Consider the following 144,179-nt stretch of genomic DNA (forward strand, 5'->3'; position numbering starts at 1 on the left):
TCTGACAAAATGTTACACTAGGTATACAACAATCAAAAGTGTAAAAATTTTCAAGTACATTTCAAAATGAGCCATAGTCCCTCTCTCCCTAAATTTAAATGAGACATATTCCCTCTGTTTAGCACCCAATGTGACTAAAGTGAGGATTTCTGATTTAGGAAAAAAGAAAATAACAATCAAACATGTCAAACCAAACAAAATACCTTTATGAATTAAATATTACATTGATTATGACAAGTTATAGATCTTGCCCATTGAGCAGAGAATATTATATGAAGATGTGGGATACTTTGAGTATATTTGCTGTTGTCTCCTTCAGCACACCCTCCACTCCAAAATACAATGCTTATAAAGGTATGGGGCAAAAGCCAATAAAATCTCCATTTAAAAAAAGGACAAATTTGAAGGTAGAAAGCCTTTATTCCTCTCAACAAATGTTAATAGTTCTTGATTACATTTGAAAGCCTAGAATTCTTGTTGACTTTCAGCAAGACTTAGGAGCTCTTACTTTTGCCCCATAAGACATTTACCTTATTTACCAAAATGTACCACATCTAAGAAGTTTCACCAGCTTGCTGCCTGACAAATGAATTTTGGGTGTCAAATTACCTGTCTTTCTTTTATATTTTCTGTGTCTGTTTCAACAAAATTTGTAGGCTGTATACTGCAAAGTTTTACTTTAATAGCTTTGGAGCGCCTGTGAGTTTGAAGAGGCTGAGAATCAAGCTATGCTTTGCTTTTTGTTTAGCTGTTCATTCCTCATGGAATTTGTCTTCTATTACATTTTATGATGAGCAGTAAAAAGAAATCAGTGTCAATACTTTGCCTGAAAATCTCCTTAGCTACAAACTAAATTTACCTCTTACCTTTTCTTCCTTCCACCTACTCATAAGTAACCATTTTTAAGCTTTTTGACACTACCTAGCAAGAATTTCTCTTTTTCTAGCTTCCAGAGTTATTTTCTTCAGCATCCTCTAAGTCCACATTTCTAATAATAGTTTCTTAAAGACAAATTTGACTACTTATATTGTACGATAAAATTTCTTTTTGCAGCAATATTGCTCAGTTCCTAAAGCACTTCCAGATATATACATATTTGTTACCCCAGAACCTCACTTTCAGGTAATAGAAATTCGCAGTCACATAATGAAGCAGCAAGCTAGTTTGCTGTGGTCCCCTTTAGATAGGCACTAATGCCAGTCATGTGGTCTGCACCTTCTTGCCCTAATCATCTTTCAAAGCCCTAATCATTTCTCAAAGCCCTACGTACTAACACCACTAACACAGGGGTTAGGATTTAAGTACATGAATTTTGAGAACATGGCTACAAATATTCAGACCATAGATAAAACCACTCTAGCAGTGTCTGCTAATATTGAAAATTAGTAGGCTCTACTTCTGTTTTTCTAGAACTATCTTTATTCCAGAGAATTACTTCAGAAGTCTCATCAGACATATACAAAAATACCCACAGAAAAATGTTTTTCTGAAACACATAAAAAAAAAAAAAAGGAAGACCTTTAGGGATGGCATTAGAATGAAGATTTACTTCAAAGAAGTGCAACTTAAATTCCTAAGAAAGTATTACCACAGTGGCTATTGTCAAAAGACAAATGCTAGCAAGTATTGGTGAGGATTTGTAGAAAAGGTAATCCTTGATCACAGTTGGTGGGCATGCAAATTGACACCATCATTATGCAAAAAACTAGTATAAAGCTGCCTGAAAAAATTAAAACTAGAACTACCATACAATTCACCAATCTTACTACTAGGTATTACCCAAAAGAAATTAAATCAATGTGGGGAAAAAGTGTATCAGGAAAGAGATGTTCCAGAAAGGCTTATAAACTGTGAAGAAAGGTGGGACAAGTGTGTTCATTGTGGAGGAGATATTGGGAGGAGAATGAATAGCAATGTGTCTTTTACTGTAATAATCTTTACAAATATAAACATTCTCCATGATTTTAGTCACACACCCCAAAATTTCTCTTTTATCTTTTGAGTGTCAGGAAGTGTTTCTTAGATGCCAGTAGCTCAAAAATTTATAGGTAAGGAAGAGAATTTACCCTAGTATGGAGTTTAGCTTCTAGGTATAAGTAAATGATATGCTTCTTAACCTGGATCATGAATGTACTGCAATAATTTGTATTCTTTCAACCAAGTACTTCTTGTGAATATAAAAGCTGATATAAATGAAAGATAAAACATTGAAATAACTGTATCAGCATTAAATAAGGTATAAGTAAATGATTCAAACATGGGTATAAACTTTATAATATGATTATTTTTTAATTAATAGATTTTATTAACTGGTCAGAAAATAATTTGGTGATGATAATCCAGATTTAGTAACAACAGAAGCAAAAAGTAATAATATCTAATATTTCACATTTTAGATTGATAAAATGGAGACTATTACAAAATAAAAAATAAAATGATAAACATTTTTATCAAATTGTCTTATTTTCTGATGTTAGTCATAGAAACATTGCTCTTGATTCTTTTGGTAATTGGATACACTGATATTTTTAATTCACAGTGCTAATATTATGCTAATGTATAGCTATTGCTTAATCCATAATGTTGAACATAGTGTGTATTCTGCTTAGCAATTGGTCAATTCATTATTACTAAATAATACATAATATATCCTCACCTAACTTATATCAAGGCAATTATTATAGACACCAAGTGTATATGCAATGAGTTGAAAAAATCGTAGCTATAGTGTTATACACAGACCTTCAACTGCAGAGATTCATGATCTAAAACTATATTATTTCAAAGATAATGTGAAGAATATAAGAAAATTGGTAAAGTATACAATTTGCAAAGCAAATATGATTGCCCACTTCATAGCTGTCATATTATAGCTTCCTCACACTAAGGTGATATTCCTCAATTCAAAGAAGATATAACAAACTATTTAGTGCACTATCCCCAAGAAGAAAATGCAAGTAAAATAATTCAGATAGGAATGATACAAGAGAAAAGGAAATCTGATGATACCAAAATAGTGATTAAAATGAATGAATTCTTTAAAGAACTCTTTGGAATCACTGAAGTGCTGAAGTATTCATCTTTTATGACTTTAATACTCTACTAAAGGACAAATCAAGACTAGAGCAAGTTACCAATTCAATTATTAAAAGCAAAGACTTTCATTTTGTTTGTGACAATGTAGAACATATCCAGAATAATAAATAACTATTTTTCACATGTAATCTAAGTATATTTGAAGAGAAATATAAAATTTATCACTTCAAAAAATTCTAGAGGACTATCACATTGCTGAAAAGTGTTATTAGTTATATTATCTTAGTAGGCAATTGCATGCACTAAAAATTTACCATTTTAGAATTGTCCTCCATTAATTAAAAAGGAAAATTCCTATTGAATATTTAAGCAAGTTGTTTGAACATTCAATACCAACTGTTTTTCCAAGTGTATAACTGATACAAAGATGGTAACAATTGTTTTAAATCTTCCATTCTGTGATTGCATTGCAAATGCAGAGAGAGGTAAAAATAATTTCTCAGTACTTGTTACTACTAATCAATGTAGATAAAATCAATCGTAAATAGCTTTTAATATGAGCACATTTTCAAACTCCCCTTATCTCTAAACAAATAAAATTATTCACAAACCTCACACACATATTTATAAATAACAAAACCAATAACAGTGACAATAATTTTTCTACATAGAAAACCTTGCCAAATCTTCTGGGGCCTTTCTCATGTAGAAAATGATAGTATATTCATACATTTTAATTATTTTAATCAGAAATATCATTCTGATTTTAGTAATGATTTAGTTATGTATGATTCACTTAGAACATTTATAGGCCAAATCATTGATAAATTACAGGCTGGAATCATACATTCCTCTCTCTGCAATGATTATGAAAAAATAACATGATTTCTATGTTTTAACTATGTTTTCTAAAAGCATATATTTGTTTATTCCATCTCTTACATAATAGCAATTTTTAAATTGTCTTAGGATATGTTTTGATGTTGTTGTTCCAAGAATTGAACTCAAGATCTTGTGTCTGCTAGGCAGGCATTGTGCTGCTGAGCTACATCTGTGGCAGAAATTTTTTTTTATTTACATTAATGTAGTTTAACACAGAAACTTGGAGAATAAAGTCCTGAAAAATTTCAATATTTCCCAGTACAAATGCCTAATTAAATAATGAAATAGCTAAAAGAAGATATTTCTGACTTGCATATGTTGAGTGTCTCTCATATACATTTCCTATTTTTTTAATGATTCAATATTACTTATAGTTTCACAGTAAGCATGTATTTTATAATTGAAAATTACTTGACACCTGAAAATTGCTGTTTGCTTAAGAGTCACTAGTGACAGACTTCAATAGCATGAAATTTTATGTATCATTTTGTACATAGGAAGAGGGCAAATTTAAGGTTATGTAATCACTGATTACTTTTATTTTACAAGTGTTTATGTGGAACTATGTAATTGATATAGATGAGTTTAAAACAATTAAGATATGAATATATATTAAAGATTTTATTATTTCTTCATTTAAGTAACATACATTTGAACTTGGAATCTCATGGGTTATTAAGTGTCAGAGTTAATTTGCAGATTCGAAAGCATTTTGTGGATAAAATATTTTTTGTTTGTAATTATAATTGGTATAAAATTTTGAAAACTACTTGTGTTAATTCTTCTTTATATATATATGTAGAACTCACCAGTGAGATCAGATGCTGACCTTTTTCTTTCTGCTTCTGATTACTGAGTCATTCACCCTACCTACTATTGGTTTGTTTAGGTGTTCTATTTCCTCAGGGTTTAGTCTTCATGAACAGCACATGTCTAACAATGTTTCTTTCCCTCTCAGCAATCCCATTTATTGCCATATACTTGTTAATTGTAATCCCTTCTGAGCCTTTATATTTCTGTCACCTTTTGTCATGTTGCCTCATTTATTTATGATTTCTTTTATTTGAGACTTCTCCTTTTTTATTTTCTTAATTTAGCTCCATGTTTCTTAATGCTGTTTTATAAAGACCAATTCCTGGTGTTATTTTCTAAAGAAGTTTTCTGGCCTCTTTTATTTCTAGTATATAATTTTCATTTCATTCTTTCCCCTAATGAGATTTTGTTGTTTCTCACTTCTTTACATGTAAACTTGAGACCATGCTTTTGAATTCTGTATACGCATTTATCACTATCGAGGTCCCTATGACAATTACGTTTATATATGCTGTGTGTATATGTTGTTCTTTTCTTTTTTGGTCTCAAACTGAGTTCCATTGTTTTTTTTTTATTTTAATTTGCCCCATTGATTACTGAAAAATACCCTTTTAAACTTATGCCTATTTTGTGAATTTCCTTTCTAGTTTCATTCCATTGTTTTATTGTCACTGGAAAACATATTTGATATGACTAATCTCTTTTTGTTTTTGTTGCAGTAACACATGTTCAATGACCAGCTGACATTTCTTTTCTGGAATATTTTCCACATGTTTGAGAAAAATATGTATTCCTTTGCTGTTTATTGGAATTCTTTACTTGTCAGATCCGTTTGTTTTGTTTTAATTTAAAAACTCAACTTCTTTGTTGATTTTTCCAATAATGCTTTTTATATGACTGAAGTCTCCTAGATTTTAATGGGATTGTTGTCTATTTTTCTTATCCATTTCTGACAATGTTTGTTCTATATATTTCTTACATGGTCTGCATAAACATTTGTAATTTTTATGTGTTTCAGATGAATTAACACTTCTATCACTTTATAATTATCTTTTTAACTCTTGAGACAGTTTGGGTTTAAAATCTATTTTGAAAATATAGTGACTGAATTTTACAAATATATTTTGATAATATATGTATGTACATAAAAATTTTTATTACTTAGCACGTGTTTACAGTGCATAATGATAGCATGCCTTGTAGGGAGCTAGTACATGTACATAGCACAGCTTCTGCTTTTTGTCATCATTTTCCCTCTTTGCTTCCCTTCCCTCCAGTTTTTTGTTTTCTTTCTCTTTACAAAAATCTCTCTTTATTTCTTGTTACCTATCTATAATTTTTCTCTTTATTTGTATTTTGGGTTTCTGATATAAGAGAAATCTTAGCTCCTTTGGTCATGAAATGTAAAGTAAGTATCCTGTATACATGTATAGTTGCATCTTTTTTTATGCATTCCTATAGACTATTTAGGGGGCAGTAATAAATTTATGCATAAAATAACTATTAGTATGGAATGTTTAGCCCCTGTCATTTTGCTAATTGTTTTGTTAGCTCTACAGAATTTTCCTAAATTTATTCTTCTTATGCTGCTGCTTATAACTGCTTGATCATTTTTTGTGATATTTGTGGAGGTAATTTTTGATTTTTTTTTTTTTTTTGTCTTCCATAGATATTTTCTTTGAGTTACTATGAGGCTTAGAAAAAACATTTTATTCCTATAAGCATATTTCAACTAGATAACAACTTGTTTTGCTATTGACCAGAAAAAAGGGTAAGTAAATTGTATAAGATGTTGGAAAGATTGCATACTTGGATCTACCTGGTGATTGTATTGATATATACTCTCTGTGTCCATAAAAGTCATTAAGCTCTAATCTTAATACTTGGACACTTTGCACATGTCATTTAAACTTAACATATTTCAACAAACGAGATGCTAGTCAGTTCAACATCCTTGGCACATTTTCACAAAGTATTTCTTTTGTGAGATAGAGACTATTTCTTTTGTTTAACAATAGCTGTTGCTAATTCTATTTCATTGCTTATTTTTCTGAATGTCTTCTTAACAATAGCCGAATTATTTCCAAGTTTTTAATACTTCCTTTAAGCTTTGTTTTCTCAAAAAATGTTTTCACACCTGTTTATACTTTTTTAAATGAAAATATATTTACTTAGGCAGGATCTGTCTCCACACATGCTCAGATATTTGGTAAGCATGGAGCGACCTAGGCCCACTGATGATTTGGTTCACATTCAAACATTTAAATATTTTAACTTCACACATTTTGTGAGCACTCTATATTTGCTTCTAATTAATGCAACTTTTTGTAAATATTTATACAAGAAAATCTTATCAAATATAATGTGCTCACTCCTAATTAACTTGGATAGATTTTTTTTTTTTTTTTTTGAGACAGGGTCTTGCTATGTCATCCATGCTGACCTTGAATTCATTGTGTGGTCCAGAATGGCCTGGAACTTAGAGATGCTCCTGCATTAGCCTCCTGAGTGCTGGGATTACAGGCATGCACCACGATGCCCAGCAAACTTGGATAGTCTAATTTGGGTGCTACAGCGTTCTAGATCTTCTCAATTATATTATGTTGAAGAATGAACGCAAATATTTCCAATTTAAATGTAGAAATAACCAAAAAGTTATATACAGAAATTAAAAGCTTCCAAGCGCAAGTATAGATTTCAAAATTAAGCTCTGAAAAAATAAATCTTTTGCACACTACAGTTTTTTCAGTAACATTTTTGATAATTTCATTGTAGTTCCAAATTTTAATATTTTTTCTAGCTTTGCTACTAAAATTTTTTAAAAACACTGAAATATAATTCTTTAACATTACTTTTATAAAACATTTCTTTAAATATGTGTTACATGTTAGAACAAAGTGTAACAAAGTATTTTAATAAATCTTTTAATAGACTCTTCAGTATACTTCCAGGAATTGCTATCTAACCTTCAAATCTAATCTAATCTTCAAAGTCTAGACATGCTTAAAGGTAAAGATTTTTATTTCTGTCCATATTGGACTACAGATCAACAGGCACACTTCACTAAGACTGTTAAATAACTGAAAAAAGTCTAAGGAAACCTTTTCAACTGAATAATAGGCCACGAGTGAATGCGATCTAATGAATATAATAAATAAAATGAATGAATGGTAAAGAATGACAGACTAAATAATCTCAATAAGGACAGGAATATGGGCACTGGAATTCGTAGGTCAGAGCATTGGACTGGAGACTAAAATAAAAAAAAAAACCATGATCTATTTAGAAGTTTCTTAGAATTGATGAAAGCAAAATTACTAGCACTGTACCTTGAAACATCACAATGTTTGGCAAGTAACTCTTTAGCAACTGCAGACATTCCCACAGTTTACACAGAACTTTTACACATTTGAGTTTGATTTGGTTGAGCTATTGGATAGCCAGGATACTATACAGTAAGAATACAAGGATTATCATGAATTTTAGTAGAAATAAACTAGAATAGGAGTAAAGGGAAATCTAATCCCAGCACAATATATGTGAAAAATTCATGTTATAAGATTCAAGCCAAGTGAGAACATATAAAAGTGATCATATTCTTTAAAAAATGATAGTGAAAATAGAAACACAATATGTCATTTTAAGTCTTCACAATAAAAGTATTTGTAATATAACAATATACTTGTTAAAATCGTGTCCTAATGAAGATAACTCCAGGAATTCAAGATTGCTTCACCATTTAAATACAAAATTAATTAGTATTACTAATTATTTGCATAAAGAAGGAAAGATGAAAAATAATCATATAAACATCTTTTTATTTGTAATGCTAAGGACTGAACCCAGAACCTCACCTATACCAATTATGTGTTTTAATACCAAAATATACAGATTCTTAGCATCATTTCATTCATTATATTGTTTTCGTTATTTTACTTTACCCTTTAGAATTATTTATAATCTAAAATTTTTTTAAAAAATTATTTTATTTTTGTTAGTGCATATTTTCATTAGTAATAATTACATTTATCATGGGGGGTTTATACATTTCATAATATATCTTAATTCTTTTTATTTCACCTTTTCCTCTCCTTCCACTTTCCTTCTATCTCTAGATGCATTTTTGTTTCCAAAACAAATGCTTCCTGTTTCTTATTGTCTCTCTTTTATTTTGCTCTTTACATTATTACATTATTTGTGCAGTGGATTTCTCTTAAAAGAGAAGCCATGCAATATTTAAGCTTCTGTGTATGAATTATTTCATTTAATATTTTGGTTTCAAAGTTTATTCATTTACCTTCATATAACTTAAATGCACAGTAGTACTCCATTGTGTATAAATCATCACGCTTTATTTATGCATTCATCTATTGATGGGTATATGGGTCTTTTGTGATTTACCTGTAATGAATTGTGCTGCTATAAACTTGCACATGTGTATATTGATGTACTATTCTGCCTTTAACACTTTTTGGAAGATACCTAGAAGGAGAATACCTGGATCAAGTGGAAATTCTAACTTTAGCTTCTTGAGGAATCTCCATACTGAATTCTATACAGGTTGTACTAGTTTACATTGCCACCAACAATGGCAATGTTGCCCTTTTCCCTGAAGCCTCCCAGCATTTATTATTATTTGATTTCTTAAGGATAATCATTGTTCTGAAGTAAGATGTTGACTTAATTTATTGATTAATTTAAATCTCATTGTTGATTTAATTTGCATTTCTCTGTGGCCAGGGATGCAGAGCAGTTCTTCATTTCTTTCTTTCACCTTTCTTTCAGTTGCCTCCTTTTTGATTGGGTCTTTCATTTTAGGGGTCTGATATTCTGAGATTTTAACATGCTCTTGATTTTACTGTTCTGTCTAAGGAATTACAAAACTTTTCCCATTCTGTTGGCTACTTCTTCACTCTATTGGCCTTTTCCTTTATTGGTAGAAAATTTTTAATTGGATAGTATCACATTTGTTGACTTTTGATATTATTTCTTGCATAATTGGGAGTCATTTTCAGAAATTTCTCACCTCTACCTATCACTTCAAGAATTTTATCTATTTTATAGTTCACCAGATTCTTTCTAATATTTGTTTTTGATCCTGTTAAATTTTGTTTTGGTGCATAGTGATTGTTCCACAATTTATTGTATAATCTTTTCTACTTACTAATTTAGAACTTTATATCTGTTGTATATCTTTATACACACACACAAACATTGCTCTTTTTAAGAATCACCCAGTGTGAAGGAAGTGGTAGCAGTTTTGGTAGCAGTAGATAGTGACATGTAATGCAAAATAAACATTAAGGCAGTACACGTAGAAAAAATCAAGCAATTATAATTAACAGCCAGAAATGTATCATTTTTCATTTTTTATCTTTGTTTTGTTTTTCTCAGCAGGGCTATAAACACATAGAAAAATTAAGATTAACAGCATTTATGTTGACTTACACTAGTTTGAGAGTAGCAAAAGAAATAGGTTAACAAAAGCTGACTCGAAACCACTCCTTGGAGCCAGGCACAAGGTAATTCTTTTTTAATTAAGGTGTAACATTCCCTTTGAGACAAAGTTCTTATCCGTAGCCCTACACACAGTCATCTCATCTCTAAGCCTTGTCAGGATACTAAATCACACATTATTATTTATTCAGTTTTATGAGGTGTCTGTTCAGTGTTCTTTTTTAAATTATACTGTCTTTCAATTACTCTAGCACTACCAGAGCAATCTCTCATGGATTATGGGCAATAACATTTTATGAAAATGTGTAACATTTTTAATAAAATAATTTCATCTTTGTTTTTTTCTAGTTTAAATAAGCTCATCTTTAGTCCATCATGCCACTTTTTACTTTTTGTAGGTCATTACTGAAAATTCTAGTTGCCCTACCTATCATTTTACCTCTTTCACTTCTTGTAGCCATTTCAACTTCTGTTAAAATATGCCCTTAATTTGATCAATACTTTTCAAGGGTCACATGAATTAATCATGTAAATGCAATAGTCAGCTTATTTTAAATTATAGAACACAAACATTCTTCTAGAAAGTACATTTTTAGTCAATACCATCCTATTTTAATCAGTTTTTTGATTACCTTGTAGTAGGCAGAGCAGTGGCAGCAAGTTTGCTGTGAACATTTCCACATCCTGCACACTTAGGCTTTGTGAGCCACGTCATGCCTCCCACCTTCACACAACTTTTGCCATCTTTAAAAGAAAGCAGCCATGAGTAATCTCAGTGTCAATTCCAGTGAAACAATGGGAAATTATGACTCTAAATTAAAAAGAAAGTACATAGTTTAAAGTATGATATTTGTACATTGAAAGGCAGAGGTACAGCAAGTAAATCCATCAGAAAAGTTGGTAAACATATGAAAAGGTGATTTGTCTATAGGAAAAAAACAGACTAATAATTACATAAATTTACCAATCAGCAAAAATTGCAAATTAAATAATATTAGAAGACAAGTTTGGTTGTACATGATGTAATTCCAGCATGAAGAGCCCTAAAACAGAAGGATCAAGAGTTTGAATTCTGGGAGAGAGAGCTACTTAGACCCTGTATTAAAATAAAAGAAATAAAAAATGCTGGGTGTATAGGTCCACAGTAAGCACCTCTGTGTTTGATTATACCATCACAAAAAAGTAATTTTGGAGTAACTGATCAATACGTTTAGAGATGTACTCTGTCCACATCCAACTGGAAAATGTTGTGAAAAAGGAATATATTGTTCATCTATGTAATACAAAAATTGGGGCAGCATATTTAAACAGCATGGTTCAAGTAATGAAATTCCATAATAATGTATGAAAACTGTTATTCACATATAGGAATATGCACATAAAAGCAAAACAAAAATCTATTTGCCTAAATCTTTAAGCAACTACTGGTGGCTGAAAATTTATCATCTTACATGTTTGAGTGTTAGAATTCCAAATCAAGAAATCTGAGCCCACAGGCTTTCTTGCCACTTTTAGGCCTCTCTCGATGGTTGTCATTTTTGGCACCTTTGACATGCACCTACAGCACCTTAATTTCTGCCTGGGTTGTCACTTGGTACTACCATCTCTGTGTCTTCACATCTTTTTTCTTCTTATAAGAAAAATATATGCGTATACAAGGTAGTTAAGATTGTTATACAGCTAGTTTCTCTTAGTTCGTTAAAAAGAAAGTTTTGTATTAATATTTTATAGACAAGCTACCATGCCTATACTTTCTACCCTGAATAACTACTATGAGGACAACAATAAATAAAGTACAACTATATTATAACTGTCCTAATAACATGTTTTGAAACTCAGTTTCATTGCTATGTTTATCTTTTTTGAAAAGGAAAGAACAGCTGGGATAGGGGAAAGGAGAAAAAAAGGACTGGGAATAGCTAAGATAATTGCACTAGTAATTTCTATTGGCTTATTGGAAGGAACAGTTAATACTTCATTGTTTACTCAATCATGTATATCTGTATCTAGTAATCTCAGCAACTACTTTGAAGACAATGTGTAATATAAAACCAATGTTAATTTCCTATCATCTTTTTTTGTTTTGTTTTTCTTAATTCTCTTTAAAATAAAAGAACAATTATATATTGGAGGAATAACTCTCCCTCTTCCACTATGACCTTATTTTAACTAATTACAACTGGAATAACCCTTTTTCCAAATAAGGTCACTTTCCAAAGTACTGGGCTTTATGACTGTAACACATTTTGAGGGGAAATGCAATGAAAACTATAATATCATCATGCGTACTTTTTCAATAGCCAAAATATAGATTGACTGCATAACTAGTAAAATGTGACAATAGTCATCATAAACCAAAATGAAAGAATTTTACTAATATACAATCAATTTAGAAGAAAATAACAATTTTTATCCATCATTCAATATCTTTATACTAAAATTGATCACAAGTGTAAGATTTTTATTTATGGATTATATATAATTATTTATGTATATCATACTGTATGACCTATATAATAGGTAGATATTCTTGTAAATCTATGTAAGGAGGTATACATTTTTAAAAGCTAGAATAACATGTAGCAATTTCTGTTAAATCTTTTATAGATTGAGGAAAAGGAGATCAAGTGAAGGTGAATTTTGATTATCAACTCTACTGATCTAGCTACGTGTTTGGATTAAAATAAACAACGGGTAGGCTATATTACTTGAAAATTTGTGCCATATGCAACTCCAAATGTAATATGTTATCAAAATGGGACTGAAATTTACTAGAAATAGACAAAGTTAGAGAAAGAAGAATAGAAAAGAAAGGAAGGAAGGTAGAAGGAAGGAGGGAGACAGGGAGGTAATGAGAGAGAAAGAGAGAAAGGAAGGAAGGGCAAAAGGAAAGAAAAATGAAACAAGGAAGGAGGGAGAGAGAAAGGAAGGGATGGGGAGAAGACAGGGGAAAGACATAAAGGACAGGAAACTCATAGATATATGGACCATGGAAACTTCAGCAGCAGCCAAAGGTAGATGCCATTTATGCTTGTCTAACTTATAAAAGAAACTAAGATGAAGGACTTGATTTCTTTCAATATTTTATAAGATTGCAAATAGTAAAAATATTGTAAGTTTTGAGGTAATATTTATAGCTAAGTAATTATTGGTAGCTGATAAGCTGGGAGCTAATCTTACTAGGAAACTGACTTAAGGAAAGAAAAATTTACATATATTCGGATGAGATTCACATCAACATCTACTTCCGTAAGTATACAACAAACTGAAAACAATAAATGATGGCTAAAATTTATATCACTGCAAATGTTGTTCTAACAATAAAGATGTAAAAAATATTTTATAGCATAATTATAATATATTATATATTATAATTATATATTATATATAATAATATGCTATAATTGTTAAATGAAAAATGGATTGGTGAAAACTTTATATCCCATATTATAAGCAATGTGAATAAAATCTATCTGTAGTACAAAAAAATTTTAAAAATAGCATGAAACTTTACTAAAACTCAACAGATATTAATTATAATTTTATGGTTTTTGTTTTTTACAACTACCCTCATGTTGGTGAAATGTTTTCAATAATGAGATGTTTATTCCTTAGAATACAAATTAAACATTATATTTTTAAAAGTAAATATGAAAAGTTTTATCACAGAATGCCTTCACAGATTTTAACTAGCAAAATAGTAATTATGTTTTTCTTTTCATCATAATTTTAAAAATACAACAAAGCCTTTTACATTGTTTGATACCACGTGCCTTTCATTTCTTGATTCTAAAATCTTCAAATTTGTTAAAATAGGTGCAATTTTGAAGAAAGGGAAGATGTACACAAAACTACCAAATTATTTTATGAGCATTTAGATTTTCACATAAATTGATTAATGAATAATCAAATTCTCTTGATATCTTCTGGCAGATATTCTTCTGATGACACATTAGCCCAATTAATTTTGTGATGAAATTTTTCTACTAAGCCATAAAGTTACACTTCCTAAACTGTTTTGTTCCAAAATTTAAATCTTTATCAGATATTTGATATCATTAAATCTCATGCTTACCTCTGAATATTTGTGCCTTTGTCAGTTTATTTTGAAAAAGAACTTTCCCTTACAGTTTTCTGGTTTCAACTAATTTTTTTATTATATATATATTTAAATGATGATTGTGTATTATAGAATAGGTTCTTTATGCAGAAATAAATCTTTCTGGAACCTTTAAGTGTGTGTACGTGTGTGTGTATGTGTGTGTTTTTGTGTGTGTGTGTTTGTGTGTGTGTGTGTGTGTGTGTATGTACCAGTGAATGAACACAGGGTTCCCTAGGTTTTAGATAAGTTTTCTACAACTGAACTACACTGTTAGCACAGTTGAAATATTGTATTTCCCTTGTTTATTACTGTTTTTGGTGATAATCAGTACATTCATTCCCTCCTCTTCCCTTTTCCCTCCCTTCCCAGTGCGGCCTCCTTCCTGCAGGCTTCTTTCCCAAGATTACGGAAAGTATCTCTGTGTTCCCCAGCCTTTGTCTTTTGTTTTCTTTTATTCTTTAAATTACATGTACTCTGGATTTCTCACGTAAGAGAAACCATCTGATGTTTAACCTTTTGTGTCTGACTTATTTCACTTAGCATTCTGGTCTCAAGCAGCATATGTTTTCGCATATATGGCTCGAATTTATCATTTTTATTGCTGAGTACTTCTCTATATTTTCTAAAGTTTTCTCTTAGTGCAGTTTGCTTTCTACTTCCTCTTTGAAGAACTACAATATACACTGCAACAAATTGGACAAATTTTCTTTATCCTGATATTATTTTGTATTGATATATCAAATACATATGTGGACAGCATATTTTGTATGGTCATTTGTATTGACATATCAATTACACACATCAACAGCATGCTTTTGAATGTTTCTTAATTATAAGTGAGACAACTTATGTAGAAAAATTTTCTTTTTGATTAAATATTACTTTAATTAAATATTTCTGATTAAATATCCTTTCTATTGATTTACTAGCATATTAGAAATGAGATACATTTCAAAGCATTCTTCTCATGTACCTTTGATTTAATACACACCCACTGAAAGTTAAAAAAATGCCTTTAGCAAGATTTATTTTTGTAGGACTACAGGGCTTTTTAAATGAGGCAGATACTTTAGAACACGAAGCTCATCCCTTATCAGGCAGAGCATTTTCTTTCATTAGATTTAGATGTTTGTCTAAACCAGACTTAAATGACAAAGATAGCAGCTTCAATTATTTCCTGAGATAAATTATTTCATGTACTACTAGCTCTCATGAACAGCAGGCACATTGAAAACAGTGATTCCATTGTTTAAAGGGAAAGAATTTCCCTTGGGAAAATAAGGACATTGAAAATAGTGATTCTCATGTTTATCTGTGAAAGAATTTCACTTGGCAAAATGAGAACAAATTCTTGAGTCAAATAAATTAAAGCATGTGTAGGAAAAAAATTTTTAGCCGTCTTAGAGGTATAGTAAAAGTTTCCTAAAAACAACCAAAATGTTCTCAAAATATTTTCCTATCATGATTCCCATAAATTCAACAGGAATATTATCAATTGTTATAGAATTACATTTATTTTTATTTTCTTCTTAATAATTCTTTTTCATTTTTTCTATATATGCCTTTTCATCTCTCAATCTCTTGAAAAGTTACGGGACCAATGTTACTTATAAATCGATTTGATGAAAGGTTTTTTTTTGAGAGCTAAATGTTTTGGTTGTTTTCTAAAGGAATCCAAGCAATAATGGCTGTCAATAATTTGTTTTGTTTTTCTGTCCTCGCCTCATAGTTGTCTTGCTATCTCTTTAGCTTAGGTGGAAATGGACTTTCCTCAGCGTGCTACTTGGTATTTCAGTCGGCCAATTGTTTGAGCTTGGAAGTGTGAAGTAACAACCACGCAGGGAGAAGCTGTTTTTAGGGCATTAGGAGACACATTGTCAAGAGCATCAGCAGTAGCAGACTGTGAGCAGCTGTTCTCCTACATTATATAATAAGATACTCATATTTTAACTCTTGGCTGTCATAAGCAATTAACAGAGAATGTAGAAAATAACTTCCAACATTCAGAAATAACATAAGAAACTTTCACATGAGATGAAACCAGCATACGTGTCGTCAAATCATTCTATCAAAATATTCAAACTTTTATTCTACTCCGAATAGTTTTGCTAGACAAGTTTCTTTGTTGACTTACTTTACTGGTACAATATCGAGTTATGAAATATACCACACTATCCCTCACTAGGAATTATATATTTGTATTACTGAAATATTTGATAATTGGAGAGGTCTTTGCTGCCTCCATTGCTAAATAACTTATATAAAACTGTAGGTGTATTACCTGATATTGAATCCTGAAAAGCACTTTTGATTGATTTGTGAGAAAAATGAATGGTGGTAGAAAATTACTGCACAAGTCAGGAGTTGACTTTTCTGGCCAGCTGTGAAACCCATAAACATTGATGAAAGTGATGTAGCATCATCTTAGTTTGTGCATTCAAATACAAATATGTCTGTTTTGCCAAACAAGCAACAAGTCCTTCTCAGAAAAAAATAGTTCAGCTGTTGCTCAGATGCAGACAGAGAGAGAGGCTGCCTACAATTCACTTTGCTGCAAGTCAGAAGTATCAAAAATTTCAGAATATTTTTTCTAAAATACATAAAATAAATGCTTTTTAACAAGCTTCAATATTGAATTTTATTACTCTATTTTATTTTGATTTTGTGGTTTCCACTAACTATTAAATATTGTTAAGAAAGGTACATGACCTTAAGATTTAAATATACTTGTTGGTTGTAATTTAGTTTTACATTCAAAGACAACAAAAAGCCAATTTAACTGAAACACTAGGTTTTATACCTAACATGCAATACCACAAACATGATACAATATTTTAAAACATGCATATTCTTTTATGCCAGTCTTTGTAGAGATTATAAGAAAATCTGTATAACCTCTACCAAGTTAAAATTATGGTAAAGTTTTAAAGATAAAAAAATGATTTGCTAAATATTTGTGCAATTTCATCATAGTTAAGGCGCACTAAACTAGCATGCAATACAAATTACCAAAATTTAAATTTGAAAAGGAAGGATTGAAAAAATAGAAAAACTAAATTTTGACATTGGAAGGTGTGAACAAATTTTTTAAAAAAGAGAAATGGGTCTTAGATTTGTGGATTTTTATTTGAGATAAATTAGAAAAATAGTTTTCAAAAGATTGATTAAAGCCATGCTATGGAGACTGTTTTGAGCAAGGAAGGGACCAATCTACTTAAGATATGATTTCATTTAAAATATTTTAAGATAATTAATCTATGGGTTTTGTGGGCAATCACTGGAAGGACACTTTTGACACAATATTTCTAATGTCCATGCATTTTTAGATCACACAAGAAAAAGGTCATTAAAAATTAACGAGATTATTATTAGCTGTTTATGTGTATAGCACTTTAACTTTCAATATTTAAGTCTGGATTGTATTGAAAATTTATTCATTATTGTTAATAGCCAAAATACAAAAGAAAGAATAAAGTAACATTTCACTTAAAATACCTAAAAATTGAATTTTTTGAGCAACTATTTTGAAAATTAAATTTAAGAGGAAATACACAAATAACTACTTATGAGGATCTACTTTCTACATAGTAATAAACTGATAAAACATTGCACATAGATCATGATTACATTCTTCAAATTCATGTTTTCCCATGCATCTTGGCTTTATTTTTCCTAGGTATACTATTTTTGCTATGTATCTGTATCTTGTGTTTATTTTTCCTGTGTATGTTTTGGATGGGTCATGTATAATTTCTTAAAAGATTATGTTCCTTATAACTAAAATTAGTTTTTTAGAGGTTTTCTAATAAAAGGAGACATAATTCTTTTCCCTTTAAAAACAAAAACAAAAAAACATTTTTTTCTCTTGGTAGGACTACCTGAGATACCTCCTGCTCTGTTACAGTAGAGAAATACTTATGTGCACAAGTAATCTATAAATTCTTGGTTCTATTTACTTTTATAATAATTAGAGATGTTCTATGTTAAAGACATTTTTATTCTTTAAAATCCTTTCTGAATTTCAGAATTGGTGCTGAAGTTTGATAAGTTTAAAGTGTTTTACAGAGCAATATTTGCCTCATCTTGCTGATAAGTGTAATAAGTGCCAGAACACCTTGGAGAAACTATTTTAAGTGACATGATTCCTTATTTCAGAGGCTGCAGTCATGGGCTCTAAGTGTTAGAAAAATTTAGCCATGAACCACTGTATTATGCTGCTATGTAAACATCTTTCTTGATGTACAATGTGCATAAAAAACCCCCCAAACAAACAATATCCCCAAACAAACAAACAAACTCCAATTTCATCTATTTGACTATGGATATTAGGTTAGGTATAATACTACAATATACCATTTAATAAACTTCATTCAAGGACATTAATACTCACTCATACAAGTTTATAAAACAGTTTAAGATACCAGAAGTTTTAATGATTCATTATTCTCTTCTGGAACTAGCTGTGTCTCTGTCTGTGTCTCTGTCCCTGTCTCATGTCTCTCTTATGTTCGTTTTGTTTATCTCAGTGTCTCTCTCACTCTTCATTTAATATACAGGTAGAAGAATGGATATATACTATATATATATATATACATACATATGTGTGTACATAATCATATTCCAGAGGCCAAATGATTGTCAATTATTACAGTTCTGTGCCAACTCTAACACATAGTATATATTCAGGACTTTTATTTCTTCAGGTTATCCATTTGAGCTACTGATATTGATACACTGAAATGACGTATGCTAGCAGTCCTGTTTGTAATATGAAAACGTAACAACTGATTGGTCTATATTGGTTTTTTTTTTAACCTCAAGTTCCCGCCAACATACAGAATACTATCCATAGTTTAGTTCCACGGTAATTTGGTATTATTGGAATAGGTGATGTTGCATAGTTTCAAATTTAAGAATCTGAGATTTGGAATAAATAATTTTACTATGAAGAGGTTTATTATAATACTAATTATTATACCTAATATTTGTTTCAACTTACATGAACTCTTAAATGTTATAATCAACTATAAAGTCACGAGATTAAACTTAATCCAAAAACAATATAACAAACTCTCACCAACTATTTAAGGCTTAGCTCATATTGTATGTATAAATGACATACCTAAAATAAGTTATTTGTGTATTCAAGCAACTGAACTATTTATGGGAATATATATATGTATATATATATATATAAAGTAGAAAAATCACGTAGTGAGTTTCATGTAAAACTTCTTTGTGCCTGCTACTCTCTGAGACATAAGAAATCTGTTCTTCAGGTAGTACAGCCTTTTTTTTAGGCCTCAGTTTATACAGGACCTAATTTTAAATGCTTCAAGGTTATGTTTCCACGAGTCATGTGGGATGCTAATTTACAAATGTGAAATCTGAATTAGTCGCTGACGTCTAGAGACGTGGGAGTTCTTTATGTCAAGAATAGCACCCATAGCAGAGAAAAAGGAATGACAATTGCCTGTCTTCTTCCTTCAGAAGAAATAAAAAGCCTGCTCATTTCTGCAGTAGTATCCTAGGGAAAAATTACCCCAAACATGAAGACAAGTGTATTCTCACTTTGCTTAACATCTTCATTATGTGGCACATGTATGAATGAAGAAACTGCCCTTACTTTTTAAAGTACCTTTCTGTCAATAATTTATATGAAACAGATGAATATATTCATTCAAAATGCATATTCTTGTATCTTACCATGGTAATTTAGTCCATTAGAATGAATTATTTTTGAAGAGAATTTTAATCTCTAATTTACTGATGATTTCAATTAAAATATTCAATCCTTTCTGCAATATGTAACACAAACTTTTCTATGTCAAATCATTAAATATTTCAAGGAGGGGCTGGGGATTTAGCTCAGTGGCAAAGCGCCTGCCTGGCAAGCGCAAGGTCGTGAGTTCGGTTCCTGGTACCAGAGAAAAAAAAGGAAAATGGAAGGGAATCAAAAACAGAATGAACTGCATAACAACAACCTTTATTAAAAAAAAAAAAAAAAAAAAAAAAAAATATTTCAAGGAAATCAGAAAGCAAAAATAGTAATACTTGAGATATACTTTTTTTTATAACTGTTTTTGCTTAAAAAAAAGCAAAAAGTTGATTGAATAGGATATTTCTATATGTAAAACTAAAAGACACCTTGATCAAGTTTGTTGATATACCAAGGAAATAAGTGGTCTGGACAATTTAAACAGCTGTTGACATTCATCTTTTACAATACAGCTGAAAATAGAAGGCAAATGCAGAGTTAATAAAACAAGACATCTCCTTTTCAGTGAAACCAGCAACCTTTCATTCACATAAGAGGCCAGTAATACGCCCAGTATTGGGGTGTGCAAGATGTGCACATTTCCCAGAAGAATGTTTCATTAAGTACAGGTTCTAAAGAAGAGAAATCTGGGGAAATATTTGTTATGATTTTGAAGAAACTGGTGATTTCTGTAATTGTACTAATGAACAGTAGTGACAAATCAAATATTCTTGAGAGTGAGCAAACTATGATGAAAGCTCAAACTTCAGGAAGTATTCAGACTTTGATGTATCCATTCTGATTGTGATGGAGTTAAACAAACAAACAAAAACTTGCAAAATAAGAAGTAGAGCTATTATGGCTTAATCATCAAAGATTCGGGATATAAATGGAATCCAATGAAATCATGACTGATTTTATTGTTGCTATCCCTCCCATCTTGGAGACATTTTCTTGTACATATTGTGCAATATGGTAATCTCACAAAACATGGCAACCAAAAACTCATAGCCTTATCGGCAGAAATAAAATTGGAGAATATTCAGAAATAAGATTGGAAAATACTGTAAGGCTACTGAGCTAAGCAGAATTCAAAAGACCAAATTCAGAAGCAAAAGCAGCCCCATAATTTACAACACACTGTGATGCAAGTGATTTACAGAATTTGAGGCAGAGAAACAGCACAGAAACAATTGCTAAGATACTAATAAAGTAAACTAAACCTTTGGCAGTCTTACAGTCAGAAAGGTCAAGCCATGGGTTGAAAAGCATGTCAAACAGTAAGAGGTAATAAATACAAAAAAAACCTTTCTGATATTTCTGTGTTAAAGAAATTAATACAGAAGAATAATATTTCCCAAACTTTATAACTTTTCAAGCAACAAAGGCAGACTACGGTATAAATCAAATTTATACCATACACTGCTATGTCTCTCTATCAAACCAGTGCTGTAGCATTAAAAACATTAGCAACAGTACCAGGGAGATTGTTAGAGAGCTGAAACTGCTATTAATCTGCACAGGCTGATTACTATAGAAAGGTCTTTGAAAAGATAAGAGGAAACAAAAAAGTTTTACAGGCCTTTGTTCTTGCTTGCAAGACATCATAGAGAATTGGTTTCCAGAATGATGGCTTGGAGTACATACAATCTAAAAGTTTTTCCATTTTAGGAGAATTTCTCAAGAATTTGTGAATGTTGGTCTTTCCCTTTGTATATGAGGGCAACCCCGCTCTCAAATAAGAAAAGGAAGGAGAGAAGGAAAAGGGTAACAGCTGATAAAAAGCAGAGGATTTTTAAAACTTTTGTTTTGTTATATTAGACACTATTCTTTAATGCTACAATATAAAAAGACAGCAAGCTTACGGAATACACTATTGAAATTAAATGTGATAATTTCTACAACCAGCTTAGCATAGCAGAAGGAAAATAATAGGACTTGGTAAATAGCAGTATTGTGCTATTTTCTCAAATACATGGGATAATTAAATATTATAATAATAAAAATTGGAGAAATAAACTATATCAATGTTGATAAAAATACTCTATCAATAACATGCATTGTTATTCTAAAGCAACATGAAGTTTGTATTTTTTAACTTGGTGAGTGAAAAATAATAAAATTTTATATACTTATAAAATCTTAGGTTTGTTATATTTAATTGATTCAAAAACTAAAATGATATTTAAATAAGAATAAATATATATTACAGTTTATATAACATTTCTGCAATACAATACTACAAAATTGGACACAAATACAGAATATTATTTCTTTTTCTCTAACTCCAGGTGCCGTATAAGCATGCTGACACAGCAAAAAATAGCATTGATTTTTCAGCATTGCATAAGGCTATGTTAATTTTTAAAGTCCACAGAGGGAAATTGGCACCTTTCAGAATTTGATGTATTAAAATATGTAAGAGTCTATGTAGAAAGCACCATTATGTATTTTTATTAGCAAATACATTCATTTTTTTGAGGAATTAATTTTCTTACTTTTTTAATTTACTTCCCTGATTTATAATATTTACTTATTTGTCTAAGAATTCAACCCATCCTTTACACTGAGCCACATTCCCAACCAGAATTGTCTTTTTATTTCCTTTTAATTTTGAGAAAGAGTCTTGCTCAATTGCCAAACTGCCCAGGCTGGACCTTCACTGACTTCAGACTTCAGAGTGCCAGGAATACAGGTGTGTGCCACAATGACAGTATTCTTTGAGACATGTAACTACACAATATTTGCATATTTTATAACTCAAACTTATTTCAAATTGAAAAATATATCTTATTTAGCCAAGTCACTTTTTATGTACAAAATACTGCCAATCAGGTTTTTGTATCTTTTTAATCAAAAATATAAACTTTAGCCGGATCAGATTTGTATACCACTTGACACTCAGGAATACTGGTAATTCTCAATGCTATTTAAAGTAACAAAATGCAGCTATTCAACTGATTTAGAAGTCTTTAGTACAGTATTTCAAAAATACTTCAGAAAGTTCCCTGAAGATTTAACTTGCCTAAAGTTTCTTGTATTTTTTCATTTGTTTATTGAATATTTTCACTTGGTGCTCTGTCAAAGGGCTAAATTGTCTATTTGCTGAATATTATAACTAAGATAGATATTTCTCCATCTGTAAACATAGTTTCTGCCAATTCTGTATTATAAAATTTTATTTTGTCCAGCCTATTCTTCTAGCATGGATGAATTTCTCCCTCTAAATGTTTAAAGTAATAATAATTCAAAATTAAGAGCAGAAATCACACCACAAATTACTGTTTGATTTTTCTTTGTCCCTGTCACCCCAAAATTTTGTGTGCTTTTTCTCCACGTTGTCCTATTGTTCCATTTTCTTTGGATATGCATATCACAGTAATCAGTGGCAATAGAAAATAATTTCCCGCATGAATTTTACAAAATTATATTGATTCAATGATTTTTTAAATATTAAGAATACATATTATGAAATATTTTGAGCCCAGTTACATGAAACATGTTTTAATAGGCTTTCTCATTATTGCAATTTCTTAGCCAGGGTGAAAGACATCTGAGTGCAACATCTGTCTTTAAGAAAGAAATGCTGCCCGGTAATGGTATTGTAATTAGTACTTAGACTCCATTTTTAGTGCCTTGAAGCTGTCGGTAAAATTCCAAAACTACCTCATCTAAATTCACTGGAATTATGAATGCTTGCTTTTCTCAAGCAGCTACAGTTTATAAAACAAATTCCTTGAGAAGTCTTTAACAGTTTGATAAAGGCTTTGCAAACTTAGATGATGGGGTCAAGTGTCTTTTTTTAGTTTTCTTTCACTGTTCCAAACTCCATTCCAACATTTGCTTCTAAAGAACTTTAAGAGTTGATGCCAGTAGTGTCCTGAGAAAATAAATTTTAAGGGAATCCAGTAGGAAATAAAATCTCATCAATGTCAAGAAGTAGAAAAAGGAGCACATGACCATAGTTAAATATATTTACTGATTTCAGATCGGTACAGAGGAGTGTAATACTGCTGCATGCCAATTATTTGAGATATAGAAAGTTGGAAGTTATAAGAAAAGCAGGATCAAAAATGATTTCTAATTGTCACTAATGCTCTAAAGCAAAATAATTTACACTTAAATTAGCATTACACTTTCTTCTACAGATAGAAATTCCTGGGCTGGGGATTTAGCTCAGCGGCAAAAGCGCCTGCCTGGCAAGCGCAAGGTCATGAGTTCGGTTCCCGGTACCGGAGAAAAACCAAAAAAAAAAAAAAAAGAAAAGAAAAAAAAAAAAGAAATTCCTCTCTCCCACAAATTGATGGTGGAAACTAGGAACCCACATAGGACTAAACTGAAGATTGAATCTAGGATTTAAGAATATGTGGCCAAATGTAATATACGATCAAAAATCTAAGTAATCATGTTTGACAAAATCAGATACTAATTTGGAAAACCTAGTTTCCAGCGCATGAAATAATGACATCCTCATAATTCCCTGAAAACTTTATCCGTGGAGAGTCTTTTGATTTTTTTTAATCTGCTCAGATGGCCTGTTCTTCTTTGTTTACAACTAGTCTTTCTCTCTGCCCTGCACTGGAAGACAATGTAGATTTCTCTCACCTGAACCAAAAAAAAAGATGTCTCTATTCAGTATTTAGTGCTAGTGTTTCTATTGACCTCTGTACCTGAAAGTAGAATTAAATTATAAGTCAATTGGGGAAATGTCAGACTATAAAAAGATCAATGGGGTTCTTTTCTAAAAAAGAGTTTATGTTTATTTTTGGTCAGAATAACTTTGTGTTTAAAATTTTTATGAATAGCTTGTAGCTGTCTTCACAGTTCTTGCTTTCTGACCATTTCCAATCATTTAAATTATTTTCTGGTTATCATTAAAATGGACAAGTTTGTTTTTGGGAATAAAACCCAATGTTAGCTGCATGTCAATGTAGGGAAAGAGCATATATTTCTGTGTCAGTGAATTAGCAATGTGATGTGAAATATATCTAGTGTTCCAATTTTAATTCAGTTGTATTATCAAACTTCTAATTTTACATTTTTGTCAGAAGTGCTTATTTAAAATACAAACATGGGACCAGGGATATAGCTCAGAGGCACAGCACGTGCCTGGCAAGAATGAGGTCCTAAGTTCAATTCTCAGTACCAAAAAGCTAAATAAAAATTTAAAAAAATACAAATATGTACTAAATAATTTTATTTAAGGTACAAAGTCTACCTTAATTCAAATAATAAATGAGACTAGAGTAGCATAATTGTCTACAAATTATTTACCTTCTTTTTGTTAAAATCTTAGGTTTCATTTCTGATCTCTTAGAAAAATGTTTTAAAATTCTTCAAATTTTTTCTTATAATTAATATTGAAATTAAAAAATGACCAATTTTTAATACTTGACAATCATTGACACACTCGAATATTCTCGAGTAAAACTGTTCATCTAGCCTTTAATACTGGTATTTAATCCAAAATTAATGACCTCAAATATACTTATTAGAATATTTATTATTATCAGGGGCTGTCATGGTTGGAAAGAAAGCAAATATAAACCAGAAAAAAGATTATAAAGAGATTTATTTGTTGTTTGAAAATTGCATTACATCTTTTATTTTTTAATATAATATTTCAAAGATTAAATAGCTAATATGTTATGAAATTGACAAAATGTGTATTTCTGTATACTACATATGCTAAGTAGGTGCCAAGAGGGTGCTAACAAGGAGTTCAGACAAAACGAGGATTCAAGTACAGTATTTTAAAAAGATGATAATGAAGGTCTTGTCAGTGAAGTTTCATTAAATTAGTGTTGAAACTTTTTTTTCTTTAATGTTATGAAAAATGTGGCATTCTTAAAAAGGAAAGACATGTAATACTTATGTCAGGGAGAATGATTTCTCACCCCACATGTCACATCCCAATCCCTGAAATTTGGTACATATGTTGCTTTATGGATCAAAAAGGACTTTGCAGATGTCATTGAATTAAACCCCTTAGGATAGGAGTATCCTGAAGTATCTGTGTCAGCCAAGTACAATAACAGGAGTACTTAAAATGCTCAGAGAAGATATGGTAACAGAAGCAGGATCAAAAATAAATTTGGAGCTATTTCCCTGATGCTTTAAAGACAGAGCTAAGAGGCCATAAGCAATACAGGAATGCTATAGCAATTGGGAAAGGCGAAGGCACCAGACCTTCTCCTACGGTCAGGGAGGCAGGATGGCAGTTGGGCAGTCAGTGATGTCAGTCAAGGGAAGCCCATTTTGGCTCCCAGTACTGTTCAGTACTAAACTTGCCTTGTTTTTGTCCCTTTAATTTATCATAACATTTAAAATGGCACCATGAAATATATTGCAGTGCTACGCTACTTGGCAGAATGTGTGCTAAATCCCAGGTCCTATCTCTGATCAGAAAACTTAGACCTGAATCAAACTTGTGTCTTCCTTTACATGGGATAAAAGAGTGCCAAGGATCATACCAAAAAGGAAATGTATTCCAATTGTTTTCCAGCTTAAGATTTCCAATTTTCTCCTAAGAATTTAAGGGAAATTTTATGGAAATCAGAACAAAACGATTTGTAGATTTTTCCATTTCCAACACTCAGTTAAATACTCTTCTTGAAAAAATTTGCTATTCAAGGGTGATCACAAAAAAACTTGAGATTCTTAGAAAAAAAGAGATGTAGAAAACCAAAATGATAGACCTAGCTTATCTTTATTTTCAAACTGGTGTAGTAGTCAACATTTACTTTACCTGATACTTGCACATTCTTCTCAGTATTTGTCCAGTAATTAAAAGCCTACTTGGTAAGGACCATTTTGGTCCTGTGAAGAGCGGCTGAGTTGGAGATTGACTACACATTTGGGCTAGAGCAAAGGCAGCCCTGAGGACAGAATACCACTGGTGAGCCATGCCAACAAGTTGTTGGGACTAGAGCAAGGCCAGGCCAGCAGGTGTCTGGCCTTAGTGCTCCTCCCTTTCACTACGGCACAGATAGCTTTGAGAATGATTCATTTTCAGTGTTCCCAGCAAAACAGTGAGACCTTGCAGGTTAGGCTCCATAGAGTACTTCCCACCCTTTTACTGGGTATAAATAAAGATGCAGACCACACTGGGTTGTCATTGCCTCTCCATCAGAGAAGTCAGATCCCACCTGTGCATCTTTCCCTTTAGCATGCATCTAGATTTTCTTAATCTCCAATGTCTCCCTCTCAGCACTCTGCTGGCTCCACCCCTTCCCAGACTTGTGACTGTAGTTGAACTTTCTCAAGCTAGCAGCAGATATGTACAACAATCTGAATTATGGAGCATGCATAAGGCATCTATGCCTTAGGAATTGTGAGGAAAAATGTTTTGTAATTTTAGAAAGCACACACTGAACCATATTTACACATTGGTTGAAAATGTACTAATGTCTCTGTTAGAATCTTAATACACTCATGAACAAACTAAGGTGAACATAAAAGCTCACTGTTAATTTGGTTGAATAGAAAGGTCAAAAGCTTAGCTTTGATGAGCAAAAAGAAAAGGAATGCATACATCTTCTACACATTCAGGGGTGTGATGTGATATTTTGACACATGTATATAGTATGCAGTGGTGAAATCAGGATAACTAGCATAACCACAACTCATAAAATTATTATTTCTTTGTGTTGGGGCATTCAAAATCTCTTTAAATAGTTTGAAATATACCCTTAACCGTAGTCTAAATGAGACAACTAATAGCCTTATTTTTTTAGTTTATATTTTAAATTGTTCTATTCAGAAGCAAGAATAAGTGACAAGTCTATGTCGATTGCTAGATGTCCTTGAAAATAATAAGTAAGTATCAGAATGTCCTAGGAATTCTGCATTTTTATTTTGTTGACCATTTCTAGGTGGTGATAAAGAATGTTATTTTCTAAATGACACCCTGTTACCAAACGATGCATTCCAAAGAGGTTGCTTTCCTAGTCTCTTTTAAGAAATATCCAACATCACATGTAAGTGATTTAACAGAGCCAGGCTTCTACTTGCAATATCCGCTCTCCTTACATGTGCTGAAGTTATTAATTCAAAATGGTTTCCATGCATTGTATTAATGAATCAACTACAATAGTGCTTTGTATCTTTCTATGTAATTTGTACTTATTTTTGCTTCTGTAACTTTTCTTTGTACAGTACAATAACGAAAAGTTTATATTAAGTATCTTACTGGTGCAAAAGATGAAGTATGTGCAGAGTTGTGAAAGATATTCAGTGACCTTCTATTTCCCAGACCGCCATTTCATTAATCTTCACCATCCAGTATAAATAGGATTCATCCATTATACGAAGGTTTCCATAGCCAAATGTATAAAATGTCAAGCAGTTTTTAACCTGCGATACATGAATAAGGACATTCAGTTCCCAGTGTATGCTATTAGAATTCTTTATAGCTCCTACTTTCTCTTAGGAAATCTTCTAAAAGTCCACCCAACAAGATGCTAGGCTTCTGAGAAGTCTTTGTTTAGTTTTATCTACAAGTAAATAATAATAATTTCATTTTTAAATGTGATGATAAACCAGATATGTTTTTAGCTTTAGTTTTTCCAACTTTTTCTTCCTAGGTTCAGCACTCAACGTCTGTCATATACCTGGGCTAGTACTTCACATAAATAATTTATGGCCTTCCATGGTTGGAGTCCAACATATATTACATGCGAATGTTGTTATTGAAACCCAGCTTGGTTCAAGCACTCTGAAGACCACTGTTAAACAGCAGCTGCCCTTTCAGTTTTTTGTCACTATCCTGCCAGGGTCTAACTTTCCCTTTATTCTACTGAATTTTCCTGATAGGAAATATTTTCCTAGATAAGCTACAGTTTGACCTTTTGCAGCCTCCAGGTCTTGTTTCTTCTAAGTGCTTAGAATTCCTTGTGGTTCAAAAACTTTAAACTTCAGATTAAATGATCACCCACATGATCACAGTGTGGTGGCATGGCATGCCAGCGTATCCCAGCAGTACATCTTATTCCTTATTACTTTCCTGGAGTCACAGCCAGCTAAGTTTTCCTTGTCCTGTTGTGTCATAAAATGTAATATATCATTTTTAATCTCTCTTTGCTTCCAAATATTTTTAAATAGATTTCATTGTTGATTTTCTGTTTGAAAATTTGATTTTCTAATTTGTATTTGAAGAGAGAAAATGAGATTAATCAAAGTAAACTTGAATACAGAAAATAAATACTACATACTTGATAAGTTTGAAAAAGGAATCTTATCTACAAGTTATTAAGAAAAAATGCTATACTTATCATATGCTCTAGGAAGTTAATTTAAAATACTCTTATTTCAAGATATATTCTAAAACTGTGTAGACATTTGTATATACATTGATGGACACATGTAAGTTTATATATATCAATATGAAAAACTCAATTAGACTCTATATTTTGAGATTACTAATAATCAAAGAAATGCATAAGTAGAAATTAAAATTTTAAACTAATATTGTTCCAGTATTGGGTCATTTCAGTATTTGAATAACTTGCACATATTCCATAAAATCTGAAATTATTCCCCAAAGTGAATTTTCTCTAGAATATACTAATTTTATGATAATCATATTAAGAATAGCACAAGTGGAATTATGGTGATTACGATGTAGATTGCTAAATGTAATAGTTAAAAATGTACATATCATTGGAAAAAAGAAGAAAGAACTGTTCAACTTCAAACAAAACTTGACAAATCACAGTTCTCCATCTGACTTTACAATGTCCCGGATTTCCTTGTCCAGTATGTCTCATGTGTCCTCTGGAATCCACATTAATTGTCAAATCATTGAAAAGTATTCTGTTTTTATTTAATCTTAGAATATACAGCAGGCATAGTGTGGTTTTCTGAAGAAAGAGAAAGAATAGCATGTATAAAGATACATGAAGAGGATATTTATCCTGGGAATGGGCTCATGTCTTTCTACAGTCCTGGAAGACCCATAGTACATTATCTTAAAGCTGGAAAACCAGGAAAGTCCATGGTATAAATCAGTCTTTCAAAATTCCCAAGAATTTAAAGATCTGCCCATGTAAGTCTGAGGAGTTTGAAGTCTGAAGAAATACGAGGTCTGATAAGTCCAGAGATGATGAATATCTCAACTCAAAGAGAAATTGAGAACTGTCCTTCCTTCACCATTTTCTTTAAACCAGGCCTGCAAAAGACTGGTTAATACCTGTTCACATTGGTAAGAGCAGCCCATTCCTCAGTCTACTGGTTCACATACTAATCTTTTCTAGAAACACTCTCATATCCACTCAGAATTAATGATAATCAGCGCTCTGGGCATCCTGTAATCCAACAAAGTGCACACATGAAATTAACCATAACAGCTAGAACTTCAGGAAAAGTGAGTTCCCTATAGTTCCACTCAGGCTTCTATTGTCCCTTTTAAACTATTCTATCATTCAGCTTCCCTAGTGTTGCTCTGTTTCATTGCTTTGTGTTCCTTCACCAGCCAAGGCTGAAATGGTTGTTCAAATCCCCGAGGCTCAGGAAGGCAAAGGGGGAGAGAAAGAGTTGGGAAATGATTGATCAACAGGTACTAGAAGTAAATTAAATAGAAGACATTCTGGTGTACTATTGCATATTAGGGTGACCGATAACCATAATGCACTATATAATCCAAAAAAGAAATAAGAGATGATCTTGGACATTTTCACATAAGAAATGATAAAGGTTTGAAGAAATATAAAGTTTACCATGGTTTAAACATTACACAATGCTTATATGTATTTAAATTCCACATAGTAACCAATACATATGCACATTTTCTTTTTTTACATATGTGTTTATAAGTCTATGTATATTTAAAATAAGTGTATACTAAAAAGAGCAATTTTTTCTCTCTTTACAAAATACTTAAGTAATATAAAGGTCCCTCAAATAAATATTTTGAATGGCTCTTATGTCTCTTAAGCCCATTTAATTTCTCTGTCTGTGGGTCACATTTATGAGCCATCCTTTCTTGGCCGTCGGTCACAGCATTCTCATGCAGATAGTTCTACACTGGAACCTCCCTGTCCCACTTTAAGATTCAGCATACTAGAGTTCTCTAAATCTTAGTTCACTTTTCATCCTGTTAGCACAAAGATACAACCATTATTTTTATAGATATGAGACAATGGTGCCCAGAAACTAAAATGTCTCCATTATATTCCAAACTTGTATATTTGCTCCAATTTAATATTTCTTTACAGATATTTTAAGACAAATTTAAATGGAAAAATCACAAAACAAATTAACAGGCCTTCTTTTTTTCTTCTCCTATATCACATTTTCTCCTCTCCAAAGCTTAACCATCCATTTTCTCCCAACATTCTCTATTTACTGAATTTGCATAAATATATAATTCAGAAATACAGAAATCTTTTCATTTTCTTTTATATGATACCCATACGTAACTTAGCATCAAGTTCTGTTTTTGTTTTTGTTTTGTTTTGTTTTCTTCCAGTACCCGGAAGAAAACTCACGACGTTTCCCTTGCCAGGCAGGCGCTGTGCCTCTAGCTAAATCCCCACCCCAAGCATCAAGTTCTGAATGTACTATCTTTCTTCAACGAGACCTCTTCCAATAATTATTATCATTCACTTCGTTGCAGTCGCATCAGCCATTTTTACTTTTTCACACCAGAGTGCCTGCAATGTGGCTGCCTCTGAACAGAGCAGTGCTTCCCACTTCTTTTCAATAAACATTAAGTAGGTAATACATTTTGCTGTATTTTAGGATTCAATATTTTGAAACGGAAATATGACAAACCACCCAAGTATGATACCTCACCAATTACATAGTCTTACAGAAGCACGGAAGGCTCAGTTATTGTATTATTATGATTCTATCTTTGCTTTCATTTGTATGGATTTTTACATATGCCCTTTCCTCCACTCCACTGCTGTTACCAGAGTGCAGCGTTCAAATGTATTTTTTAACTGTGTAATTCATTGAGGAACCCAGTATCAAACAGGTGTTCAAAAAACGTAATCTAAACACATTTACTATACAAAATCTTTGTATTTCTTTATACTGGAAAATACTATTTTCTATCTTGTAAATCTGGGTTAGTAATTAAAAAAAGAAAAAACTGCATAGAAATATTGACAATGGGTCAAAATTTGACTTTGAATGACACAAAATTTTCAGAGTTTATGAGAAAAAATAATATAACTTTTAGTTAAGAATTTCTCATAATCTCCTATCACAGAATTCTCAGTTTTGTAACAGGAAAACACCAAATGAAAATCCCTTACTAAAGTACAGCAGTACTCTGATTGATAGTAAAAGTAGTGGAAAACATATTGGAGTACAATTTTTGAAAGTATTATTATTACTTAGAATTACATGTATATTTAACTGATAATTATATTTTGTAATTTCATGTAAAACCTATTTTTCTTATCTTCATATTATTTCCACATAAGATAGCAAAGACACTCCGCTATGATTAATAAGAGGTCTAATTGAAATTGTAAAGAAGTAAGGCTATGGGTTTCCTACTCTATGAAAACAGCCAGAGCAAATTATTTTAATTGCATAGTTGCATAAAATCAGCCTGTCATCTGTTCTATTTCTCAATATCACTCAGAGTTGTATCACTTATGAATATTTAAAATGAAATACTTTAATCTGTACTATTGTAGATAAAAATAAAGGAATTTCACTTGCAAATATTCTTCAAAATTATTTTAGAGAATCATCTTTTTGAAGGCAAATTCATGAAGGCTCTTATACATATACATAGTTAAGGATCAATGTATGGCAATAATTAGAATCTGAACTGTAAAGTACAGCCTCTAAAGTATTCTTCCATGATATTATACAATAAAGCTTGTAGATCTGAATTGCCTAATTGACTATAATATTAATATTGTAAATGATCATTTTCAATTATACCAAAGAATGTGCTGTGTATGTTAGAATTCTCAGCTCCAGGAAAGAAATAGAGAAGTTATAAATACATCTCTAATTAGCATAAAAATATTTGAGATGTACATTGAGGCTTTGCTTTTTCAGTAAAGTAATAATAAAATTATGTAAACTAAATTTTGTTATGCCCAGTAGTATGTATTTTTCTGACCTTTTTATGAGAAATATATTTTATGTTGTTATATTTTCTTGTAAGAAACAACCTAAGGAATAAATAAAATATGTGTTGTATTTGAGAAACATAGTTACACGAATATAATAGGAGCGACACTGAAACTTGGAATCTGTTGTTCAGGGTATGGAGTCTCAGTTAAATTGAATGCTTAACCATGAAACATTGTTTGTTCCAGAAATTACTTATCTGGAGTGCAAAAAAAAAAAAAAAAAAGTGAAATAAATCTTTCACTTTTTCTCATTCTTAGAGAAGTTTCTTCACCCATTAAAAATGTCATTTTTTTTTAGTTAGTTCATAATTAATAGCAATTAAATTTAGTCATTCAAGTTGACTGGGAATAAACCTACCTATTAAGCAGTAGAATAAAATACTTTATTTCTAAGTTGTTTCACATGAGCAATTTTCTCAAGGCAGGTTAGTAAGTCCTGAAGCAATTTACATACTATTCCAACAAGTCTGAGAATAAAAAATACTATTGCTAAATTTTATTTTTCTATTTTTACTTTGTCAATATTTCCACCAGTGTAGGAAACAGAGGTAAGTATAACTTCTGGTGATTGATTTCAAAGCTATGATACTAAAATGTAGAAATAGTCACTGAATTTTTCAACTCTATATATTAAGGAAAAGGACCTTGGCAAAGCACAACTAAAACAGTAATGGCAACAACAACAACCACAACAAAACAGTTTTGTGGAGGAAAGTGATAAAGTTTGGTGAAGCCCTTGATGAAGCTGAATGGAGTCTGTGTCCATAATTTTTGTAACTATTGTTTGATAGTATGTGAGTAAATATATGAAAGGTTTTTCCTGAAAAAATGTGACAGTGATCTGCAGCAAACTACATATCATTTTTCCTTGAATTGAAAGAACAATTAATTAATGTTTTAATGAAAAAAATTTAGATATAACACCTAGCGCAAACAGTAGAGTACACAGAAAAATTTTCTTTAGAATAAAGTAAATTTTCTCTTTAGGGAAGCATCTCCTTTTTTGTTTACTGAAGACCAAATTACACTTTTCAGGTAGAATTATAATTTTGGAAATACATCTATACTCATGAGTTTAAAAGCTAGATAATAAAATAGGTCATTATTAACTTAAATGATATGAATAATTATTTTAATATGCAATAATATAATATGATAAATTTCTGAATATATGCATAAGGGAAAAAATTGTTTCCAAATGACCCCTACATAATACAGTGTTGCATATTAATATATGGATGACATATCCATTCAAAGTATGCTGACTATTTAAGGCTTTTGTTTAGATGCTCCCCCCAAAGACTCATGCACTTCTAGGTGGGACGTTTTGGAAGTGGCTGAATCTAGGGCATATGATAATGAGATTAGGATGTGTGATAGTTAAATGGGTTTAGCACAGTTCTGGGTGAGCATAATGAAATTTCCACCTTGGTTGTGGCAGACTCCAACCAATGGGCTTACAACCTGGATCAAATATGGGGGGAAGAGAAGGAACGCAGGCTTGCTGCTCTTACTGCTGCTATTACTGCTGCTGCTGCTTCTGCTGACCACACCGTGAACTGTTTCTCCTCCGTAATGCCTTTGTGCCATGCCACCCTGCCTGGAGCCATCTGCAACCTCTACGAACTTTGCACTGAGATAAACCTTTGCTCCTTTAACTTGTAGGTGTTGAGTATTTGGTTTCACCAACCAAAAATAACTAAGATACTAAAATTTGTTGAAATTTAGTATAGTATCAAAGAGGAACATTCATAAATATTTGAAAAGATAACTCATTCACCAAAAAAATTAATATAAGAGTAGCTTCACTAAATGTTCTTTCTGAAACAATTTATATCCACAGAATAATTGCAAAAGTAGATAAAATTTCTGTCTTTTAGCCCACAATTCAAGAGATTTGCAAATCAAAAAGACAAACAAAAACATAAAATGAGTATATCCTTTGCAATATTTTTTAGAATTTTTAAATTTCATAATATCTGTCATTTGTTAATTATTATTGTTAATTGATATCTTGGATGTTTAACCATGGAACAGTGTTTGTTCTAGAAATTACCGATATTAATATTTTAATATTATTTAGATTTTAATCATTTTAACATTTCTGTTTTCATTTCTAATTTGACAAATATATAAGTATGAAAGATATAAATGAAAATATTTGCAGTCTTCCATAACTTTTAATAGTCTGTAAGTATCACAGAACCCAAAATTTGAGGAACATTGCTTAATAAAAAAATTTCAAAATTTGATATAAACATGAAAATTATAAGCATTTATTGATATAAATGTGGGAACAAGTTGGTATACATTCCCAAGAAAGAAGCCAAATATACATATATATATATATGTATATGAGATGCATATTTTAATTTCACTTGCAGTTAATAAAAAAATAGTATAATTCACAAAATGCTTCATGTATTTCCGCCAGGTAAAACTATACTATTGTGTTATTTTATTAATGCATAGAAGTAATGCAGAATGAGTTTCATTTTCATGTATTGGTACATGTACATAACATACTTTGATTATTTTCACCCCAATTTTCACCTTTTCCTTTACCATCTCTTTCCCTTGATTTCCTATTCTATAATAACCTACATTCTGGTTTTCTGTCATTTCCCCCTTGTCCCCAGATTCCTCATATAAGAGAAGACATGTGCTATTTGACTTTTTGGATCTGGCTCACTTTGCTTAACATGATGGTCTCTGGTTCCATCTATCTTTCCACAAATGCCATGATTCCATTTCTCCTTAGGTTGAATAACGTTGCAGTGTATGTGGACAGCACATATTCTCTATTGGTTCATCCTTTTGTGGACATTGAGGCTTTTCCACAGCTTTGATAGTGTGAATTGTGCCCGCAAAAACTTTGCTATGCAGGTATCACTGTAATATATGTTTTTAATTCTGTAAGGAATACATCAAGGTTTGGTATAGCTAAATCAAGTGGTACCTGTATGTTTAATTTTATGCACAGATTTCATACTGGTTTCTATAGGGATTGTAGTAGTATTTCTCCCAGGACTGTAGAAGGGTTCCTTTTTCCTTTCATTCTTGCCAGCGCTGAATGCTTTGTGTATCCTTATAATTGTAATTCTGATAGGGATCTGATGAAATCTCAGTATGGTTTGGTCTGCATTTTTTTAATGGCTATAGATATTTGGTATTTTTTTAAAATATATTTATTGGCTAATTACACTTCTTATTTTTAGGGAGCATATATACAATGTTTGACTATTTATTTCATTATGTGGCTTTCTTTTCTGTTTTTTTTTTGTGAGATTTAAGCTCTTTATTTATTCTAGACATTATTCTCTGTTGAAAGAGTAGTTACAGGTCATATGGAAGGAAAAAACACACATAATAACTAGAGAAATCTTGTGCAAAAAGATCAATTCTGGAATCATCACTATTACAACTGTACAAAAACAAAAACCTGGCATGAAAAATAGGCATGTAGGCTAAATGAATACAAAGGAAGACCCAGAAATGAATCCATGCAATAACATTCATCCAATTCTTTATAAACGATGCCTGAACTGGTTTTGAGAAAAGAGACCGTCTTTGAAAAACAGTGCTGGGAAAACTCCATATCCTTAATCAAAAGATAGAAACTAGATCAGAACTTATCAGGCAATATGAAAATCAATTGAAAATGGATCAGAAACATAAGTATGACTGGAAACTTCTAAACAGAAGAAGACATAGGAGAAATACTTAAAGTTACCAGAACAAAGACTTCCTGAATTGGACTCCAGGAGTACAGGAAATCATAGCAAGAATCAAATGGGACTATGCTGAATAAAGTACTTCTGCACAGTGATGTAAACAATGGACTGAAAAAAGAGATAGTTTACAGTGTGAAAGAAAGATCTGTAATAATTCTTATTATCCACTCTTTTCTTAGTAACAAGTTAAGACATGCATATTGGTGAACAGATAAATTGTATACTTTGTCTTACTTTTCCTGTGAGTTAATTTGAGCTGATATTTTACCTTCATGCTACTATAAGGAAACTAGAGCCCCTTTAACAAATTTCTTGACACCATACATGTAATATTACTGGCAAAGTATGGTTTGAGCCATATAAGTATATTCTATATTTCTTGTATTTCTGGAAGTTGAGAGTTCTCTTCAGCTATTCAAAGACAAAGATTTGCTTTAGTCCTCACAAGAGATTTGCTTTGATTTGGCAGCTTGCAGCCTCAATTTGCAACATGGAGGATTTAACTTGAAGATGTGGCAAACAACCGTATACAACCTTGTGTCAAATTTGACTAGATCAGTCATGATTTATTCTAAAGTACATTCATATGGTTGTAGTTTCCTAGCAAAAATAATATTTTTATATATATTAGATGTAAATATATTATATATATTATATGGAGATATATGAAGATATATGATTCCCTTCATTTGATTAGTTGAAATCCCTCCATTTTTTGAATTCCCTTCATAACTCCCTTCATTTAATTAATTGATGATTAATTGAAGGGAATTAAATATGGATATATATGAATATATTATATATTATATATAAAATATAAAAATATATTCAAAAATATATTTGAACCAAAAAATACTCATGGTAAAAAAAAATATTTCCTTATAGTAGCATGAAGTGAAAAACCTTAGTTGCCTTATAGTAGCACAAAGGTAAAATATCAGCTCAAATTAACTCACAGGAAAAATAAGACAAAGTATACAATTTATCTGTTCACCAATATGCACATCTTAACTTGTTACTAAGAAGAAGAGAGTGGAGAATAAGAATTATTACAGATCTTTCTTTCACACTGTAGGCTATCTCTTTTTTCAGTCCATTGTTTACATCGCTGTGCAGAAGCTCTTTATTCAGCATAGTCCCATTTGATTCTTGTTATGATTTCCTGTACTCCTGGACTAGATCAGTCATGATTTATTCTGAAGTACATTCATATGGTTATTTAACCAACCTAGGATATTATCAAAGAATAATGTAGGGGCTGGGGATTTAGCTCAGCAGCAAAGCGCCTGCCTGGCAAGCGCAAGGTCGTGAGTTCGGTTCCCGGTACCGGAGAAAAACCAAAAAAAAAACAACAACAACAACAACAAAAAAAAAACAAAGAATAATGTATTCAAAAGGCATAAAGTAGTCAACTACTATATTATCTGGTTTTGAATACATTTATGCATATTTATGCACACATTTTTAAATGTGTACTTTGAGTCTAATTATATTGGTTACAAATAATTTTGAACTCCAGGTTCAGTAGCCTACTATCTGCCAAAATATGCATAATTCTTTGGTATTATTAGTTCTTGAAAGGTGTTTAATGTTCTCTGTATACAATCAGCTCTTTTAACCTCTCTCTCTCTTTCTCTCTCTTTCTGTCTCTCTTCCTCTCTCCCTTCATTCCAAACAACATTTAAATAAAATGGGGTAACATGAGAGACAACTAACTCTAAGAAATGAAAAACCCTAAGGAGAAATTCATATTTTCCCCATTTTGTTACTTTACAATGTTATCAAGACCCAGTGTTGTTCCAATATCTCTTGTACAAAATACATCACATAGGGGCTGGGGATTTAGCTCAGTGGCACAGCGCCTCCCTGGCAAGCGCAAGGTCATGAGTTCAATTCCCAGTACTGGAGAAAAACAAACAACAACAACAACAACCCCCCCCCCAAAAAAAATACATCACATAGAACTTGTTATTTTATTTCTGTTCATGGATATGTCCCCAGATTCCACACTTGTAAAAAATTAGATTACAGGAACTCACTAAACAGTACAGAAGAAATGAATTAATATTCTAATTCTCCATAAAATCTTTCTTAGTACTTTTATATAGTTTAGTTGAATTATATTGTATAGATATGTGGAAGATGGCAAGCATCTCAAGTATGTTTTGTTACTTATAAAATATATCTTATATTTAAAAAATAATATCCTAATTGATTTTGTAAGGTAGAATTTAGTAATAATTTTGCTGATATTTGATCATATGTGTAGTGCTGTTTTCAGAGCTATTTTAGATTTATAATGTGTAAGGATCAAAAATGTGTAAGGATTCAAAAATGATTGAATACCAAGTAAATAAGATTACTGATCAGCTGATTTTTCCAAATATTTTCAAATTTTCCAGATGATTTCCAATTCTTGGCATGGTAATGATTTGACAATTCAAAAATTCCATCTGAGGGAATCACGTCTTTAATCCAAAATACTTCTTGGATATATAACACTGCTCAGTACACATAGCATGAAAAACAACCTTCACTTTTACTGCAAATTCCTTCTTATTTTAATTAATCAATTTTCAATACAAGATAAATGTTATAACAATTTTTGTCTCCATTATGTCTAAATCCTTCATAATAGAAATGGAAGATCCTTGTGCTCAGGAAGTAGAATTTCCCTCAAAATTTATACAGTATATCTGGAAAAATGTCATTGTATAATCTCTAGTAAAGACAAATGCAAATGATAATGCATTTAAGAAGGCAAAGCATGAATTGCTTAATGTTTTATTTTCCTATAGAATGCTTCAAACTGTTTAAAATTACAAAAGGCACAGATATCACAGTACATCTGCTTCCCCAGCTCTTGTTAAAACTGGTACTGAGATGTAAAATATCAATATGTCAAATATTGTTATAATTTCTAAATGCACTGTAACATATTATAAAGACACAATTTGTGATTATTTTCTGATCTAGCAAATCATTCTTAAAATAGCTCTTTTATACTGTGTTATGATTTTCTGAATACTTTAAAAAATAACTTTCTCTCTTTAGGACTGCTATCTATAATAGACAGTTGGTCTGAGTTGATCAGGGTGTTCTTGTGAATGTGCAGCAACAGAAGATGTAATATAACTGTATCCAAATGGGAACATGTTGGCTATAAGAAGAAGTAGGATTTGTGATAAAAGATGAGTGATTTCACTAAGAAGAACTGGGGAAAATATTCTGTTAGTATTATTTGAAAAAATAAGGATAGTATTGATTTGATCTTTTTAGGATCTGAGAATTTAGGGGAGTCTTCTAATATTTCATATATTAACTATTATTTTCAAAGAATATAATATGTTCTCAAGGGTGGACCATATCTTCTTTATCTTCTATCCATTCTCAGTTTATTAATATCTACTGTTCCTATAGAGAACAATAACAACAAATATTATAAATCTTTGAGGTAAATCATGGAAACAGATTATGAGCCCATTAACTGACCAAGAGATAAAGAAAATGCTATATGTACACACAGTGGTGTATTGACTTATTTGTAATAAACAGATATGCCTTGAATGTATAATGGTAGGTAAAATAAACCAGGTCCAAAAGATGAAATATTGCATGGTTTATCTTACGTGAGAATCTCAGAATATAATGATTCATATCGTAAATTTTTAAAAATGATAGCAAACATGGAGACAGACTGTAAGGATATGGGAAGGGCTTCAGTGGATGAGGAGAGATGATGAATGGGAAGCTGAAACAGAAGTAAAAAGGCATTATGCAGTATGTACATGTACTGTGCCTCAGTATAAATGTAATAGTTATGTATTGCAAACATTCCAATAAAATAAGATAGAACAGATAAATATGTTGGAAAAATTGACAAAAAGCTAAAATTCTATAGAAACTTGAACTTTTTGACTAAGTATTTACTCATATTAATTCAATGCTTTCATTTATTCATTTATTCTACTACTACTTACAACACACTTCTGGGAGGAAGCTTTTCTCCTTTTACCCTGTTTGTTTTAGTTAATTTTCTCTTGTTGCTGAGATGAAATGCTCAGCACCCGAAGTTAAAAAGGAAAGATTTATTTAGCTCACAGTTTATGAAGGTTTCAGTCCATAATCTGCTGGCTCCAAGGCAGGGTGGCACACGGCAGAGGGGAAGCAGGTCACGGTTACAGAAGACAGCAAAAGCAACAGGCACAAAAAGGAAGGAGCAAACCTGTTTTTCTTTCTGATAATGTATTCTGGCTACCCACCCTTGGGTGGGTGTAGCATTCACACCATCAGTCCCAGCACTAGACAATGAGCCAATCACAAACTCTGGAGTCAGTTGCCTCCAAAAGTCCAGCCTCACCCCCGTGATAGTATGAAGTTCTGGGGGAAAACCCAGAGATAAAACATAACTTTGGAATGTTAAATATCAGCCCACTTCTCCACTTTACATTTCATTTTGGCCATTAGGCTACATTATGAGCAATGAAATCATAACCACGGTATCACATTACTTCAGGCTTGTCAATGCTATCACTAATATACAATCTGCACATTAGTCTTTCTGTCTGGTGGTTGGAAGTCAGTTCTAGTACCCATACTCAAGGAGGAATTTTCTTCATTGGTCAATATCTAAACAACAGTGCATAGTAAACATCTCCAACAATCTATTGTATTTTATACAAAAGAATTAACTTCATTATTTAAAAACCCAGTGAGATATTGGAGTTTGTATTAACTGCAGCCATCTCTCTGAAGGAAAGTAATATTTCTAACTTCTAAACAATTTCTTGCATGGTCAAGTGATGAGCAAACCATATATTTTGACTCTAATAGTAGATATTTTATTGAAGAAGTCACAACTTCAGTAACTTGCAAGTAAATTACCATCATAACATAGATATGAAAATAGGCACAAAATATATGTTGCAACATCATAAAGAATTTAAATTCCTAATTGAGCCTGCAGAAAAAGGGGAGCTTTCAGAAAGAATTCCAAAAGAGACACTTACCAAACCTTTTTGAAAGAATTAGATGAATTGTAGATGGAAGAAAGTTTCCCAGGTAGATAAAATGACATGGAAAATAGTAGAGAACACACATACACACACAAACACACACACTCACACACAAATATTACATATACAGTATGTAGTATGTTGTTCATATAGTTATATATAGATTGTACTACAAATATACAATGTGTGGTTCGTGTTTTATTTATTAGCAATTTATTTTTTCTTTCATATGCTGTGATCCTACTATATCTTGAATAGAAGCAGCAATATGATTTTTTTTTTTGCTTTGGGAAGCTTGTGAATAACATTCTCCTCTTTTCACCTTGTCTCGGTCATAACCTCTGTGTTTTCAATTTTCCCTAGTATTCGTGCTCTTTCTTATTGAAGCGGGTTTCTCATAGTGACAAAATGAATGCAGTTGAAACAGTTTTGAATCATGTGTTTTTTGCAATTTTAAATTTTTATTAACACATGTTTGCATTACACAATGGTTACATTCAACGTGGGATATTCTTTGGAGTTGGAGTTTAAAGTGAAGGACAAACGATGGAGTATAAAATTATATGCTGAAGTTCTTTCTCTGATACTAGACATATGATTTTAAGCTAAATTGCAATCTCACTGCCATTTGAATTGAAGCTTTATATTTTTTCATTTCTAATTGTTTCACAACAAAAATCTTGAAAACTGAATTACTTTCTCCTTTGGAATTTTTGCACAAATCTTATAAGATTTTCTCCCCTCACATCATTCTTTTGTGTCTGTAAATGAACTCATGTACTCTTCCGAGGTCTATTACAAGTGTGTGCCTTCCTAATGTACCTCTAATCTGTATTTCATTGCGATTCATTTCTAATAAAATATTAGAGTTCTCCAAGGCAGAAATAATAATAGGATCAAACCCTTTTCAAAAATATGAACTTATGCAGCTGAATTTTAAATTAGTGCATATTTATGGTGCAGAGTTGGTTCATGTTTTAATTGCTGAACTTCATGGAGGAAAATGCTATCTTTCACTAAAATTGTGTGCCCCAATGATTCTATTAGTTTATATGTATGTGTTTGTATGTTGGTGTGTGGATGAAAATTAAAATGTAAATCTTTATGAATTCTTTACAAAATTTATTATTACTGTATAAATGTAATTACATTCAACAAGCTTATTTGAAAAAAGTAGAAACGTAATCAAAACACTTCAGTGTTTTCAAAGTACTCTTTCTCAAAAACAAATATTTTAAATTAAACCTATGTATTACATAACCCTTTAAAAGACAGCGCTCTTCAACTCTGCTTATATTCTTAGTGGTGTCAAGTCCCATGTGGACAGATGGATACTATTACTGTATGGTTAATTCCTTCTTATTCATTTCCTTTTATGCAATTTCACATTGCAAAGTCAGTGCACTTCTTCCCTGATGCTCTCAGATGATGCATGTTAAATTGTTTGCATGGTTGGTATGAACAATGCATAAAGCCTAAAGTGAAAATAAAAAATAATCAAAACAGATTTCCCTGTGATTTTTATAGATAGATTTATACATATTGTGGCATCACATGTAAAATCATTGTAGAATAAATGATCTTTTAAGCATTGTAAAAAAACTATTTTAGAAAAATCTAGTAATGATTTTATTTTGCCTTCTTTTATACTTAAGTCAAATTATTGCATCAATACAATTACCAAAATAAGAACTCATTGGAAAAACCAAATTGGAAAATTGAGACAATTTTGCAGTTTTCAATTTGCAATGCCTTATTTACTATAAATTATCATGACTGCTTTTATATATTTATCAAAATACCTGTATACTAATCAAACCTATTTTCCTTTACAAATGTCACCTGTGTAAATATATGGCTACATATTTCCATAAATTAAAACTTAGGTTTCAATATTTTGCTCACAATCCCTACTCATGAGGATAATAATGATAATTATTATCTTTATGCCAATTAAACAATAGTACATATACATATTCATGTAATTTTACATCGATTTATTTAATCTACCAAACATTCATAATAAGTATTTTCCACTATAATATAGAAATAAAAGAGGTCTGATGAAAGGTTAAGTTCTCTCCCCAAGATAAAAACAGTGAAAGCAGTATGTCCTTGTTTAAAACGTTGTGGTACTAGGAAAAAGTCCAAGCTCACATGAATTTATGGCTTTGATTTGGAAAACCAAATACATTGAAACTTATATATCATCTACAGAGTATGCAAAAGGAAAAGTAAAGGTACTATAGAAGGAGGTGAGTTGTCTTGAAGACATAAGCAGGAGTTTAAAGATTCTACCTCATAAGAAATCTTTTCAGATAGCAAGGGGAAAAGAGAGATTCCTGTAGGTTCTGACAGGGAGCAGAACACATGCAGACTCAGGCAACAACACAATTCCCGACGAAGTTCCGGGGATGTGTCCAGCCAAGAGTTTCTGGTGTTGTCTGTCTAATCCATCCCACACACGGCATGGAGATGCTGATGGTGTCCAGGTCTGCAGGTATCATGTAGAGAAAGACAGTGAGCATCTCTGTAGTAACTACATGGTGACAGAACACAGAAAATATATGGAGATGCCACAATTGTCCAATGTGGTAAAGTTCAACAAAAATACTACTCTCCTCATATCAGTGTATTATAGGGAAGGAACAATGAATTCACTGTGGATAACAGTCAAACCAGCATAATCACATCCCCGTGGAAAGCAGTGCCAGCAAATTGGTAGCCTGCAATCAAGTTCTGAATCTTGTCACTGTAGGACCCTTCTTCAGTCTCAAAGTCACCAATGTTCTCAGAGGCCTGAGCTCCCCCCACTTGACCCCACCTCTATTATTTTACTTTTAATAACTCTCACCACTTTCTTTCATTTGCAAATTCATTTAGTGCTACTTTTGTAGCACATCTACTTCTATGAGAGTTTGGTGTGCACCAGTCTACTGTTCGGGTCTTCACATCATAGCATTATGGTTTGTGTCTAGATGTCTCCCCAAAGCCTCATGCAGTCTTTTCAGAGGTGGCTGAATCTAGATTGTGACTGACTCTTGGTACAATGCTGGGATTAAGGGTGCTGAGATTAGGGTTGGGCGATTGCTGGATCAATCCACTGATTAGACTGGCACCACCCAAATCACAGGAAACGGGATATAATGCAGGGACAGAAAGAGGTTTGCCTCACTCGCTCTCTTCCCTGTTGTTTTTGCTGTCTTCCGCTGCCATGACCTGTTGCCCTCTGCTATATGCCACCCTTCCTTGGAGCCAACTAGTTATGGAATGAAACTTCCACAACTGTGAGCTAAATAAACCTTTCCCCTTTGACTTTGGGTGTGAGGCATTTTGTCTCAGCAATGAGACAAAAGTAACTAAGGCACATAGTTTATATGTATTTATGTTAAAATTCATTTTCAAAGGCAAGGGCTGTTACTCAAGCATAGAACTTCTGCTTAGCGTGTCTGAAGTCATGGATTCAAGTTCTAACCTGGAAAAAAGATTTTAAAGTTCCATTTCTGGCTCTCATTTGGACCTTGTCTGATTCAGAACTGGGCTTATATTATGAAACATTCTCAAGGATTGGATGTGACATGTTTCATACTCAAACTCTCTCTCCACCTTGATCTTGCAGATAGAAGGTTGGATGTGTACAGTTCTCTGGCAGTTGCTTAGGTTTCAAAATGTTCCTCAGTGATTCACACCTTGTTGTTCATGCCTTTTGATGTTCATTCTCCTTTTATCTTGGACTCTATAGCAAGTAAAATATAATGGAAATATCAGGTATTTCTTGTGAGGCTAGTTCATAAAAGTACTAAAGTTTCTGTCCTGTGCTGTGAACTGCTCTCTCTGAGGATAACCAGGTTCCCATGCAGATATTTGTTTAATATTAGCCACAGTCTATCATGCATGTCCGGGAGACTATTTCTACCTCAGCCTAACCTTCATGTGGAGGAAGCCTCAAACATATGATTACTCTGAAATAAGAAGACCAGCCTTACCTGTGCAGACAAGTTCTTTCTAACATGATCAGTATAAGCTAAGAAGGATAACTGTTACAGTCTTTCATTTAAGTCTTTTCTTTGACTAAAGTCCACTCAGGAAAAGAGAATAGTAGAGATATAGTCCCTTGAAGAATAAATCTTCATCTCTGTTAGAATTAATGTTCAGTACTTCAAAGGCATGGACAGCTAATTACTACTGTAACCAGAGACTGGACAAATGAAAATGCTGCATCTTTTCAGGTATTTTAGACAAACATGATGGATTCAGAATAAATTCTTGCATAAACTTTTTTTGTTGTTATTGTTTTGTTTTGGGAAATAGAAGTCAGGACCTTGCAGTTGCCAGTCAGGCGCTGTGCCACTGAGTTGTATTCCCAGCCCTAGACTAAATTCTTGAGGCCTAAAATTTTTCCAGATTCTCTACTCAAAATGGAAGATAGTAGGCATTCAATGATAACATTTTGACCCAATCTGAAGTCTAAAGCCCCAGTATGCTCACAGGATCTCTTTTACTTTGTCTTTTATCATTTCATGCATGTGTGACTCAAATACTCAACACTTGGCATAATTTTCTCAAGGAAACTCTGAATACATCTCCTTATGGCAGAAAGGGTCATCCAGAGGCCACCGGAATTGCAGAAAGTAGTACTACAAACACTGTGAAAGAAGCAGTGTTCAGTAAGTATTATCACAACCTTTTCAATCACCCAGTTGGATTACACAGAGCACAGATGGGTATTTGTGAACTGCCAGACTCTGATTCCAGTTGTATTTCAATAACTATAATACAAACTACAGAAAAGTTGCATTGCATCTGGTCCCTGCATATAGCTAAAGAGGCACATATTTTTACTTTATTTTTTCTGAATTTTACAAGTATTCATTTTCTTTAATTTGTAGGACAAAAAGTATACTTTGACATTTATCACCTCTCCTTTACTGAGTCACAATTTGTCAATTTAAAGCTTGATTGTTTTGTTCCTGAAAATGACACATTTGTCCAATACCATGAAGTATTAAGTTGACTAATTCTAGAAGACCAGAAGTAACTTTTTAGAAATTGGGCAAGGAGATACACTTCTCAAAAACTTCAGGTACCAATTAACTCACTGAAATTTCTGGTCCACTAATGTTCTGTAGTATGGTACTATCTGAGATATAGTGTAGACTATAATGTTACACACAAACTATTCCTCACCAAACCTATGAGAAACAGAAGGGGACGGTGAGATTAGAGCAGAAGTAAGGGAAGGAGAAGAAAGAGTGGAGAGGTGGTGATCAGAGAAGACAATGGCATAAAATCCAGTCATAGAGGGTGACAATTCCAGAGCACAGAAGACATTGTGTACAATGCATACAATTGTATCTAGGCACTGAGCTTCAAGTGATTTCACTTATGACACATAGAAAAATTTTTAAAACTAGTTATAATCATTACACTTTAACATTTTATCATCTATTTTTTTAAAAATTCCATAACTTATAAAACTTTTTATTTATTTTCCTCCAGGTTTATCTCACCTCATACAAGTATACTGCTTCATAGGAAAACAAAATAATTTCACCGAATGTGCTTATCAGGTACAAATATGAAAGCAGATTTACTCATTTACCCATTGAGTATGACAACAAAATACATTGAATTGTGTGCAGTATTTTACTTGCTTAGATAGAATCGATGTTCAATTCAGTGTTGTTGTCAACTAAAATAATTTGTATAGATTTTAAAATCAATTCTTAATTATAAATAAATTCTTTAAATAACTACACCATTATTTATTCAATAATAGGTGCTTGGTGTCTACTATTGAACTAGATAAACTTGTACTTAAGCATATAGCTAGTAAACAAAATGAAAAATAGCAAAATTCTACTACTACAAACACTGGTAATTTATTATCAAATTTTAAATAAAAAGTTACTTTGATTTAATAGATTTTAGCAAGAGATTGGAAAAAACTAGATTTCTTAGCTGGAAGCAAGATATAAATTATTTCAAATCTGCAAAAAAAATTTGTTTCTTGTGACTAAATAAAATGAAATAGAAAACATCTTTGTGTTGATTCCTCAATAAGGAATGTATAATGTTCTTGGTTAGAGGAATAAAATTTAAACATATTCCCATTTGACTTTTCAAACTCAACTGTAACCAATGATAAAATGATTCCAGTGCTAATAACATAACATTTTAATTAACTGTATGTACTTATGTAAAATGAAGGTAATGATATTTTTCTAAAGCAGCAGAATATTGCCTGTATGAGAAGCACATGCTTCTATTCTATACTCAAATTCCTGTGGCCCATTCAATAGCTACTTCTAAAACATCGTATCTGAGCAATATACTCCTGGATGGTACAGCTGAAATATAGGATTTATATTTTTAAATACATAGATCCATATTAGAATTACAGGGATCATTTTTAATGTAAGGAGATCAGGATTTTATTATGGAAATCTTAGTGACAAATATATAGGCACATGGATTCCAGAAAAAGGTAAATAAAGATTGTTAGCATAATCTGGGTGAAGTGACTACTGACTGTCCTTCAATATCTCATTACTAGTTTTGAAATATAATACCTATCTTAGAATTTAAAATTAGCATAAATATTGTGCAACCAAATGGAAAGAAGATATATATATATATTATACATACATATATATATATATATATATAGTTGGAGTGAAATTAGATTTCAGGCATGTTGTAAAAGAAAATTATTTGAAAGATAGTACACAAATAATCAAATATTTCATCCCCCATCAATAATCAAAATTACCTGTTGGTGTTTTGTATTCATGATATTTACAGTTATATAACAGGAAATGCTTAATAAATGTACAGTATTTTTTATTCTATGTACTACACATATGATGTGACTACCCTAAAATAAAAATATGTACTTCTTTTAAATAGTTAAAACCTTGTCAGAATATGAAAATATACTGTACTCATAGGTATTAAATGACATGAACAAAGCTATAGAATTTCCAAGTAATGGCATCTAATATACTGCTTACTATTTTTGTGTTCTTGATTTTGTGCAACAAAATTTCTGTGTGTATATGAACATACATCTGTACTTACATGTGCATTTATTATGTATTATATTTTATTATAGAGGTACTTAATTTTCATTTCTTTAATATTCAGCAAATAGAAATTGAAATGTAACTGTTTTGGGTATTCAAAATTTAAGCTAAAAATATTAAATTCATTAATTTTATCTATTATATAAAATGGGTGGGAATTGAAATCGCATGTTTCTTCTCCACAGCAGACATTCCCAATATAAATGTTAGCAAATTAGATACTTTATGTTCTTTAAAATGTACTATAGTTTTTATAGACTTTAATCAAGTGTCATTAACTGTGTAAAACATTAAAGAATCATAAGTTTCCAAAGATAATTCTCAGTACCTGAAAGAAAACAAAGGCCTGGCAAAGAAAAGCAAGCAACAAACTGTTGAAAAGTAAAATTCTTCAGAATGATTCCTTTTTTTTTTGTTTGTTTTCATGTATACCACCAGCCTTAGCACTGTAATCTGCTGAACTTACAAATTGTGGGTAATTGTACTCTTCCTCTCCAGCACCTTCACAGATATTCTGTATTAATCACTCTGTGATATTTGGTACTGTTTCCTTTCTGTGATTTCAGAAAAAAAAAAAATGCTGCAGCCAATTTTAACTGAGTTGTAACATATTATAGAGCAGAACCTGTATGGGATCAAGGTAGACCAAGATATTGGCAGTGCCACAGTACAACTTAAACAGTATAGGTAACATAAATGATCTCATAAACATTAATCATGGCAGCAGGAATTGTGGTAGCTATAGTGCAAACTTTCAATTACAGGCTTTAAAGTACTTTATTACTGTTCAATAGTATAGAAGAATAGTAGATGAGTGTCTGCTAATTAAGATTTGTTTAAAATTGTGTCCTTTTTGGCACCACCTATAAAACCTACAAATTATTGTTATCATTTAGGCAGAGAGAACCGAATAATAGCTTCCAAATATACTAATTTAAAACAGTTCAGTATGGTATGAATTAATTCTTCACTTTCAAAAATAAAAAGACATTCATGAAGTCACTAAAGCAATAACTGCAGAAAAAGGAAAATGAAACGGCATTCCAAATTGTCAGAAAATAGTCATACAACTGACTAAAATATAACAATAAGGGGCTCTTCAGTGGTTCCTACTTTTGTCAAAGTTAACGATCAGTGTGACAGCTGAGACCGTCAACTTCATTGACTTGAGAGCCACCTAGGGGATTAGCAAAGCACAGATCTGTGTGTGTCTGGATGTGTGACGCAAGCGTGACTCTCAGTACTACGTGTGGTCCCTGGTCCCTTCCTCTCTATGCCTGTCCCCTGCTCTGGTTGCCAGCAAACATCAAATAAGTAACTTTTATATCATTCTCTTGGCCATTATATTTCTGCCTTGAAGCCAGCAAGCATGGACAGAATCCTGTGGAAATTAGAGCTAAACTAAAGCACTCCTCTTTAAATCGTGTGTGTCAAGGTTTATGTCTCCAAAACAGTAAAGATAACTAATACAGAATAATGGTACAAGGAAGAGGGTTGTTGCTGTGACTGTGTCTTACTATATGGTTTAGAAGCCTTTGGAACTGTTTTGCAGAAAGTTGGAAAGGTTGGAAGGTGTGCACAGGGGGTGCCCTAGAATGCTGTAACCTGAGCTTGATGGGAACTCTGGTTGGATCTCAGAGGGCCGGAATCCTTCTAGGAATTTAGACACTAGAGGCCAGACTCACGATGTTTCAGTTAGGAGCAAGGACTCTGTTGTCAAATGGCTTAAAGTGCGTGGATGTCCCACATTGGCAAAAACTTGTCTACCGTTTACATATGGTTTTAGAATTTTTGAAGGCTTGTATTTAAGGATAGGGGACAAGTTGATCTGGAAAATGAAAGTGCAATGGAGCCCAATAGTAAGGTTGTGGCACTGATACTAGTGGAAGTGTTTAACCAGATTTATAGTGAAAATCAAGGGCCAAAAGCAGAGCAAGACAACTTGCAAAACTTACATTTTTCTCCAAAAGAAATGAGCTGCAGTGTTGAGACCAAAGGTGGTTAGATGCTGAAGAGATTAGTACTATCATAAAGAAAACAAATACTTTGCACAAGGATGAGAAGAAAGATGCCTTGTGTTTATCTCAGAAATCAGAAAGTGTTCATTCATATCAGGCTCAAATTTGCAAAAGTGTGCGTATCTTTCATGGAGCAGGCTTCCATGGGCTTTCTGCTTGAGCAGGGCCTCCTAAGGCCCTGGTGACCTGGGGTTCATTTCACTGTGCTCAGTAGTCCTGATACTCAGAGGCTACTGAAAGCATGGTCTGTGTGGACCTGGATACTTCTTTGGCTGGAAGCAGTCTTTGCTGTCGTCCATCTGTAACTATTGTGGAGACAGAGAGGCTTCCACTCACATAGCAAAGAAAGGCCCAGGAGCCAGACAAGGAGCACCAGGGAGGGCAGTACCTGAAGCTGTGGGAATGAAAACAAGTATAATGGAGATCCCGGAAATTTGTAGTTGCCAGGAATATGGAATATCTGCCAAGAAAAGCTGAAGATCAAGACAAGAGCCAGCGAAAGTAAACGTGCTGGCTGGAACCAGCGCGGCAAAAGGGGAAACACTGCCTAAGTCTTCTGGATCTGATGTCAGCACCGTGTACACAGGATCCCAAGCATGGAGCATCAAGATTTCATGTTTGCCTTGCTAGATTTTGGTCTTGTTTTGCTCTGATTCTTTGATATTCCACTATTCCTTTCATCAGGAAAGAGAATGTTTATCCTGTGCCATTGTGTGTTGGCATTATAAGACCTGTTTTCGAGTTTTACAGAGACTCACAATTGAGTTCACCTTTAGTATCAGAAATGTGTTTGACTTAGACTTTTGAAAAATGCTGGCATTATTGAGATGGGAAGAAATGTTGTGTTTTTGATTAAATAGAGAATTGTTATATAATGTTAGGCAGAATTACATTGATTACTTTGATATCAAATATGCTTTAAGAAGATGCATTTGGGTTACAAGTTGAGGAGTGGGAGCATACAGTGCTTTGGTAAGATTGCAAACCTGAATTGGCTTTGGGATCTGCATGAGAATTGAGGAAGGACACTTCTGGATGTGACTTGGTGGTCGGGGAGGCCTGACTGAGGGTACGGTGTGTTTCTGGTCCCCTTCTTTTCTGCTGCTCTGGACCTGCACTGCTTCCTGCTGCCATGCACCAAGTAAGCATGTTGGTTATGCCAAGTTTTTCCACCAAGATACCTGTTACGTGGAGCCAGTCAACTGTAATCTGAATCCTCTGAAGTAGGGAACAAAATAGGCCTCTTTTGCTTAAAGTTTTTGGTGTCAAGTAAATTGTCCCATCAGTGGGGAAACTGACTAATAAAATTGATGTATTAAAGTTACAGAAAAAAACTGTATTTGGTTTTAACCATTAATATCTGAATTTATTTTCTTAAAATATAATAAATTATGATAATATAAAACATTGCATGACTTTTATAAATAGTAACAAGCCTTATTCTGAGAGAGAGTATTGCATAGAGATTAAGAATATGAACTCAGAAATTAGACTGTTTGAATACAAATCCTAATTGCAATATTTGTTTGTTGAAAAAAACATTACTCTTTTGAGACAGTCTCTACACATATAAAGTTTGGAAAATAAAGATACCTGTTTCAGAAAGGTTTTGATAAAGTCAATAAAAAGTAAATCCAAACTATCATTATTTAATATATCCATTAAAATAGATCTATAATCAGTGAAATTCAAGTTTTATCAGTGCCCTGGTTCTATTTATGAAAATATTAAAATGTCTTATAACTATCTTTGTAAAATTATAAAGTTAAATAGTCAAATATTTTACCACAGCAAGTATGGCTAATTTTTTTCAGCAATGTAAATTAGTAAACTTTTATAAGTTATCAATATATGCACAGTAAATCTAATTTTTATTTACTTTGTCATTGATAAAAGTGCTGTACCCATTTGCAGAAAAAGCAAATGTGCTTTTACTGGGCAACCAGGATTAATTTCTTAGCTAGAGAAGAATTTCCATTGACCATGGGTTTTGACCAAGGCATGAGATGACAGACGGAAGTAGTACAGGACTTTTCTCATGACCAACACTACCATAGCAAGATATTTTGCATTTGAATGCCAACATGATGATATGAGTTGGACTATGTCCCACCAAAATCCATAGGGAGAAACACTGACTTTGGTGTGACCCTATTTGCAGAGATGGTCTGCAAAGAAGTAATTAAAGTTAAATATAATAATAAGATGTTCCTTAATATTATAGATTTAGCATCTGTGTATGAAGAACCCCTGGAGGCGCTTGACCTTCCCCTTCTCATTCTCACCCTAACTTCCACTCTTGCTCTTTCTAGTAAGCCTTGTATGCACATCTGCACGTCATCTGTACACAGCAAGATGACAGGTGCCTAGAGGTCTCCCGGGAAACTAGGTATGAAACCACTCACATCTCAAGCTTAAAGCCTCAGGAAGTATAACAAAATCAATTTTTTTTTTTAAACACGGTCTTTAGTATTTCGTTATGGCACTTCAAAAATACTAAGACAAAAAGGATGTGTTTTTTTTTCTTTCATCAGCTAGGCTTTCCACTTTCGGTACAGTATATACTATCACTTAACCTGAATCCAGGGTCTTTATCAGTTGGATGGATCACATTAAACTAATTACTGCTTCCTTCTACTTGGAAATACACTAGTATTTTCATGTTTTTGATCTCATAGGCCCCCTGAATCTTGTGAATGTTCATGTGGTTGCATTTTGCTGATCTCTTTCTTTGATTGGTTATTTTGAAATATTCAATGTCGAGCATCCTAGTGGATCTAACCAAGGTATGACTTTTAAATATGACTGGATAGCACATGGGAGGAAAATACATAGATAAAACAATGAAACAGATACTGGCATTACTAGGAAAGGTATGTGAGAAAATTTTAAAATGAAATAAATATAATAATTGAATGAATTTTGTGAAAGAATAACATGAGAAAATTTGTTTCGAGGTTGAAAACTGGTACGTAATGCTGGACGGTAGACATGAGATGCAGCGTGGATATCAAACTTAGTTTTAAAAAACCATTGTGACTCTAATTAGTTGGTTGGCTTCTAGTTAAGATGTACACAATGACAAGAGATCAGCACTTTACCACAGGCAACAGAAAGAAAAAACGTTCAGTTAAAAAATCCAACTGAGAAATGTAGACAAAAAGAAATGTAAAATAAGCAAATTTTAAAAAACTAACAAGCTTCTCATTAAAGAAAGGAGACCAGTGTTTGTTCTTTTTCTGGTGGAGTGGTAAAAACAGGAAGAATTTGACAGATGGGGTAAGGGAAGCTAGAATACTTTGTGCTGTTAACAGCTCCACATTTTCTAGCATGAGGAATTAAATCAAAGGAAGCCCCTCCCACAGTACCACCTGCCAACTTTTCCCCACGGCTCATCAAAAGTGTGAAATGTTTATGTCTTCCTTCCAATGATTATAAAAAGTATATATAATTGTCAAACTTCATTGAACTAAATACTTATGATCTAGTGATTGTAACCTATATAAGTTGCACTTCACCAGAGTTGAATACAAACATAATGTAAGTGCTTCCCTGGGAGGAAATATCTCCTAACAGAACAAAAAGAAAAATAAATGAACTTTAAAAATTTGAGACATAAATCATGGATGTATAATATACTAAAATATATTGATTGTGATACAGCAAACAGTTTGAGGAAATTATGATTAAAATAAAAAGAAATGTAAAACAATAAAAAGACATAATAAACATAAAGAAATAAAAAGACATAAGGGTTTGTTTTGTTTTGTTTTTTTAACATGGAAGAGCATTACATAGCTTCATATTTAAAACATTTCCTAAGTCATGTTTTCTAAGTAAATGATGAATGACTATATCCCCATATTTGTGCTGACACAGAAAACATAAAATTAATAAGCATGATTTCACCAGTGACTCGTTCAAATAATAAATAAAAGAAACACAATGTTTTTTACAGAAACTTTATATTACATGGGAAAGAAAGCAAAGAGCATAGCTGCCTTTGCATTTGTAATACACAGTTTCTTGATGTCAGAGAGAATAATAAGAGAAACCTAAACAAAAAGAATAAAGTACAAGATACCTATGCATATCGTGTATCATACGACATTCCTTTATAGGAATATGACAAACTTTTTAGGAGTCTCATAAAAACAGATAGTAAATAAATTTCATCAAGTTTTTTAAATAAATTCCTTTGATAAAGAAAGGTACTAAAAATGGTAATCACAAAAATTTATTCCTCAATAAAACTTACATGATTTTAACATATGAATGTAATTCAGAATATATAAAGATAAAATTAAATGAATTTAATTTAGAATATATAAAGATAAAATTAAAGTATGTAATTCATGTATGTTTAGAAAATACTATATGCAGGATGAGTTAGGATATATAATAATAGCATGCTATTGTTTACATAAAAATATTAACATAAATTTTAGAAATCCTTTGGGTTCAATAATATCATCTAAGCAGAATTCAACAATTAAGAAATTGTCAATAAAAATGCAGTATCATTCCAAATATGCCATTCATTTACTGAGGAAGTCAGATTATAGAACACACAATTAGAATATATAAATTGGAAATAAACTACACTATTAAAATTTAAGATTAAACTACAAAAACCTAAGGAAAATTGAAAAAATATATCAGTGTATTATTATATTATATCATGTGCTTATTAATAATATAATGTATGATAATTGTGTTAAAATAATTTATAGTTTTACTTTTGATTTATATGTAAAATTATTTATTAATGAAATGTAATGTTCATTATTTCATTTAAAATAATGTGCAAAACTTTATGACTAAGTTGAGGAGGGTGTGATACTTTTTAAAAATTTACCCTTTTTAAAAAACTATATCTTCCCTAGATATGCTGAGCAATTCTTTCATTATGATTATCATTTCTTATTTTACCTGAGAGATTATTTCTAATATGATTTCCTCTATCATGTCATGGCTTTGTTTCTTTACTTCAAATGTGATCATTTCAAAAATTTCAGGTGTGTGTCCTCCAATTTCTTGTATGTGGATATATCCTGAATTCCTTCCGGGTGGGCTAGAGGTCTGAGATTGCATTTTGCTTCTGCATCTTGTCATTTTCTATTTCAAGCAACATTTCTTTTTCCTGTGTTGATCCATGTGAGTTTTTGTAGTATGTAACTATATCAGTAGTATCAAAGCCTTTCTAGGAAAAGTATATTCTTCAGGGATGCTGTCTGTGTGTAGGAGGTTCTTGGCTTGTGTCTGTATCAAGATCATAACTTCCCAATTAAGAGTGGGATGTTGGTATCTGTTTGGTTCTGTCCCCAGTCCTTTCACTCTGAAACCAAAAACAAAAGAAAGATGTCCACCATGACCACTCCTATTCAGTATAGTTCTAAAAACATTAGTCAGAGCAATTAGACAAGAAAGAGAAATAAAAGGAATAAGGATAGGAAAGGAAAAAGCTAAATTATCATTATTCACAGATGACATGATATTCTACATAAAAATCCTGCAAAACTCCACCAATATACTTCTAGATTTAATAACCAAATTCAGTAGTGTAGCTGGATATAAAACCAACTTTCAAAAATCAATATCACTCCTGTAAAGAAACAACAAACTCTTGGGGAGAGAAATTAGAGAAACAACACCTTTTGCAGTAGCAACCAAAAAATGAAATACTTAGGAATCAACCTAACAAAGGAAGTGAAAGAGCTATGTACTGAAAATAACAGTACTCTGAAAAAGGAGGTTGAACAGGTAAGCAGAAAATGCAAAGATATTTCTTTCTCATGGATGTGAAGAACCAACCTTGTGAAAATGGTCATACTCTCAAAACTGTTATACAAATTGAATGCAATCCTGATCAAAATACCATTAGCATACCTCACAGATCTAGCGAAAACATTCCTAAATTCATTTGGAAGCAAAAGAGACCTAGAATCTCAAAGACAATCCTGGGCAAAAAATGCAAGTCAGGAGGCATCACAATCCTTGACTTGAAATTATACTACAAAGCTGCTTTGATAAAATCAGCATGATACTGGCTGAAAGGCAGAGCTGAGGATCACTTGAATAAATTAGAAGATGCAGACACAACTACAAACGTGCTCAACCACTTTATCATTCGCAAAGGGCTAAACATGTTGAGTAGAAGAAAGATATCATCTTTAATAAATTGTGTGGGAAAGATTGGCTTTCCACATGCCAAAGACTAAAAGTAGACCCATGTCTATCACCATGCACTGAAGTCAAAATGAATCAAAGATCTAAATGCTAAAACAGGAACATTGAATCTATTGGAAGAGTAAATAGGTAGAAATCTTGAAGATATAAGGGTAAGCTGAGAGTTTAGGAACAAAACCTAAACTTTACAGGAAGTACTTCAAAGAATCAACAACTGGGATCTTATTTTATTAAAAGGTTTTTGCACATCAAAAAAATCACCAACAGAATAAAAAGACAACCCACAGATTGGGAAAAAAATTTAGTCAACTGTCCTTCAGACAAAGGACTTCGATCTAGAATATATTAAAAAATGAAAAAAAAAAAAAAAAACAAAACAAACCCAGGCTCCCTCAAATTCAAAAACCCTATCCAAAAATGACCATCTGAGATGAATAAACACTTCTCAGATGTTGAAATGCAAATGACAAATAAATATATGAAAAAAATGTTCAACATCCTTGGTCATTTGTGAAATGCAAATTAAAGCAACACTGAGATTTCATCTCAGCCCAGAAAGAGTGGCTATCATACAAGACAGCTAAGATGATTATACAACTAATTTCTATTAGCCTATTGAAAAGAAAGTTTGTGCTTATATTGTTTGATCAGTTTTTCATGCCTGTATCTTGTAATCTGAGCAAATACTTTCACGATAATAGTATACAATATATTAACCATTGCTAATCTACTATTTTGTTTTAAAATTCTGTATCATTGTATTTATTTTTTGTCTTTAAAATTTTCAAATATATATATATTTTTTTTTTTCCCTAGAGAAAGAAAATATCTTTTCTAAACCACTAAACAAAACATGCAGTGGATGCTATATCTTATATATTTGTGTTTATTTGGAAATTAAAACAATCCTATCTAACAAATATGCCCTTATTGAACAATACAGAGAAAAGAACAGACGCAATTTATTGTTGAGTATTACCAATCACAAGCATGTACAATGCAGGGAAAATGGCCATAGTTGAAAATAAAATCTTGCATAATTTATACAGAAATTTTAAAAACAATAATTCTGTTACGTTGTGAAAGACAAAGGTGATACTTGTAGCAGTCTTTCCTCTATCCCTGGAGACAGAACCCTGAGTTATTTCTAGATATAATTGTTTTCTATCTACCAGTTATTTACTATGACTTTGGAAATCTCTACCTTGTAAAACTGTGAGACTGATCTTAATCCCTCGATACCTTTGTATATTTTCCATTAGTTAGTGTAAGTACTCAGATTCATTATACTTCTAAGGAAATACTCTGAGGAAAAGGAGACAGAGAAAAATAGTCTTTTTCTTTTTATAGAGAAAATAATTTACATTTACTTCTATAATTTCCCTTTTTGTAACTCTTTTGAAATAGTATTACAACTTTGTCTTTCCCTTGCCTTATTTACTTGAGACATTCTGTTGCCATTGAAACAGCTAGCAAGCTCATAACAAAACACGAAACTGTGACTGAGTCAAGAAGGTGACAGTAATGTAAGTCACTGAGGAGGGGTAAGCCTGTTGAAACCATTCTTTTCCAGTACATTTCAATAGCTGGAAAACTTCAGGCACTTTGTAGATTGTTGGGGACCACAAATTCGCAAAGGCTAATTTTGCATACTTCCCTAAGGGATAAATGGAGGAGTGAGATTATTTTTATCACCCTTTTGAGATTTCCCATTAACTCTTTAGGGATTGTCCAACCTCTCCTACTCACTAAGACTAAACTAAAGCCACGAAGATAAAGAGAAAAAAAAGAGACAAACTCCGAAGGCAAGATCCTTCTTAGCATGGCATCATTTCTGCCCTCTTGAGTCATGCCAAGATTGTCTACTCCCCCCTGAGTCAATGACTTCTGAGTCTTCCACCAACTTTGAGTCTTCTGATAGTTCCTCCTGTCATTGTACACACCCAATAAATAGTGGTAGACTTGGAGTGTCTTTTTCTCTGGTCATCCTGAGACACGAACCTCCCAGCCCCATTTCATGTATTACTAAAGTTTTCTCTATTTCTTATTTCATCCTTTCACCATACCCCTCACACAGGCAGTTGGGGATTTTGGCCAGGTCCCCGATAGGAAGATGACAATAATGTAAAATTCATTGAGTAGCAGTAAGCTTATTGAAATCATTCTTTTTCAGTACATTTTCATAGCTAGAAAACTTCAGTTTCAGGCACTTTTTAGACATTACAGTGCTGTTTGCTAGAGGTGCTGACTTTACACTGTAAGCAAGGATTTTCTATTTTGTGAGTACTATGTGTGGTCAGGTTTTTAATAGGCATCTCCCATTGGGTGACTGGCCCTGCTTCAGAAAATTTTCACACAGGCAGTTTCCTGATGGACTTGGATGGCATATTTTTTCCAGTAAATTATCTCAGATGCTTAAAATTTTATATATCTGAGATTTTCAGGAAAGAAACACTTTTAAGTACTGGACATGATCGGGCATTGAGGAATATTCTTGTAATATTAGAAGAATGAGCCAGGAGGATCCTTCTGCAAACCTGGGGTGATTTATTGACTTAGAATTGTCTACAATTAGGACAGAAGATATGAGGAGAGAGATTGTGGATGTCACTCAGTAGAGGCCATTGATTCAATTCCAAATACCACCCAAAATATTGCACTTGATTTTAAGAGAGTCTGATTAGTTAAGTATGAGGTGTGGTGTCATGTCCAAATTCATAGACCTATCCAACAAATGAGAAAATTGTTCTAAGTTCTTTGTGCTTTTTAACAAGCTGCTACACTTGGGATTTGGAATGTTCTCCAAGGCCCATATGTGAAAGGTACATATAGCAGCAAACGGAGGGGGCAGCACCTTGGGAAAGTGGCTTATCAGAAGAAAGGTATGTCCTTATAGGGGCAGCTTGAAGGGGATTTTGAGGCTTTGTGTCTCTTTCTATATATCTGCTTCCTAGGAGGTGGATAGACCTACTATCTTTGGAACCTAGGTAGTAGGAGTCATCAATTACTCTATTGCCCGTCCAAGTCAGTCCTCTGGTGTAGAACTCTAGTAACAAATCCACAGCTTTTAAAGTTGCATAAAAGTTTTGGAAATGATCTTCATTTACACACTCAAAAAAGCAACTGTTGTTTGATTAATGCTCATCAGAATAACAATTCAATTTGGCTAAATGCAAATATATATTCTTCATGATTATAAACAATATCTTAAGCATTATAGAAGACTAGTGCTACCCTGTTGATCAGTATACAGGTAGAAGTTTACAAAACATATACTCATAGATTATAAGTGTATATTATTAATGAAATACAAATTTCTCCAAGCTTTTTTATTGATAGAAGTGTATATCATTAACATTTAACCTTGATAATTCCAAATGACCTCACTATATTTACTGAACCAAAATTATTAAACTAGTATCACTTGTCAGAATTTCACATTAATCATGAAAAGGTGGATTTTAAAACACTTTTGAGATGGATTCTGAATTTTTAATATATTCCTGGCACACCAAAGTTATCATAACTTCAATACTGCATTTTCTTGAAAATTTGCTAATACTCAGCTTATATGAACATCTATTTTTCAATAAGCCAAATTAAATAGAACATCTTTAATTCACTTAATTTTATAATGTTTACTCTAAGTATCAAGAGGAGATTGGAAAACACATATTGTATATTCATGCAGTGACAGTTAAAGATATTTCTGAATTATGGACACACAAACAGTGAAAGCTTATCATTTCAAATCTGAAATTGCAACTACCAATCAGGGGCAAATACAGAAATATAAATTTATCCAAGTAATTTTTTTAAGAAGGTAAACAAGTGAGGTCTGATATTACTTCTCCAAAGATTAGATATTGTTAAGGGTCCTTTAGATATTGTAAAGAAATTCATAGTCAAACAAGAACACTAATGTTAACAACAGTGAAACAGCTTCTCTATCTTGTCATCCATGAAGAATGTATCCATACAAGCCATCAACTCGTTTCATTTTTTAGGGAACATAAAGGAGCAGAACCTAATTTTCAGTAGGAAAGAAATATTGGATTTGAATAAATAAGAATAACCACCACCAAAACAACAATGCAACAACAAAACAAAAGCAAAACTAGAAGGTGAACATTTAAAATTGGATAACTTAGTACTCAGAAAATACTGCTATTTTGGGTTCATCTTCAGGAACCAAGAGAAAATACACAAACAGGAGATTAAAGTTTCTACCTTCAAAAATAACCAGGTATGAGAGGCACACTCAATGGGCATTTCAGTGGAAGTCTTACAAAATTTGTAGAATACATATTAGAAAAGATGAAACATGATTGTTGTGAAAGATTTTATTTTTTCATATGATATGAGTGAATAAGAGATCTTTTAAACTTGCCAAAGGTGAAACTTAAAAGCACAAATACATATGAGCAACAAGAAGTGACTATAGATTTTTTTTTACTGCTTAAATATTGTATCCCATTTATAATATATATATACATAGTCTTAGTTACTTTTTTCTCATTGCTGAGAGAAAATGCCCTACCCCCCAAATTAAGGAAGAAAATGTTTATTTAGCTCATAGTTCGTGGTGTTTTCAGTCAATAATCAGCTGGCTCCAAGGCAGGGCAGCATGGTAAGGGGCAATAGTTCAAAGAGGCAAAAGCAACAACAGCAAAAGGGGAGGGAGCAAGCCTCTTTTCTTCCCTTATATTCTATGCAGGTTCTCCACCATAGGGTGGGTCCCTTACACTTACACCATACCCTGCCTTCCTTTTGCACAGGATCGGGATCTTTATAAAATGAGGGCCCTGGCCCCCTGTTGAGTCTCTTAGTTAAGCTTCTAAACTTCTCAAGTTGACACAATGTATCAACCATTATGTATATGACATTTGAATTGATTCTTTCTGAATGAGCTCTTGTCAAAGGATGTGGCTAGCACTTGGCCATAGCAGATCCTCTTGATAGGCCATTTCATTGTCTCAGTATCCTTGATTAAGTCTATGCTGTTATTGCCTAGGGCCCCAGAGATGCATCTGCTTGTTTCTTCACAGAGCACCATCCAGAGAGGGCAGCCTTACACACTTCCTTATATCCATTTTCTTAATGAAGCCACATAGTAACATTCTGTGTATGAGTATTGAATATGATATGGAAATTTTTAATTTCTATAGAATTTCATTTCAATGGGTTAACATAATTTTCAAGAGAAATTTGAACTTTTTTGACTTTCTCTGACATATTCTATATTCATACAGGACCCATGATGAAAAATGGAACACTTAAAAGGTTAATCAAAAACAGATACCCTGTATATAATACAAGCATCTGTGTTACATGAAAAAACAGCACTTTCGGTAGAAATGGCATAATAAGGACTACCAAGATTAACTGAGTTAAACTCAGCAAAACTTATGGCTCAACAGTTCCCAACTCCAAGATTTATTCTGTCAATTTTAAGACATTTTTCAAATTTTTTCCTAGTGTCTGGTACTGTCTCTCTGAGAGTTTTGACTCCCTTGTTCATACAATATTCTTTCAACACTGTCTTTCAATCATGAGTTATAATAGGAATGAACTGATTTCCTATTTATTTTTTCCTTCAGAAGTTGTTCACATTAGGAGTTACTTCCTCTGGTAAAAATTTGTTCTTACTTTAAACTAGAGAGTATAGTGAGAGTTGAAAAGAAATAGTTAAGGGGAGATTTTGTCCTGCCCTTGTACCTTTGCAGTAGAGTTTGAGAAATGTTTAACAAACCACTCTTGAAAATAGTGGGGAATACATCTGATTTCTGAGTACAATAGGATCCTCCTAGCTCACATTTTGCACAAAAGCTTCAGGTATGCTTTGGAATTCTTTTTGGTGGGCCCTGTGCTTTCAGTACTGCTTTCATTGTCAAGGTTGATGGATCATTAAAATTTTATGGCACCTCCTAATGGGTTGCTTTATTTTTTTTGTATTCCCACATGTTTGCACCAATAAACAAGCAAAGCCTTCCTGTTGCAGAACTTAACACAGCAGGTAGCATGTGTACCCAGGTGTAGGCCTGCAGAATAAAAGCACTTTGTGAACTACTTTCACAAACTCATGCAGTGCTTCTTGAAGCATGGGAAAGAATTCTCAAACTGTCAGTGCCCACCAAGGAATAAGGCAGATTCCTTCTCCAGCATTCCTCTAAATCATCCCTGGGAGCTTCTCAATGGTGTGAGATTTACTGGTGATCCAAATTGACACAAGATTTCTTTGCATCTTGGCAAGGAAAATAAAGTTATATAACAATGAGATTTTTTTTTCCTATCCATAGAGTAAGTGTGTTGTGTGCTGTGTGTGTGTGAGTGTGTGTGTGTGTGCGTGCGCACGCGATATAGTTCCTCTTTTGTTTCACTTTGTTGAGGTAAATAATGCAATGATTTGCCATCTTGACTCTTTTATAGTTGAACATTGCCTTTTATCATGTTCTTAAATATCCCCTGCTCAGCAATGTTATTTTCTCTGCTTCTCTAGTTATTTCTTATGTGAAAAGAAACTTAGAGATGGACTCTTGAACATGGTGCATAAAATCCAATCTCATAAACTTAGTTAGCAATATATCCCCTGTAAAAGAAGTCATCCACTCTTCATTTCAGAAAATTTCCCAAGGAATTCCCTATATAAAGCATACAGTACTAGCTTTCTAACCCCAAGGTTCAACCTCAGGTGGGAAGAGAGAGACTAAAAGGGTGAAGATATCAGAAAAAGCATGTTGAATGCTTCATCCTTCAGACATGGGAAATACTTTCAACTTTTACATTTTGTTCTCCACCTGTTCAATATTTACTTTTTGCTGTGCAATTCTTTTCAAAATTATTTCTTCTGATGATATTCACTTGTAGATATCAATTGTTCTTTTTCTTATAATGAAGTTCTTCTAAGTGTCCTGGCAACTAAGCATAGAAAACAAGTAAACTGGTCCATAGAAAACAAGTAAACTTTCATTGGGCATAGTCAAGTTTGATTTTTACATGTGTTTCTAAAGTGATAGCATGATCATCAACCATCTAACCAAAAGATATAAAGGCAATATTTCTGTATTTTACCACCATTAATTTAATGGTGATCCTTCTGAGACAGCATTCACATGCTTACTCAATTAAAAAAAAAAACCCGGAATTTGAAGAGTGCTATAAATAAAGTTTGTATTCCCAAAGGAGCATAGAGCTAAAATGGTGATTTTCATAATTTGGGGTCTCTTCTTGACTGTTGAATGATTACAGAAACCTTCACGTGGTCCACTCTATTCAAAAAGTGCCAGACTGCTTTATACATCAAAATACTGTTGGGAAAATGAAATGATCAAGTAAATAAAAGTAAATGATTTTAATATGAACAACAAGAAAACAACATCAGCATTGAATAAGCACTAATGTATGTATGTGAGGTAGCATGACAACTATTTCAATTTTAAAACTAAATCTTATATAATTTAAATAACATGGTAAAAAACAAAATATCAACATTTCCTATCTCCCTAGATGGGAGACTACAATATGAGACAGTCTCCTCTCTTAATCAGGAAGGAGGCCTCTTAATTAATGCTAGAAATATGTATTCACATTTTATAGAGGTTACTTGGAGCATATCACTGGAAATCTACTGATTTTCCAATGATTTGATATTGGGCTTAATCCTTAGAGAAATTTATCTATTTAAAGTTACACTAAGAACTCAAGAATTCAGATTCGCTACCACCAAGTACAGAGGTATTATTATAACTGTTAAGAGATGGAAAAAAATTCATATTTACCTTTACAGATTATTTGAAAAAGTATAAAAAATTAAAATAGAAGTAAGTTTTATGTTTGTGGCAAGACAGAGTAGATAGAATCTTCCCTCATCCTTCCACTAACTAAAATTGAGAACATTGTATGTTGTATATCAAAAAACAAACATAAGAAAATTCTAAAGATGAATTTAAGAATATTGAAGAGCACTTGATCTCAGACCCTATGAATGACACCACGCAGATATTCCTGCTTTTTATTTTGTTTATTTCCTTTTAATCTTGTTTCCCAGTCTTGATCCTGTACATGCTGGATATCAGCCAATGTCAGTGGGGATATAGAAAAGAAGTTCTGACTAAAGTATGTCATGATGAGGAAAAGATATAGGAAATGACTATAGATATACTTTTAGATGACTGGCAATGCTTTATACAAAACCATGTATGACAGAAAAAAATGCAAGTATCCCCTACCCACTCTTGAAAAATCGAATTGATGAGCTGAGATTTCCAGTGACTCCAATTACAATGAAGAGAAGTGATGCCTTCTACAATGTGACTTCTGAATATCCCCCAAAAGCCCATGTGTTGAAAACATACTTTTCAACTGTGACAGTTTTGGAAAGTGGTGGGACCTCTGCAGTTGGAGCTAGCAAAGGGAAATTAGATCGTTGCCTTTCTGCTTTCTCCCTTTGCTTCCTGGGCATCTTGAGCTAAGCAGCTTTGTTCACCATGTGCTCATCATGACACACTGCTCACCGCAAGCCTAAAAGAGAAGACGTCAACTGAAAATAGAATATCACTAACAGAATTATGAGCCAAAGTAAACCTTCCCACTTTTTAAGATGATTATCTCATGTAACTTTTTTCACGGTGATTGAAAGTCAAAACAATGCTTAACATAAAATCATTTTCAGATTCTGTTCTTCAGACTATGCATATTCAAACTGTACATATTCAATAAGTTGAAGGAAAGCCAAAAAATGTTAATCTATTTCCATCTTATTCAAGTAACTCTTATTTACCATTTACTTGAGTAATTAAAAAATACTACATTTTTGCAGTAACTCAGGCTTTCAATTCCTGAACAGTATAGAAGATTTTTCTTGATTTAAAAGTCATATATTCTTTGTGACATTCTTCAGGGCTTTTGTTGTTATTACAAAGCTCAAAGAAAATGTTTGAGGAAGGTGTTCAGTAGTGCTTGCTGGTCCAAATTTAACTTAATGGTTTTGAAAATTCAGCACTTAACCTGGAAGCAGTAGCTAAAATAAAATAAATAAAAATTTAAATAGAAACATATGTAAATCTTTTATTTGAAGTCTAGTGTACTTTTTGTGTTATCTGAAAACATTGTATTTTAATCTATTTCCCTTTACGTCTTGATGGGTAAACTTTAAAGAATTTAGATCTAGCATCTTTCTGCTTTTCAAGTGTAGTTAGAATTTTTATTGCCATCATTTAGTATACCCTGAAAAATCACTAAAACTGTATGGTTTTAAATTGTTACATAGCCAGGTGTGGTGGCACATACCTGTAATCACATTATTTTGAAGGCTGAGCCAGGAGGATTGCAACAAGTTAGAGGACAGCCTAGGCTACAAAGTGAGTTCAAGGCCAGCCCGAATTGCACAGAGAAACCTTATCTCTAAAAAGACCAAAAAAAAAAAAGAGTTTATATAAGTATTCTCTAAAATACAATGACATCTGTGGTTGTCAGGTTACTACTGGTGACAGACTGTCTGAAACAAGCAGGACTCTTCACTGCTTAATAGAAGTACTAGAATGGAAGAGCTTGTGATATTTAGGTAGCATATTTTACTGAGTGCCAATACTAAAAATCACAGTGAATGAAGATGGTATGGGTCAGCTTATTGGAGTTCTTCAATTCAGAGCTGTTTTGGGGTCTGCTCTAATGTTAACATTTTAAACAGTGGAAATACAGAAAGTAGGAAAAAGTTTCTTTTGCACAGCAAATGAAAAAAGTAAAGAAATTGACACATACTTGTCCAAATTTAAATCTGTTAGCAAAGAAGTGATAATTGCTCAATAATTTTTAACTTATACAGCTGTGATACACATATTAATAAGAATGGCACAAATAATTTATTCAAATTGATGAAACCAATCTCTCTCTAAATCCTTTATATTCCCTGAGTTACTGGTTTCTTCAAGTCATTCTCTGTGGCTCCAGAAACAGGATGAACAAAGCAGCTGATGCTGTCTGCACTGTTGTAGATTTTCTTTTGTATTGAATGTAATTGGCACAGATTTCAAGTTTAAAGTTGTGAATTTGCCCTTGTCTGGCCACTCTCTTTCCCTTCTCACTCTCTGCTAAGATTCAAAATAACTTATTACAGCTATTAAAAATATATGAGTTTTCTGCTTTTCCTGAAGACTGCAAGTAGGTATAACCTCTGCAAGGGCCATAATTTTTTTTGTTGTTGTTGTTGTTTGGTACCAGGAATCAAACTCAGGATCCTTTGCTTGCCAGGCAAGCACTAGTGCCACTGAGCTATATCCCTCACACAAAGGGTCATAATATGTTTGATCAAAGAGTAGAAGTTTAAAAATCTAGGTGAGAAAATGTCTCAAAATGAAATAGAGTCTCTCTCTCTCTCTCTCTCTCTCTCTCTCTCTCTCTCTCTCTCTCTCTCTCTCTCTCTCTCTCTCTCTCTCTCTCTCTCTCTCTCTCTCTCTCTCTCTATATATATATATATATATATATATATATATAATGTACATATTTATATCTATATAGTTCACCCCTTGTTATTGTTTGTGTCTGGGTGTCCCCCCCAAAGACACATGCAGTCATGGGGCAGGCCACCACTCCTCTCTTTTGCTCCTGTTGCTTTTTCTGTCTTCTGCCATGAATGGTTGCTCTTTGCCATGTACCACTCTGCCTTGGAGCCAGCCGAGTATGGATTGAAACCTCCACAAACTATGAGCTAAACCCTTTACTCCTTAATATTGGGTGTTGGGTATTTTGTCTCAGCAATGAGAGAAAAGTAATGAAGATACCCCTCTTCTCCTCAGTGAGAAGATCTGATGCCATTTTCTGTGATACCACATTCAATAGAAATGTAAACCTCTGTGCTTTTTAGAAATGTAAACATTGATGCTAACTCTGGATAATCATGGATAATCCTAACCCACAACCCCAGACCTGGATGAGAAAGGAGGGAGGTTAAGTGAGAGGTTTGTCTGGAGAAAGGGATCTGCAGATGATACTATGAGATTTTCTAAGCACCAGCCACGATTCCTTGTATTATAATAGTCTTTGAGTGAAAAGACTGGAATATGACTATAAATTTTGAGTCTTAATGATAGGATAGCTTTTCCTGGCTGCAATGATTTTTTCAGATTTTATAAATGGAAAACTGAAATCCCAGATATGATTTTGAAAGCATCTTCTTGTTGATACTCATAAATCAATGACCTTCCTTAACGTTGTTTGTAATTAACAGGAATTTATATAATTTTTACTGCTTATGTTAAAGTAATATTAGGAAATATTTACTTTCACTAAATGTATGAGAGTACTTTAGAATTCCTTAAAATACATTATTTTTATGATTAGAACTCTTTTTACTGAAATATTTGCTTGTCTATATGTACTGAGAATAACTGTATGAAATTCATTGAAATTTATTATATTTTGCTGCTTGCTTTGTATGAATTTTACTCATATTTAGCTTTTCTGCATGTGCTGTATATGAGTTAATTCAAATATATTGTATAATATGTCTTGGTTTCTAGTTACCACCATTACTCAAATATATTACAGTCGTTGTTTGTAGTGAGTTTTGTAGCACAGTATTTACAGTGTACAAATATGTGTATTTTTTTGACTATGCAACATTAAATTATTTTTTCACGGCTAGTATAATATTAATGTTTATATAAAACTTATGCTTGACTATAGGACTCCATTATATTCTGCACTATATCTAAGTCAACAAAATATATTTTTACAACAAAATAACTTTAACATTACTTTTGAAGTTTGCTAGGAAGAAAAGTGCTGAAAGTTTATTTTTTGTAAGAATTTCACTACCCCTTTGGTAACTCTTTCTGCCTATGTAGTGTAAATGCTGGGAAATTTAGCAGTTTCTAGAACTCTTTTAGGGAATAAAAACAAAGTAAGCATTTAAAATTTTGTTTTGTTTCTGTAGTGATCCTAAATGTAGTGTTCTCTTGGGGAAATACTTTTGCAAATTTAAGGATCTCAAAATTGATAGATTATAGTGGAATTCGATTCTACTTCCATGGACTGTAAAAAGGTCAGAATTACTGAAACATATCTCATGGAGACTCAAAGAAAACAGAAAACTGTTGAAAATTCCCAGTGACTCTGGGAGTGTATTTTAAGTCAGAAACTGGGAAACATTTTATGATATTTATGGCTTGAGCCTAAGAATCGAAATTATAACTTACATGGTGAACAAAAATATTATACGTATTTATAACCTGGTAGCATTTATGATTGCTAGTTATTATTTATGCAATCATTAATCCTCTGTTAATCTGTAAGCTGTGAGTAAACTACAGTACCTCTTTGTCCTTATCTCCATGTTAAATTAGCAACCAAAGCCAGTTATTTATAATTCACTTTGCTTCTATTTTTCCACACACCTGTCAAGGGCAATGTCTTTCTTAATCACAATATTCTTATTTTCAATTATACATCAATCCTAATTATCCATCTGCCTCCCTTTTATATTTCACATCTATATAAATTATATTGTCTCTAAAATATCCTCCTCAAAATTAGTCTTCATTTATTTGTATTTCTAGAATTGTCAGAAATTTAAAACTGCATTAAGTATAGATTCTTTTGTTTCATTATTGGCTCTCTGTTCTTTACTTGAGCACTTTCATCCACCTAAATCCAGCCATTTGGGAAGGTGGGAGAGCAGCAATACCTCCTAATGCTTTCCTGATACCGTTCCTTTCCTTCTACCCTCAAACTCAGACTCATGCACCTATTGACATTTATCAAAGTAAAACAATAGTGTATATTTAAAGTGTTAAAGGAAAATGTTTAGCTGCAGCTTGCAAGGAGTTATCATAATACAGTTCCTATGATTTTCTTCCTATATGCTGTACCTAAATTGAATTTTTTCTTTCAGAGTCGTCCTTGTCATTACATCTCCTAAAATTGGACTGACTCTTTATTCCCATTACCATACGCTGACATTTACTCTTACCATCACAAATTGAAGATTTAATATTGTTTCACATAATCACAAATGATTTTATAAATTAGAAGTTATTATAACCGAGAAACTCTACAAGTTTATTCTTCATCCTTTAATGGAATAGGTTTTGACACTATCATGAGAAAAAAGTGACTCAGAATTTTTCTCCAAACCAGTTAAAAGTATTTTCAGAATATAACTTTAAAAATGTGGAGAGTTTATATCTTTTGTGCACTAAAAATAAAGACCAGCATTTAACGATTATCAGAATAATAAAGTCTAGCATCTTTGTTCATCTATGAAGCTCAAAACACACTTTGGGGCCAAGTGGATATTTTGCTTAAATGAAAATGCTGATTAATTTTATTATTTTTAGCAGTTAGATAAATTATGCTCAATAAAGCAATGTGAAAGTAACTAAAAAATTATTTCCTTTGTTTGAAAAGTTCATGCACTGCTTAAAAGCTGGTAAAATGTAAGAATAATTTCAAGATTAAATTTCAAAAGAATCATATTACAGGAAATATTATCAATATAATATGATAATTTGGCAGCTGGGGATTTAGCTCAGTGGCATAGTGTCTGTCTGGCAAGTGCAAGGTCATGAGTTTGATTCCCAGTACAGGAAGAAAAACAAAGAACAAAAACAAAAACAAAAACAAAAAAATATGATAATTTGGTTCCTCATAAAATAATAAAAAAAAAAATAACATGGTAGTTTGAAAAATAATTGCTTTTAAAATTGTGCCATAATTGCAATACTTTTTACTAATTATAAGAAATAAGAATCTATATTTTTTTACCAGTCTGGCAAAAGTCCCTTAAGCTACTTGACTTCTGTGTGATTTTCCTTACTGGATGTATATGCTTACCATGTGCTATGGCTTCTGTCTAGATGTTTCCCCAAAGCGTCACCAAGTCATAGGTGGGGCTTTTTCAGAGGTGGTTGAATCTAGAGGGTGTGATTGAGTCCTGGTGCATTGCTAAGATTCAGGGAGATAGGATTATGGGTGTGTGTGATTATTAAATCAATCCACTGATTGGTTTAGTACTATCCTAATCCCAGTAGCCTAGATACAATATACGGGATAGAGAGAGGTTTGCTTGTCCCTTGCTTGCCTGCTTTGTTGCCTTCTGCCTGCCATGAACTATTTCTGCTCTGTATTGCCTATCTGCCACAGCACCCTTCCTCGGAGCCAGCCAGCTGTGGACTGAAACCTTTACAAAGTGTGAGTCAAATAAATTTTTCCTCCTTTAACTTTTGTTATTGGGTATTTTGCCTCAGTAATGAGAAAAGTAACTAAGACAACATAATACAAATAAAATAAGCATGTATATTTCCAAAATGTACATAGCCTTGTAATAATCTCCTTAATCATTCTGTACTGAAGTATCATAGAATAATAACTGGTCCTTAATTCTGTGTAAAACATCTAACTCACTATTAACCAAACATCACAGATGTTTTTGCTTTCCTTTTCATACGAATAAGAAACATTTACTTCACATATTACATTTTACAAGGTAAAATGCTTTGTATTATAGGTCCATTTAAAATTTCCAATACTGTACAATGTTTGTAAACTTTTTATTTGTCAATATACATTAATTAATGATGAGTTGGAGCTTATGTATCAAACACAAGTCTTAGTTTTTCACATCTGATGTTTTTCCCACCTAGTAACTTTAGTTTCTTTTCACTGAAAAAAGATGCATCAAAGACTACATAAAGATATCTTGTTTTTTAAGATACTGTATATGAAAAAATATATATGCTGTTTGTATAATAGAAAATTACACTATTATGGACAAGAAGAAGCCTTTTCATCTTTAAGTAATTGCTTAAAATAAAAATAATAATCACAAGTTCAGACTCCCATGGAAACTCCTAATTATAGCAGGAAGTTGTATATATTTTACAAATTTAACCTATGTGTATTCTATACCTATACTGTAAATTGAACAATCTACTTGTATGCCTTAGTTACATTCTCATTGCAGTAACACAATGCCTAACACTCACAGCTTAACGGGTGTGATGTTTATTTGAGCTCCTGTTTTCAGTCCATAATTGGGTACAAGCCAGGAAGGCAAGGGGAAAGAGACTGGCCTAGGAAAGCTGCTCACTCAATGGCAGCCAGGAGGGAGAGAGAGAAGGGAGGACACCAGGAGGGGAACAGGTCTTCCAGGTCATGCCTGCTGTGATATGCCTCTACCAAGCCCACTTACCAACAGTTAGTCAGCTGTAGCACCTCCATTGGACAACCACCTTCCAAAAGTGTGCTTAGGAGTGCACTAAGCTCTTTGAGGACAATATGGTCTAAATCATAAATATATAAGTGTTAACAAGTGATTTTCTTACCTATTCTTGTTAAATAATTTTATTTGGGACAAAGCCAGTCTCTTCTATTTATCATTTATACTAGTCCAATTAAACTATCACTTACCTTATATGAGCCCAAATACTTCACTAGTTCGTGACCCACACCTGTTCACAAAAGAAAGCAAAAATGCCCAGGATGACAGAACATTGTAATTAAGTAACTATCAAACAACAACATAACTACAGTTCACTTCATCATTTGCTGGTAGCAAGATGAATGAGGCTAAAAGACAAGAAATAAAAGCACTGTGGATCAACCAAAGTAATACTAAATAAAGTGTAACAAGAATGTCAATATTACAGAAACTCTGAAAGATATTTTAAGAAGATAAGCAGGAGAGATAAAAAGAATAAATTGCAAAAGAAGAAAAGAGGAAAAAGAGGCAGAATATAGGACTTACTATAAAAGAAGGTAAAGTAAAGGATAAGACAAAAAATCCAAAATGAATAAAGAAACGAAATAAGCAGAAATAAATATATTTAATGCAGGAAATAATCAATGAAAATAGCAAGGCAATAACAACAGAGAAAGTAGAAGAGGCAACAATGTTCCATAAAAATGAGCAAGTTATAGGAAATTGAAAAGAGAATCCAGGGAAAGAAATGGATGCGGCTAATAAAAGAAGAGTGTAATTGAAGGAAGGAAAAGGGCAATTGTGTCCAGAGCATGCTTGCACGGCGTTAGTTTCAGCTGGTCCATTAGAGTGGCATTAACACGGAAAAGAGAATGAGCCACACAGTAAATATTTCTGCTGTTTTTTTTTTTTTTTATAACGGACCCCAGACTTGGCAGAATACCAACAGGGAAAATTAAATTAGATTTGTAGAAAAATGGGGCAGAGGATAAAGCATAGCTTAGAACCTTTAAGACCCAGGACCTATTACAAATTTGGCAAAAATATGGTTACATTAAAAAAAAAAGAATTCTTCAACAGTAGACTAATTTCTGAGTTTTTGAATTTCTCCTTTCACTTTCTTTTCTTTGTAACACTCTGTGTGAGCCTCCTCCCCTGGCTCAGATTGGCCTCAGGAGCCTCCCACTGACCTTAGGCATTTACCCCTGCTCAGCTGCTGCTTTCAGAAACTGCTAGAAAATCCTTGCTGGGAGAAAAATATGTACTTCTCTCTACACATCACAGGACTTCTCTGCTATGAATAGCTGAGTGTATACAGAGCACACAATAAAAGACAACAACAGGAAAAAGAGAAAGTATTGCAGCCCAGTGTGGACAGTGTATCAAAAAGTGTATCTTTTGTTCTTCTTCTTTTTGGTCTTTTTGAGACAGCATGTTACTATACAATTCAGGCTTGTCTTAAACTTGAAGCAATCTTCCTGCTTCAGCCACCTGAACATTGAGATCATAGGCATGTGCTATAATGACTGGTTAAAAGTGTATCTGACTTTGATCAACTGTCATATGTTTTACATGTTCTTTCACTTATTGGTCCAGTTTTCAATCTGTATATATAATAATTAACTTTAAAAGGTCTTGTAAGATAAACAAATGAATCTGATGCTGGAAAAATAAAGTGGGTAAAGGGAAAGGTAAGAAAGGCATTGAAATGTGTTATTTGCATGCACTGTACAGTGAATGTGACCATTATGTACTTCAAACATGTAAAAATAAGAGTAAAAAAAAAAATAATGTGAATCTTAAAACCATAGCAATTGCTAAATGGAAAGAGTAGGAAACCAGACTATGACTTGGAGACTTGATTTTTCTGGTTTCCAATTTGCTAAAAGCTTTCCCTACCCTCACCTGCAGAACTGATTACATTTTCTTGTTCTAGTAAAAGTTGTGAATCATTAGTCCATCACATCTCACATTCGTTCAGCAGTTTGATTTGCCCCATCTCTGAGAATATACACTGGTTTGTATACTCCCTGTGCAAGGACTCTGTGTTGGAAAGCTTTATCTAATTGAGCCATTAGGGGTCTGACTTTTTCTTAGGGGACAAATACACTTTTGTGGAATTCATGAAAGCAGGAAAGAAGAGGACAGTGGAACTCTGTTTCATCATATAGAAGTGAGTCCATGGTTAATGCTCAGTACTGAAATCAGTCCTCTAAAATTTTAAACAGGTTAAATATATGGTATGTCTACGGATGTTTTTCTTCATTTTGTTTTGTTTGAGACAGGATCTTACTAAGTAATTCAGGCTGTCCTTGAACTCACTGTGTAGCCCAGGTTACCCTTGAACTTGTTAGTGATGATCCTCCTGAATTGGCCCTCCAAGTGCTGGGATTACAGGCATGTGCTACCATAGCCAGCACTATTGATTTATTCTTGATTTCATAATTAAAGTTTTCTCAGCTCTCTAAATACATGGACTACTACATATATAGTCAGCCCACTCCGGGGTTCAATGGAAATTTTTGCAGATCAAGTCCCCAGGTTAAAGAATACACATGTGCAAGACATCAGCAACAACAGCAGGCAACATGGAGCGGAGCAGAACACAAGAGCCACCTGCATCTTTACTGTATAATCCCTATTCAGGTTGTTATCACCTATTTACATTCTTACATGCTAGCCTCATTCGCTCATGCATAGTTGTACACTGCTGAGTCATGGGTATATAATTATGCCCCATTGTGGGCCTGCATTGACATCTGGGTCATGACCTTAAGGTTGTCTGGAAGGGTCCTTATATGCACTGAGCTTTGACTCAGTCTGAACAGTTCCCCACATCCTACTCCCTCAAAGATTTGGGGAGAGTTGTCTCTTGTAAGCAGCCGATACAGCTGACCCTTGTGCACAAAGACCTCATCAACAATACAGGAACAACAAAATACTACCCACCCCATTGCAACCACAGTGCAGCTTATGGCTCTCCAGCACCAGGTGGAGCCCAAGGATTCCCACCTTTGGGTAAGGGAATTCTGCTGCAGGGCCTGGATAGTGGGCACCTCCACATCCATATCTTGTAAAGCTTCCTGTACCCATGTCTGTTGGTCAGGGATATAAATGCAACATTTGACATGTAAAAGGGCATAAGTGCCTCCTTGTCTTGTAGTCAGCAAATCAAGAGCCATGTGCCTTGTAAAACCATCTTTTTCATTGGAAGAGTCTCATCTGTGAGTGATGTCAAAGCCTGACATGTAACATTTAGGGCCTGGGCCATATGCTGAGCAAGGGCTTTAATCAAAAGGAGCAGGTCTATGGTCTCTGCCCCTGGCAACATCAGGACCGCTGGGGCAAACCACCAGCTCACCTATTTAGAATGGTGCTACATGTGGTACAGAGCATCCTAATTATGGGGTGTGTCTGTAAAGGTGGATTTGGTAGTGTCTTTAACACACATAAATATCCAAGTCTAGCACTCTGTCCAGTGTGCAGGCAGGTATGACCAACCTGTGGTATCACAAAAGTGTCTGCAACGGGCCAGTCAGTTGGCACCAGACCTATAAGCTTATGGCCATCCCAACATTTGTTTTTGTCATTTACCAATAACTTCCTGTTACACAAGTTATGGAATATCCACCCTGACATTTGATTTTTATTGACACACTTACTTGTTGAATACAAGGCAAGGCTATATCCAACAATGTTACCAGAGTTCCCATCATCCCCCCCCAGACACTGTATATAACAGGTTTCAGTCCCTGTCTGGTAGACACACTCTTGCAGATCAGCACCCTGAAGGCCTGGCATCTTTGATACCAGGCAGAGCCCATCAAGTGTTGCTGCCACCAGTCAGTCCAGCTGGACAGGGATGTTGGCGTAACATGCCATGGGAGGCCCTCAGCTCCCTCAGTCAGTAGGGAGTTCAGAGCACACTCGGCAATGTGACTGGTGGTGCCATGAGCAAACATATGTGCGCCTGAGACAACGCTGGTCAGATAGGCAGAAAGAAAAATGATTACAGGGAGATCTCATCCTTTTGGGAGGAGGTAGGTCACATGCTCATCCTGTGATAGGATTGTGGCTGGAGTCGTCTTACCCCCAGCTTAGAATACCAAACCTGGGTTCCTGTTTTTACTGTGGGTGAGGGTGTTGGGGATAAATTCACTACCCTCAAGGGGATGGGCTAAGCAGCCTCAATGTCACTTCCCATCAGAATGGTGGCTACAGCTTTGGGCAGACAATGCATTGAGGCTTTCAGTGCCCAAGTTGAGGTCCAGAGCTGTATTTGTTCAATATGTTTAAGTCCTTCATTGCAAAGCTCCAAGAGAAACACCCAGTTGTCCACCAGGCTGTCTGTAGGCCAGTCCCAAGTCCATTGATAAGAGCCTTCTGTCACATAGGCCCCAAGGTGGGAAGGATTAAAACCCCTTATGCACCTTGGGACCCTGTTTTGTGGGTTGAGTACTCAGACATGCTGGCTGCACTTTTAGGAGTCTATCCCGTGGGCCATCACCCATATATCAAGGCTGGACATTGAGTGACTGAACTGCCTGAGGTAAGACTCATAACCGCCCAGAGAACTTTGGAGCCACATAGACCAATCTGTTTTGTATTTCTTTAATTGTCAGCAGCTTGTGACCAGCAAGGCACATGAAAGTGCCATGGGTCATCACTGTCTCTGGCCCATTGTTCCTGGGCCTCTGTAAAATGAGATTTGTGATCACATGTTATTTTTACTGGCATCCCATGGGTAGCAGTCATCCATTGTAAAGCCTTAATGATGTGAGCATAGTCAATGGGAAACATAGAGTCAGTGAAACCTACACCTCTGGCTGTATCCATGGCAGTCAAAGCACATGTATGTCCTTGTGAGAGAGACAGCTTCCGAAAAAATCTACCTGTCATTACTGCAGTGTGTGGGATGCCCGAATGTTGTAGGCGTCCGCTTCCTCCAGGGGGCTAAATGTGCACACTGGCAACGTGGTTTTCACCTTAGCCTTTGACTCAGAAGGAGTCAAGTCCAGATGTTATCACCATGTCACAGGTTGTATGTTACGGGGTCCCACATGTCCCATTTTCTTGTCCAGCCAAGGTGCCATAGCAGAAGGTAACCCTCAGAGAGAGGCTGTCATTTCCCGGTAACAGGAGGGACGCATGCCGTGAAACATTGCACACTACATGGTGAACGTCTTAACAAGTCTCACCATAGCTCAACACCCCACCCCACAATGGACAGTGTCCCATCAGTCCTGAGTGGTTCAAGCTGGCAGCCAGAGTATCAGCCATTAAAGATGGTCCAACTGTTCACTGCATACTTGTCAGGGCCTTTTTTTGTGTGTCACAAGTAGCTGTACTGCCTGCAACTCTACCTATTGGTTTCACCTGGCTGCTCTGACTTGAAACAAGACTTCCATACTGGGCTGGACAGTGACTACTGCCGATTGTGGGGCTGTACCACAGCTAGGCCCATCTTTACACCAGTTGTCAGCTAGCGGTCCCTCTTTTTTCTTTTGTATAGGGGCTGCAAGTCATGTCCTATAGTCCAGCATCTAAGACAGGTTTGTGAGCCATGTACACCATGGGTCCCAACACCGTTAACAGTTCAGATGCCAATGGGCTAGCCAAGAAAAAGCCCTGCTGCTGGAGATATGTTCCCCAGTGCCTGAGTGTCGGGGCCGTGCCACTCCACTGCTGGGATAGTCTGTCCATGTCCATACCCAGCTCTCTGTTGGGTATTTTGTCTGTACTTTTATTTTATTTTTGTCTGTTTGTTGTCCTGTGGTGCTCTCACAGGCATACAGAGCAGGGTACAGTGCTGCCAGCTGTTTTATAAGCAGGGAATACTGGCTGTCAGTTCCCTTCTGTAAGTGTAACCCAACCCAACAGGATGCTTCATGTTCCCCCTGTTTTTGTCATGGGCGCCGGTTAAACCCACTGTCATCTATGCTGACAGGATAAATGGCAGGGAAGAGCTAACAACTAGTAGGGCTTGCACCTGTGCAGCAGTCCTCTTAGAGTCCTGAAAAGCAGCTTCTGCTGCATCTGTCTGGTCCCATGTAGCACCTCCCCATTTAATGGGTGCACCAGGATAGGTAGATACATGTGAAAGTCCACTAGAACTTCAGAATGCCCACAAACACCTGTAGCTGATGTACTGTTGAGGGTCTGAGTTATGTTTGGATCTTATCAATAACTGCATTGGGGATTACTTCTGTCTTACTCAATCAGAATAACACCCAAGAATTTGACACACAATCAGGTTCCTGGACCTTGTCTTTGTTCATGGCCACCAATTCTATAAGGGAATCAGAGGTTAACATAATATCTTCAATATAGTGAAACAGTGACAGAGCGTGGCTTGGTCCAGCTGGCCAAATCCTGGGCTACCAATCCATGACACAAATTTGGGGTATGCAGACGGCCTTATGGCAACACCTGGAAGGTGCCTACTCTCTGAGGTGAACGCAAATTGATCTTGACTGTCAGGTAAAACAGCAGTGCAGAAGTCATTAGCCAAATTCACGACATAATGGTAGCAACCCAGCATCAGGGTGAGACAGTCTATCAAGTCTATAATCTTGGGCACTGCCGCATTCAGTGGAGGAGTCACTTTATTTAGTTCCCGGTAATCCATGGTCATTTTCCACATCCCATCTGGTTTCTGTACAAACAGTGTCAGGAAGTTGAAAGGACACTGTGCAGGGCGTATTACCCCTCCTTCTTCCAATTTTAGGATAGTCTGTCCTATTTCCAAGTGGCCTCCAGGTAACCAGTACTGTTTCATGCAGACAACTCCCATGGTCTATGGTAGAGCCAGTGACACATGGTACAGATGCCCTTACACTACAGTTTTTATCACATGAACGCACAACTGGAACTCTTGCTGTGTGGTGTCTAGTTAAGCAGCAGTCAGAATGTCCACCTCCAGTATGTATTCAGCAACTGGGGAAACAAACATCATAAGGTGTGGGGGCAAGTACCTGGTACCCAAAGTCACCTGGGCCTTCCAGACTGTGAAGTAGTGACCTCCACACCCTTCTATGTGTACAGCAGTTCTTGTAAAACGGTCTGGGTTGCTGTATATTAGTGTCAGCCTGAGAATGACACTCGGAGAAAGCATCAACACATACCATCTTTAAGAGATAAGCAGTTAGCATGTATCTACCAGGCATACGCTGTGTGTCAGGAAAAAGAATATAGTTGTCTGTTATTTGAACTTTGTTCTGTAGTTGACATTTACAATATGTTCTGTGCTCAATGGCTTAATTTCTACTAAAAACTAAATACCAGGAAGCAAAAGGTAAAAAATAGCTTTTTAATCAATTAAGGGTTTGGTTTCAGATATATTTTCTCATATATTATGATTTTGAGAAAATGGATTTAGGGTCAATTTCCTGTTTTCTTAAGTGAGGATAATGATATAAAATTTATAAAGCTAACAATTAGAACATAAAAACAATGAATTTAAAGTTTCTTGGAAATAAGTACTCAAAATAATGGCATTATTTTGAAAGATGATAAAGATCTTCTGGAATCCAAAACAATAAATGTTGTGGAAGGTAGAAGGGGAAAGAACCCTTCTAGGATGTAGGTGAGAGTGTAAACTGGTACAACCATGTTGGAAAGCACTATGGAGACTCCTCAAAGAACTTAAAGTATAAATTCCCTTTGACCTAGCTATTCCTTTTCTAGGCATCTTCCTCAAAGAGCTAAAGACATCATATTACAGTGATACGTATATGTCTATGTTTATAGCACAATTCAAATAGCTAAATCTTGGGAGCAGCCTGAACATCCATAAATAGATGAATAGTAAAGAAAATGTAGTATTTACACACAAAGGAATATTATTCTGCCATAAGGAAAGGGAAGCTTGAATCACTGGGAAAAAATGAATGTTCCTTGAGGCTATAGCATTAAGTGAAATAAATTAGACACATCAGTTAAATATTTCATGGTTTCTCTTCTGTGAGAATTCCAAAGAATAAATAAAGAGCAAAATAAAAGAGAGAAAATAAGAAGGAGGCGGGAGATCTTTCTCAGTGGGGAGAGGGATCAAGAGATGGAGGAGGGAAAAGGGGACAGAAACAGATTAAGGTTTTCTGTGTTCATATAACAACCGCACACAAGCAATTGAGCATTTTGTGTTGCAAACGTGTACAATAAATGAGGTGGGGGATCAGGAGATAGATGAATAGGGGAGGAAGGGAAAGGAAAGGAGATGTGGAAAAGGAATTAAAATGTATCCTGTCGATGTTCCAATGCCTCACAAACATTTACTGATGAAAAACTGGGTAAAGAAATAAATAAACTCTGGAGATTTAGTATGGAGGGATACCTGAGAATATTGTGGTTATAGTGCTTCTTAGTCCTAGAATAATTTCAATGTACCAGGCTTTGTGGTGCCTGCCTGTGTGCATGTGGGCTATGTATATACACATGTATATATATGTGATTGGATAAATATTTATCTATCACTTAGATATTTAACATTCTATCTTCTATTTAGTCAGCCATGTAGCTTGCTTGCTTCCATCTATGTCTAGCTAGATATGGATGAGTGAGTCTTCATCTATAACTTGTGGATATTGTTGAAATGCCACAGATTTTTCAGCCTTTTCTGAGTTATTAAGACCAAATGCTCAAAGTCAGCACAAGCATCTACTATTGAAATAATTTCCTCTGAACAGACGTCAACATCAAATACACCCTACATCCTAACAAGTTTATTAATGCTGAACTACTTAAGTAGAAGCAATCTGAGGAGGAGGCCTGTAAGTGATAGGATCAGCTATCAGCTTGAAACTGGGAACAGTTTTCTTGACTTCAAACACTAGGGATCTCTTCTTTTAGAATATCACATCACTGTAAATGTCTGCAATTGAATTGTCTCATTTTGATCTATCATTTTAGACTAAGTGACCTGAATAACATAAAGTCTAACACTGTAGAATAGAGATGTTCTCAAAGCTTTGAGTGTGCTCATCTGCCAACGTGCGGGTGTCCCTGTGGTCAACAATTGATTTCTATGCTCTAGTAATAATCTCGCCAAAGCTTGAACAATGCTCTTTATGCCCCACCTTTAAAAACCTATTGAATATTGTCACAAGAGGGAAACATTTCATTTTAAGAACTTATTTAAAATGAGTGATTATCAATACATTTGCTGTCTTCTGTAAGTGAGAGAAATGACATTTGTAACTTATAACAGCATCCCAGAGTGCAGATAATTTCAAAAATATATCATAAAATCACAGGAAGCACAAATGACACAAATCACAACATTCTATCAGAATCTAAAAATACTGAAGCAGGCCATGGAATTTAAGCTCCTGCCTTTTGAGTGTAAAGTATATTACAGATTGTCCTTTAGAAACACAAAACTGTCAAGTAAATCAAGAAGATAGTGCAAATAAAATTATAAGTTAATCTAATGTTCAAGGACAAAGTCTATGGAGAAATATTAAATTAGAAGAAGTTTATTTACCCAGACCCTGTGGAGGGAAGAGAGTGCCTTGCCAGACTGATGCCATCATCGGGTTTTCCTGCCAAGCAAAATCCTGTGGTGGAGAAATGTGCATCAATTTGTCAGAGTCTGAAATGATAACTTTGAACTGCATTACGAACAGCAGATTTTTTCAATTCTGTCTTCACCAAACAATCTCAATCATATATTGCATGAGAAGTCTCAACAAACTCTTGGATTTCTACTTAGTTTATTATAGTGTGGGCTGGTCAGTGTGAACATCATCTCACTACTGTTTAAAACATATACATCTTCAACTGCAAAAATAATAATTTTGCTTTATTAATTAGTTTATTCATATTTGCTTTGATAACTGAATCCTTAAATTATTGAATAACTGCTCTGTATTCTGTAGGGATTTAAGCTGGCTGTCATCTTTGTCTAGAATGTCTTTCTCTGAGTGCGTGTGTAAGGTATTACATCCACATTTAGAAATTTTGTAAATATCTCCCCTAGTCAATTAAATAATTTATAGAATGTCAGATGCCAAGAAAATTTCTGAAAACTTTGAGTTCAAGCTTTGCATGGATTGATTCAGTACAGGGATTTCTCTTTAATGTTCTCAGGAAACTGAAAATGTGTTTTGCAGTTTATAAGGAAATCTCTGACTCCTAAATTAATCATTGCCCTGCAAAACTGTTCACCGCTGCATGTATAGAATAACTAATATTAAGGACAGTATGAAATAAATAGAATAACATAGAACAGAATAGAAAATAAAGACTTTGGATAATTCTTTGTTTTATATATAAAAGCACACTTGGAGCAATGAATAAAAATGCATGATCCAAAACTATTCTGTTTTCTAAGAGACTACTTTTCAACTCAAAACACAAAGAGGTCAAAAATGAAGAGAGTAAAATTTATTGGCTAATACAACAAAGGTATAGTTAGGAATGGAAAATGCAAACAAAATGCAAGCAACCTGATTTAAAAATAGGCATAGACATTAAGAGCTATTTTTCCAGAAAAGGTATGAAAATAGCCAGTGGACATTAAATGAATGGTCTGTTTTCTATAGGGTGAAGCAAATCAAGACCACAATGATATAGCACATCATACTCATGATGGCTGCCTCAAAGTAAAAATAAAACAATAGGTTAGCAGGGATGTGTACCATTGTGAGATGTTAGTGGTAATGTAAAAAGATGGAGACAGTAGGAAGAAAAATTAGGTGATTTCTTAAAATCTAAAAATAGTATTACAAGATGATACAGTAATTCTACTAAAGCAAGTCCTTTTCTTTAAAATATCTTTATCTTTATTCATGGACAAAAGTTTTAGACTATAATGTTTGTTAATTTTAATTTTATTAGTGTATGTTCTCATTAAATGCAGTTTACGTAGTGGGGAGTAGGTGCATGTACATAACACAACATTTTTTGAACCCACTTCTCTCCATCTGCCTCTAACTTTCTTTTCCACATTTATATTCTCAATATTCTTAGTTCTTGTTGATGATGTATGTTACCATTCATTGTGGGTATTTGGTACTTGTACACAGCATATCATAACTCTTCTTCCTTCCTTGACCCCTTTGTCTGTTCCTGTCTCTGTTTCTTGGACCTCTTCACATGTGCAAGAAATCTAACCTTTTGCTACCTAATCTTTACTGTATCTAATATTTTATTTAGCTCTTTGTTTGTACTTTGTCATACACACTCAAATGAAAGATGGCAGAGAGTATTTTAATTTGTGTGTCAGATTTATTTCACCCAACATTGCATTTTTCAGTTGCATCTAGTTTTCCCATAAATGTCTTAAATTTATTCTCTTTTATCCCTTGGTAGTATACCATCATGTGTACTTATAATTTCCTTTGTCCATTCATCTGTGGGTGGACATATAGGCTGCTTGATTAATTATTATGAATTATTATGCTGTTAGAGACACTGGTGCAAGATATTTGTACACACACATTGATAAATGCATTACTCAGAATAGCCAAATGTAGAAGCAACTTGTGTACACCAGCAAATGAATAAGCAAAATGCAGTATAATCAAAGAATCTTATTCAAGCTCAAACAAAAAAAGAAATCACGATACATGATAAAACATGGTAAACCTGGAGGAAATAATATTCAGCAAAATAGACCAGTCACAAAAAGACGAATACTTTGTGATTTTACTTACACAAGGTACCTAAAGTGGTAATATTCGTAGAAACAGAATGCAGAAAAGTAATTGTCAAATGCTGGAGGGAGGAGAGAAATCAAGCAACATTTGGGTTTCAATTTTATCAGCTAAGGGATAGTTGCCTGAATTTTTTTCCCAATTCATGGGTTTTCTTTTCACTATGTTCGTGATTTCTTTTGATGTGCAAAAACTTTTTAAAAAGATGAGATTCTAGTTGTTGATAATTGTACTACTAATTTATATTGGTTCACTGAAAGGAATAGTTAGTGCTTATAATGTTTGATCAATTTTGCATGCCTGTACCTGACAATCTGAGCAACTACTTTGAAGATAACAATATGGAATATAGTAACCATTGTTTAATTTCCTATAACTTGTTTTGAAATTCTGCATCATTTTTATTATTTTTTCTTTTTAACATAAAAATATATATCAGCTATAAAGTTTTGGAAATGGGTGATGATAAAGGTGACTCTCTCATGTGGATGTACTCAATGTAAGAGCTGGATACTTCAAAACAGTTCAGATGGAACATAGCATACCTTCTCTCATCTAACTTAGAAAAAAAATTTAGTTTTTATGGAAAAGAAATTTCTGCATTACCTAGGAAATGTAAGGGTCTCACTGACTTCAAAAGAGGTACTGTGAATGGAGCAATTCTTTAAATTTTATTAAAGGATCATGTAATGAAAAGAACAGATTATAAATCTGTTTAAATATACACACCAATGCCAAATGTATTTTCATAGCTATTTTGTTGAGGATCACTAAAGAACACAGTGTCCTATCATACAAAAATAACTGAACTGGAAATAGAAAACTTAGCTATGCTCTTCCCTTGGCTCTTAATTTAATAATTGCAACAATAAAAACTATATCTGCTGTTTGTCAGAGATAATTTTTCTCACATATTTCTATTTTGTCATTGGTAAATGTTTCATTGTGTACCTAGACTTCTTCATATAAATCAATATCAGGAAAGCACTTATACTGTTGCAGAACCAGTACCAAATTGAATGGAAAAAGCTCTGCACCAAGGAGTTGAGAGGTAATCAACTTTATTTCACAGATGGGCTGATGGGGGATGGCTCCTAACACATAAGCCCAGAGCTGACTTTGGGCTTAGTTTATATAGGTTTGCAAGTAGGAAGTACAAAGACTTAAAAGCATGGTGAATTTTGTTAGGTAGCATCAGTTATCTCCTATTGCTGGACAGAAAGTCCTTGAAGTAAGTGAGTAATAGTGTTGGTCCTCTCTCATTGCCAGAAAGTACAGGCTGTGCAGCTGGGTGCGGTCAAATTGAGCTGGGTCGAGTTATCTCTGGTTTAGTTAGTCAAGGCTGAGTGAGTCTAATGGATGAGCTACATGATGGGCTGCATGCTCTTATTTTGTCCTAATATGGTGTCAGGCTGTTCATTGATTTTAATTTTTAAAAATTTCCATCATGGTATCACACCATTGTTGGCAGGGTTAAATAAAAGTAAAGTGGAGTTACTTAAAAAGAAAAAAAAAAACTTTTAGTATAGTGACTTAGTTACTTTTTTCTCATTGCTGAGACAAAATACCCAACACCCAAAGTCAAAGGAGGAAAGGTTTATTTAGCTCACAGTTTATAGAGGTTTCAGTCCATAATCAGTTGGCTCCAAAGCAGGTGGCACATGGCAGAGGGCAACAGTTCATGGTTGTAGAAAACAACATAAAACAAGAGGGAATGAGACAAGCCTCTTTCTGTCCCTTATTTTGAACAAAGGCTACTCAACCTAGGGAAGATGTAGCACTCACACCTTTAATCTTAGCAACCCTAATCCTAGCATTGCACTAGGAATAAATCACACCCTCTAGATTCACCCACCTACAAAAATTCCCTATGACTACATGAGGCTTTAGGGTAACACCTACACACAAACCATAACATAATAAGAACTCAATAAATTTAGCTATGTTCATAATGGAATATAAGTCTGTATACTACTATGAAGGGGCATAGTATACCATCATTAATATTATAATTCTAAGTATTTTGTGTTAACCTTTAATCCAAACAATTATGTGTTGCACCTAATTTTATCATCTGTACATTATACATGAGGAAAGTTAGGCAGATATATTAACTAATATCAAGTTGGGCATCTGGAAATGTGAATCACTTTATTATCATAGTTAAGTTAATCCATTAAGTCCCTGCCTTCAGTGGTAGAACTTCTACACATGATAGTTAAGGGCATAATAACAAATTTAACATGAACTAGAATGATAGGATATGATCCTAGAAATTAGATGATGGAAAATAAGTGAAATATCTTTCCTCACATAATAAGTGAAATATCTTTTCTCACATAATAATGTTTCTTCTACAGTAATATTGAGCTAGTATTAAATCTTCAACCATAGTTTAAGTAAGAGTCATTTTTTATTTGAAAGAATATTTATACATTACAGAAATGTAGCTGCAAGGAAACTTCCAAGGAAGACCAGCAGAAGTCCTTCCTTATCACTCTCCTGTTATACTTTTGCCATAACGAACCTTCTTAAGTGGGTCTACCAAGCACAGAACAGTGCCGATTCATTTCAGCTGGGGCATGCTCCACTCAAGTTGACAGTCAATTAACCACCACAAAGTGTTAAGATATTTTTGTTGTTTTTAAGATTATTCACATAAATGTAGAAAGGATTCTTGTGAAAACAGACCAGTGGATTGGATAATAGTTCAGCATAGCTGTTTATACTCTAATAAAATTAAGGCAATTATCAGTGGAGTGACATAAATAATAATTTTTTTTAATTGTTTTATTTTAAAAATGAAAAAACTGACAAAAGAACAATGAAGACAGAATCAAAACAACACAAAAACAACAAAAATGATACATGAACTCAAGATAAAATGATAGAAATTTATAATGGTTGCTAAATTACATACTGAATAACAATGTTCTTTTAAGAATACTGATAATTTTAGATTCATCACTATTAAGTATTTATGTGTGTTAGATATGCATCATTTTCTAAATTCCAAATGTTTAACTTTTCCTGGTGGCACGTGCTTATAATCCCTGGAAGGCTGAGGCAGTAGGATCTCAAGTTCCAGCTCAGCCTATGGAATTAAGTAGCATAGCAAGACTCCATCACAAGGTAAAAACTAAAAACGACTGGAGATGTAGCTCAAGGAAGAGATTCGGAGCTTGAAACCAAGTACCACAAAGAGAAAAAATTCAAATCCTTTACAAGATTTAACTGATCACAATGAAACCTTAAGAAGCGTGTAGTACTATAAATCCTCTTTTGGGTGGAGTCCCTGAGACAGACATGTTAACCAACCAGATAAGATAAACAACTCTTGAGTAGCAAGTCTGTGATGTAAGAAGCTATTAAATGAGGTAGGCAGTGTAAAAAGAGCTTTCAGATTGCAGTCAAATTATTTTCTGTAAGTTGCATCTTATCACACCTGGCATGTATCACACCTGGCCAATAAAATTGCAAGTGTCTGTGTGGAAATTATCTTTATATTAAAACAAAATAAACATCTCTTAAAGCTTATTTAATTTTCCTCTAAAATATTCCTGTGTAAATGAATAGAGAAACCTCATTTTGACTTTGTAGTTATTCAAGTGAAGTAAAGGAGCAACTGATTTCTATATTCAGATTTGAGTTTTTATTCCTTTCCACCATAAATGTTCAGATAAATGATTCTCTACATATTTCAGATATATATTGTACTGACCTTTATTTTTGTCTATCAGTGTTTTAGTGAAACCTGTCCAAATAGCATTTTTATAGATGTATTTCCTTTATAAGTTCATATGTTCTTTAATGAGTGTTCTTGAGTATTGATCTATAAAACTGTTAAAAATACCACTATATTTTCATTTTTTGTTGGTGGCATTAAAATGGTATCACTAGCTGTCATAATAAAAGAAGAATTCTTGCTTTTTTAACAAAGCTAACATAATCTGTACTCTTTACTATCTTTCTTTTCACTTTCTCTCACTTAAACTTTCATTCTGTACATACTTTTTCATACCTACATTCAATAGAATTTATTAAGCACTTACATTAATATTTGCCCAACTATTTGAATGAAAATGATTTCTAAGTTATATCTTACTCTTTATTTTAACACATAATTAATGATTACATTTGATAAATCATTAAAACTTCTTAGTTGTTTTATCTTTTAGCAATAGTTTGAAAAATATGGTAAGAAAAATCAAGTTTATTCTTTTATATGTTGCACTAATATGGAAACTTAAGGCACTCAGTATCCTGTTATTAACTAGCCACCATCAGTATCTTGTGCCTAATTTCATATTTGAATTGGTTTAGATTATCTTTAAATTATTAATGGTCAAAAGTTCTCTGAGATAAGTACAATGTCACAGAGCTTTGTCATTAAAAATAAAATATTTCATCATTGAAAGAGTAAAATGTTGTAAAATTGTACACAAATAATGTTCATTTTGATTGTTTAGTTTCTCTAGGGTTGTAAATATGTAGAGAGAACAGATATATATTTCTTCATAGTTCGTACACATAGATAGATGATAGATAGATAGATAAACAGATAAATGATAGATAAAATTTGAAACATTGAGTGGCTGAAAAGTATTTTCTCTTTTGTCTTCTTGTTAGAAGATACTTTACAATGTTTACATTTATAACATCTACTTAGCTTACACGCATGCCTAATAAAGTTGCATTTTAAAAAGTACTTGTTCTGGAAATATAGCATTTTTTTTCTACAGTGATGTGGCCCTTTTTTCAAGCTTTAGCATTTACTGGGCTAAACTGCAATGCGATCATTGAGAGCATCTTTAAAGAATGAATATCTGTGGTATCATTATATAGCTTTCCTATAGAATCATTTTTATAACATTTGTAATTCACTCCAGTGTATCTGTATTAAGACACTGAAGTGAAGTGGATTGTTCTAAAGGGTCAGTCCCTTTTATATCAAAAACTTTAGGATTTCATGAGGGTCCTAAGAACTAGGTTTGTTCTTAAGAATAAATCTATACAAGTTTCCCATAAAATGATGTCCTGATATGTTTTGTTTTTAACTTTTAGGGGAGCTTTAGAATTGTATTCACAGTTGTCATAATAGAAGAAAACTTCTGACCTTACTAAATTTTTGCTGATTGTTGAAAACTTGTTCTTAGTATTTGAGCTTTCAATGTTAAATTTGCTATTTTTTTTTTTTTTTCCTTTTCCAGTTGATTACTCAGCTCAAATGAGAGGACCTTTTCTACCTATCATAGCACTTTGGGTCATCACAAACAATATCAAATGATCACATTTTTGGTCTTCAAAGTAACTTGAAAATTTCACTTTTTTTTCCTCTTAGTACATGAAAGGCTTTGATTGATATGAATGCCTGTGATTGTAAATAACCAGCCTCACTGAGCTCCGGAGAGTAGGTCACTTTCTTTGATTGACTTACATAATTGGACGTGTTACTTATGGCGGTACCATTTAAAGTGGCAAATATTTTGAACTCTTTTTGAATATATTTAGTAATAATATTGGGTGGTAGAATATGTGTAGTGTTTTGAGTTTTGAACTATACACAGTATCATATTTAAAGTTTATAAATATTTGATATTTGCTTGTTTAAGGAAATGTATCCTTTTGTGAGATATGTAAATCTACATATCTATTAACATTGACAGTATAGCAAAATAGTTTGTTTTCCACTCATTACTTTCATTTTCCTGAAGATTTCAATTTAAATACTCTAAGAAAAACTTCTTTTTGTAAACTGGCACCTGAAGGTCTTAACTGTTTTATGCTACCAATATGGTATACATCATTTAATTACATTTGTGACTTCGAAGATGACTGTGCATTGAGCTCAGAAGGAAGAACACGATTCGAAACATACAGTAAACAAGGAGTGCTTTAAAATTTGAATTATGTTATAGTACCAAAAAATAGTTGAATATGCAAGGGTAAATGTCTTTACATATTTACATACATATTCAAATGCAAAAATGCATATGTCTATGTTTATACATAATATGTACAACGTTCACAAGCGTGAATTTGTTTTTTGATTTTTTATTTGTATGCATATATAATTCTCTGCCTAACAAATAACACTGTTTCTAAATGACTTTGGTGAGGAGGGTATGTTGTTTGTATAAAACAGAACAAAACATTTTAATCATAGACATCTCATTCTGAAGAGAAGTGTGTGTCCCCGTGAGAAGCACACAAAATTCGCATTAACCTGTGAAGTATCTGAATTCATTTTCCTATAGTAATGCAATATCTAATATCCACTTTAACATTAGCATTGATTTAAAGGATCATACATAGACTTGATTAAAAGTTAGAAAAGAAGCCCTGGAAATTAGATCTCTGCAAATAGCATAGCAGACAATAAAGATTACACTGGGGCTCTCACAGTAATTGTGAGGAGATGCACAATATCAAGCAAAAAATTTCCAATCTGTGTTCTTTGCTGGACCTGCTGAATTTCTACCCTGTCATAGGAAAGTAGTTTTCAATGTATTTCTACCCTAGATCTAATAGATAATAGGCACCGACATTTCTCATACCTCTTTGTTTATTCACGTGAACTTTGCCCTTTGCACTTTTTCTGGGTTTATTTTTAAACATCTAGGAATCTTTACTATTAATTTGGCCTTAAGTATCAGGAACTCATCTGAGCTTGAGGGAGGGATAAATTGGTAGGTGTCAACTTTGCCCATTAAAGCAATAGGCAAAAAATGTAACAGCTAAACCTTAATCACTTACTGAGATAATATGAGCAACAGTTACAACCAGAGCAGAATGTAAATCCCCATTTTCCGTTTACCCCATGGAATGACACACAGAGAGAGGCCAAGGCAGACCAATGCAGACCAAGGGCTCATGTCGCCGTTAAAGAGGCCCAAGACAGGGCCGGAAATGCAGCCCAGTACTTGGCTAGTTGCTCTCCTAGGATGGAGAGTCCCTGGATTCCATCCCAGCATTGCAAAGAAAAAAACAAAAAGACTGAGTACCAAGGATGTAAAGCTCTAGTACTTCTATGGACCTTGGAGTTTGAAGGATCTGCAAGAGGAGAGAAAGAGTAGTGGAAAAGTACTGAGGCAAATGGCAAATTGTCCCAAGGGCCAATGCCTCCGATCAAGTGTTCTATGAAGTAGGCTCCTAGGCTACAAGGAAGGAATGCACACACGGACAAACACATGACTGTCCATCAAGGCCTGAGTTCCTCCCTCTAACTCCCAGAGACTGCAGTGCATGAGGGAGGTTTCTGAGAGGTGAGTGGGGCGATGCCTTTGTCATTTCCTATGCTACTGTCATGATGAGTAACATGCAAATTTTTAAGCAGAAGCTGGACTCATTATGTTAGTAGTTCTATCCATTATCTTTTTTAATATTCACAAGAATTCTATGTGATCACTAGTGATTTATCAAAGAAGGAGCTATAGGAGTTACCCTTTGCTGAAACCTTACACTTACAAAACTATCGAATGCAAGCCCAAGAGCTAACCTGAATCTAAAATTCATATTTATGTTCTTATAAGTAACAGTTAGTTATAATTCTAGCAATACCAACATTACATAAGAAAGTCATTCTCTTTCACTCTATGTATTTTTCTTTTGTTTGACTGTTTAATCAAACTCCCTTCTGCCAATTTGCCTATTTTTGTAAATTTTACTTGTTTACACTTCTAATCTGTTTTAAAGACTTTGACACAGGTAAAACATTCCTTAGACTGACTTTTAAATCTGCTCTTTTATTGGTAACCTGAGCAACATATGTCATGATAATTATATTCCCCAGGTCTCCTCAGATCAGTTTGTATACTTGAGTTTCTTCTGGGTTGTCTTTCACCTGGGAACAGCCAAGGGATTATTGTGTGTTGGCTTCCCCTAATTCCAGTGAAAGGGAACTCCTCAAGTTATAAACTTTTCCAGAATCTGTTTGCTTTGACACATTACAGTTAATTTCCTAATTATGCTTTAATGTTTTAATCCAAGGGATACTTCAATGTCAGAAAATCTAACAGCAATAGAAGATGTCCTTCATTTGAGTACTGTACTTTCTTGTAATTTTTTTTTGTTTTTCCCCTTCAGCTCAGAAACTCTCCAGAAATATATAATGGAAAAAAAAAAATACCCCAGAGATTTCAAAGCCTATGTCTTCCATTTTCTTATATTATTATCATTTTTCCTCTGATAGATAATTAACATTTTTATGTAATTACTTAACATTTATTTCCTCCTTTTCAACTCTTCCCTTAAAACCTTTTCCAAATCTGAAGGCCAACTGAGGAAAAATATAATAAAGGAGATGTCAACCCTGAGGTTCACAATAGTTTTCTTTCACTGGCTGGGTTCTGTTGAGGTCACTCTAAGGAGAGGAGCATCTCACACTGGTCCTGGCAGGATCTTGATTATATATCATCACAGAAAAGCATTTCAGAGCACTTCGGTGAAAAGCACAGGCTGATTTATTGGGCAGAGATAGAAAGTAAGAGGAAATGGGAAAGAACTATAGCAGCAAGCTTGGAGATGGGCACAACTCCTATAGAGATCAGATTGGATTCTTCACTAAGGTTAAAGGGGAGCTTTTATGGTGGTACTGAGTGGGACAGAGTCTGATTTACCCTTAACTTCATTCTTGTTTTGCTGGTGGCTCCGGAGAAGTCTTTTCTCATTTGACAGGATACTCAGTGTTCATTAGATTATTGTCTTTGGTGGCGTAACCTCAAATTTGCAGAGAATCTCTGGAATTTAGAATGACTGTAGTTTTAGGGTAATGATTGGAGACCCTTGGGCAACTGAGTATCCTTGTAAGTCTCTGATTTCCATGTCCTCATTCTTGAAAGGGGAGAAAATAGGTTATGTAAATTTAAGTTTAATCATCTATTGTCTGTTTTAGAGAGACACCATTTACATAATTAACAGGCAGTGCTGGACTCTGACATGAAGTTTTAAGGTAACAAAAGAAGACTAATGCAAAATGAAGGTTAAACTTTTCTCTCCTTTCAGTTAGCCTTTGGGTATCTGTAGCTCCAAGTGATAGTTTTAATTTTTTTTGTTTTTGTTTTTCTTCTGGTACCAGGAATCAAACTTACGACCTTACACTTGCCAGGCAGGCACTGTGCCGCTGAGCTAAATCCCCAGTCCCTGATACTTTTTGATAAATCTGAAGTCTTTGACTTTTCCATAAAAGACAAATTAAGTTTTAATGAGTAACAAATTGAGGTCCCAGGAATTTGTTTGATCTCTGTTTTTCTGTGTTGATAGTCAACAACTTTTTAAATCTAGTTTATTTTTGGAGATGCTATGGGGGGAGCATCCCGGCTTCAGTGGTGCAACTGGTTTTCTGAGACCAGTTGTTCAGGAGAGCGAGGGGTGGACAATATATACCATAATTTTAATAGATAATTTATAACCTGAGTTGGGGCCTGTTTTTTGTCTCCACTATGGTCTCTGTCTGTCTCATTCCCATGTACTCTGAATATAAGTTTACTTTCTCTTTTGGCACCTGTGAGGGGCTTCTTGAGAAAACAGGTACTAAATTAACATTTGCTGAAGTAAGAAACAAACTTTCCACACTTACAGACACGCAGAGAGCAAAGCATCCAACCCGGAAGTAATGGATCTCCGTTCACACTCAGTGCTCTTGACAATTGTTCTAAGGTAAGTTTCAGGAAAATTTCACAGCTTCACATATTTACAGCAAAGTTTTTTAAATTCTCAATTTATAGATTTTGTTTCAGAAGCTAGTATGTTGACTTGTAATATGAGTGTGAATACCTTTTTGCGCTATGGCAACCGGTGTCGGGGTTCATTTCAATAAGATCTTTGAAAATGGAAAATAATGACATGGATAAGTGTGAAAAAGCTTCAATCAAGTACAAGTTGGCATGACATTAAAACAAGCTGAGAAGCACAAAACGATTATTGGAAATTATTGGCTACTTGTAAGTCTTTTTTCATAACAAATTTAAGAATGATATTGCCTGCACAAACAGTTTTCTTTAGTATAGGGGTCTCTTTCCTTGGAAATTTTACAGAATAAGCTTAAAATACTGGAACACATTGATTTCCACATTGCATAGAAAAAATACGGTTACAGTGCAGTGAGCCATAGCAAGTTGTCACATTTAGCAGTTATATTTCTATAATGGTTCATTGTCAGAAGCTCATAAAACTTGGGGTAAAAATAACCTATCTCAGAGAATCTAGCACAGATCTACTATTGACACTTTATACTTCTCACTACTTTAATTCCTCATACTGTTATGAATAAGCAATCTAAAGAAAATATAATACCAAAATTGTGATTTTTACTTATTCTCAAGCTAAAAATTCTTAAGAAATAAATCAGAATGTCTAATAATTTTATTCGCTCATTACTTTAATGAAGTTTTTGACAACAATAATATGGGAAGATCTGCAGGACATGTATCTTAGGGAAATATAAAAAGTCCTTCGTACGTTGTTACATAAGGAAGGAGTACCAGTAAAATAAACATAATTCACGTGAAAAAAATACACCTTAACATAAGGGATCTTGTTAAAGAGAAAGTCGATATTTTATCTGAGGCTTATGTGCTTTATTACAATGATGAGAATTACTCTAGGATTAAATAAAAATAAAAAAGACACTATAGCGAGTGATAGTCTTTAAGAAAGCCTCATCTTTCAAAAGGAGAAGTGATAAGTTTACGCAAAAAGAGCTTAATCAGGGTGAAAAATTTGGACTTTCCCTGAAAGTTTTTTTGGGTTTTCAGGAAATAGCCTTATACAATTAACAGGTAACTCTCAAACTGTATGTGGGAAAAATATTAAATATGACTGATATGATTCATAGGTATGGTTGACAGTAAAGAAAACACTTTAATGTCAAAACTGATAAAGCTTAAAAAATATTTCTCTTTCATTGGTAGAATACAGAAGAATTAAGAAAAGGGTATAATATATATTGGAGCAATAATCACAGATTCTAAAGGTACAACATATATCAGAAATCTTCAATGTTTTATGTATACTCTTTTAATCTTTATAGTAAACTATGGAAGTATGAATTATTATATTCATTTATGGTGAACAAACTAGGTCAGAATTAATTTAAAGATGATTTTTATTATCACAAAGCTACTGTCAGATGCAGAAATTAACCCTAAATCCTGAATTGCTAGGCATGATGTCCTATTACTGATTTTGGCTAATATAATTTAGTACCTATTCAACAATATGCAATATAACAAACATTGTTGAATTCCTACCATCTTATTTAGTGAAACTCTGCATCATTTTTAATGTTTTTCATTACTTTTTATTGTCTTTAACTGTTTGTTCAATCTTGCATTCTTACATCTGGTAATCTGAGCAACTTTGTGGAAGATAGCAATATGTAATATAACAACCACTGTTAATTCCTATCACCTTGTTTTGAAATCCTGTATAGTTTTTATTGTTTTGTGTTTGTCCTCATTATTGTTACTTTGTTATTTTTTCTCTTTAAAATAAATAAATTAGAACCTATTCTGCAAAAGAAATATACAAAATGTGTACACACATTAAGTAATTTATTCTAAAAGTAATCTTACGAGGATGGGACATGCATTATTCCGATTTTAGTAAATAGCAGCAAAATAGAAATAGTTTCCAGATTCTTCAGTCTGTATTCATAATTGCCATTCAGTCTTTCCTGGAAATAACTAGTTTCATTTTTGTTGAAATTGAAGGACAAAATTTATGCCCAAGTATACAATTAGAAATGAAGTGTATATCAAAGGATAAATTTGATCTGATACACTCAGGAACAAGCTTCTACTTATCAACAATTTTAGCTAAAACCAAAGGAAATAAGATAACAGCAAATAAGCAAAAAAGAGAAAATACTTTTAAAAACAATGAAAATTATTGCTATTTAAAAGATACAAAAAGTGACAATGTCTTCTGTTTGTGCTAGAGAAGATCAAGATGAATTTGTCTATAACCTGGTTTGTAGTGCGCAAGTAAAAGGAGGATTCTTAATGTATTAATATTTATTTTAACTGACACATTGAGTATATATTTACTGCTTACCATAGATGTTTTATCCCTTTATACACTGTATACTGTTTAGATAAAGTGAAGCATATTTCTCTCCTTAAGTATTTCCCTGTTTAAAATTAATTTTAAAGGGGCTGGGGATTTAGCTCAGCGGCAAAAGCGCAAGCCTGGCAAGCGCAAGGTCGTGAGTTTGGTTCCCGGTTCCGGAGAAAAACCAAAACCAAAAAATAAATAAATAAAATTAATTTTAATTAATATATTTAACATCTGTTTGTATATGTATATGTATACATCAAATATCAATATGTATACCAAAAATTATATGTTAATGGAATGTCATGTGGTGTTTTGAATCATGAGTAGAATGTGTAACGTTTAAAGTAGGTTAAACAGTGGGTGGGGAGTTAGCTTAGCGGCAAAAAGCGCCTACCTGGCAAGCGCAAGGTTGTGAGTTTGGTTCCCGGTACCGGAGAAAAAGCTAAAAAAAAAAAAAAAAAGTAGATTAAACATTTACATTTTATCATTTCTTTACCATAAAACCCAAAATTCTCCCTTATACCTTCTGTAAATATATAGTGCAATTTCACTATCATCACAGCACAGTCTTCAGTAGCTCACCAGAAATCCTTAATTGTGTTTAAGTATATTAAAAGTTTGGGCTAGGTATAGGTCAGTGCTCAGTAAGTGGGTAGCACATGCAAGGTGCTCATGAGACTGTAATTGAACTAATGTAAATTTTTTTCTGTGTTTTCTTTTTCTTCCATTCTTTTTTTTGTAAGTAAAAGACTCTTACTATACTTATATTGCAATCCCTAATTCTGTCGTGGCTCTGGCCTAGGATTGATCTTCTGCTCAGAAGTACGATGACAGAGTAAAACACAGACAAAATATATATTTTAGTTACAGGGGGCACCGGGAGGGTCAAAGCCCAGTGACAGGATAGCAGCATGAGGCATGGTGTCTTTGGCTTTCATTAGGTGCACAGGAACCTGTGGGAGTGAACTGCTGATGAGGTCAAGGTTCGGGAATCGAGGAACAATGCACTTTGAAAAACCACACAGGAACAGATCAGGGTTCACTAGTAACCTGATTATCTGCTAACTGTAATTACTGAGCTAGACAGAATTTGCACCAGTCAAAGTCCTCAGCTGCCATGTTATTTTGCTTTGAGGTGTCAGAACGTCACACAATGTTTGCTAGCCTCTGCTCTGGCCGTTGGTTTAAAGATTAATCTGTCCTTAAGCCAGCCAGGGGCCTTGCCACAAGTCATGTAGGCCTAGGACAGACTTTCAATTTATTTTTATGCCAGTTTATTAATATTAATTATTGCCTGCTAGTACCGTGTCAAGCTGGTCCTCAGCAAATTCTGCTTAAAAATTTGAACATTAAAATGGCTACCACAACCTATATCACAATTTTCTTATTGACACCTTCTGAAATATTTGGTGCTGAATTTTAAAATTACCTTCAGTATATTAATAGATCATTCAATTCTTTATTTAGTGATAACAACCATGGATTTTATTCCTAAAACTAATAGGAATAATTTAACAAACATAAATTTAGTTAACATTTCTAATGTAAATTGTTCTAAGCTAGAAATAGAATTTTCGATTGGATAAGGATAGCTAGCAATCAATTCATTTAGAAACAACAGAAATAATTGCTGCTACTATAACTTTTTTTTTTTAATGTACACTCTTGCAAAAAACAAAATAGCCTTAAATTAGAATAACTGAAAGATCTGATTTTTGTTTGTTGGATAGTTTTTGCCTATGATGGTTTCACTGAATGCAGTGGTCTTGTCCTCACATATGATTATCTAATAATTATTGTTGATCTCTTTAAAATATAAATTGGTGAAGCACAAATGCTGCTGTATTCAAGGAAAAGAAAATAAATTAGGCAGAGAAAGACAAACACATCTATGTCAATCATGTGAAATCAAAGGTTCTTGATCTCAAAAACTGATGAAAATTGAAAATATAGTATTGTTAACCATACACTGGGTAGAGTAAGGAAAACTGAGGATGGTAATATGTAGAGGTGGATTTTATTTAATGTTTTCACCATTAATAAATGATAAAAAATTTGAGATGGATATTTTAAATAGCCTGATTTTATTACATCATGTATACATGAATCAAAATGCCATGATGTGTTCCATGAAGATATAAAATTAGTCTTTCTATTAAAATGTTAAAACAGTACTACTCTCACTTCATTAAAGAATTACAATATCCATTGTTTCCATATGAATATGGCATTTTGCAAGTTTATGAAGGTTACTGTTGGGTGTGATAGTTGAATAATTTTCTTTTCTTTCCAATGGAACATAAAATATTTAAAGGCAAAGTCATGTTTTATTTAGTTTAGCATGCTTAAATTCCTAGCGTAGGGCAGATTTACACATTCAACATACATAGGTCCAATACATTCTGGGATGGTGCATAAATGCAGGAGGCTGTGCTCTGGTCTTCCTCAGGCACACAATTACAGCTTTTTAAAGAGAATGTAGAATGAAAATGAAAAGAAAGAAAATTTCATTCTGGTTCAATTTGATAATTATTGGATATTTACTGTTTTCAAACGTAAGAATGTCTTATACAGCTGTTATAAAATAGGGATCTTCCAGTATATTTATCTTTCATTGCTACTAGCAAAACACAAATGAGTAATTAAATAATATTTAAATGATCAAAAGTTATATCAGAGGCACAGGTTTTACTTCTATATATTACTGATATTTAGGGAACCATTATTATATAACTTATCAGGTGATACATGAAAATATATAAAAATAAAATGTGTAAGGTTTACTGACAAAATTCAATAAACTAGTTGCTCTGCTGTGACTGCTCCTCAGCCCATTCAAACATATTTTTCATGGTCATTTTGCCAGATCTGATTAATAAGGTGGATGGGAGCACTCCATAAGTTTTTCCAAGCCTGCATTTTCTCTGGATGGCACCAAACAACAGCATTTACTGCAGTTTTGACCACTCCTGGTTCAGACACTCAAGGAAAGAAGACTTCCAGAACTGCTTCAAAAAGTAGAACTAGTGATGCAATAAATATGAATGGAATTAAGTGAAAGAATTTTGAGAGGAATTGATGGTGATGTGACTTTTACTGTAATGAGGTATTTTAAATTTTTACATTGACTGCATGTTTAGATCATACTTCATATACAGTTTTTGTTTGTCTTTTTGAGACAGGGTCTCGGTATGCAGTTCAGGCTGGCCTTGAGCTCACTTTGTACCCCAGGCTGGTCTCAAACTCCCGATGATCCTCCTGCCTCACCCTCCTGAGTGCTGGCATTTAAGGAGTGCACCACCACACCCAGGGTCATATACATTTAAAATGGCACATTTTCCTAGTAAGACATGCAGTATGAGTTTACATTCAGAATGATTTTGCCCCTGGCTGAGAAGTCTAGGAGAAAAGACTGGAGGAGGGATGGTTAATGAGCCTAGAAAAACAGTCGATTATAAAATTAATTTACAATATTTTATATCATTACTGGTTAACCATTGTAGAAAATAATTAATTGAAAAATAGTAGAAAGGGTGTTGAATGTTTGCATCACGAGGATGATGTTTTACTTGACACGTACGCCAATTGTTCTATTTGATAATTCCCCACTATAGATATATTTTGAAATATCATAGGACACTCTATAAATATGTACAATTATCATGTCTATTAAAATAAATACATGCCAAAGTAACTTGCAAGGACAACAGGAACTGTTTTAATCCAGGGTTTGAGAACCACTACAAGTAAATTTACTATTAAAATATGCATGCGATATTTAACCAGAGGTAGTTTTCAGTGACCATAGACATTTTTTGTTTTATTTTTATTTGTTATTAGTGCATATTTGCAGCATGTATTGATTACACCCGTGGAGAGGAATTGGAATGTGTACATATACTTCTTACATCTTTCATCTCCTTGCTCCCCTCTGCATTTCTTAAGCCACTTCACATTTGATTAAGTTCCATCTCTCTATTTCCTATGTTCTATCCTTTGTTTTGCTCTTTATTTATCCTTTGGGCTTCTCATACAAGAAAAACCATGTGATATTTAAGTTTTGTATCTGATTTATTTTCACTAACATTAGGGTCTCAAGGTGCATCCACTTTCCTACAAATGACTCAAATTTATCCCCTTTTCTGTCCGATTTCTCCATTGTGCATAAATACCGCAATTTTTAACCCATTATTTTGCTGATAGGCGTATAAACTCCTTCCAAGATTTCCCTATAATTGAAAACAAATAAGAAAACAACAAACCACAGGGAATACTTTTTAATTTCCTTTTGAGAAAATATCTTTTTAAAAATAATTTTAAGAGTGTTAATTTTTTTCTTCTGGTAAAATTACTTTCTGACCATTTCATGGATAAATCAAAAAGGAATCCTCATCTGGCGTAGTTATTTTTCAAAATATATAGTAAAAGCAATGCCTATATAATTCACCGTTGCCTAAGTCCTAAGGGTAACATTTTGTAATAAATTTTGCTGTAGATACATTCTTCATAGACATCACTCAGAAACATGAATGTAAAACAACATAATGAAAGGAAAAGGAGTTAGCAGCCATTGATGATCTGTCATGTAACAGGGTATAATTTAAACTTCATTTACAATGTATAACTGATAACTTCATACTGAATGTGACAAAATCAACCTATTTGTGCTATAAATATTTCACATTGTTATGTCAGGGCTTACTGTAGGGCTTGAGGATACATTAACGAGTGTATAAATGAATATGTTTGCTGTACGCTATTTATTGTAAGTGTTTCAGTGAAGCACAAGGAGTTATTAAAGGAGACAGAAGTGAACAGATGGCAGCAAGGCTCTGTTATGTAAAGAGAGTACAGTGATGCAAACCTTTTAGAGCTTTCAATAATATAAACAACCCGCTGCTGCTACAGGTGTGCCCTAGGTTTGCCAATGCTGAGATGCCATGTCAGAGCACATATTTCATAGGTGATTATTATGGAACATTGTGGAATAGTGTTGTTGTATTCAGGGTTTGCAAGAAATAGATGCAATATAGGACACATAGTTTATAGGATTATTTTATAACATTCACCTAATAAATCAAGAAGAATAAAAGATCTGTCCACATACTAGAGACTTGAAGAATCCAACTGAGGGTCTGGATCCCACAGCAACATCCAGATGAGTCCAGCTGAAGCATGAGTCCAGCTGAGTCTTGAGCCCACAAAAATGCCTCAGGCAAGTCTGCATAAATGATCTGTACTAAGAAGGCCCAAAGCCAGTGGTGGAAGCTAGAAAGTCTGTACTAGTAGGATGAAAGAGGTTGGTGCTGGCAGGTGGAGCGATTTGCACTGGAGTCAGGAAGGGATGCTCAAGGTAAGGACTAGAACTTCCTTAAAGAGGATAGCAACCATCCTCAGCAAAAGGGTTGACCTGAGCTCCTCCAATGATAGAACAACCGAGTTCATATCAGAAAAACAAGTACAACAAGCTTCTCCAGCATGCCGTCTTCCCCTCCAGTTCTCCTTTTATGCTGTTGGCAATGATCCTCAGGTGGATCTTCCCGCTCCAAAACCACACTGACTCAGCTCAGCTTGGTATTCCAAGTTGACCATTCATTAATGCACTGTAAGAGTCAGGAGGATTCTAAGGACTAAATCCCATATTTAAGGAGATAACATGCTGCATTGATCTACGACTTGCTTTCCCATGATTAAATAGCTTGATACAGGAAAAAACAAGCAGATTTGCAAGAAACATAAAATCTCCTGAAAATCAATGATTTTTATTCCTGGCCTGAAACAATTCAAAATATCTATTTAGGATGAGAAAACAAGACAAAGTTTATTCTTTTAAAGGACAATTTATGTAGACTTACAGCATATAGAATATCTTTAGGTAAAGCTGTGCTAGATTTTGTATGTTAGTGTTTTTACCTGGAATACAGTGAAGTGAAACTGACAAAATAATAAAGTCAACTTCAATTGGCTGTTTTTTTTTTTTTTTTTTTTTCCAGTACCAGGAATCGAACTCACGACCTCACACTTGCCAGGCAGGTGCTGTGCCGCTGAGCTAAATCCCCAGCCCCCAACTTCAATTGTCTGAAATGGAGCAAATGCAATCTATCAGTGATCTGACTTTTTAAAAACTATCATTTTGACTGAAATATATAAATTAGTGATTTTTTCCATAAAAATAGAAAAGATAAAAATATTCTTGCCTCTTTATATGATTACATGAATATATATGTAATATTCTATTAATCTCCAGATTATTAAATATTGCATGAATAAGGAAAACATCACCCATTTTAGCACTGCATCCTGAAACACTTGTCTTAAAAGTGAACTAGCATTAAAGTATGGCATGTTCAGGTGCCTTGAAATTTTAAATTAATAGAAATTTTGTAGATTATCTAATTGTTCTATGATAATTCATGTTCTTTTACCTATTTTTGCATAGGAGAAGCACCTTAATGCATCACACTTTTAAGAGATTCTTTATGACTAGCTCAACAATTATAACAACTTAATTTTTTCAACCCACAATGATACAATTACATTTTCTTGGTGAATATAATTGCAAATTTTAATATTCTGCACTATGCCATTCTAATACCTAGATTCATTTCATCTAGTACATTTACTGAATAGCATCATCTTACTTTTATATTAAAATGAAACTCTTGGTTGTTATAGCCCCATTCTGTAGAAATCCTGGTGCTCTTGGTGATGGTGACTAAATCCTAATATATACCCTCTTATACCTGTTACTACAAGTGCAACTACCAAATCAGATTTGCTTTGATCTCCTACTTTAGACTTGAAAATAATCTTAAACAATCAAACAAGAAAAATTTCAAGATTAGTTTTTCTTTTTTTGAACCATACAGGGAGCCTTATAATCACATTTAGTGAAAGAAGGTTATTTCTGGGTCCCTATTACATTGGCTGGAAAATGACCGCCTTGTTCAGCAAAGAAGTTTCTTTTTAAAAACACTGAAAATTGCCATAAAACGACTGAAGAGGCAGAACTGTTTTTGTAGTTCTAGCTCTTTTTTATACATTTTTAATCTTGACCGTCACTCCCATTAAAATAGGTCAGCTCTGTTGTTACACAGTGAGTCATGGTACTTGTAAGCACCACTTTTTGCGGGGAGGATTGGCGTCTGATAATCAGAGTGTACATATTTGTCAGAATTAGAATGATAAGTGACAATCATATGCCTTCGTTTTCGGCTGCCTTTGAAAGTAAAAATCAAGTCCATTATAATGCAGAGTGACAAATGTATACTCTGCCTTCTAACTTCCTACTGAGAACATAATTCCTTTATTTTTGTTTCCATTTTGCCATCACATAGAGTAGACCTGTGGTTAGTAAGTGACATTTCTGCTTTTAAAATATGTATAAGCCCATGGTAATTACTCATTTTGAAAGGGTACATAGGCAAATTTTCTATTTAAATTTTATAGTACATATTAAATTTCTTTGAAGAAAGATAGAAATCTGAAAATTTATAGTTACTTATAATAGAAAAAATAAAATTAATTTTACATGGTTGATGAATATGCAATAATCCCTGTATAACAGATAATTTTATTTACAAAATATCAAATAAAGTTTAAGAATAATTATTATTGTGTTATAAAATAATGTGGAGATTTTCCACTATGATGATCTCAAATTAGACTTTCAAAATATTTATCTCATAAAGGAGAGTAATAAGGCTACGGTGACTGCATACTATGTTTAAAGAAAATTTAGGACAATATCTATACCCTTACTTATTCCTGAAACCATGTCTGATCAGAACAACAAATTTTTCTTACAGAAGACTCTGAGTTTGCTTACAGTAATTGTTTTTCACAAAACATTTTCAGACAAATATATTTCTTGATATATTTATTTCTCAGGTTTTTATCAAGAACAGCAGAGGATTTAAGAGTCTGTTTCTGCAAATAGAAAGGATGGAACCATAACAATCTAGTTGCTAAAGAAAAGTAACATGGAAGGAGACACAATTGTTAAAATTACATATTAGCATTTTGTCTTCAAATTCATTCTAAAAGTCAATTTTTCTGTAGAATCTAGGTTAGCTACAGTTGCTTGTAGCAGCCAGGAATTAGATAGGTACCACTAACAAGTTATGTTGTCTGTAGAAACAAAAGTAAAGTTTCAGAGCAACCGTGGTGAGAAACTTCTCAGAGAGAATGGCTATTACATAATGGTTGACCTGTTGAAATTTAATAGATAATAAATCCTATGAACTATGTAGGATATAGTAGAACCTGTTTCAAAAGTTTTGCTCTGAGGCTCACTGGGTATACGACAGGACCATCATGGTAAGGCGATGTGGTAGATCAAAGCTGTATGTTCATAGTGGCTGGGATGCAGATCGCAGAGCAAGAGTGTCCAGAAGGACTGAGGACCAGACATAGTCTCCAAGGGTATAACAGCATGCCCTACTCAGACGCACCTAGAAGCTTGCTTTATTAACCTGGTAGTTTTTTGTTAATCTGGTCATGTTGACAATTAAAATTATCTGGCCACTGCATTCAAATAAAATTTAAATATAGAGAAAGTTTGAGATCAAAAGCTATGAATTACATCAGTTTAATAGTTTTTGGTTTTCTGGTACAGTATTTAAAGGCAATGTATCTGGAAATTTTCATATGTTATTGTAGTCTAAGCAATATCAAATTATTATCTTAAATCTTTTCATATAACATGGTTAGTAATGTAGATCAAAGACTCCCCTAAAACCTATCTGTCTTTTTTTTTTTTTTTTTTTTTTTTTTTTTGGTTTTTCTCAGGCACCGGGAACCGAACTCACGACCTTGCGCTTGCCAGGCAGGCACTTTGCCGCTGAGCTAAATCCCCAGCCCCAAACCTATCTGTCTTGATCCCTACCTTGACACCATTAGGGGTGATTGAACATTCAATATATCACCTAGAGTGACATCTACAATCACTGAGGGCATGCCCTGGAAAATAATAGTGGGGATGCACACTTATCACTTTGCTTCCTAGACCTCCCCAGGTGAGCAGTTTGCACTACCATGTGCTCTACCATGTGCTCTACCATGGTGTGCTGGCTTACGACAGGTCTAAAAGCAACAGGCAACTGATCATGGACTGACACCTCCAAAACTATAAATAAAATATACCTTTCCTCCTTAAAAGCTAATTAGCTCAGCTATTTGTTATCGTAGTAGCTAACTGACTAATATGAGTTTTCTTTAACTGCATATATACACTGAAGGGAGTTGAACATACTTCTTTAATTATTTATTCTGTTTTCTAATGCCATGAAAATTTTATAGGTTTAGGAGAGGGTCTAAAAGGAGATGATGGCCGCTCTGATTTTATATGGATTATACACTAGCCTTTTGAAATTCAAATTTACTAGAAAATGGTTTTTAATCTCTAAAATAAACACCTTTCTTTGTTTTTGTTCTTTGCATTTTTTTCTTCTTTTCTTTTTCCTTCTCCTCTTTATTCTTCTTTGTCTTATCTTTGTGATATGGTAGATGAAGCCCAGGGCCTTTGCACTGAATTACATCCTCTTCCTTTCTTAAAAAAGCACTTTTATTTTGAAACAGGTCCTCACCAGGCCGCAGTGCTGTTACTAAAATGATCATACCACCATACTCAACTTTTCTTTTTTTCTTGGTAGAGGCAGAATTTATATGAATATAGTGGCCAGATAATTTTAATTGTCAACATGATCAGATTAACAGAAAACTACCAGGTTAGAAAAGCAAGCTTCTGGATGTGTCTGAGTGGGTCATGCTGTTATACCCTTAGAGACTGTGTCTGGTCCTCAGTCTTTTCTGGGCATCTTGTTCTGTGATCTGCATCACAGCCACTGTGAACATACAGCTTTGATTTACCACATCCCTCTACCATGATGGTCCTGTTGTATACCCAGTGAGCCTCAGAGTAAAACCTTTGAAACAGCATCTCCTTTGAAACTCATGTAGTTGTTGGTAATAGTCAGTTTCTGGCAAGTGCTGGTTAGAGAATGGACATTTTTGCTAGCTGTCAACCAGAGGCTGTTTTACATGGGGGTTCTTTTATGGTACCTTCCCAGACAGTTTTTTGTTTTTGTTTTTGTGGCCTTTTTTTTTTTTTTTTTTCAACATGGACCTCCTTAAAATAGCTACTTGTTTCATCATGGTTGGAAAGGAAAAATTTTTTAGCAGAATAAATATTACAGTTTTTCCAAGATAAGTTGAGGAATGACATTTAACCAAATTTGCATTATTCTATTGACGGGACAAGTCTCTATGTAGGCCCCTAGACAAGATTGCAAGAGGTCATACACACCAGGAATTGGAAATTATTGTATGTTCTGCAAAAGAATCACTGTACCTGTTATTATATTTGCCTTAAAAGATTTCCTTTTCCTTCAGGTGTCAATCTGCTAGCTTTTCTCACTGTTTTAAAGTCTGTTCTCCAGTGTTGCCAATTTCAAACAGCATGCTAAGCCCAAGGAAGGAAGGCATTCAAAAATTATAAGATCTTTTTCAATTAAAAAGTAAAAGTAGTGTACAAAATATAATGCTTAAATACTTTTCATATACCTAAATTGCTCCTAACTCTAAATTCCTTAAAGTTAAATAAATTTTAAATATTAGTTTTCTCAGATACAGTAGCCACACATCAAGTGGTCAGTAACACTGCTGTCAATGGATCATATCACTGTTGAATATCTTTATCATTGTAGAACTTTCTGTCCATCAGCCTTATCTTTTCCTCCTAACATATTTTGAATTTCTATGGAGAATAATTTAATCTTAATTGTCTTTATATCTTTGATATCTGCTGTAATTCAGACAGTCTAGAACAGTATGAGAAAATTTTGTTGAATACATAGTTTTTTTGAGAAAATGGATAAAAACATGTTTCTAAGATAAAAAGAAATTATCCTAGATATTGTAATTAATTATTTAATTACCAGTTCTTATTCTGTTTTCTTCTTTACATTAGCTCAAAATGTGACTTTTGTTTTCAGAAAAGTACAAGCTATTGTCAATTTGATTTCATGAACAAGAAAGTTGTCTTTTAAGAAAACACACCAATTTCACTATTGTGAACATAAGCACAGGGAAATGCATAATGTTACTTTCTCAAATACTGCATATATAGGTTTCTTTTAAGAGATCATAATGGTGTACCAAGTCATGCTTGCATAATCATAAATCTCCATAGCACTAGGCTTGTTTGGTCTTGCTGAGTCCCTTGGAGCTCATCGTAAAATCAGTAGAATTTCTCTGTTCAAAATATAGATCAAGACAAAAAAAATCCTCTACTTTTGGAGTGAAAAAAATTTCTCTAGTAAACAGTAATGTGGTACAATTTAAAAACCTAAAACAGTATATTTTGAGCTGGAAATGAGGTTGCAATAGATAAAAATAGGATTAAATAGATACTTTATAATTAATGCATTTATTATGCAAATATATTTAAACATATAGTATATGTGTACATTGTACTGTAATCACATCCATTAAATCTTATGTATATTACTTTATGATGGCAAAATGAATTTCCCACTTTATTTTATTCTTTTAGCCACCATATATTTATATGACTTAATGATGAGTTTCCTTAAATTATATTTTATTCCTCCATTGATATGATGAATAAAGAATGGCGGCAATATGTTCCTGTAGGTCCTTACCGATACAAATCTTTTGGCAGTAAGTTCTCTTAAAACATGTCCACAAACAGATTAAGGCAATGGTTGTACGAAGGTGCAAACACTACAGATAATACTGTAAAGATTACTATTTTAAATATAAAGAAGATCATTTGTGGAAGCAGATATGGTACATAATATGGCAGAATGTAAGACAGTGCACCAGGTCTGTCATTTTAAAATGACACTTGTGATTGTCAGTAGGTTTGTTCAAAAAGCATCTACAAAAAGTAAAGAATTTTAGAGCACCATCTGATTACTCACATGGACTTTTTTACTGAATAACATAAAATACCCCAAGTACATCTCATTAGCCAGTGACAAGTGACTCCTTTCTTCATTAGATAGAAACCCTAATTCAAAATATGTGATTTTGACTGTTTATGTTTACAAAAAGATTTTAGTTACTCTTTATTACAATAATAATAATAATTATTTATTTAAAAGAAAATGAATCATGGAGTGTATTTATAAAGATAACTTCAATTTCAATCCAGCTGTACAGAACATTCTTTTTGTAACCTGATAAGACAGTATGTTTATCTATGTTAGGAAAGCTGAAGCAGGTTTATTGGATGTCAAGAGTCCCCAAGTCAATTTCTCATTTCACTCTGCAACTCTGTGAAGCTGATCTGAGCATCAAGATGATCTCACATCAATGGGAGCCTGGCAGTGGGATTAGCTGAGCACCACCATGGATCATGCCTGGAAATTGGTTCTTTGTGTCATTTTCACTGTTTTCTCCTCCAGGGAACTAATAAAGACAGGAAAACCTGAGTTAGCACTTTGATTTAGTCCTCTTATTATGGAAATTCAAGCTTTTAACCTCAATATATGTACAAATTTAATGCTTTCAGATACTTCCTTGGTGACTTGACTTTAATATCTGACCTATACACAACACTAGCTTTTTCCTTATATACTTCATTTGTGATAATGTTTAGCATTACTTGATTGTATATGATAGTGTATTTGTTCAAGTGTTTGTATTTTTCTTGTATTTATGACAGTAACCCCAGAATTTACATCTTTTTTATCTAAGGTTTTCATAGTATGTAGCAAAAGATTATTTTATTACTGTACCTAATATCTATAACCAATCAGATATTTGTTTAAAATGACAGATGAAAGTATATGCATATTCTGTATTGAACATAATGTTTTGATTTATGAAAAATGTGGAGGGAGTAAATCTAAGTAATTATGATATGCATTACCTAAAGTTAATTTTGTGGTGATTGCATTTTCCATACATTCTCTTGTTATATTACAAGAATACAATGTACTATTTATAATCAACAAAATGTGCAATAAATATTTTTAACATCACATAACTCAACTTTTGTATCCTTTGATAAACATTTTCTTACATAACTAGCAATCAGCCCCCTTTCTATACTTCTGTGAGGTCAAGTATTTCATTTTTGTTTTTGTTTTTCCTCCGGTACCGGGAATCGAACTCATGACCTGGTGCTTGCCAGGCAGGAGCTATGCCGCTGAGCTAAATCCTCAGCTCCGAGGTCAAGTATTTTACATACTTTATTCTATATGAGTGTATGAGTGATATCTTGTTTCATTTCACTTTACATAAGATTTGCAATAGACACTTCTTTATTTTTTGCCTTAATAGTATTAATTGCAAATAAATGATGAATAATAGTCATTGCATGCATATTGCACATGAAATTGTTCAATAATTAGTTTGAAGTATCTATTTGTGATGAGAAAATCTGGCTTACTATCATGGAGATTATGTTCTCACTATTAAAAAAAGGTCTCATGAAGCAATAACTGATGGAAAAAACTCAAAAGTCCTTTACAGGTTTATAGGTATCTATTGTCACTGCTACAGGAATTAACCATCTTGCCATCCAGTTTGAATGCCTGAAACTACCTAGAAAGTATTTAGGATGCCAAAAGAAAGAGTCCTTCATTTTTGCCTAGTCATTTGTTCTTGTATTCCTAATGAATTCTTTCCAGACAATTGTTTATTATTTATATTCTCAAAAAAAATGTGGTGTTGACTTCTGCCTACAAAACATAAAGGGGACCATGAAAAAATGAAGTAAGTCTTTCATGCTAAATCTATATTTATGATTCAAAAAGAAAAATTTTGTAACTTGCAGCATGAAATCACTTTTGTTAAGTGATATCTCCACCTTACACTTCATGGAGAAAAAATATACAGTGCAAAGTGTAATCTCCACTCTCTAAGGTCACACACAGAGATCACTCTGCCATATTTTCTTCACCTGGGGAGATCTTTCCATATTTCAGTTTATGAATATGTATTCCTGACGGCTACAGATTATGTAATCTCCCACCCTACTATTTGCAAAATTCACACAAACATATTTAGCTTAGTGTTATACTTCTAAGAAGTACTTATTTTATATGGATTTATACAAGGTATATACATTAATATGTTTATAAAGTGTTTTCCAATAAATTTGATAATTTTTATTTAATAAAATGTTATTGAAGATCGATAATAAATATTAATATATTAAGGATTGTGTACTATATGAGATAATTAACAAGAAAATGAGGTCACTCCCTTCATTTTAATTTCATCTAATGAGATATGAATTCTATGACACTAATAATCACATGGAGGTCTTTTTTTTTTTTTTTTTGGTTTTTCTCCGGTACCGGGAACCGAACTCACGACCTTGCGCTTGCCAGGCAGGCGCGTTTGCCGCTGAGCTAAATCCCCAGCCCCTTGTGTTTTATTTTTTGATATAAAGCAAAAACATCATATCCAAAACTATCTCAAGCATTTGCGTCATAGACTGTGTCTTCAAATTTCACAATCCAACAAAAAAGGAAGTGAAAATGAGCAAAGTAACTGCCATAAACTAGTTTTCTAAAACAAACAAACAGAATCTCTTTAAAGGATTATCTTACTAGCTGTCTCTTACAGGGGAGTCAGTGTGGGCTTGTGAGCTCAAAGCCAGAGGTAGAATCATTCTCCTGCTGAGATAATAATTACACATCTTTTACATAATATTTCACCATAGACCATAACTCATTAGCTCTTTGAATCACCCAAAAACTGCTTAACCAATTGATTGTATTACATATTCTATGAAATGTATTTGTTCCCTTGCTAACATTGTTAAACATATAAATTATCAATTTAATTATCAAAAAATGTTCTCCTCCAAACCAGTAATGATTCCATAAACATGTTATTGGATTTCTTTCTTTTATTTTAATTTTGTTACTCTTCTTGATTTTTAAAATTTCCACTTCTTTTTTTTACTATGTTGACTTAAATTCTTCAGCCAAAAAACAAAGTTTTCTTTTTTCTCTCCAGGCCCGATTTCCAGTATTAATTATCTATAATTTTAGCCTACAGATTGCTCCTTTAGAACTTCTTTTTCTAAACCAATGCTAGTAGAATTGAAAAAGAAATATCGAATGAAAAATGCACTCATCAAACGGGAAGGAAGAAATTGTGGAAAGTTGTGATATCTTGTCATCATTCTAAATGGTACTTAACCTATTGTAATTTCTGACTAGGGGATATCTGCATAGTTGTTGAATGTTTCACTTATCAAGTGGAGAAGACTACTGGTTATCAAGGCAATCAAAGTTCATTTTCTTTTTTAATAAACATATATTTTTATTTTATTAGTACACATTTTCAGTATAAAATCATCACATTTTGTAGGGGGCAATGAATCTTAGCATATTATTTTAGACAAAATAGTTTTAGTAAAAGCCTAAGTGGTGCCTAGGGAAGCCTCCTGAGACAGTGTAAGAGCTAATTCCCTAGGCCAACTCTGCCCAGGAATGTCTCCCTGAGATAAGAGGTGCCTAGGCCTAGGTAAGCCTCAGTGATCCTGCCTGGGCAATTCCATCTTCTGGCCCTAGGTAAATACTGTAACCCTAAAGGCATTCATAGGGTGTAAAAAAAGGAAACAAATGGAACATAATGGGAGAAATATCTATCATGGTTAGACATGCAGCCTGCAACTGACATGGGGTCCCACAGCATGAGAGAAAAACCATATGGTGACCAGGGTCAGCGAATGTAACCTCCCAATCTGTTACCACGGAAACCAGAAATGGAAACCAAAAATATATATAACATGGAATGAAATTGGCCATTTACCCACTTCCAGATTGGCAAATGGGAGTGAGGGTGGCTAGCCTCAAACTCTGGTTTTGTGCTCAGTGGACTAGGGTCTCTTGTGGAATACAGCTGAACTTATGCCAGGGGAATTTCTGCTGTAGCAATTTATCATGAAGAGATGATATAATGATTAATAGAAACATTTTGGTAGTTCCCCCCCACACACATTTTTCTGACAATGTGTTTCTACGTTCAGTTTGCAGTAGGTTGACTAGTGAATGGATACTGAGCATGTGGAAGTCATTAATTTCTCTTTAAAAGAGAATTGAAAAGTGATGTATTAGCAAGGCAAAGGTTTTGAATGTATAAATAGTACTTAATTTGCAGTGAACTTATAATGACTGAACTTGTGACTTGTTACTTTACAATGATGCAAGAGTGATATATATATTGTTTAGAAGCAATAATGTAAATTTTGAATTTTGATATTTTCCTGGGCTAACAATAAACAGTATATTACTTTTCTCAGTGAAGGACAGTGTCCAAAAAAAACAACAAATTTTCTCAGTCAGCAACTTAAGCAAAAGAGGGAAAATCTCTATGATATTCTACAGGGTACTGTGTTGCTAAAATCTATGATATTTGCTAGATTCGTTGTTTAGATGCGTTTGTAACTTTCAGCATTTTTAATCTATGGCGGTGTGTTTGGGCAAAATTCCACTGTAAGTTCAGAAGCACCTACATTTGAAAGTTGAGTGTTGGAGGTACTTAAAAACCGATGCTTTAAAAACTGAAGGAAGTTTAAGAATGTTCTTCTTTCATTCACAGTTATTAGGACTCAGTATCTATCTGAAAGGATAACCTAGTACAGCCATGGATACTGTGCTCTCTCTGAAAAATAAAAGACATAAAATGAAACAATTAATATGTACATATTTAGACAATTGGAAAGTCATTCCCTAATAATATGGACTATGCTACAGTCTGCTAACAATTTGAATGATAGCAAGGACCCTTGGAACACAGCTATAACAGTCTTTGGATAGCTGGCTTGCTAAGCCCAGTGAATAAAACCCAGGAAATCAATTCAGAAGGCTTTTCCTGGGCAATGTATTGGTTGGTGTCTAAATATCCTCACAAAGCCTCATGCTGTCATAGGGGGAGCTTTTCCAAAGGTGGCTAGATCTAGAGTTGTGTGATTGATTCATGGTGCAATTCTAGGACTAAGGGTGTGTGATTATTAAATCAGTCCATTGACTGGTGTGGCACCACCCTCATGTTGGTTATCTAGACAGAGTATAAAAAGGACAGAAGCATCATGTTAAGGTCCTTTCTTGCTTTGCTATCTTCTGCCCACTATGAATATTTCTCCCCTGTGGGGCCTGTCTGCAGTGCCACCTTGCTTTGGAGCCAGCCAATTATGGACTGAAACCTCTGCAAACAGGGAGCCATATAAAGCTTTTCCCATTTAACTTTGAGTGTCAGGGATTTTGTCTCAGCAATGAGAAAATTGACAAAGACAAGCAGATATTCTAAGGATTCTTTTCTCTAATGAAAGCCTTATAACTTTGCACCTTTAATCCTGAGATATATGAGGTATGCTTATTTCTGAGACGTCCTCAAGGCACATTTCTTCTTGTTCTTGTACAAAGTACTTGGTTTCCTTTGCAAGCCAGTAATCTCTTCAGTAAATAGAACTCTTTTGGCACCAAATTTACATGCGGTATATTTTTGGCCAAAATTTTAAGTTTCTTAAATATTTCTACTCAGTTTTATTCCTGATTCTCACTATAAATAAGGTTTGAAGCTGTTTGCATTACTTCTACTACATCCTAAATGAGGGTTGACATTATTATAACAGATACATTAGTTCATCATCTTTAAACTCAGTGTCTTGTAAAGTCTCAGAATATGAACAAAATATTGGTAATGATTTTCCGTAGTATAACACATGAGATTTCTAGTCCAATTGTCACTGGATTCCTTGTTACCAACTTGGGGTGGGGGCAAGACTCTAGCAAGAGGAGTGCTTGAAATGAGTACAAAGATAAAGGGAATCCCGGGCAAAAGATCAAGGATCCTGCAATGAATGGTTAGAGATTAGAGCAGATCTGCATAGGCAACATTCAAGGAGAATCAATAGTAAGTTATTATGAGATGTTTGCTCTGGCTATTGAGCAAACCCTATAATCTTTATATAGGTCTACATATGCCACATTGCAGACCACCCTGTTCCTTCTCTGTCCCTCTGAACAAAGTTCCTATACAAATACCGCAAATGTTTTTTCTGTTGTTCTGCATCTTTGCTGTCACATTTTTGAATTACAGATAAATAGCCACAGAGGTTATAGGTCAGGAATTTTTTTTTTTTTTTTTGAGACTTGCTGACGCTGTTGTCTGTCAATCAGCTCCTCTGAGCCTTTCAGTGATCTGACTGAATCTTGACTCTGAGTAATGCTTTCATCTTCTGTGCTGGCATGGTCATACACTGAGGAACCAGCTGGATCATCTTCAGCCTGATTTTACTGCCCACATTTCTATCAAGATTCTCATTATCTGTCTGTGACTAGATTCACCTCTCAGGCTCTGCTTATAGTATAGTAATCTTCTTTAGCTCACATTTCCAAAACTTTACAAAGCTCTGCAATAAACTAATTTTAAAGGCATCTAAATCATATGACTAAGGACAGTCATAGGGGTGATCATACAACTAGTACCAATTTCTTATATTAATCACCTTTCCCACTGTGGAAGGAAATGTCAACATTCATAAGTTAAAGGAGAGTGGTTGTATTTGGTGTACGGTTACAAAAGTTTTGTTATAAGGTCAGCTAATTCCAAGACCAGAACATCATAGCAGAAGTGAGTGACAAGGCAAAGTTGCTTAGTTAATGGTGACTGAGAAGTACAACAGGAGAATAGTGCCAGAGAGTAAAGTGCCCAGGACCAGAAAGAAACTTCAAGGTACATCTCCACCCAGACATACCCAAAAGTGTGCTTTACTCATTCCCTGAGCAGCTCCCAAGCAAATCAAGTTGACATCCACTTAAACTGTCACAAGTGCCAATTTCTGATACATAATTTGTATAGTTGGGATTGATAATCCAGAGCCTTAATGAGTTGAAATATTGATTTTTTTCTGAGGTCTAAGATTATGATATCCTTAGTAAATATACATATACTACATAATGTTGACAATGCCTTGGTTAAAAACAATGCATGAGTTTAAATATTTGGTCCATGATACTTAGACTTTATGTAAGCACAAAAGATAATGTTATACAGATATAACAATGTAAGATTACATAGTCTTAGAGAAATTTAAAGAACAGTTGTTTTCAGAAGTGAAGAAATAAAACTATTAAAAATAGAAATGATGTAAATGTTCCCCTAATATATTTCAGTATGCTGAAAGAGGTACAGTTGTTTGTGACATTTATTTGTGCTAAGTTGTACAATAAGGTCATTGCAACAGAGTACAACTACATTTAGTGATACATAGGAAGTTTTATTTTTAGCTAGTACTCTAAGTGAATTTTAAAGAGTCTTGAGTAATAACATGTTTATTGCTAGAGAATATAACTCAAATATTTTCTACCTATTTTCTCAACTAATATCGTTAAATCTTCTTTCCAAAGGAATATGTTCTAAAATCCCTAGTAGAAACCTAAAGGCTGTGGACAGTACCAAATCTGTATATACTATGTCTCCTTCCTCTGCATGCATAACTTTGATAAAGCATTATTTAGAAATTCGGAAAAGTAAGAGGGAATCAATCTATCACAAATGCTTGCAACTTCAACATACAATTGTTTTCTTCCCTTGTCAAAACATTTTATCTTTTCTCTTACAGGAGAAACACATTTTGCTTTCTCTTTGGCATATACAAATTTTCAGCACAGTACTCTTGCATTTTGAGGCCATGATGAAGGATGATGTGAACACAAGTATGCTAATACTGCAAGAGTTAATCCAATAATGTAGAATACAGCTAAGTGATTAGTTAGTAGTTAGTGTATACTATGTGGATATGCTTGACCAAAGTGCAATCCACATCCTAGACAGTATGAAACAATAAATTAAAAGATTTCTTTATGCTACAGTATAAAATTTATGAAATTATTAATTTCTAGAATATTCCATTTAACATGTTTTGACCACAGATTACCATGAATAATAAAAAAAGCACAGAAATTGTACCTATAGAGAAAGGGTACTACTTGTAAGAGAATTGATAGTCAAAGTCAAATCATATCAAGTGCAATACATGTGGAAAATATTTTATTCCTGTGTAAATTGAAAATAATTGTAAGCTAATTCTACCTTTGGCCCTCTTAATAAGGAATTTAGGAGAAAACATAGCTTCTCATTGACAAACCTGTAGGAAAATGAATGGAAAATGGTTAGATTGTAATTAATTAGAGAAGGAAAGAGACTTTTCTGTGAAAAGGCTGAGAATGAGATATTAGTTTATAACAGAATAAAGGTTTTAAATGATGTACTGTGACAAAAGCGTAAGTGAAAAGAAAGATTTTAATTGGAAAAATAGGACCAAAATATGTTGCAAAACCCTGAAGTGGAGAAAAGAAAGGTTAGAGGACCTCAGAAGAAAGGTTAGAGGACCTCCATTTTTCATGGCTGAATCTGTTTGACCAGTAGCAATGTTATTTTGTCTCAAACACTGGTTCAGGATTGCAGTTCTCTATTTCAGGGAGTGTGTAGGTGGAAAATTAAAAACTGATTCACCAACTAGATTTGACTATAAGGACATTTAGTTAAAAGTCACATATGATTGATCAGGATAGTGTACAACCCATTATAGCAGGACTCTTTTATTCTGTACTTCTTGTTTTTTTCCAGAATATGAACTTGTAGTTGAGCTCAGGAAACATTTTACATTATCCATTCTTTTATTTCATGTCACTTAAAGCCTTTAACATGCAATGGAATGAAATGTACAAAATAATATTTATGACTAAGTTTCTATACACAATTCAATGAAAATCTGATTTTTCATGTGCCAGATGTATTAATGCAATATTTTATAAGCAAGAACAGCAGAAAATATGATTGTGCTTAAAAATAAAATTTAATGTCAGCAAATATGGAATCCTACTACCACGTAATGGACTCTAATTCTACAAAAACACTCAGTCACAGATAAAAAAGTTTCAACTATATTGATCTTCTGACAACATTCTCTTGAAATAAATTTATGTTAGTTTCAACAAATGACTTTAGTGGATTTAAAAATGAGGATAAGGACATATAAAAAAATTTGCCTTGGTTTCATGGAAGTTTCCATTTTGACTGACTGACAGTAGTTTAGTTTGTCACCTCTCTAATAAAAATGCCTGAAACACCCTAAATAACAATACAATGCACAATTTATGAATTAAAGTTACAATTAGCAAAAATGTTTCTAAATTCTTGGTAATTACCCAATATTAAAGCCTTTCTGAAATTTTTTTTCATAAGAATTCACTGTTTTAGTTAGATTACAATCATTTTAATAATAAATCCTATAATTGTAAATTTTATATAATTCAGTATTTGTACTTAAATTTGTAATATGGACTGCAATTTTAAGAGTTTACTTGTGTTATATTACTGCATATAATCATTAATTTTAAGCTATTGTAGCTTAAAAATGTTACTAATGTATTACAGTTGTGTGTAACTTGATTACTCAAAAAGAAGCATTCCTTTTTTAATATTCATTTCTGTGTAAGACTCTTCAAAGCAAGGACACATTATAATGCATGTGAAAATTGGATATGGGGATAGAGGAGACATATAGTAATGATGAAAGTAGTTTTCAACTGAATACCTGAACTGTTTAAAAGATTTTCATTTTGTTAGGTTTTTTTGTTTGTTTGTTTGTTTTTCTCCGGTACCAGGAACCGAACTCACGACCTTGCGCTTGCCAGGCAGGCGCTTTTGGCCGCTGAGCTAAATCCCCAGCCCCATATTTTCATTTTGTTAGCTTTTGTATTTACTTCAGCAGCTGATAGATATTGGTTGTTTACTATCAAATAACTTGAAACAGTTGCATTCTATCCCAACAATTTTTTACCGGATGATAAAATAGCTCTAACTTTACATTATTATGCCAATAGGTTTTAGCAAAAGAAAAGGTGATGCTTCATAACATTATCTGAAAATGTAAAATTAAATAATTTGAATAAGCAAGTATAACAAAGGGGATATCCAGGACATAAGCTATCAGGAATGGATAGTATTATATATTGAGAATATATTTTGAAAATTCAGCAGGAAATTTTAATGTGTAGGCATATTGTATATAATATTGGCAAAACATTTCCTAATTAGAAATATACCATAGATATAAATTTTATTAAGTTCAAGCAATAACAAAGAGAAGAAATACAAAAAATTAGACTTGATGCATGGGCTCTTCGACACAGAATAAACACTGAACTGACCTTAATGCTTTAAGCATCTGGTAATTTTCAGAAATTAAATTATTAATCATAAATATAGTAAATTATATAAGGCAACACTAAAGAAAACATGATTTTTGCTATCTTTATATTTCTTCCATATAATATGTAATATTTTTATGATTTTAATATTTAATGTATTTTTATAATATACAATATAGTTTTACTACTATTTTATGTATTTATACATTTTTATACTCTTCTATGTCATATGTATCATATTTTTGCTATTGTTTCTATGTAATATGTAATTTCATTGTATTTCAATCTAATATGTAATATAATTTACTAGTATTTCACATACTGCCACATATGTCATGCTACTCCACATGTGCAATATGATTTTACTACTATTTCACATATTACCTGGTATTCCATGTAATACACAATATAACTCTTACTATTCCATGAATTTCTTCAAAGTACTAGTGATATATTTATATGAATATTTCTTACATATCTGTCATGATAAATTTTCTATTTAAAATTTGGTATTATCTTTCTTATATGTGTATTATATTAGCGCTTCAACACTCACACAACCGGGTGAATTTCTAGGGTAAATTTCACATTTTCCTAGAGTATACTACACTTGAAGCTTTTTCAAAGTAACTCACCATTAGTAAACGGTATTTTGAGGTAAATACAAATGGGAAGAATTAAATTACCTACTTCTCTTCCATGCGATATTAATTAGTAATCACATCCTGAAATAAATGTATTTTATGATTTGTCTTTCCTACTAATATGTCGTCTTTTTAGTCTTGTTTACTCTATTGAATATAAGATATGTGGTATGCCCATAGAATAAAGAGACTGATAGGGCAGATTTTTATACCTAAGAAATTACAAGTCTAGAAGTAGAAATAAATATAAAATAATAATGTTATCATCTGAGGTACATTTTTAATTACTAATATATATGTATATGTACATATGCATATATATGAATATATATATAAAATGAAAATTCTCAATTAAGAATCAGTATTTGTACTTCACAACAGAAGAAACCAATGTTTAGAAAATTTAAAAATCCATCACAAGTTCTAAAAGTAGATTGTGTGTTGAGATTTAAAAAATCTGATTTATTTCTGTGTCTTCCCTTACATGCTTTAATAGTATATTAATGTCATGAATAAAATTTTGTCATTATTGTCTGAATAAGCAAATAAATAGCATTGAATTTGTGTTAATTTTCTACCACTACTAACAAATATGCCCACGCACATTGTGAATTAAATACTAAAGATTTGTTCTCACAGTTGTAGATACTAAAAGAGAGAAATCATTCTTTCTGAGCTCAGGGAGAATGTTGACCTGTCCACGGTCTGTCTGAGGGCTTTAAGGAAGATCATCTCCCCTGGTGTAGACTGTGGTGTTCATTCTCAGTCCTTGGTTTGTGATCACAGAGCTTTAATCTTTGCCTCTTTGCTCACATAGCTGTCTCCTCTTCTCCCCTTCTACTGCTAAGTCCCTACCTCCCTCTTATAATGATGGATGTGGTAGCATTTAGTGCCTATATAAATAATGCAAGGTAATCTGAGGATCTTAAGATCTTTAATATTATTTTTTGAACATGTGTGATACCACTCAAAGATTTCAGGATTAGGATGAGAATATATTTTAAATGGACATTATTCAGCCTACCACACTATTCTAACAATTAATAACCTTGAATTTGAATTGCTATGGTAGCATTTCTTTCATTTTATTCACTATCTACTGTCTCTCAATTTCCAATTCACTTTGATTACCACCTGATAATATTCTTAGGTAAATTGTTTATTTAAAAGTTCATTACACTTCCAATATCCATTGACTAATATTTGGAATTCCTCTTCATTTTAATGTTGTAAAGATTTGTTCTCTTGGTACAATCAATTTTGTTCTCTATCAGTGTACTATATATTTTCCATTCTACTCAGATTACTGTGAGCCTACACTTTTAATTAAAATGACCATCCTTTATGCTCTTCCTTTTCTTCTACAGAATAGCTTTACTGAAAACCTACTTTGTTCCTGATTTGACTATCTAAATTATTTCCTTTCAGATAAGTTAATGGAGATAGTATCTTCAAAGAAAAAAGACAGTAGAAAAAAATATAAGAAGAAAAGCAAAAAATGACTAACAAAGAAAACTATGCTGTAACACTCATAATGAAAATGAAAATTAAAAATATCTGTTTCAATACTCATTTTGTATACATAAATATTTGCTTCTGGAAATAAAAGTCATTCTCACATGCATTTTTAGCATTACATCTTCTTAGTGACCACACACTTGTCATAACCTTTTACTTCCCAGAATTTATTCTATTCACCCATACTACTTAATATTCTTTTTTTCTTTTTCGCACTGGGAATTGAACTCAGGACCTTGTGCTTAGCAGGCAGGCGCTTGTGCCACTGAGCTATATCTCCTGCCATTAATGTTCTTATCTTGTCTTGTATTGACTTTTTCATGACTTAAACTTCCTTAACATGATAAAATGTAATGAATAAATACAGTCCTAAATACCCTTCAAAAAATTAAGACAAAGTATTCTGTGCTATTATAGAACATACTATTGTGTCTTTCTTTACACAGTATAGATTAAAATGTTTTGATTTTACTATGATATGTTGCTTTGATATAGGCCCAAAAGAACAGGTTCTTCAAACTATCAGTCATCAACTAAAACTTTTGAAACTGTTAACCCTTTTCTTTTTATAAGTTGATTATCTCAGATATTTGTCATGGTCATAAAAATTTGACTAACACAATTCCATAGCTGATTCGATCATGTTTATCATATTTTTTCTCTAGTAATGCTAACTCATTTTTAAATATATTCTATAAAGTTTTACCAAACTTTCTTACATTGCCAAATAGTTTTCTATCTGAGACATATACTTTTTTCTTTTTCATCCCCTCAATGATAGTCTGGAAGAGTCAGCTGAAATACAGTGACCTCAACAAATTCCCTGCTAAGTCTATCAAGTCTTCCTATTTCCCTCTGCTTTTTTTATGTTTTATTTATTTCTGTGACTATCCTGTGACTGGCTCACTTTTTAATGCATTCTTGTTTTATTCATTTTTACCTCTCACTTTGAGATCAGGTGAGAAAAATAGTTTGAATTAAGTCTCAATTTTTACACCCCATAAAAACACTAAAATTTATAAATTTTCCCCAAAACCTTATTAAAATAGCTCAATGTTCCAACATTCATGAACTTCTGACCAATCAGTATACACCATAGGGTGGTTATCATAGGTGAATATAAAAATATCCCTGGAAAATACATAAATAAAAAAGAGAAACTGAAAAAAGAAGATGGTATATTTTTGGAGGAAAAGTTGCTACATATTTATTTTAATTGTCTCTTTACAACCAGAAAGCATATTGAATTGATTTGATTTTTTTAATCAACACTCACTTTTTATTTTATTTTATTTTATTTTTTATTTTAAAGAAAATAGTACAAAAAAAGAACAATAGCAAAATACAAACAAAATAAAGCAAGGACATTAAAATTGATATGGGGTTTCAAACCAAATGATAGGGATTAACAGTGGTTGTTATATCACATATTGTTATCTTCAAAGAAGTTCCTCAGATTACCAGATGTAAGCATAGAAGATTGATCAAACCATTAAAGGGAATAAGAAAATAATAACTTAAAAGATCATTAGAGACAATACATAGCTTCACCAGACAGGATTGTTGGAATCCACCAATGGCTGTTATACTGTAAATTGTCATTTTCACATAAATTGCTCAGATTACTAGATATAAGCATGCAAAATTTGTCAAAATATAAAAATATTACAAAAACATTTTTTCATTAACTGTTCCCCTCAATAAACCATCAGACATCAGCAGTACAGTTATGGTACAGTTATACCAATGATATCTCTCTCTCTATATATATATATATAGATATATAATGCCTTAGTACTTTCTTTTGCTTCTTTCCCTCATCCCAGTTGTTCCTTCCTTTGAGAAATTTCTTATCCTTTTGTATTATCTACTGTACATTTTTGGTTTTATTTACTCTTTCATGTTCTTACACCAGGGAGATAATGTGATGTTTACACATGTGGGTCTGATTTATTTCACTTATGAATATGGTATCTAATTTCAACATACTGATTTTAAAATCAAATCCCATAAACATTTCCATTTGAAGTATTCCTCTATGAGTAAAAAAGAAGAGAAAAAAATGAGAATCCATATTTCTATTAATTCCTTTCATATAATCAAATTGTCTGGAAAACCATTCTATCTAGTTAGAATAATATTTAGATTTCTGTCAACATCAGATCCATTTCATAAGTCTAATTGCTATAGTGCCTCTTTTAGGGGATTGGAGAGAAATCAAAAGGGTGAGTGTGGAACTGCCAATTCATACATGATACTAAATATTCCCTTGCTGTGGTTCTGTAGGCAGATATAATACACTGGCTGGAAGACCCCATCATATGAAGCAATGCGCTTCCCCTAATTCAGACTCAAACAGGCAATCAATTGTGACATTCTCTTTCAAGTGCAATCTAGCAAAGGACAACATTCTGCATGTAAATTTAAGACTCTGCTTCTTGTGATTTCTTTCCCCAGGCATTTGAGTATAACCTTGTCCTACAGTCTCTGTTCATAGCATTCATTGCTGTCTCTTAGTTTCTCCTCTTTTTTAGTCTTTCGTTTTCTCCCTGAGAAAAAAACAAAATAACATTCACTGACTCCTGATTTAAAAATTATTGGAATTAGAGCTCCTAAACTAATTAAAGAGTTGAATTTTGAATCATTATTCATAACACAGAGTTAAAAAGGGTAACTTTTTTTCTGAAGTATATGTTGATGTACAAAGTATGAATGAAGCATCTCAGAAATAGCACACTAAAAAGTGATTCTGATAGAACCACGGAGTGTCTTTAACATATTTTACATAACATTATTTAACTTACGTATAGTAATATTGCTTAAGCTTACCAGAAAATATTAGCTCAGATTTATTGGATATATAATTATAATATATATTATAGGTTTGATGAAAATATCAATTCTAGAGCCTACATTTCTACAGCTTAATTAAGGGGAGAAGAGGTCTTAAGCAGCTGCATTTTGAAAATTAAAGTCATAAATAAAGGAAAGCAACTAAGACATCCTGCATTATATTTCTTTCTGTTTCCTTTTGTTGCACTGCTTAGAGGAAATGTTTGGCACATTTTGAAAAAGCAGAAACACCCGGAGAATATCCATCAGGTATAGCAATTTTTTACCCTATTAGGAGGTCTATCAAAGACATGAAAAGACAGGAAAAATAATTTTAGTTTGAAGAAAAAAATGTACACGACGTTACCAAGCGCTTTGCAAGGAAACCGTACAGATAGGAGTGAGAATCCATTTGATGGCAACACTTTATAAGAAACCGGAATAATGGAATTTGATTTCTTAGATACAGAACTCAGAGAATCATAAGAAAATGGAAAATGCAGAGCAGACTGGTGGCGTGCACACACATATTGTGTCTGTTAAAAACAGAGCTTGCAGTGATAGACAGTGTTCTTCAAGTGTGTTTGCTTAAAATATGATGCATACGATCCATAAATTATACCGTATTACTCATTATGGAGAGTAAACTCTCACATTTTGAATCAAAAGGCATTTTAAAGAATACTTTTGTATAGCTATATAAGAATGAGGTTTCTTTTTTTTAACAAATAATAATTTATTTGCAGCTTATTTCCTCACTTGTAATAGAGTCTCTATTTTCGATGTTTGAGGAAAGACTACAAGCGTTGCTATCCACCCTTTCTGCCCCACATCTTAATACAGTGACCAAAGAGTCCAGGGGCTCCCTGTTTTGACAGAAGTGGGAAATGAAACCATATCAGCTTGTGTTCATCCACATAGGAGCCCCAGGTGGGTTCTGCTGTCTAAACATCGTAAAACCCAAAGCCAGTTGTCCTGCCTACTCTCAAATCTTTTTCAGATCTTCCTGACAGCCTGCGTTGCCCTACCCAGAAAACCTTACGTGTGAGTAGTAACTCTATCAGTACCTTTCTGGAGCTTGTGTGGTGTCATCAGCTTTTTTTTTTTTTTTTTTTTATTTTTTGTTTTTCTTCCGGTACCAGGAATCGAACTCATGACCTTGCACTTGCAGGGCAGGCGCTTTGCCGCTGAGCTAAATCCCCAGCCCCACATCACCTCATCAGCTTTTTTAGAAGCAGTTTTTGACTGACAGGACTTCATTTCATGTTTGCAGGATGATTTCAATACACAGCAGTAGACAGAGTGAATACGTGTGCAGCATAATTCATACAAACTGTGCCGTAGAAGTTATAGCTTAAGTGAAACACCCTAATGTATCTAGAACGTAAGTTTTAATCAAATAAAACATTTTAGATCAGTTTCAACATATCATTAAGTTGGTATCTCCCTAAATATATAATTTTTAAAAAAATCGCGCTCCCAGCAAAGTTTTATTTTCACGGCATGATTATAGGTATTAAAACAGGTATAAGAATTTATTGTTTAAATGAAATTGCTAACTAGGAAAGACTGCAGTCACAAAGTTTTGTGGAAAATAAATAATAAATGCTTCTTGAAGACACAAAATATTCTTACTAGGAACAAACACACTTACAGGAGGAGAAAAAAAAAAACCACTAATGTTTGCAATTTGATCATCTTATTCAATCTTAATGTTAACACATATTTGCGTGTTGCTTGTTTAATAGACTATGATACAAAAGAAGTAACATTTTTATTTTATATGGAGTAAATTGTATGTTTCTACTTGTGTGTGTATATGTAGAGTATTTGCTGACCAGGATAGAGGTAGATGTAATTAATTAATATTCCCTATTTTATTTAAATTCAAACTGATAACATGCAATGGAAAGTTGTTTTGATGAATACACAAAAATAATAAGGATTTTAAATATTAAATATGTATATACACAGACATATGCATGTCATTACATGTGTAATATAATATAAAATGTTTGTGTGTTCATGTTACTTGCTGAAATTGAAACCATTAATGATATATATGATTGGATATTTATGTACGGATCTAAGTGTCATAAAGATGTGTATAAACATAAACACATTTTTTATATATAAGTGTATAAATAAATGATATATTAAATATGTTTACATTTTTAAATAAATGAATTATTATGTATTACCTTATTTCTAGAAAAATGATCCATTAGCTCTACTTAATAAAAATATGAATTAATAATTTGTCATCAAAATATTATCTAAATAATATCTTTCTATGAGTGTGCATGTGTTTCTATAGCATAGTTATTCCTATTACCAATTGAAGATATTTTAAATTACAAAATACATACTTAAAATATCCATAATGATATTAAAAACCTGTGAAACCTATGAAATCGTAATATGAATAGTCTCTTTTAGTGACAAATGTAAAAATATGAAAACCAAATCTTCAAAGCAGCAGCAGTGAAACAAACCTACTACTGAGAATTTAAGCCACTCCAGCTGCATGAGAAGGAGGTGTGAAAAAATGAAAGTTCAATAATCTAAAAAAAAGTAATGCCTTCCCCACTTTGTGGGATGGTGGTGATTGTGGAGTGCACAGAGTAGTATTCACTCAGTGGGTGATTTTTGCAATAGCACTCTGATCTAACTCTAAATCCTACTCCAAAATTAAAACTCAAGATGTGTTTCATTGCTTCTGAGCCAACATTTCTCTGAACTGCGTTCTCCAGCTAACCTCCCTTAAGTCTCTGATCATCAAAAGATTTTTACCTTGCTTCAAATTGATCTGTTTAGAACATCTGCTTTGCCAAAAAAATGAAGGTGTCATTTCAGAACGCATGTGCCTGTGTGATTGCTTTTTATTTGGGAAATTGTAGATGTCTGTTATGTAAGATGAAATAGTAATGTGCAGTTGGAAATATTTCCAGAATTTCTTGTTTCTCAGTGTGTTATTTCAGAAGATAGGAAATTTATGGAATATAGCTACACAAATTTTCAGTCTTTCAATTTGTGGTGCTAAAAATTATTATAAATTGTAATAAACATTAGTAACTGAATTTTTTTGATGGCAATGAAAAGATTAAATGCTTTTTTTCCCTTTGTGTTGTTGTTATTCCAGCCAACTGACAAGTTAATAGCATATTCTGACTTTTTTGAAATTTTAATGCAAATCTTATTTTTTCATACATTGAAATGGATTTGTAATTTCTTAGCTACTGAGTAGATGGTCAAATTAAATACGAGGTTTGCATTGCACCTTTTGTAGTTAAACCTCCATCTAAAAATGCTTTGCTTCCACAAATAAGAGCTGATTTCGTTTATGAGGAACAATGTGCTGATAGAATTACTTCACTCAGCCGAAGGATGAACATATATCCAGAAGAAAATGGATTAAGACCATGTAAGTAACCATTCAGATAGCAGCGATAAAAGTTCAAAAGTGTGAAAAATCAATATTTTTATGTATCAGTTCAAATTCCTACAGCAGGACTATTTTCATTATTTTACCATCTTCTCATTCCCGATCTCACTAATATTTAACAATAAGTATTACATCATATCAATGGTCACACACTAAATTTACATCTGTTTAGATAGATGGGTAGCTGATAGATAGATAGATGATAGATAGATGTTAAATAGATATAGCGACAGAGAGAGAAATTATATACAAAAAAACTATATAAATAGTTTAGATATATAGAAAAATTCTGCCAGAGAAGAATAAACTAACTGTGGATTACTACATAAGGAAAACATTCATTTTTTTATCTGATATGTACATGAAATGTGATCTATAAGCTAGCGTAGTATAGAAAATCAATATTACTTTACATAAGCACTGAATGACACCTAATAAAACAATGTATATGTAGTTTATGTCACTAACAAGGTATGAAATGCTTTCTCCAAGTGAGTGGAAATTTGACAAAAATGATTCATGAAGTTGGAAGGCATTTTTGTTGTTGTTCTATGAATATAAATGTCTTTAGAAAACAAAAGCTGGGGCAAACTAAAAGCATATTTAGTAACACAGTCTGCTGAATGGCAAGAAGAGAATTTGATAAAACAAAATACCTTTGCATGATAAAGCACTCAGCAAAATGAGAAATGAAGGAATGATTCCAGTGGAGTAGAGGACCTGTATAAGACCTATAGATAAATTTAAACTTACTACCAAAACCCTGACATGTTTTTCTTATACTCAGGAGAAAGACAAAGATATTCATTGTGGCAATTTCTTTTCTATATTATACTGGTTGTTCTTCCAGGATAATTGAGAAAAAAAAGAAACAAAACATCCTTGTTCGAAAGGAAGAATAATATTATGACCATTTTCAGGAGACACAAGTTTTTACTTTATAATAAACACATAATAATTTTACACTCTGTGGATACTGTTTTGATGTATTTACATCGTATCCGTGTTTATAGTTAGCAAAATATGGTTTTCAACATATGAATCAACTCATACCCTTATCATTTGCTCATGGTGAGAATATTCAGAATCTTGTCTCTTTATTTTGAAATATTCAGCATGATATTTTTAGACAGGGTCACCCCACCATGCAATGAAGCAACACAACTACGTATTTCCATTTAACTGTAACTTGTATTGACTAATATCTTTCTATCCCCCTTTTTCCTACCATCTTCCTCTGCCTCTGATAACCACTCTATTACTCTCTACATTTATGAGATTAGTTTCTTTAGGTTCTACATATTAAAGAGATTGTGTAGTGGTTTTTTGTGTGCATTCCTGGTTTATTTCATACAGTATAATTTTTTTTTTGTCTTTTTTGAGACAGTGTCTTGCTATGCAGTTCAGGCCAGCCTTGAGCTCACTTTGTAGCCAAGGTTGGTCTCGAACTCGCAACAATTCTCCTGCCTCAGCCTCCGGAGTGCTGAGATTACAGGCATGCGCCATCACGCCGGGCTCACTATAATATTCTTTAGTTTCACCTATTTTGTTGGAAATGACAGAATTTTATCCTTTTTAATGACAGAAAATGTTATAGCATGTGAATGTAACACACAGGTTGTTTCATATTTTGACTACTGTAAATGTGGTACAATACACGTAGAAGTGCAATTCATTTTGAAGACACTAATTTTACCTCTTTTGGAGAAGTACTGCGTAGTGGCAGTGCTGGATCTTATAGTTGACCCTTTTTTTTTGGTAACTCCTCATTCTTTTTTATAATGTGTGTTCTAATTCTAATTTACAGGTGTAGAAGCATTCCTCTTTCTCCACATTCATGCTAGAATTTGTTATTTGTCTTTTCTCGTGATTTTTGGGTATTAAATCCAGGGTCTTACAGAAGATAGGCAAACACTGTATTGCTTGCTATGATGTATGATCAAGCCTGCTATTGCTTTTTGATAATAGCCATTTTAATAGCATGGGATGATAACTAATTTTGTTTATGAGTTGCAGTTTGTTCTTGAAGATATCAAGTGATTCTTTTAATAGTTGTTCATTTCATATCATCTTCTTTGAAATTTCCATTGAGTTTTTTTGTCTATGTTTAAAGCAGATTATCAGTATTTTGCTCCTGAGACTTTTAATTCTTTGTATATCCCAGGTATGATCTCCTACTGAAGCATATTTTGCACATATTTTCTCTCATTCTTTAGGTTGTATCTCATTCTGTTAATTCTTTCTTTTGTCCTCAAGAAACTTTTTAGTTTATGTAATTTCATTTATCAAATTTTTCTTTATTGCCCATATTTTTTCATTCCTATGAAAATCTTTTTCATGCCTAGATTACTTAAGATAAAGAAGAAAGAATACTGAGCAGTTGTGAGGCCATATCAAATGTTCTATTTTTGGGATTATGGAACCTCTTGTCCAATGACACTCTCTAGTCGATTGGCTAGATTTATTTCATCCAAACTTTCAAATTTCAAACCTAGATTATATTCAACATACTGGAAGAACATATTTTTATTTTATAATGATATAAAAGTATAAATATACAACTACTATAATTTTTACTTTCAGTACACTATTTAATAAGTTCCATATAATGTTAAAATCACATTTTGTTAAAAGTGTGTTTTTGCATTATATGATTTTCCCCAATATTAGGATAATGTAAGTATTCTGTGCTTTTTAAAGGTAAGCTAAGCTATGAGTAACAGGTTAAGTATATAAAATAAAGATTGAAATTTTGATATTTTCAGCATACTATGGTCTTAACAGGACCTTAAAAAATTCTATTAAGCCTCATTGTCTTTTAGGAATCCAAAGACAATAATTTGAGTAACTCTTTGATCCTAATAATACCGTGGAAAATGATGCTATTCTTCCCACTGGAAATAGAACAACGATTGTTTTAACAAGTTTATTAGTCTGTCATTATTTTGAGGTAAAATTTCTTATCAGCAAGGCTTAAATAGTACAAATAAAAAATACATACACAAACACACACTACTAAAACAACAGTGTATACTTTTCAAAAATGCAAATTCTGTAGACTTAATTTGTTAATTAATTATAGAATTAATTAACTGAAAGTCATAATCAAGCAGGAGCCCTAGGGGCATGAGCCAGTGCTGTGGCAGCAGGTGGGCCTGTGTCTGCTTTTCTTTAATTTCGGTGTAAAAAAACTCCTTTAAGAGCTTGTAAATGATAATCAGGTACATATAAGGTAACCACTCTAAGATAGTGTTAAATGAGGACTTTAATTCCATCCAAAAATTCTTTATAGAACACATTGATTAGTTTTATTTGAATACAAGGAGGTGTTACTACCAGTGGTTGCTGGATACTTTGGGGGTTCTAACACTTAGAAAACAGTATGTTTAGTAGCCCATTATTTCTATAGACATTAGAAAGGAGGTCTGGCACACAATTTAACTAAGAGTTGGTGCACCATGAAGTCATCACAGTCCAGCTCTTGCCAATATAGCATAAATGGCAACTCCTTAAATAATACTGAATCTGAAATACAGACAATAAAAGAGACAATACCGGAGTTGTAGTTCTAATGTAAGAAACAACTCTGTAGCATACAACCAAGAAAGTACTGAGACTTCTTCACTGTGTTAGTCAGCAATCTGAAGTATAACAAGCATATGAGATAACTCACTTGTAAAGAGAAAAATGTTCATTTTAGTTTATTTTGTTTTTGCTTTTCAGATTCCGATTCATGGTTGGTTGGCCTCATTGCTCAATACCTCTTCTGGAAACTTCCCTAATGACTTAGAAACTTCCCAGTAACCCCTGCCTCTTCAAGGTCCCAATGCCTTCCAATGCCACCACGCTGTTGGCCAAACAATTAATGCATAGACCTATGGAGGACATTCAAGTCCTAAGCCATGGTGCTCCATGAAGGGGTGCAGAATCTTTGGGTAATATTCTTTTCCACTGTTATTTCAACCCCAGAATAGTCAGCCAAAGAATCTCATTCCAAGTAAAAGATAAAAAAATTTCTGAAAATAAAGAACACACCTCAAGCTCAACCCACTTGAAGGGGTTCCTCTCACTGGTGTATATAAGGAATGTAATAGAATTTAAGCTGCTTAAGGTATGAATTGTAAAAGTATTCCTTACAACTCTCTACATTCATTGCTGTAATTGAGATCACCTAAACTGTTAGACTAAATTATGAGTTGGAAATTTTGACCCTCCAGTTTCTTTAAATAGTCAAATTTTTCCTCATTGTAAGTGCCTCAGATTTAATTCAACAAAGTCTGGTATTTTCCAAGCATTTTGAAGATACTAATAGCAGGCCTTGTTCTGTTCAAGGTGAGTGTATCTCAATGTTGACTAATGGTAGTTTAAAGACTCTTTTTCCTTTTTTCTCTTTATTGAGACATGGTCTTGCTGTGCAGTTAAAGAGGCCTTGAGCTCACTTTGTAGCCCAGGCTGGTCTCAAACTCACAATGACCCTCCTGCCTCAGCCTCCCAAGTGCTGGGATTACAGATATGTACCACCATTCCCCTCTTTTAAAAGGTTCTTGATGAAACAGTGTTAAAGAAGCAATTTCTAGTCTCCATTTCCATTAGTAGGGAGATACTTAAACCCTATTATGTTCTTTTGAATATTTCAGTGAGTAAACAAGATTGTTAAGAAAATTGATTTTGTCTACATAGAATAAAACAGTATTCCCAGAAAAAATTTTCACAATTATACTTTATTTTCTTTCAAATTCCAAAACATATGTTTCCATCCTACTATTTTGGGTCACTTGTATAAATTGACAAATACATACATGTGTATGTTTGTAGTATAGCTAAACATAAAATTGTTTTTGTTCAGCTTTTAAAGCATCATAAAATTAGTGAAGCTCATAATAGACAACATTTGAGAAAAAGAACTCTGATCATAAGGATTCCTGGAAAAACTACTGTAAAAAGTGAGGAAATAATTTTGTGCATATGTCATACAAAATTTTACATACAAAATAGAAAGATATTATGTTAACTTTTTTATTTATAACAATAAATATTTATCTTTTCAAAAAGAAATATGAATTATTATTTGTCTGAAAAGATTGCAATAGTTGACTTCTTTAAAATTTGTAGGTGTTTCTAATCTGTGAGGCTATTATTTCTGTGAACCTGATGGTATCTAGACTTAGAATTTCTAATTTATGTAATTCTACTACACACAATAGCAAAGTATTTTTGTTGTTGTTGTTATTGTTTTGAGACAGAATCTCATTGTATAGTTCAAGCTGGCTTTGAATTCACTTTGCAACCCAGGCTGGCCTCAAACTCACAGTGATACTCCTGCCTCAGCCTCCTTAGTGCTAGATTAGAGCGTGTGCCACCATGCCTGTCCTAAAATTTTACATATGAGAAAAAATTTATTTTTAGCTCCCAAGTGTATTTGTTTGTCAAGAAAATATAGTGGGACAGGGGGCTGGGGATTTAGCTCAGCGGCAAAGCATCTGCCTGGCAAGCGCAAGGTCGTGAGTTCAGTTCTTGGTACCGGAGAAAAACCAAACAAAAAAAACAAAAAACAAAAAACAAAAAATATAGTGGGACAAAGAGACATGGTTTTATGTAGAAGGTCTAAATGTTTTATTTTACCATGGAGTTTGCATATCAGACTATTATCATCAGAGATAATAAACCTTGCTATGAATAGTATAGCATTATTTTCTCAAAGGTGATGTTCAAATTAAGAGAACAAATATTTCCAATTTGGACTTTTATAAAAGAATAATTAAATTTTCAAGTTTGTGACTCTAGTCAATAAAATAATATATTAAAGAGAAGAACTCATTAAATTAAGAAACCATTCATTGGAAATGTATTAGATATTGGCCTCAGGTGATGCTTAAATGAATAATGGACTTTTTATTCAAGTTAGTTGAAATATAATGAAGAGATGAACTTGCAAAAACAAAAGATTATTAAAAGATTTATTAAGCATTAAACTAAATTATAACCAACATTCTTTAGGGACACAGTGGGTGATTCATTATATCAAGATGATAGGGGCTGGGGATTTAGCTCAGCGGCAAAAGCGCCTTCCTGGCAAGCGCAAGGTCGTGAGTTCGGTTCCCGGTACCGGAGAAAAACCAAAAAAAAAAAAAAACAAAAACAAGATGGTAAAACTTCCATAAAGGAATTGTCATTTGCACGTTGAGAGACAAAATATTTTTATTGGCCTTGTATTTAAGGCCTAATATTTAACAGTGCTAAGAGAGAAGATGGCAAGTATGAATAAATTCAAGCAGGATATCTATAATTTAGGGACTGCTGGAAGAGAGGTTGCCACAGACTGCATTTCATGTGAGACCTTTTAACATGTAGGTTATTATCAGAATCTTTTCTCACAGGATGTTAAAAGATACATGTGATGCACAACATGGAAACATGATGTATGTCTTGCATGTATATCAAAGTCATCTCTTCCTAAACACGTACTGCTGACAGTAAAGTAATCACAACGGACAATCTTGAGCAAGTCTAAAACTCACTGTAATGTATGTTGAACAAAGTCTCAATGACTGTGAACAAAAGACAGAAGACATATAAGTTGTGTTTTACCAATCATCAGTAAGAACCCCTTCATAAAAATATTTCCTAGGCCCAAGATCATTCCACCCCTTAAAATTTACAATTCATTTATTTTATATTTTAAAAAATAAAAGAAGGAAAACACAGTAACAGACAGACATCCATTTACAAAATAGCATAAGAACAATATAAATAAAACAGTTACAGACAAAGTTGTAGGAAATTAACCATGGTTGTTGTATTACTAATTGATAACTTCAAAGTGGTTTCTCAGGAGAACAAATAGAGACATGCGAGACTGTTCAAATAAATCCTCATTAACTGTTCCTTTCAGTAAAGCAACAGAAGACAGTAGTACAACTATGGTAACCATCCTGTATATACATATTTAATAATTTCCCTGTCTTTCCCTTTTCCTTTCCCACACCCCAGTTGCTCTTTAGTTTTGAACATTTTCCTTTCATTTCACAATGTCTATCATAACTCCTAGTTCTATTCACTCTTTCAGGTCTTACACTGGTGAGACAATGCGGTGCTTGCACATGCAGGTTTGATTTATTTCACTTATGACTATGGTCTCTAGTTGTGACCATTTACCTATAAAGGCCTCGAGTTTATCTTTCTTTATAGCTGAGTAATATTCCATTATATAAAAGTACCACAATTTTTTTAACCAGTCCTCAGTGGATGGACATTTGGATTGCTTCCACAATTAGCAATTACAAATTGTGCTGCTATGAACATGGGTGCATATAGTGCTGTGATATGATGTTTTCAGATCTTCTGGAAAAACACCCAGAAGAGGAATAACTGGAATGAATGGGACCTCTAGACCTAGTTTCCTGAGGAGTCTCCAAACGGATTTCCACAGTGGTTTCACAGTCTGCATTCCCAACAATAGTGGAGAAGAGTTCTTATTTCTCCTCAGCTTTGCCAGCATTTGTCATTGGTTGATTTCATAAAGCTAGCCATTCTTTACTGGGGTGAGATGAAATCTCATTGTTATTTTAACTTGCATTTCTTGAATGACTAATGATGTTGAACATTTTCTCATGTATTTTTTTGCCATTTCTATGTCTTTATCTGAGAAGTGTGTATTCCTCTCAGCTGCCCATTTTTCGATTAGGTCTTTGAATTTGGTAGGGGGGCTGATGTTTTTTAATTCTTATATGTTCTAGATAGAGACCTTTGTCCAAGGGACAGTCAGCTAAATTTTTTTCCCCAATTTATGAGCTTTCTTTTTACTCTGCTGGTGATTTCTTTAGATGTGCTGAAACTTTTCAGTAGGATGAGATCCCAGTTGTTGATTCTTTGAAGTATTTCCCAGGCAGTTTGGTTTTTGTTCATGAACTCTCTGCCTATGCCTAAGTCTTCAACGTTTTTACCTACTTTCTCTTTCAATAGATTTAGTGTTTCTGGTTTAATATTGAGATCTGTGATCCATTTTGCCTTGAGTTTAGTGCATGGTGATAGACTATTTTCAGTCTTTGGCAGATGGCAAGCCAATTTTTCCAGCACCATTTTTAATGGTAGAGGCTATCATTCTTCTAGTGAGTTTCTTTGGCCTGTTTATCAAAGATTAGGTGGCTGAATGTGTTTGTGGTTGTATCTGTGTCCTCCAGTTTGTTCCATTTATTGTTCAGTGTATTTTTTAGCCAGTACCAGATTGATTTTATTACAGTGGCTTTGTAGTATAATTTCAGGTCAGGGATTATAATTCCACCTGACTTGTCCTTGTTGCCCAGGATTGCTTTTGCTAGTCTGAGTCTCTTCTGGTTCCAGATGAATTTGAGGAATGTTTTCTCGAGATCTGTGAGGTATGCTAATGGTAGTTTAATGAGAATTGCATTGAATCTGTACAACAATTTGGGTAGTATGGCCATTTTCATAATGTTGGTTGTTCCTATCCATGAACAAGAGATATCTTTACATTTTTTGAAATCCTCTTCGATCTCTTTTTTTCAGAGTACTGTAGTTTTCATTGAATAGATCTTTTACTTCTTTTGTTAGATTAATTCCTACATATTGCAATTTCTTGGATGTTATTTTCAAAGGTATATTTTCATTAATTTTTCTCTCAGTCTGTTTGTTGTTTGTGTATAGGAATGCTTTGGATTTTTGGATATTGATTTTGTATTCAGCCACACTGCTGAATTTGTTGATTAGTTCAAGGAGTCTTCTTGTGGAGTTTTGGGGGTTTTCCATGTAAAGTATTATGTCATCTGTAAATAATGATAGTTTTACTTCTTCCTTTCCTATCCTTATTCCCTTTATTTCACTCTCTTGTCTAATTGCTCTGGCTAATTGTTCCAGAACTATGTTGAAAAGGAGCGGTGACAGCAGACAGCCTTATCTTGTTTATTTTTATTTTATTTTATTTTTTTTTGGTTTTTTTCCAGTACCAGGAATCAAACTCACAGCCTCACACTTCCTGGGCAGGCACTGTGCCGCTGAGCTAAATCCCCAGCTCCATCCTTGTCTTGTTTAAAATGTACAATTTATATAACTTTAGCATACAAAGTACCAAAGCTTTATGCAGAGGAAAATAATATATGCTTCCAAAAGAATTTATTTAAATCAAATTATATTTTAGTTCATAATGTTTGTTAAAATTAGTTTATATTAACACTTTATTAATATTTGAATATTGATAAAGATTCAAATACATAGTTTATTAAACATATCTATTTTAAATTTTTGATGCAGCCTGCTGAATAGATTGCAAATTTGAGAAAATTGGGGACTGTGAAATAAATAAGGGGAATAGATTGCAATTTTAATCTGGCACAAAAATAATTATTACAAAAATAATCAAGAAAAGCACAAAAATAGATTCAATGTAAGAGAATGAATATTTTTTATCATTACAGATAGTCAAAAAAATCCTTGTTCTATTTTCAACTGAAAAATTATTACATTTTTAAATCCCCAGGTCTTCTTCCTCTTTTTTCTTTTTACTCTGTGATTATGTGTAATTATAGACATTTGAAAAGATCAAAAGAGAATTTAGGACAATTTATTCAGACTACATACCAATGTAAATATGATTAAATAACATCATCAACTTTATTTCTATATATATATATGTCTGTGAGTGTAGCAATTGTTTATTTCTGTAACTGGAATAATTGTTTTGTGATTGTGATATTATATCTGTGATACATATTTCTATAATATTATAGAAATCATGGTAGTATTATAGAAGTATAGTGCTTACAGAAACAAACTACATATTAACAGTATTTTTAAAAATTTGATTTGTTAAAATACTATGGGTGGTTTTGGATGCAGTAACTTATTATTTACTAGAACAGATCACCGACAGCAGAAATGTTTGACAAATATTTCCAATTCAACAAATGGATGCAAATAGTCAGAAAAAGTTTCGCTGAACCAGTAAATTTCAGTGGAAAACATAGACTGTTAAATCAGAAATATTAGCTTTAGAAGACTCTTCCTGTTTGTGTGTTTTGTAATCAAAGGTGATATACAGGCTACCTTTCAGCTTCCATTTTGCCTCATATCATAAGCAAGATGGGGGTAAGGGGAATCACCAACACAAAATTTTGCAGTTATATTTTTTTCTAAAAAAGATAATAGTAGCTAATATGCTTTGTAACATGAAAACAATTTATATTTACTACATTGAAAATCCTAGCAATCATTTTTGGTACTAGTAGCCTATTGGAAAATATGATGTTTGGTGATTAAGAGTCGGCAATATTGAACTTCAGATATTTTCCCAAAGAACCCAGATTTTCAGCTTCTGTTGAAAAACTGGAATATATAGCAACATTTCCCTAAAATTCTAAGGAGATAATGATTGGAGTTGAGTACTTACTTACTTTTAAGTGGAGCATATGTCCTCACTCTGGTCTCAGCTGCTTATGTCTCACTGGTTTGCTTGGCATGGTGACTGTATCACTGCAGTATTCATCGCTGTACTTGATATATTTACCTTAACATGAAATATTTTATACCTACTCTTTACCTAATACTTGAAGGCAATATAAAAATCAAGAAGTGAAGAGAGTTGTGTAGCATTCCTTGTGGAAAGTAGAATATTCTAGCATATTTAGTTTGTGGAAAAAATGTCTCTGTTAAAATTTTAAAAATTAGGATGCATTATTAACCAAATTTCATATGTTCCTATTTATCTTATTTACTTGTATATTTACCTAATTGAAGTGTTAAATCTATAGAAACAATCCAAAAATATCTTTACAGTTTGCAAAGCCATATAATATTGCACACTTTTTATTACAACTTTGTACCATTGAAATGTATTTTATTCATGCAAACACCTGTTTCAAAATTCTCTCTTTTGGTTTAAATCAAAGCCTACAATTATAAAAATCAAATAATGGACTTCTTATTAGCTATGTTTCAAAAGAAAGCTCTCCTTGTATTTCTGCTATTTTAATTCCTCTATGAGGATCTAAAAATTACATTTATTTTTATATAAATTGCATAATATGTGTAAAATTCTATCTTACCAATTTCTACTCACTATTCACACTTTGATTCACATAATTTAAAGAAATTCCTTGATTTTCCTGTAATGTAATCCACTCTTTAACTATATTTTAGGTAGCAATTTATTATATATCTGTACTCTGATTATCAATGCTTTAAACTCCAAATATATAACAAACAACACCAACGTAAAGCATGGTATTTTGGTAGATAAAGGACAAGAAACATTAAAATTGATACAATACTTTAAAAATATTCATTTGTATGTGTTGCATTGCCAAGACATTAAGAATATAGATTAACATAATTATTTTAATAACATATTTTGAAATGTTTGTTTAAAATAATTTGATATAGTGAGAGTCCAAGAATCTAGTCTGTATAATTATTGTTATTATGTATATTTCTTTCTTTTTTTTTTTTTTTTTGGTACCAGCAAATGAACTCAGGACATTGTGCTCGCCAGGCAGGCGCATATGCCACTGAGCTATATCCCCAGCCCCTTAAGTATATTTAATTCTTTTTGGCCATAATGAGCAACAATCTCCAATGAAAATATTTTAATAATATGTTTATGATAAAATAGTGCTTAATGAGTAATAGGTCCACTTTTGAAACAATATTTTTATCATTTTGGGAGAAGAACACCTTCATGAGTTCCTTATAAAGTCAGCTTTTCAAGATTCTGATGTTCAGATTTCCAGCATATGGGAAGGTGGGCTGCGCTACAAACACAGGCAATCATTTGGTGAATGATTTGTTTGTAACTATGGAGAACATTAAAATCGCATGCAAATTTGTGATTAGGAAATATGCTATTTCTCTAAGAAAAGGTGAATGTGCATGAATATATTCTTAGGTTGGCAGAAATTACTTAGGATTGGTTAAAATAAATGTGTTTCTTATACAGTTTAGAAATACACAAGTTAATCAACTTGATTTAATTTTTCATGTTATTAAAATTTAATTTTGCTATCTCCCTACCATTCACTATTGTAAAACATGTAAAGATATTGTTACTGTAATGTATATTTCTCATCCTTGAGGTTTTTATATTTAAAATTTCTATATTTTAATAATTTGAGCAACATAAAATTGAATAAACTTCCAACTACATGTAAGAATTTTGTGTGGTCTATGTATAAATGTACTAGGAGTGTGTTTCTGTGTTTGTATTTTTGAGATAGACAGAGGTTGAAAGAAAGCAATAGAATTACATTCAACTTCTGGCAAAAAATTCTTAACAAAATTTAAAAGCATAAATTCTCTAATTTTTCTTAGAAGATTGATTGATGGCCAGTATGAAGTCCATTGGTGACACTGGAGTTTTACTAAATGATAAGTGAATCTACTCCTTTTTGCCAGACCCCTAGGAATGGTGTGTAACTGCATCGGGGAGCTTTCCTGTTGCTGGGGAAAAGTACACCCACAGCCTTAAGGAGGGAGGGCAAGTTTAATTTGACTCATAGCTTTTGAAGTTTTAGTCCATGGTAAATAGGTTCAGTTGGTTTGGGTGTGAGGTGCTGCAGAACATCTAGGAAGGATAGGTGGGACAAACTCTACACTTAGTGGTGGCCAAGAAATAGAGCACATGAGAAGGGCGCTAGTGAAAGAGACAACCTCCAAAGTACCCACCCACACCTTATATCCTTCAACTGGGCCCTACTGCCTAAGACCACATGAGGCTGAGAACATCAGCGAATTAATCCACTGATGAATATGGTGCCTCTGTGCTCCAGTTACTCCTTCAGAAGGACCTGAACCTTGTCAAGTTGACATAATTAAGTGACAGAGTCACACAGTCACTGTCATCTTCTAATACAACCAGTTCATGACAAGTTCAGCCATAAGCCAGCGTGTTCATATTCCTCTCAGTGAGAAAGAAGAATTAAGAGGCAAAGAAGGAGATTCTTTTGTGTTTGGGGGATTCTTTAGTAAAAAGAAAGAGGAGGGAGGGCAATAGGTACTCTCTCACACATGTGCTTTCTTTGAGAGAATAGGAATAGGATCTGAGGCTGGGAAAGACCAGAGGGAGGGGAGAAGAAGGGAGATAAAAAGGATCAAGGTGTGACATGCATATGTACCAATTCTCCAAGGTGAGTATATTTATTATATTCACATAATAACACACATATTAATAAAAATATACTAATAATTGTATATTAAGAGACAATAAGCAATGATGAAAGCATTCAAAGTTTAATTAACTTACTGTGAGAGTATAGAAAAAGAAGGAGACTGACAGCTCCACCCATATTAAGAAGCACCAGGTGTGGTCTGTGCTATTAACACAGACGTAATAGGATGGGAGAGGTCTTACTCTTGAGGGACCTCGAACAATAATTTACTGATATATTATGGACTTAGGGGGCCAAGGAACAGGAAGAAGAAAAGCTAGAAATGATAAACTATGGAGCACCGAGTCAGAGTGAAGAAAACATTCTTCAACACCCTTTCCTCCGCTTCACAGGGAGGTCTTTGGAGAGGAACCTGAGAGAAGCCTCTGTCAATGGCCGTGGGTGAAACACTGCCTCTGGAGGAAGATGTCCATGCTCAGAATGCAACAGTTATGACAGGGGTTCTGGAATCTTCCAGCTCAGAAGCCAAAGTGTATCAGCTGTGCAGAAATTCTGGTGTTGAGAAGGCAGTTTACACAGCACTCTAACCTCATGTGCTTCCTGTGTGTTTAATTGTATCATCTCAGGCTGTTAAACCAAATACTATGGACTGGGGTGATGTGTACAGCAGAAATGTATTTCTTCTGGAAGTTCGGAAGTCCAAAATTCAAATGCTTACAAAGTAGGTTTCATTCTGAGGCCTCTTCTATTGATTTGCAAGGGGCAACCATCTCTTTGTGCACTCTTTGTGTCTGCAAAGAAATCAAATGAGGTATCTGGTGTCCATCGTAGAATGATTCTCTTTTGTTGTTTGTTTTGTTTTTTACCGGAAATTGAACTCAGGGCCTTGAGCTTTTTAGAATGGTTCCAATCCTATGGAATCAATATTATGACCTCACTTAACACAATTGCCTCTGTAGCGGCAAATACACTCAAAATACACTCATATTGGTGGATTAGACCTTTAAGATTCAAATGTAGAGGGGACAGAAATTTTAAGTCCCCAGTATCTTTTGAATTTAATTGATTATATACACTCTCCAAAGACTCAATTGTGAGAAATAAAGAATAGAATTTAAAACTACATTATGCTCAAAGTATAAATCAACCATTTTGATTTTTATGAAAAAAATAATTATTTAATCTTTGTTACCTTACAAGTTAATGGCAAGTATAATATCTAATAAATAGTTGATACTTAGTTTACATGTTAATTAACAATGAAAATGAGTTTTACAGTAGTAGCTGTTTGTTTCAAGATTTAGAATAAGTGGATGATAATATGGGATTACAAAACTGCAATATTGTCACTTTAATTTGTAAGATATTTTTGTGCTTTGCATGTATTTATCATATATGTATATATACAAATAGGTGTAAATATGAATACATGTACATATGTATGTAGATACACATACTTCTCATTATGATTCCAATTTAAAATTTGAAATTGATGTAAATCATTAAATTTCCCCAACATAGTCTGAATAATTTTGTATGCACAAGCAAACTGTTTATAATAAGATACAATTTTTGGATGTATTATTGGCCCTATATTAAGGTAGTTGAGCACGTTTCTGTAATTATTGATATTGAGGTTTACACTACATTACACTACTCAATAAAGCCACAAACTTTGTCACATCTTACTGTGATCAATTGTAGTTATTTTACTACAGATTTTCGTGTTAATACCAGTGCTCACATCTGAATATAATTCATTGTACTTCATACTTATATATTCAACTATTGGTGATGTTCGATAGTGTTTCTAGGTTTAAGGTAAAATTTATATTCATAGTATTCATTTCATAGATCCTCTTATAGAAATATTTAAACCAACATAGTTCTTAAAAGTTCAGGACCAGAATGTAGGTAGTGGTATTGCTGTAATTTTAATTCTACCTTAAAATATCACTTGGGGGAAATTATGAAATGTACATAAGCTTTAGTTGCTCACTGCATTAAATGTGAAATATTAATGTATAGTTTAAAGTAGAATCCTGCTACATCCTACAGTTTTAAAACTGAATTTTATAATAAGGTCTTAATTTCCTCATTTAGTTCTTACTCTAGTGTAACTAAATTACATTAAATTTATCTCATATTGTATTCTTTATAAGCAATATTGGTTCCCATGCAAGATTTCCCTTGAAAATAATGCTTTGTTTATACTTGGGAGAGTTCATGTCTGTCTTTAAAACCTACTGATATTGCTATCCATTTAATGTCAATTCTTATATGGAAAGCACAGAGAACAGATAAATTTGTGGACTATTATATGAAAATAATATTTTCTTTTACTTTACTTTGTAAAGCTATTGAGATTTTTCTACAATACCCTGTTGATAAAAGTATTTATCCTAAAACAAATCTATTAATGTATACTAAGGCAAGCATGAGTATATATCATTAGTTTGGGAGAAGTTAAATTGAGATCATGTATTTCTCATTTTAAAATTGAGTTTCAGTAATATTTCATTCCACAAATATGTTGTAATCTACCTTTGTTAACATCTATTACCTAAAACTTATTCATACAAATTTGATTATACATTAACAACAAAATTAAGTTGATTAATAGATAAAAATTATTAAATTATCCACTTGCAGAAAGGATCCAACTGACTAGAATTTAATCTTCTACTTGAAAAAAAATAAGTTTTTATATACTCAGAAACAAATAGCAAATATATGGAACTTACACACTGTCAAAGTATTTGCTCAGGAACTAAATTACATTTATTATTGAATTTCAGAATGATAAATTGAAACTATGAACTAAAAAGACTGGTAACCTCAGGCTGATTCAAAGTTCATATATTGTTACTTTACATTTACTCTTGCTCTTTATCAGTGCAAATACTTCCTAATTAACATCTTAGTCTTCAGAATGTCTTCAAACAATTTCTTCAAGAATTTCTTACCCCTACAGCCACAGATAAGATGGTGCGCTTGCACTACATATCTTTTCAGTCTATTTTGGTTGGTTTCATTTTTCTTTAGACTAAATAACCAATCATTTCTCATATTCTTCAGGGCACTACACAGGTAAACCCAAAGAATAGGATTATTCCAAATTAGAAATACAAGCAAAAGAAAAAAATGAACAAAATGAGCGTTAAAATAATTTAGACGTGACACTCTAATAAGTGAGAAACAGAAGGTTCTTAGGTCATAGTTACGTATTGGATAAATGTAAAATTGAGTATACTTGCTTAATCCTTACCCAAGTTCTATTAATGATACTATGGGAGATTTTAAAGCGAAAATGCTACTGAATAGGCACACATTTCTTTAATGTAGATTCAAATGATTAATTTTGGCTAAATGTAGTGAAACATTTACATGATGCTATGCACTCAAACCAATGCTTCTTTTTGTAATTGGGTCTAAAAATGAGATTTTAAACCAAAACAAGTTTAACTGAAATTCATAGTAATGAGACACGCAGGTTTTACTCCTTCTTAAGACTTATTGTGAGAAACATTTGAAATTCTTGGCACACTGTCATTGCTTTAGGAAATCTTAAAACAAATGGATAAAAAGTCAAGGGAAACTTTACATAGAATATTTTATTTTTGTATTACATGAATAGATACAAATACTTGCAAAATAAATGGAACTTTAGTCAAATAATTATGCAATGCAACACTACCCAAGAAATAAAAGGGGAGTTAATAATTAAAAGTTGCTCATGTTCTTCGACTGCAAGTGATACTCATTTCCTATTCTGGTTTTCTAGTGGAATTCTTTTCTGATTTCTACATTCTAAACTCTGAGCAATTTCTTGATAGAAGAAAAAAATTATTGTCCACTGATCATTATTCAATATTCTTTGTCTATCATCTAAAATTTAAAGCTCTTTCATTTGGTGTTTTGATGTCACTTATTCGTAATTTACTATTTATATGATACATCATATAAATGTATGATGAACACAATATGGTGAATAAGATATACTGTTCTCAAACTAGCATCCATTTACCACTCAATTTTTTGATGCCAGAAGCTATCTGAGGAAAAATGTGAGCATTACTTTTACTGCTGGAATGTTATTTCATCAATGTGAGTAATTTCAAGTGTCATTTCTAGATCAAACACATACTGAAAATGAGAATATTTATTAAAATATTAAGATACAAGATGATAATTTACAAAGTGACCCTTCCAAAGAATTTACCTTAGTGCCACATTAAATCTTTGCCTAACAATATTGCATCCTTGGCAACAATAAATGTGTAACCTTTGCCAGAACCTTCCAGGATAACTTCTGTGTAATAGA

This window comes from Chinchilla lanigera, unplaced genomic scaffold (assembly GCF_000276665.1).
Source record: "Chinchilla lanigera isolate Chin_1 unplaced genomic scaffold, ChiLan1.0 scaffold00003, whole genome shotgun sequence".
In the NCBI taxonomy this organism is placed as follows: domain Eukaryota; kingdom Metazoa; phylum Chordata; class Mammalia; order Rodentia; family Chinchillidae; genus Chinchilla; species Chinchilla lanigera.